We start from the raw sequence: 144,179 nt of genomic DNA, 5'->3' as shown, positions 1-144,179 counted from the left end.
ACAACAAAGCCATTGTAGCAATTTTTTGACAGTTCATACAGGAGCTGATTTCATTTGATGAAACAAGGACTGCAAAGGCTTGTGATCCTTTACTAAGTAGAATTTACTGTCATACAAATAGTGGTGTAATTTGGTGACAGCATACACGATAGCCAAAGCCTCTTTCTCAATTTGTGAATAGCTACATTGAGCTTTGGGCAACACTTTTGATGTGAAAGCAATAGGTCTGTTTCTATTATCAATTCTATACAAAAGCACTGCACCGATTCCATAAGAGCAAGTGTCAACCTGTAATACAACTGGTTTTGTCAGGATCAAAGTGAACTAAATATTGATCACTGAGCAATGCATCTTTAAGTTTTTGAAAAGCTACTTGGTACTAATCTGCCCAAACAAAGGGGACATTCTTGTGATGCAAGCAATGAAATGGAGCTACTATTTGTGCAGCATTCAGTATGAACTGAATATAATAGTTCATTTTCCCTAAAACTGTCTGCAATTCTGTGATGTGAGGAACTGGCAAATCATTTATGGCTAAAAAATGTGACTGAAGAGGATGTACACCTTACTGTTTTTGACATGACCTAGATGGTGCAACTCAGGTTTTAAAAAATCACATTTGTCCAGTCTATACTTTAGTCTGGCATCAGATACCACATGAAACAAAGCATGTAAATTTGCAATACGTTCTTCAGTTGTATGACCTGCTACTACAGTATTGTGCAAATAGTTTGAACAGTTTGGCACTTGTGCAGTCAGCTGTTCCAAATACCATTGGAAAATGGTGGGTGCATAAGCACTGCCGAAAGGCAAACACAAATATTTAAACAAGTCCAAATGGGTATTTACTATACACATTTTTTGAGATACTTCATCGAGCAGTATTTGAAGATATGCATTGCCCAAATCAATTTTTTAAAAGTAGCTTCCAGCACCTAATTTGTCCATAAGATCCTCTGGGTGTGGCAACGGATAAGTGTCAATGACAGTTTGTGGGTTGACTGTAGACTTAAAGTCAACACAGAGGCAAATGCAACCTGAAGGTTTGAGGAGCGAAATCAATGGGCTTGTCCATTGACTAGCTGATATGGGCACAATAACTCTGTTATCTTGCAAGTCTTTAAGTTCAGCAGCAACTTTGTCCCATAATGCAATGGGAATGGTTCTGGCCCAGCAAAATAACACTGAGCTTGTCGGGAGTGGCAATCTTGTCGTTTGTGCAGTGTATAACAGCAAGGGCAAGATTTAATTCTGTTTGCCTATGTAGCTGCCTGTGTAGTGAACTGCTTACACAGGGTGGACGGTTGTTTACTCAGCATGGCTAGCATATGCCACCAGTGCAGAAGGTGGTGATCGCAACTAAGGGACTCAACGCAACAAACAGCTGGCTGCTCAAATGAATGAGCCGACAAGGCACCAGAATTGTACTGATCTAGTATTTGTTCTACCTGCTGAAATGATGAATCAGACTGTTTCAAAATATGTTCTCTGAGTTTGACATCAGCACACTGTACACAACCACATCATGCAGTATAACATCTGAATATAAAGCACTGAAAGCATATTTGAATTTGCATTTCCTTATCATACCTTGCAAATCTGTTACCCATTCATGATAAGTTTGTTCTGACCATTTTTTGCAATTGGAGAAATGATACCTAGCTGTAACCACATTCACCTGTTGGTCGTAATAGTTAGTGAGACAATAACACTGTCATATATAAGTCCACATGGAGTGGCATTAGGAAAGAGTTTTTGTTATTTCTGACATCGGGCCAGGTTTATGTCTAGGGAATGCCAAAAAAAGCCTACAATCCTGATTGCTAGATTCCAGGGGTTAAGCATTACTATATTTCTGCTGCTTAAAAGAAGAGATAAATGTTTTTCAGGATGGTAATATTAAACTCATTGTTATTGAACTAATGTGTGTAGTGTCTCTGTTTGCATGTTTGTGAAGGAAACTATCTTGATTGGCATTGACAACTCCCACAGCATACGTAATTTTGTACACGTAGACAATTTAATCTCATGGTGGAGAAGCAGCTGCCAACTCCGACGGAAGCCTGTAAGATTCTTGAAATATAAGAGAAAGAAAACTTATATAGGATCTTCTCAAATTGGAACACTGCCATTCGCATTTGGTCATTTGATGACTGTCTGTGGGTGAAATGCATTCTTTTTAGCAGAGAAACTTTCTCTAGTCTCTAGTGTTATTGAAGCAGGTTCTGCAGCAAACATCGACCACCAAATGTTCGAAGTCCTGTTCAAGCTTGTAGTACATAATAGTTCATCACAGAATCCTTTGATCAAAATTAAATATGCGCAGTTACTTTTGAAATGCAACAGACAGTATTATGAACATTTCTAAACTCCACATTGACATTACGTATCACTTGTGAACCTCAAAAAACACAAATTATTCAATATGGCGGCTAACAATGACTGTTTCATTGCACACACTTTGTACACGTCCTCTCATTATCCTGTCCCTTAACAAAGTCCATTCACATTCTGATTTTCTTACTTTTCTCTGCTCGCCATGGAGCAATGCAGAGTCAAGTAATAAACATTTTGCTCGCGCAGGCAAAACGCGCCACCTCGCAATATATGTTAACTTTAAACTGATAACAATAGAAAGGTTGTTGAACCGATCACTCTCTTCTGTCAGCTAGTATGGGCCGAGTAATATTGTATAGCCTCCCATGGGAGTGAAAGTTTGTTTACAACTTTTCTCGAACCCACTCTGTACTAGCCATATGCGACTGTCCTTACTCCAGGTTGGACTACATTTACAAAACACCCCAAACACCCCTGACAATAAGTGGTTGGTAGGGCCATGGCCTTTTTAGACTTCAGACCACCCCCCCCCCCCCCCCCCCCCCCCCCCCCCAGGCTGGGCAAAGCCTCCATAGTAAACCATGGAAAACTGGGAGTGATGTCAGCCAACCTGGTTTCCAAATCCCATTTCGCATTTTGGTAGTTTTAACTAAAATTTCTTAATTTAAAATACAATCTTTTTGTTCAGTTTTTTCACTATTAGCTATTGCAGAGAAGTTAGGTGATGTCAGTCAATCTCGCTAAGCAAGTTGTGCTGGTCTTGAATGATGACTCTCTCTCCTACGACTGCTACCCGGATGTGTAGTTGATGGATCGGGATCAGGTTGTCTCTTGTGGTGGACCAGGTGGTTATGGACTTGCATCAGGAATGGGATGTGGTGGATATGAAACAGAATGATGTCCAGTGAGCCTGCTGACCCCATACTCTGAATACCTTTTTGGCCCTGAAATTGTTAGTAGATTGGCATGCTAACATGTTTCTGCACTGGCATGATAGATTTGGATAAAGTTCTTCACTATTCTTTCACATTTGTAACACTTTTGTTAAACGTCACCATTTTTATATCCTTTTTTCTTCAAATTACACCATGGACCGGTCTCAACACAATATGAACTCTCATAATGTTCCTAATTATCGTGTACTGTTTGTACCCTATCAACAGTAACAGGTTGTCCATGGGCATGCAGAATTACACTGCACTTATATTTCAATATATTCATACATAATTTAATCAGTCACATATTCCCTTATTTACAGTATCATATTACTTTGCTTGCTTCACTGGAGGTCCATTTGCTTAAGTAATACAAACATTTAACCACTAATACATGGTAATTTCTCATTAGCATCTGAATCTAACATAACTTAGCTCAGCCACCATTAGTTTACCTTTTACGACACTGAAAATTTGGTTGTATAGCAAAGGTCCACCTAGTTGTAGTAAAGCCAACCACAAGATGACATGCACACCCCTGCTCTTTGTTGTATAGTGCCCCAGAAAAATGATTCTGCCTTACCATACTTTTCAGACAAGTATGTGAAGTTCACTGTCCAGAACTACTTGGAATCATTTCCTGTTAAAATATTTCCTTCCAGAAAGTACTGACACTATTGCTCATAAACTACATTACTCTTTATACTTAATTGAGAACATGAACACACACAAAAAATTAAAATTAATTCTGGAAATAAACACAAAAGTTATTCACATACACATAAAAGTATACAATCAGCATCAGGTCTCCTCCTGTGGTTCTGCTGAAAACAAACATCAGTTAACTTACTTATCTAATTAAACCTACCTACACCTAAAAACTCAATAAAATGAAATCTCCTTAAATATATAGAATCTTTACTAGATACTCGACTAATTCTAATTTTCACTTCGCATAGTACTTTTTAATACCATGATGAGAATAGAGTCCCTTCACCTTTTCCGTCACTGGGTAGGCCAACAGATATACCCCAGAATGTGGAATCTTTATTATTTCAAATGGTCTAACAAATAATAATTGCTATTTCTTGTTCCTCTTCTTCGATAAAGATGCCTGTGGATGAGTGCACAACAACATTGTATCCCCTACAGCAAAAGTCTGTACTTTCTTTAACTTACTGTCATATTTTACCTTTCTCTTTCTTGCCTTTTTGGCCATGTTCACTAAAGCCAATTTAATCTTTTCTTCCCAAGTGGGCTTATCATGTGGCACCTTTGTTAGACTGTTGACCCACTCATTCCTTTCTTCCTTTTGAAACATAAACTTTTCTGATTTAGGCACTACTAACAGTGAACTGCAATATGGACTGACCAATGGTTGTATCAGGTCGCAATTTATCATCCTGTTTATTTCTTCACTTACTGAGTTCTTCAATCTCCATGGAAATGGATGTGATTTATTACAATATGTCTCATCAGGAAACACCTCCAAACGGCATGTAAATCCCTTAGTAATTCCTGGCCTTTCTTCATAAACCTGGATATATTTCTCCAAAAGATCTACCAATATCATTTTGTTCATATTCCAATCCATCAGCTTCCTTTGCCTTTTCTTCCAATTGTTCTGCTATCCCAGGTATCTTGCTTTCCTTCACTTCTTCTGTATGTTTTCACCTCCTTTATTTTCTAATGAGCTTAATGCCATGCCCAGGACAGTAATTTCCAGTGCTCCTTTCTTCCCTGATCAGATAAACTTGTGCCATTTCCCCATTATCACAAAAACTGACTTTACTGGATGAGAAGTCTATTTTTAGGTTCTTCTACCTCATAGTTTCTAATCAAGTGATACAATCTTCTATTAATTTTTGAATTACTAGGCACAAGCATCTTATTGCTGTATTTCCTATTCTTACATATAGCACAATTTGTATCTGACTGATTGTGAGCAGGTACCTAAGGCTTTGAGGATCTTACAGTTTTGTATTGGCAACGTCAGTAACTTTGTCTTCTGGGATAGCCATTTAGATAAGTCATTGGAGACTGCATTTATCGAAGCTCCAGTATCCAAGATCACTCTGATAGGTATGTCTAATATTTCGGCAAGAATTGCTGATATTGGTACTTTATTAAAAACTTGTTCCCCAGGATTTACCTCTTCCATTAATTCCTCAATGATCCTCATTCCATCGTTGTATCTAAAACAGTTTACATGTGATTACTTGCCCCCCATTACTCTTTTATTGACCAAACCTCTGTGGCGTAATCATGTCGAATTCAGTTTAAATTTCTTGGTCTTGCCAGTCCCTTGTTGCCATCGGTTGCTTCAACTACGACTGGTGGATTTTCTCACCATGCTTGCTTATTTATCAGCCTTGGCCTCACCTTGTATATGGTATGATTACTTTGTCCTTGATTTCTATGGTCATTATGTATAGGATTGTACCTCCTTTCAAATCGCCTCTGTCTGTTTCTGTTTGGTTCATAATTTCTTCCATTATTCTGCTGTTCCATACAGTTTACTCCATTGTTGTAATCATTGTTCCTATTGGTCCGATGAAAATTATCCACTTGTCTTCCATTCATTCTTCCGTTATTCCTGTTAGAATCTATCTGCCTATTTTCCATTTGACAGGATTTATTGCAGTTGTTTCTTCCTCTTTGTTCCTCCTGTAGCAAATAGACTGAATCTACTGCAGACATGAATTCTTCCATATTATCTTTGGAAATATGCAGCAGTTTTTCCCTGATCTCCATCGGAAGATGAGCTTTGATAACCATTATCACACTTTTGAGATCTATTGGTTGATCCCAATATCTTGCTTTATTCAAATATTTTTCAAAGTATCTCCTTAAGTTCCCTTTTCGGTAAGAGTTCTGGGTTATGTACTTCCTTCTTCAATCTCTCCTGAATGCCTCTTCACCAATGTCTATTGAGGAATGCATTCTCAAATTCTTTGTATGTGTGACACTTGTCTATAATGTCTGTCACCCACAGACTACCATCACCTTGGATGTATCCTGATACATATTTGATTTTCTGTTGACCAGACCAAGCTCATGGTAACACTCCCCTGAATCATCTGATAAATACAACAGGATTTAATGTCTTCTTTTCTGGAAAAAATATTTGGAACTGCCTAAGCTTTAAGATTTTATCTTCTATGATATATCTGGTATAATCACTCATAGGTGACATATTTCCATACATCTGTTCATTTGGGCTTGTATCTGGGTTAACAGACAATATCACCTGCTGTTCCTTATTCACTACCCAGTCATCTAATTGTTGCTTAAACTGCTGGGTTTTTTCTTAGAGTTTTTGTTCCATTCACTCTTCACATCCAGACACTAATTCCTTTACTGTTGATGCCAGGGTTTGCACCTCTATTTCTACTGTTTGTTGTCTCCCCCGCACAGTTTCAATTTCACTGTTTACTCTGTTTATTTCAATCAGAAATTGTTCATGGGTTTGATTCATACTATTTATTTCTTTCCTGATTTCTGTCTGTTCATTTGTCAAAGTATTCACATCAGCTAATATTTTAACAAAATATTCCCTTGTAGGCAGTTCATTTACTTTATTGGTTATACCCTTTACTTTCTCAGTTAACTCTGCCTGTTCTGTAACTAAATTACTCACAGTGGTGGTCAGATTTATTACTTTAATCACTATATATTTGCCTATTCCACAGCTATGGTTTCTACATTTGCAGAAATAGCTGCCTGCGCAGCTGAAATATTCGCTTGCTCAGCAAACAGTTTCGAGTAACAGACATGTTGAACTGTTCTGCAGCTAAACTAGCTATGGTATTCATCAAAAGTTTCATTTGATTTAAGACTTAAGCCATAGGATCTTGCAGATGTAACTGACTGATCTGCAAGATAATTCCCATTTTAAAGACAAATCTCTTTAACATTAGAACTGTCCTGCTTGTCTAAATTGCATTCGCATTTTGAGTTTTCACATTCCCATAATGAGGATGTTGAAGTGCTACAATATTTTGAACAACATATGTGTGTGAAATACTTTTTTCAGTTATAGTACTAAATAAGTCATGATTACATGGCAACATGAGTGTGAAAATTTCTGAAATTTTCTGCATATGTGCATGTGATGAACAGTTTGTACCAGATAAAAATTATATGCAAATAATTAAATATGCAAATAATTAAATAATACTGAAAATTTGTTTTGTGTTTGATCTATGTGGTTGAGAAATGTGAAATATAACAAGTCATATGCTATGCAACTGCACAGCCATTTAAATGCGATGCAATCATAGTTTCCCCCTCTTCCGCCTCCTCAAGGTCAGATAACTTGGCATGGCAGGAGCGCTATGTGACTTGTGGCAATGCATGGCCTGTGAGATGAATTCTTGGCTACCCCTGCTATACACCTTCACAATTCCAGACGCAAACTGAACCTTGTTACAAACAGACTCACAACAACTACAAACCTACTCAGAATAACATGCTTAGATTTTTTTGTAAATTTCCAATATCTGCTCAGACATTGCCCTATAATATTTTCAAAGTTGACACACATGATTGGGTACTCAAACACTCATTTTACAATATAGTTAAACTATTTGAAATAAACATGTTTGACATTAGTACTTAAGGATATTTCTAAAAGAAGTGGAATTAAACTGTAAAAAATTCACTGTAAATTTGTTCTTAATTGTATATTTAATGTTCAAACCTATTCCCTTGTAAGTGGTCAATGGTGAATAAAGAATACTGAATACTGTCACAATTTTCACAAAGTGATTTTAAGCCATTTAATAAGCTCTGAAAGTGTCTTACTTCAACATAAATGGCAGTATTTTGAACTTACAGTAAGTTACTTCTGCAGTCAACAGATACCAACAACTACAGCCAAACTGATATCACTATTAAACACTTCAAGATCTCACATAATCCAAAAACCCCATACTACAGAACATATTTCAACTAAGAAATTTAACAGCAGTGACAGTATTATCCAAGTGAGCTGCATTTGGTCTTACAGCCACAACTGACCACTCCAGTGGGTATCAAATATGCAATATTATTCAGGATTTTTGAGGGGACTTGGTAGGCAGGATGTATGTAGGTGCTCAGATGGGGGCGCTGGTAAGTGGTAAGAACATGCTACATGGGGGTTCAGAGAAGATAACTTGTACTTACTACCATAATTCTACCACTTAGGGTACAGAAGAGTGAATTTATGGTGCCTGGAGGCAGCCAACAGACAGACAGAGGGTATGCTGCCATGAAGAGGAATGGAATGGTATGCCTAGATCACACGAGGCATGGCTGAGGAGAGAGCAAGTGATCAGAACCACAGCCTGCTCAGCGGTCATCCCTGTATCCCCACATGACCCAATGGCTTCTGGGGGTTCTTTAGATGAGTGTACTTGCCTAAGTGATGTTCTCCAAAGGCATTACCCTATCAGTAGTACTTACTTTGAGAATCTATTCACATGAACTGAGCATGGGTAGGTGGTGACATCCAATTGCATCTGGTTCTATGCCACCACACACCTAGCCACAATTCTGCAGAGAAACATTTCTATGTCATATAATGAACAAGAGTTGAGAAATGCTTTGTCTGTCTGTCCACGATGCACAATATAAAGAACTTTCAGCACACAGTTTCAGAATTTCCCATAATTATGGACTGCAGCTACACAGATTGTTGTGAAACTGAATCACTTCATGACAACTCTCAGCTGCATGTACTCTACATAAATCAAGGCTATAAAAACCAAACTGAGAGAATTTTACTGCAAGATTCCACTGAGGAAAATAGGTCTGAGCTCCATTATAAGCTCCAGCCATATTACTTCTGTTATCATAACCTTATCTGTGACATTCACTGGTAAGGGCTCAGTGATTCTGAAGTGAATGAGAGTTCCTAAGTAAGTTGCTAATTCTACAGATAAACAAAAGATACACGGTGCCTCATTCATGTCATTTCATTTGTTCAGTTTGATGATTCTTCTGGGACAACTATATACAAATAGATATATTTTATTGTGTCTTAACTCATTAATACAAAATATTTTCTGTATGTTTTATATAAAATCACCTTGTGATGGAACCAGAAGTGCCTTATCTTTAAATGTTGTTGGAAATCCTATCAAATTATAATGTTTCACTGCTGTTGCCATGTTCATTTATTGGGGAAATGTTTTGATACAATTTCCAACAACCTTTAAAGAAAGTGCATTTTTGACTCCATCATAAGGTGGCTTGGTGCTCAATGTCTAAAGGAGATACTGTGCATTCAAGATTAAACATGAAATAGAATTGTATGCAATTGGCCAGTAAGAATCATAAAAATGAGGAACTGAAGTGGAAAGCAAGACTATGGGTATGCTAGTACTGGGGTAATGTTCTTTAATTTATTATTTGACACAATAGCACTCTGATATTTGCCAACTGCACACCCTGGAGGATATGAACCCTTGCTAATCTTGGGTCCCCTTAGGCTCCAGGGATTTTTGGAATGCTGTGAATAGTACCTAAACGGTACAATCTCTTACAGCTTACACTATCCAGTGACTGGGGATATTCATCTGTCTGTTTTTAATGGCTCAGATTATTCAGTAGATATTCTTACTCAAAAATCAACCACAGGTTTTGTTTTTAAATTTGTTGAAGCTACCATAACTCTGAACTCTCAAATACAGAAGGTGGAGGCCTTGTCAACAGAAGCAGAATATATAGCCTCCTGTTAAGCTGTAAAAGAAATCATGTAGATCCAGCCAATTTTTCAAAATATTATGAGGCTAAAAGAAATAACTGCCACTTTGTATATGGGCTGTCAAGTCACCATCTAGTTGATCAAGAACCCTTAGCCCTATAAGTGAGGAACACTGATAGATGTGAAGCATCATTTTAAAAATTCAGCTTGGGCATCTTTAACCTGCAAAATGTCAGCTCTGCAGATAAGCAAGCAGATATTCTAACCAAGCCAATTACTAGAAGCAAATTCAATGCACTAAGCTACTTTTTGTCATCACTGCAGAAGATATTAGAGAGAAAAGACAGCGAAAGTGTTAAACATTTACTAAATGAAGTGGGAGTGTTGTAACAATGAATTAAAAAGTTCTGTTTTGCTTGTTTCTGAGATATTCATAAACAGTCTTATACTTTCACATACTTTCCTGTTGCTTATATTGTTTTGCCATCTGGGATTTACAAAATGAACTCAGTGGTACAGAGGCCACCTTTTTCTTATGATGTGTGTGCATTATATATCATGTTTTACACTTGTTCATAAAATAAAACTTTGTCATTATCCTACTGTGGGAACTGCTGCTGTTTCACCATGAACCCATCAAATAGTGAAGGCAACAGAGTGGGTAAAAAGCCAAGGCAAAGCAGAATCCCTGATAACTCAAGAAATATTAAATTTTATTGACAAAAGGAGAACATACAAAAGTACAGCAAATGAAGCAGGAATAAGGAATTATAGACATTAAAACATTGTAATTGGCAGAAAGTGCAAAATGGCTAATCAGGATTTACTAGAGGACAAATGCAAGGCTGTAGAAGCATGTATAACTGTGTAACTAGAGGAAAGAGAGAGAGAGAGAGAGAGAGAGAGAGAGAGAGAGAGAGAGAGAGAGAGAGAGAGAGCACCTGTGTGTGGGGGGGGGGGGGGGGGGGGGGAGGAGGGGGGAGAGATGAGGAAGAGTGATGGGAAAAAGCAGTACCCAGTCTTCATGGGAAGAATTGGTATGAGCAGTAGAAAGAAAGAAAATGTTAAGGGGTGGCAGCAGGAAATAGGTTAGCAGAGGTTTAGGCCAAGATGATTGCAAGGGCACAAGGCATGCTGGAGACACAATTCCAACCTGTGTAGTTCAGAGAAAAAAGTGTTGAGAGGAAAAATCCAGATGACCTTTGTAGTGAAGCAGGTGCTAAAGTCATTTTTATGGTGGTGCACAGCTTGTTTGGCAGTGGGGTAGTCAAGTTTACAGTTTAGCACAGTGTAATGGTGGTCACTCATATGAGAAGACAAATGGTTACTCGTCATGTCCACACAGAATGTTATAAGGTAATTGTAACATAGCTGATACATAACACGTCTGCTTTCTCACATGACACAGCCTGACCTGATCATGTCCTCCTCCAACAGCCCAGACAATTGCTCTCATGCAGATGATAGGCAATTCAGACAAGAAGAGAATAGAAGGTTTTCAAATGTGGTGCTATAGTAGAAAGCTGACATCTAGGTGGATAGATCAGAAATAAATGAGGAGGAATCAAATCAGGGAGGATAGAAATTTATGGCCCAACTTGTCTAAAAGAGGGGATCATTAATAGCACACCTTCTGAGGCAAGAAGGATTTATCAGTTTGGTAGTGGAAGGAAGTGTGAGGGGTAAAAATTGTAGAGGTAGAGCATGTCTTGATGGATGTAGGTTGTGATAGTTATGCAGAGATGAAGAGACTTGGATGGGATAGGTCTGGATGAAGAGCTGCATCAAACCACTCTTTGAACAGAAGACAACAACAACAACAACAACAACAACAATAGTAGCTAGAAGTATTGAAATACAAAAGGTTTCAGTTAAACAATGGTAAATTGAGGACTGAATGTAAAATAGTATGAAAAGGATAGTTACTACTCACCATACAGTGGAGGTGCTGAGTCACAGATAGGCACAACAATCTGGTCTGGCTTCAGCTGCCAGAGACTCTGGTCATGTGTGTGTGTGTGTGTGTGTGTGTGTGTGTGTGAGATGCATTTGTGTGTGTGTGTGTGTGTGTGTGTGTGTGTGTGTGTGTGTGTGTGTGTGTGTGGTCTATTTTCAACAAAGGTCTTGGCTGAAAGCTCTTTTTGTTGTGCCTATCTGCTACTCAGCATTTCTGCTATAAGGTTTGTAGCAACCATCCTTTTCATAAAAAGGTTTCAATTGTAATAGGAGCAGAAATGATCAGAGTAGTCAGATTACTGTTGCTGAAACAGGAGAAATCACTCAGAAGTTTACTTTCACCTGCTGGTCTGAACCTGATAGTTTCTATCCAACACTTTTGTAGTCATCACAAGTCTCTGTGCTGGAGTGATCAGGCACTTATTGCGTGGATGTTGAGTGTGGGAACAAGGATCAGTCATGATAATTAATTTAGAGAGATCCACTTCAGTTGTACTAATATTTATTTAAACCACGACTGGTTTCGAGATTTTAAAATGTCATCTTCAAGTGTATGAAACCGTAACATAAAAAGGAGAGGGAGGGAGAAATATAATTCAAAATATGTGTAAAAACAAAACAAGCAGACTGTCAAAACAAGCAACTTGCTTATAGTGATTGGTAATACATAACATGTGGTCAGGCCAGTCAGTGCAAGAGTTCAAATTGTTGCATGATGGGTCAGTCAGCTGGTCACTGCCAGCTGTCTGGTACTATTTAGACACCCAATTTAACTCACTGAGACATGGTACCAGTGGAGAGGTTTTAGTGTTACTGAGGTGACTTGACTGCCTATGATTAACACTGAGGGAGAGATCATCGAGGCAAAGCAACAAATTACATGAAGCAAAGCTGTGTTCACAAGTGTAGTGCTAAATGTTCAATGTAAGTGCTTTTTGGATTAAAAATATTAAAGAGAATGGGGTGAGCCATGGGTTTTCTTGAGTAATAAATCAGTCTTAGAGTTAATATGTAGATCTGACATGATTTGTTACTACAGCACAGTAAATATTGTTTATTGCAACAAAACGTAACATTAAGAGTTACAAGTTAACATACTGAAAGTAATTTGTATACATTATTACTAATAGATGAAGTCAAAGATTTTCCCTCTTTTTTAAAATTTTATTATTTTAGAGTCTGTATGCCAATAATTACTAGAAGAATGGAGGCTAATTTAGTACAAATGATTCATAAATTGACAGATGATTTAAACACTTGCTTTGACTAAGAGAATGTATGCTTTGATCAACAACATGCTCACTATGATCATAACTAAGTCAATTAGATCATAAATTAACTAGCTATAATATGGAAATGTAAACAAAAATGGAACAAATTCGAAAATTCTTAAAATGTTAGTGGAAAAGGCTGAGATACATTCTTCTTTTAGGCATTATTTGGTGATAGGCAAAAATTCTGTGAGTAGAAAGATTGAGGGGAGGCTTGATATGGTGTGGAAGAAATGTTAAAACATGTGCTGAGGATTTATCTAAAAGTAGAAAGGAAACAAAAGACTCCTTAGGTACCTTAGAAATACAGTTGTTCAAATGGAACAAGAAAATTAGTGAGGATAGAGGAGCCTTGAATTAATTTAAGAGAGGTTTAACACCAGATTCAAATTTCCTTCAGAAAATTCCAGCACTGAGTGTGAAGATGTGAATACATGCAATTCTTTTGCAGTAGACAGATGACAAGAAAGGCTTGATAAAATTAGATGAAAGTTCTATGTCTCTACAAGTGGAAGGCCTAATTGTGCAAAACAGGAATATTTTAATTAAAGTATTCTCATAGAGGAGTTGTAAGAAATCTGGTATAAGCTAGCACACCATCTTGAATGAGTGAAACAATGGCTGTTTGTTAGTCAGCCACAGGGAAGAACTGAAAGTGGAAATGAACAGTCAGTTCACAAATCTTTTTCTTGTTTTCCACCTGGAAGTGATACTTGCCATATTGTTTTATTTAATGCTTTTAAGGATACATTATCTGCCACATTATCAGATAAATGAAAAGTTAGCTTTGTAGCAATTCATCTTGAAAAGCTGAATCTGCACAGTGGGATGCCCTATATAAGGACTGGTCTGAAACATAAACTGATTCTGGAATATTTAAGAAGGAATACTGGTCAGATGGATACCCAGAAAGACTTAATTTAAAATTATTCAAACCTGACACATACAATTAGCACAGAGGTGGCTACAAACAGTATATGAAATGGTACTTGACAGAAACAAAATACTGTGATTGAAAGTTCAGTGGAAAACACTGCATTCAAATTAACTATCCTTATGCAAAATTACATATAAGGGAGAATGTCATAGAAATAGATAGGAGTCTTAAATGAATAGACTTTTAGCTTATCTAAGTGATCTAGGTTCTGTGAATAAATTCAGGGAGCAAGACTGTGGGTGTAATAAATCACAAGAAGAGGTTGCAGAGGAGGACAATTATAACAATGGGAATAGAAGGTATGACAACCAAACTGCTAATCATTACAGTAACACATATTGTGAAGTGAAGAGTACCTTTGTGCATAGTTCTGAAAGGAGATACAAGAGCGACTGGGGAAATAAAAAAAAAATGTTAAGGGAATGACAAAAGATCAATGATGGCAAATTTAGGTAAACAGGTGAAAATGGCCAAGATCCTGCTGAAACGACTGGGTGAATGGAACCTGATGATTAAAACTGAGCCATTTGAAGGCTGCATTAGTATTTGAAAAGGAGCATTCAGTGAGGGAAGATTTGCTATATGAGAATGATAACTTAGAACATGGTTTATTAAACCAATGATTCTCAGGCAAATTCAAGCTGTTAAGCTGGAAACAATGACTGATTCTGGTAGTGTATTGAGTGTTATATCACAAGATTTGCTTGAGATACTAGAAATCATAAGAATTTGTTTGTAGGAAGGACAAGGACTACACAAACCCAAAAGCATGTAAGTTATTTTGGAATAAAACTTTACAATGCTCCGCCAGTGTACATAAAGGAAATAATAGAAGAAGTAAAATTTAAGACTGAGTTTAAAAATTACCTTTTAAGCAAAGATTTCTATGACATAGATGAGTACTTTGATTGTGTGTAAATTTATTGCCAAAAATTTAAATTATATGTCTAAATTGTACTTTTAAAAATGCTTTGAAAGTGATATTCCATTATTATGTTTGTAGTACTTGGACTTGTATGATAACTATGTTGTGACAATTCCTACATCATGTACATGATTTACAAGAAGATAATAAAATAAAAATGAAAAAATGAGAAAAATGTGGAAATTCCTTATTGCTCTTTGCTGATGTTCATACACAGAATTACAGTTTTCATTATGACAGGAGCACATGCTTGAACACCACAGCTATCTCTTACTCATTTGTGCATGGGAATGTTGACATCACAATAAATATAGTATCCTTCAATAAAGTTTCTCTTGCTGTTTAATGAAAACATGACCATCGGAAATAGCAGTAAAGTGAAGATCAAAACTTTTCCAGAAAAATTGCAGTGGTGTTTGTTACTTTAATAACATATTTTACTGGGGTTACATAGGGGTAACAGTGACTAAATTTTGCTATCCAACATTCTGTATGTGTTTCATTTTCATATTGTTCAGTACTGGATTATCCCCCCCCCCCCCCTCCCGCCAACCCCCACACCCCCATCCATGAACCATGAACCATGAACCTTGCCGTTGGTGGGGAGGCTTGCGTGCTTCAATGACACAGATAGCCGTACCGTAGGTGCAACCACGACGGAGGGGTATCTGTTGAGAGGCCAGACAAACATGTGGTTCCTGAAGAGGGGCAGCAGCCTTTTCAGTAGTTGCAGGGGCAGAAGTCTCGATGATTGACTAATCTGGCCCTGTAACACTAACCAAAATGGCCTTGCTGTGCTGGTACTGTGAATGGCTGAAAGCAAGGGGAAACTACGGCTATAATTATTCCCGAGGGCATGCAGCTTTACTGTATGATTAAATGATGATGGTGTCCTCTTGGGTATAATAATCCAGAGGTAAAATAGTCCCCCATTCGGATCTCCGGTCGGGGACTACTCAGGAGGACGTCGTTCTCAGGAGGAAGAAAACTGGCATTCTATGGATCGGAGCATGGAATGTCAGATCCCTTAATCATGCAGGTAGGTTAGAAAATTTAAAAAGGGAAATGGATAGGTTAAAGTTAGATACAGTGGGAATTAGTGAAGTTTGGTGGCAGGAGAAACAAGAGTTTTGGTCAGGTGAATACAGGGTTATAAATACAAAATCAAATAGGGGTAATGCAGGAGTAGGTTTAATAATGAATAAAAAATAGGAGTGCAGGTAAGCTACTACAAACACCATAGTGAACGCATTATTGTGGCCAAGATAGACATGACGCCTACGCCTACTACAGTAGTACAAGTTTATATGCCAACTAGCTCTGCAGATGATGAAGAAATTGAAGAAATGTATGATGAGATAAAAGAAATTATTCAGGTAGCGAAGGGAGACGAAAATTTAATAGTCATGGGTGACTGGAATTTGACAATAGGAAAAGGAAGAGAAGGAAATGTAGTAGGTGAATATCGATTGGGGCTAAGAAATGAAAGAGGAAGCCACCTGGTAGAATTTTGCACAGAGCATAACTTAATCATAGCTAACACTTGGTTCAAGAATCATGAAAGAAGGTTGTATACATGGAAGAACCCTGGAGATACTAGAAGGTTTCAGATAGATTATATAATGGTAAGACAGAGATTTAGGAACCAGGTTTTAAATTGTAAGACATTTCCAGGGGCAGATGTGGACTCTGACCGCAATCTATTGTTTTGAACTGTAGATTAAAACTGAAGAAACTGCAAAAAGGTGGAAATTTAAGGAGATGGGACTTGGATAAACTGAAAGAACCAGAGGTTGTACAGAGTTTCAGGGAGAGCATAAGGGAAGAATTGACAGGAATGGGGGAAAGAAATACAGTAGAAGAAGAATGGGTAGCTCTGCAGGATGAAGTAGTGAAGGCAGCAGAGGATAAAGTAGGTAAAAAAACAAGGGCTAGTAGAAATCCTTGGGTAACAGAAGAGATACTGAATTTAATTGATGAAAAAAGAAAATAAAAATGCAGTAAGTGAAGCAGGCAAAAAGGAATACAAACATCTCAAAAATGAGATCGACAGGAAGTGCAAAATGGCTAAGCAGGGATGGCTAGAGGACAAATGTAGGGATGTAGAGGCTTATTGCACTAGAGGTAAGATAGATACTGCCTACAGGAAAATTAAAGAGACCTTTGGAGAAAAGAGAACCACTTGCATGTATATCAAGAGCTCAGATGGAACCCCAGTTCTAAGCAAAGAAGGGAAACCAGAAAAGTGGAAGGAGTATATACAGGGTCTATACAGGGGTGATGATCTTGAGGACAATGTTATGGAAATGGAAGAGGATGTAGATGAAGATGAAATGGGAGATATGATACTGCGTGAAGAGTATGACAGAGCACTGAAAGACCTAAGTCGAAACAAGGCTCCGGGAGTAGACAACATTCCATTAGAACTACTGACAGCCTTGGGAGAGCCAGTCCTGACAAAACTCTACCATCTGGTGAGAAAGATGTATGAGACAGGCAAAATATCCTCAGACATCAAGAAGAATATAATAATTTCAATCCCAAAGAAAGCAGGTGTTGACAGACGTGAAAATTACCGAACTATCAGTTTAATAAGTCACAGCTGCAAAATACCGACGTGAATTCTATACAGACAAATGGAAAAACTGGTAGAAGCCAACCTCGGGGAAGATCAGTTGGATTCCATAGAAATGTTGGAACACGTGAGGTGATACTGACCCTACGACTTATCTTAGAAGAAAGATTAAGGAAAGGCAAACCTACATTTCTAGCATTTGTAGAGTTAGAGAAAGCTTTTGACAATGTTAACTGGAATACTCTTTTTCAAATTCTGAAGGTGGCAGGGGTAAAATACAGGGAGTGAAAGGCTATTTACAATTTGTACAGAAAGCAGATGGCAGTTATAAGAATCGAGGGGTACGAAAGGGAAGCAGTGGTTGGGAAGGGAGTGAGACAGGGTTGTAGCCTCTCCCCAATGTTATTCAATATGTATATTGAGCAAGCAGTAAAGGAAACAAAAGAAAAGTCCAGAGTAGATATTAAAAACCATGGAGAAGAAATAAAAATGTTGAGGTTCGCCGATGACATTGTAATTCTGTCAGAGAGAGCAAAGGACTTGGAAGAGCAGTTGAATGGAATGGACAGTGTCTTGAAAGCAGGGTATAAGATGAACATCAACAAAAGCAAAACGAGGATAATGGAATGTAGTCGAATTAAGTTGGGTGATGCTGAGAGAATTAGATTAGGAAATGAGACACTTAAAGTAGTAAATGAGCTTTGCTACTTGGGAAGCAAAAAAACTGATGATGGTTGAAGGAGGGAAAATATATAATGTAGATTCGTAATGGCAAGAAAAGAAATTCTGAAGAAGAGAAATTTGTTAACATCAAGTATAGATTGAAGTGTCAGGAAGTTGTTTCTGAAAGTATTTGTATGGAGTGTAGCCGTGTATGGAAGTGAAACATGGACGATAAATAGTTTAGACAAGAAGAGAATTGAAGCTTTCAAAATGTGGTGCTACAGAAGAATGCTGAAGATTAGATGGGTAGACCACATAACTAATGAGGAGGTATTGAATAGAATTTGCTGAGAAGAGGAGTTTGTGGCACAACTTGATTAGAAGAAGGGATTGGTTGGTACGACATGTTCTGAGGCATCAAGGGATCACCAGTTTAGCACTGGAGGGCAGCGTGGAAGTTAAAAATCGTAGAGGGAGACCAAGACATGAATACACTATGCAGATTCAGAAGGATGTAGGCTGCAGTAGGTACTGGGAGATGAAGGAGCTTGCACAGGATAGAGTAGCATGGAGAGCTGCATCAAACCAGTCTCAGGACTGAAGACCACAACAACAACAACAATAACAACAACAACTGGATTATCTATGATAGCAGAGACAGAATAATACTGAAATGCCACAAATTTAATCATATTTTGAAATGGTACAGCAAACAATAATAACATACAAAATAAGAGACACTACAGCTTTGCAAATATTCATATCCACTGTTGGCACATGATATGAAAACACAGCATATCAGCATCGATGTGAAAATGGAACAAGATAGGAATCAGTCCACTCCAGATCTACAAAGCATGGATTTGTCCACTTTAGATGTATGGGAGTTTGGACAATCACCATAATGATTGTGTGTAGGCAGCCACTCACTTGGAAGGAATTGAGACTGCTGACAGACGGACACCTAGGTGAATGTCGCCTGCAACCCTTGACTGATGTGAGCATAGGGGAAAACTCACTTGGGGTCCCAGACAAGGATAGCAGAGTGCTGGGCTGACATGAGCCTGCACTCTTTGCTGCTAGCTCCTGACCGAACAACACATCCTTTCCTACATTCCTACAATGTATTCAATACTTTTGATGTAATGGCACCTCTGAATGTCCAGCATATTCTTATGGTGAGTTGGTGTATACCTGAAGATTTAATGAAACTGGAGCTTGGTTAAACAGATTTTTCTGTTTCTTTCCAGGTCCACTCACACTAGATTCCTACTCTGTAGCCTATTCCCTCCAATCCTGCATAACTGTATCCACCATTAGAAGTAACAGCTCACATTCACTGCATCCAGTTTTTCTGCAACATGTTCATTCTTTGCCCAGAACTCAGAAACTAAACTTCAATTTACTTGTTCCATATAAAAATCCTCTTGTCACAATAGTGTAACACACCACTAAATGAGCCAAAACAAAATGGCACAGCCTGTCTCTACTTTATCGATATGCTGATCCATTTTATTTTACTCTTCTAGCAGTATGCTACTGCACTGTAACATGTACCAAGACTGCAACATGTACCTGCAAACAACCAAAAAATTAAGCGTGTAACTTTATTTTTTTGAGATGATTATTAAAATTTTATGACTACCTCTTATTCCAATATGCCTTTCAGATTCTGCAAGTCTCCTATCCTGAAGATATGAATGGATTGCAGTGGAAAGATGTCTGGTACTATTGTGTATCATGTTGCTATTAACAACGTATGGCTGCATGAAGAAACTGCATCATTAGACAAGGAAATACATCACTTCAGGGGCTAATAAAAGACAGAAGTGTCACAAGTTCAAAAATTCAGAATTTTTTGGAAAGAGCATAGGAAGATTATTGTACATTAGAACTCACAAGATGATAGACACTTGTTTGTCTGGTTTGCAGCAAAAATGGAATATCTCCCATCAAAAAAACAAAGCTGCCATTGTGGATTTCTGATGCAACAAAACCCCAAGAGAGCCTGACTCCATCTTAGTGACAACATTTCCCACAAGACTATTCTAGCAAATTTTGCATCAAACAAGCTTCCAGCAGCAAAACTACAGTCTTCCTTGTGACAATGGTATGGAGGACGCCTTCATTTTCCAGAGATGACTGCATGTGAAAAGCACCCACTAACCATTGAGAATTTCCACCCATTTTTGAGAATGCTTATTGACCATATGTAATTCATTCACATCATCTATGAACTGCAATAATAATTTTTTGAGTAAGTTACATTTTTCATCTTATCTTCTTTCACAATTTGGGTACAAATTCTTCAAGTGAGGTACAACATTCTGGTCTAAGCACAAGTGTTTTTGAACTCCTTTATCACAAAAATCTACCTTTATTTTGCACACCAAGAATTTTATCAACATTACAGAGAGATTATCACATAACTTTTATCAGTGGCACAGCTATTTTGATCGATCATCAGGCCAATATATTGAAAGTCTGAAAACTTTCCTTTCCTTATGGGGAGTTTTTGGAGGTTCACCAGTGTGGTTTTATAAAACATTTTAGATTATTTACACAATGTTGGCCATTAAAACTGTGTCATGAGATGATATGCAAACTTAAAATTGGCATATAGTGTACAACATGGAAATGATTAGAATTTCAGTACAACTACATAAAGTAAGTATATAACATATATAATGAAAAATTATGTAGAGGGTTTCTCATTCAGAAATAATATTTGAATGTTGCTTGTTTGTGGGAAGAAAGTGATGTGTTGCAGGTACGAAACACAATGGCCTTGCCGCAGTGGATACACCGGTTCCCGTGAGATCACGGAAGTTAAGTGCTGTCGGGCGTGGTCGGCACTTGGATGGGTGACCATCCAGGCCGCCATTCACTGTTGCCATTTTTTGTGGTGCACACAGCCTCGTGATGCCAATTGAGGAGTTACTTGATCGAATAGTAGCGGCTTCGGTCAAGAATACCCTCATAACGGCCGGGAGAGCGGTGTGCTGACCCCACGCCCCTCCTAACCACATCCTCCACTGAGGATGACATGGCGGTCGGATGGTCCCTGTAGGCCACTCGTGGTCTGAAGACGGAGTGCTCAGGTAATGAAGAGAAATGGCAACCACCATGTTTTGAAATTCAATACCAGCAGGACTGAGGCCAATTAAGAATGTGGTCTATCCTTCCATGATATTGTAGCTCATGTACAGGATCTCATGAGTGCAATCTGAATATGGAATCAATGGCTTCAGGAGGGCTGTACTTAATGCCATGCATGATCTCAAGTGACCCACAGGATTATACCCTAAAGGTCAGATATATTGTTCACTCATCTGTGCAACATCATACAGTTGTGACATGTATGTTGATCCATGAACTGGACTTGTTTGCAGCAAGACAAGTATTTGCTCGGACAATGCAATCATGTCTATAGCACCACAGGCTGTCAGCATTCAAACGCTGTTGTAATTTCTCTTGAGATGTTAGCAGAGAGGTACACCAACAGTGAGGCACTCAATAAGAACAATAGACATAGAGTGGCACTATGCCATTTTTCAGACAAGTCACAATAGACATATCTGTGTATGGAAGCTTCAGAGAGACAGCACAATCACCTTCGGTTTGCGTTTCTGGTAATTTGGACAGCTGGTATTACATTTCTGTACCCCGTCATTGAAGTATCCTAATGTTATCTTTCAGGAAGAGAATGCAAGATCTGATGTTGCCTATGCATTCCTGACATACCGTGATGAAGAGGGTGTTTGGCTGTTGTTCGGACAATTTGAAAACATCTGGTCATTGGCTGCTGAGAGATTGGCTCATCACCACTTGCCAGGCACTGTGATTGATCAACTACGGCATAGAGTTGTCGGAGATACCCGTATCTGCTATCCAAGCCCAGTCTGACTCAATGCTCAGCTGGGTTAAAGACATCATTACTGTCAGAGGTTGCAACTTAGCGTACTGAATTTCACACTTTGCATAGCCTCAAATCATCAACAAGTTTAATTATGTCTTTTCCTACCGTACTATATACACACAATAAATGGAATTTCATTGTTTGCTATCCTTCTTGGTGATGCAGTTTTAATGGTAAGAAGTGTACTGCAGTGTTTTTCCACATATAAGCAGCAACTCACCTTATCAACTGGCTAATTATTTCTTTGTCTGTATCACAGCATTTAACAATCTTTGTTGCTGTCTTTCCACCTAAGCTGTCTTCTGTAAGTGATATCCAAGATTGATCAGCAAATTTGGAATCACTCATTTTCTCTCTGAATACTCAAATCCCATACCTGAAATGCCTAAAAAATAGTGCCAATTAGGAATTGCTTGCAAAAGTTGTTAGTGAAATAGAAAGGAGGTACACTGATTGCTCAAATACTTTCAAAGTCTACAGATTATGATTCAGGCAAACCAGAACCAAAGAAAATGTAAATAAATAGTACACAAATAATGACAGTGTCACAATACAGTGATACAACACTCCTCATAACTAACATGTAGATAAGAAATCTGCCCAGTGACATTACAGTGCCATGACAATAGAGGTGTGTGTGTGTGTGTGTGTGTGTGTGTAACCTCTTGAGACAAATGCAAATTCATAACTTTAGTTAACATTTCACTTAATGTTTATGTGCCTGTCTATCACCCAGTGCTCCACTGTACAGAGAATAGTCATCTTCATTCATTCCATTGTTTGTACATCACACATGTTTTTCCAGTTTTTAACTAACAAGAGATGTATATGCAAGTTTATAAAGCAATACTGTGGACTCAACACACATTTAGTTCCCAGTTATTTCTACTAAGTCTTTTTACTACCCCTCTAATTGCTTAATGATGTTTAAAATATTTTCTGTTGGGGGTCAATGGAGTGTCTGAACTGCTTTCTTGTGTCTGTTTCTCCAAGTCTATTACTGAAGCGCGCCAGTCCAACTGGCCGTCAGTCTATTATTCAGTGAGGTCTGTGGCCTAGGATTTTTGTGTATATAGGCATTCACCCTTTCCTCACATCATCCCTATAGTAATGTGATACTAACATACATCTATCTAGGCACATATATATTCCATTTCTGTGAACTACAACTGATGTTCTGATATGCATAGGACACCCCTAGAAATATCTTCAAATTTTTCAATGTCCTATATTGATATGAAAATCTCATCTCTCTTCACTGGCATGGCTTTGGATATTGCTCCAATTTTGCACACAATATTTTGATGACTGACTAATAAGGGAATGGTCCAATAAGACATGTTGATATCTACCCTGAAATTTTTTACACAGGAAGAATGCAATGAAAGAAACGCACTGCCAAAATTTTAGCTGTTAAGAGACAATGCAAGTATTTTGTAAAAAATATTGAAGTTACACATTTTTGCTCCATGAAGAACAGCTTATAACAGTGGTTTGTACAGCCCTGCCTGCCTTGTGCACGACTTGGCGAATCACTCATGTAGCGCTGAGTAGTGGAATTTTTCGGAGTTCAGAGACACCAATTTTAAGCACCTAAAGCTTGGTTTCCAATGGAGCAAATGGAAGTGAACATGTGCAGATGAGAATTTGCAGAAAATTCACTGCCATTCACTTGTATATAGGTAGAATAGTTTATACTAGAGGGAACGCGAGAGAACACAAGGTAGCAAACATTGCCTATGAATGCTGTGTTATTAGTTTTTAGTTTTTGGAGCTAATTTTTGGCAAACAGGATACAATTCTATCTTGTTAGAGCCACAATGCGAAACTTTGCTATTCATTGAGGATTATTTTGCATGGTGAGTGCACCGTTCTTGATGGAGTGTGCAAAATGGCACAGGGAAGGAAGAACTTAAGTGTCTCAATTTGTATGGAAGCATGACATGCATGGAGACCATGCACTTTACACAGAATTGTAAATCTATCTCTCCTCCTTTAGCACTGGTTCAAAATTTTCTTTGTATGTCAGATGCCATTTTTCCCTGGCTTCTCGTTATTATTGAGAGGAAATTTATAAACGGAACACTAATCACCGACATCAAATATCATCTCAAGAGGTGACACAGGTCTAATGTTTTTTGTTTTTGTTTTTTGTTTTGACAATAATGGTCTAGTGGCAAAGTGCATGCTTCATAACCCAGAGAGTGTGGGATCAAATCCCGTTTGGACCAAAAATATTTCACTATGTTTTTTAACCAAACATTCACTTCTCACAGATGTTGGAGTGGGCATGAAAGACATTTGGTATGGATCTCATGTTAAACTGAAGGTCTCCATTTGCTGATTAGGTAACTGGGGAAGGTTAGGGACAAATAAGTAGCTCCAATGGTGTCCAGTTGAAAGACTTGCAAGAGGCCTACCGGGTACACCAGACAGAATTCTCTTTTGCTCTTGCTTGTTAGCTTGTTTGCTATGGTGAAAACCTGGCTTATGCTATACATTCTTTTTTAATATTATATATATATATATATATATATATATATATATATATATATATATATATATATATATATAAAAAAACAAAGATGAGGTGACTTACCGAACAAAAGCGCTGGCAGGTCGATAGACACACAAACAAACACAAACATACACACAAAATTCAAGCTTTCGCAACAAACTGTTGCCTCATCAGGAAAGAGGGAAGGAGAGGGGAAGACGAAAGGAAGTGGGTTTTAAGGGAGAGGGTAAGGAGTCATTCCAATCCTGGGAGCGGAAAGACTTACCTTAGGGGGAAAAAAGGACAGGTATACACTCGCACACACGCACATATCCATCCACACATACAGACACAAGCAGGAGAAACCATGGAGGTAGTGACCACATTCAGTTAAATTGAGGTAGAGCCCCTCGATGCCCACACCAGCATGATGGTCAGCTCGAAAGGTCTACTGCCATCTCTCCATAAGGGTTGGTTTTCACTAAAGTGAGGTGTCGCATGATGTGGGTACTGTGATGTTTGCGTACATCTGGTTAATGTTAACCATTGGGTCAAAAGTTTAACAAAGGGTAGCAGTTTGAAGGGCAGAGGGAACAAAGTTCCAAGGCAAGAGCCAAGGGAAAAAAAACCTCTGCAATAGTTAGGTCAGGTAGTAAGAGCAGTAGAGGATGTCTTGCTGCCTGTGACAGGTCTTGCAAGGGTAGGCTTTGTTAGTAGTGGGAATCATGCATGTCGATACCTTCGACATTGTACAGTGCTGTTACTCAGTGGCTGCTGCTGGGTGCCGGTGTTGATCTCTCAGTCAGGGTCAGCATACCTGTAAAAGTAAGGTTCATCATCGTTTTGTGTCCGATAGATCATATATCACATGCACAGTGTGGGGTGATGTTGGTGATTTGTTTGTGCATCAATGTGCAAACTTGTTGGTTTCCCTGCCATAGCATTTTGGTCAGGTTTAATAACAGCTGGCATATCCAGTCAGTGCTGCTGAAATACAGGGGCTTGCCAAGGTTTGTTGCTTGTTGGTGTATGTTTGCTTGTCATAAGTGGTTATGCCCTAGCTTATGCTTCCACCTATACAAATATTTTTTTGAATAACTTAATATTGCCAGTTCAATTCTTGCACATGTAATTTTGATAAAAGTTGCTAGTGGAGAAAATAAAGTAATGGCAGTGTTTGCTGTCACAGATGACTTCCATCAATGAGAACTTGTAAGGGTTCCGGCAAGGCTGCATACTGTCACCGTACTTATTCAATCTGTATGAAGAACATGTTATGAGGAATGTGAAGCTAGATGAAAAAGAAACAGGAATTAAAATAGCTGGAATAAATGTAAACAACCTCAGGTATGCAGATGATATGATTCTGTTGGCAGAAAGTGAAGAAGAATTGAGAACACTCTTGCTGAAGGAGAAAGACGAAAGTGAAAAGGCCGGTCTTAGGCTGAATGTGAAAAAAACGAAAATTATGGCAACTACACCTACCATTTCGTGAGATATAGCAGGAGAAACCATGGAGGTAGTGACCACATTCAGTTATCTTGGTTCCCAGATCTCTGTTGATGGCGACTGCAGCCATGAAATCCGGAGACGCCTGTTGATCGGTAGACAGGCAATGTCAAACCTTGACAAGGTTATAAGGTCCAGAGATATAACACTAGCAACAAAGATCTGTATTGTGAGGGCTATGGTCTTTCCAGTTGTGATGTATGGATGTGAGACCTGGACAATTAGAAAGGCTGAACGGCGAAGAATTGACTCCTTTGAATTGTGGTGTTGGAGGAAACTTCCTAGAGTTCCATGGACTGCAAAGAGAACCAACAGATCAATATTGGAGCAAATAAAACCAGATTTCTCCCTGGGAGGTCTAATGTTAAAACAAAAGCTGACCTACTTTGGACACACAATGTGAAGGCATGCCTCGCTGGAAAAAACATTAATGCTGGGGAAGATTGAAGGAACTAGAAGAAGACGACGTCAGAGGATGAGATGGATCGATGGCATCACAGAAGCAATGTGTTCCAACCTGGAAGGTCTACGGGAGAAAGTGCAAGACAGGAAAAAGTGGCATGATTTGGTTCATGGGGTCACGAAGAGTCGGAACCGACTAAACGAATAGAGAGAGAGAGAGAGAATTTGTTTAAATGAAATCTGTCTTGCAGTACTACATTTTGTAACAATTCCTGTATGCCATTCCTCTTAATATGTTTGAATGTTGTACATTTGACTATCACTGAAACAGTTCTTTGTTTATTCCCTGTAGTTGTCACAAAAATATGAAGTGTCTATTGAATGACAGCAACAAACATTTTTCTCTCACCAGGGAGAAATAAAGTGGGGTGTATGACCAACGTATTCATCAGGACAGTTCAGTGAAATTTGGAGTTAATGGGCTGTAGCAGCAGATGGCCAACATGAGTGCCTCTGCCAACAGCATGACATTGCCTGCAATACCTCTCCTGGGCTCATTATCATATTGATTGGACCCTAGACAGCAAATTGGTTATGTGAGGCGGAGTTCAGTTGGTAAGAACTGATGGTAGGGTGCAAGTGTGGTGCAGACCCTACAGAGCCATGGACCTAAGTTGTCAACAAGGTGCTGTGCAAGTTGGTGGTGGCTCTATAATGGTGTATGGAACGAACTGGGTCCTCTGGTCCAACTGAACTGATCATTGCTTATAAATGGTTATATTTGGCTACTTTGATCATTGCAGCCATTCATGGACTTCATTTTTAGGAATGGCAATGTGTCGCGTCACCAGGCTGCAATTGTTGGCAGTTTGTTTGAAGAACATTCTGGACAGTTTTAGCAAATGATTTGGCCATTCACAATACTTGACATGAATTTGAGTGAACATTTATGTGACATAATCAAGAGCTCAATTCGTGCATAAAATCTTGCACGGGCAAAACTTTCTCATTAATGGATGGCTATAGAGGCAGTATGGCTCAGTATTTCTGCAGGGGACTTCCAGTGACCTGTAGAGTCCATACCATGTTGAGTTGCTACACTACACCACGCAAAAAGGAGATCTGACACATTATTAGGAGGTTTCCCTGACTTTTGTCACCTCAGTGTCTATTACAGTTACAAGATTTCTGGATACATTAATATATAATCATGAAGTAAAATAAGGCAGTCTTTTATAAGAAAAATAATTTTTCTTCTTTAACATGTAATGGCCAATTCACAGATAAACTGGTTAGCTGGTGTTGCTCCAGAGCTGCATCCTTATGGAGCCATTGGTGGCAGGTAGCAGCACTTTTTAAATGCAAAGCATGATAGATATTCAAACTAAAGAGTTTATAAAATTGAGTGTAGTAACTGTAAATGCTATTATGCTGGTCAAGTAGCAAGAACATTCAACATAATGTTTTTTTGGACACATGTAAGATAGTAAAGAAGGTAGTATGAAAAACCAACTGTTTCAGTTCAGTCACACAATAATCCAACACAGCAAAACTCCATAATGCAACCATAGGTTATTTCCTAGATATTGTTGAGGCAATAGAAATCTACAATGAAAGAAAGGATTTGAACAATATGTAGAATGACCAAACAAAGTTTATCAGAAACTGGTTCTTTTCTGTTTTTGACATTCATATGTAATATTTCACCTGTTTGCACAAATACTTTTAAATAATATGCACAACATTATTTAACATATACCTTTAATTCTTAAGTTACTGGATCACCCCAAAATATCTCCACAGATATGTCAACTCTTACTTATTTGTTTATTTTGCTTGCTACGTTAGTCCAAACTTCTCTTAAGCATATGAATTTACAGCACCTTCTGTTGAAATTATTTTTTCAGCTGCTGTTCATACTTGTGAAATCCTTGACACAATATACTAAAATGTGGAATCATGATTGCACATGATCCAAACTAGCACTAACAAATAAATGGTGACACTTTTTCTCTATAGTATAATATACCTGCTGTGCAGATGTGAGATGAAGAGGTTGGCACAGGAGAGAAAGTACTGGAGGGCCCCATCAAACCAGTCAGAAGTTTGATGATGTTATTGTTGTTGTTCTTGTTGTTGTGGTCTTCAGTCCTGAGACTGGTTTGATGCAGCTCTCCATGCTACTCTATCCTGTGCAAGCTTTTTCATCTCCCAGTACCTACTGCAACCTACATCCTTCTGAATCTGCTTAGTGTATTCATCTCTTGGTCTCCCTCTACGATTTTTACCCTCCACACTGCCCTCCAATGCTAAATTTGTGATCCCTTGATGCCTCAGAACATGTCCTACCAACCGGTCCCTTCTTCTTGTCAAGTTGTGCCACAAACTCCTCTTCTCCCCAATTCTGTTCAATGCCTCCTCATTAGTTATGTGATCTACCCATCTAATCTTCAGCATTCTTCTGTAGCACCACATTTTGAAAGCTTCTATTCTCTTCTTGTCCAAACTATTTGTCGTCCATGTTTCACTTCCATACATGGCTACACTCCATACAAATACTTTCAGAAATGACTTCCTGACACTTAAATCTATACTCGATGTTAACAAATTTCTCTTCTTCAGAAACGCTTTCCTTGCCATTGCCAGTCTACATTTTATATCCTCTCTACTTCGACCATCATCAGTTATTTTGCTCCCCAAATAGCAAAACTCCTTTACTACTTTAAGTGTCTCATTTCCTAATCTAATTCCCTCAGCGTCACCCGACTTAATTTGACTACATTCCATTATCCTCGTTTTGCTTTTGTTTATGTTCATCTTATATCCTCCTTTCAAGACACTGTCCATTCCGTTCAACTGCTCCACCAAGTCCCTTGCTGTCTCTGACAGAATTACAATGTCATCGGCGAACCTCAACGTTTTTATTTCTTCTCCATGGACTTTAATACCTACTCTGAATTTTTCTTTTGTTTCCTTTACTGCTTGCTCAATATACAGATTGAATAACATCAGGGACAGGCTACAACCCTGTCTCACTCCCTTCCCAACCACTGCTTCCCTTTCATGCCCCTCAACTCTTATAACTGCCATCTGGTTTCTGTACAAATTGAAAATAGCCTTTTGCTCCCTGTATTTTACCCCTGCCACCTTTAGAATTTGAAAGAGACTATTCCAGTCAACATAGTCAAAAGCTTTCTCTAAATCTACAAATCCTAGAAATGTAGGTTTGTCTTTCCTTAATCTATTTTCTAAGATAAGTCATAGGGTCAGTATTGCCTCACGTGTTCCAACATTTCTATGGAATCCAAACTGATCTTCGCTGAGGTCAGCTTTTACCAGTTTTTCCATTCGTCTGTAAAGAATTTGCATTAGTATTTTGCAGCTGTGACTTATTAAACTGATAGTTTGTTAATTTTCACATCTGTCAACACCTGCTTTCTTTGAGATTGGAATTATTATATTATTCTTGAAGTCTGAGGGTATTTCGCCTGTCTCATACATCTTTCTCACCAGATGGTAGAGTTTTGTCAGGAATGGCTCTCCCAAGGCCGTCAGTAGTTCCAATGGAATGTTGTCTATTCCCAGGGCCTTGTTTCGACTCAGGTCTTTCAGTGCTCTGTCAAACTCTTCACGCAGTATCGTATCTCCCATTTCATCTTCATCTACATCCTCTTCCATTTCCATAATATTGTCCTCAAGTACACCGCCCTTGTATAGACCCTCTACATACTCCTTCCTCTTTTCTGCTTAGAACTGGGTTTCCATCTGAACTCTTGATATTCATGCAAGTGGCTCTCTTTTCTCCAAAGGTCTCTTTAATTTTCCTGTAGGCAGTATCTATCTTACCCCTAATGAGATAAGCCTCTACATCCTTACATTTGTCCTCTAGCCATCCCTGCTTAGCCATTTTGCACTTCCTGTCAATCTCATTTTTGAGATGTTTGTATTCCTTTTTGCCTGCTTCACTTACTCCATTTTTTATTTTCTTTTTTCATCAATTAAATTCAGTATCTCTTCTGTTACCCAAGGATTTCTACTAGCCCTTGTTTTTTTACCTACTTGATCCTCTGCTGTCTTAACTACTTCATCCCGCAGAGCTACCCATTCTTCTTCTACTGTATTTCTTTCCCCCATTCCTGTCAATTGTTCCTTTATGCTCTCCCTGAAACTCTGTACAACCTCTGGTTCTTTCAGTTTATCCAAGTCCCATCTCCTTAAATTTCCACCTTTTTGCAGTTTCTTCAGTTTTAATCTACAGTTCATAACCAATAGATTGCGGTCAGAGTCCACATCTGCCCCTGAAAATGTCTTACAGTTTAAAACCTGGTTCCTAAATCTCTGTCTTACCATTATATAATCTACCTGATACCTTCTAGTATCTCCAGGATTCTTCCATGTATACAACCTTCTTTTATGATTCTTGAACCACGTGTTAGCTATGATTAAGTTATGCTCTGTGCAAAATTCTACCAGGTGGGTTCCTCTTTCATTTCTCTCCCCCAATCCATATTCACCCACTATGTTTCCTTCTGTCCCTTTTCCTACTCTCGAATCCAGTCACCCATGACTATTAAATTTTTGTCTCCCTTCGCTACCTGAATAATTTCTTTTATCTCATCATACATTTCATCAATTTCTTCATCATCTGCAGAGCTAGTTGGCATATAAACTTGTGCTACTGTAGTAGGCATGGGCTTCGTGTCTATCTTGGCCACAATAATGTGTTCACTATGCTGTTGGTAGTAGCTTACCCGCACTCCATTTTTTTTTATTCATTATTAAACCTACTCCTGCATTACCCCTATTTGATTTTGTATTTATAATCCTGTATTCACCTGACCAAAACTCTTGTTCCTCCTGCCACCGAACTTCACTTGTTCCCACTATATCTAACTTTAACCTATTCATTTCCCTTTTTAAATTTTCTCCTGATAATGACTTCCTCTTGAGTAGTCCCCACCTGGAGATCTGAATGGGGGACTATTTTACCTCTGGAATATTTTACCCAAGAGGACGCCATCATCATTTAACCATACAGTAAAGCTGCATGCCCTCTGGAAAAATTACTGCTGTAGTTTCCTATTGCTTTCAGTCGCTCGCAGTACCAGCACAGCAAGGCCATTTTGGTTAGTGTTGCAAGGCCAGATCAGTCAATCATCCAGACTGTTGCCCCTGCAACTACTGAAAAGGCTGCTGCCCCTCTTCAGGAACCACACATTTGTCTGGCCTCTCAACAGATACCCCTCCGTTGTGGTTGCACCTATGGTACGGCCAACTGTATCGCTGAGGCACTCAAGCCTCCCCACCAATGGCAAGGTCCATGGTTCATGGAGGTAGGAGTTTGATGATAAGGGAAGCAAAGGAATAAGTTGAATAATGAATAAATTGGAATATGGGTAAGTTACTACAAACAGCAAAGTGAACACATTATTATAGCCAAGATAAACATGAACCCAACAACTGCTGTAATATAAGTTTAAATGCCTACTAGCTCTGCAGATAATGAACAGACTAAAAGAATATATGATAATTTAAAAGAAATTATTCAGATAGCTAGGGACACAAAAATTTAATTTTGATGGGATACTGAAATTCGATAACATGAAAAAGAAAAAGGTGGAGAAGTTGTAGGATAACAGGGCTGTGGGGAGAGGGGTGTGGGGGGGGGGGGGGGGGCGGGGGAAGGGGGGGGAGGGGGGGAGGGGGGGGGGGAATGAAAGGGAATGGTGCTTGGTAGAATTTTGTACAGTGTATAATTTATTCATTGCTAATCCTTGGTTTAAGAATCATGAAAGGAGAGTGTGTAGTTGGAAGAGACTTGGAGCCACTAGAAAGTTTCAGATTGATTATAAGGCAGAGATTTTGAAGCCAGATTAGAAGCTACAAAACATTTGCAAGGACAGTGAATTATGATCATAATTCACTGGTTATGCCTTGCAAATTAAATCTGAAGAAATTTGGAAAAGGTAGGACATTAATAAAATGGGACCTTGATCAATTAGAAGATCTGGTAGGTGTTGAGAGTTTCAAAGGAATGTTAGGCAATGATTGCTTGATACAGATGAAAGGAATAAAGTAGATGACAAATGGGCAGCCTTTAAAGGAGGACAGCAGAGAATCAAATGAGAAAAAAGACAAGGCACAGTAGAAATCCTTGGATAACACCTGAGATATCAAATTCAGCTGACAAAAGGAGAAAATACAGAAATGAAGCAGTCAAAAGGGAATACAGACATATAAAAACGAGACTGCTAATAAGTGAAAAATGGCTAAGCAAGAATAGCCAGAGGACAAATGAAAGGATCTAGATGTGTACGTGACTATGGCAACGATAGATGCCACCTGTAGGAAAATGAAAGAGATGTTTGGAGAAAAGATAAGCAGACATGTGAATATGAAGAGCTTAGATGGCAAGTCAGTACTAAGCAAAGAACAGAAAGACAATACTATACAAAGTGAAGAGGAAGTAAATGAAGATGAAATGGGAGATGTGATGCCTTAAGAAAATTTAACAGAGCACTTAAAGACTTATACCAAATGAGGACTCTGGGTTAGATGACACCTCTTCAGAATTATTGAAATCCTTGGAAAAGTCAGAAACAATAAAACTATTTCTCATGGTGCACAAGCAAAAAAGTTAAAGATGGAAATAACATATAGGAATGCTACACATGAGAAATGAACTTGATGACAATACTACAGTACTGAATAGGAAATAAATGAAGATGAGATGGGTGATATGGTACTGTGAGATGAATTTGACAGCACTGAGAGAGCTAAGTTGAAACAAGCCACTTGTAATACATGATCTCTTGCCAGACGTATTGAGAGTCTTGGGAAAGCCAGCCAAGATGTAATTATTTCACCCTATGTGCAAGATATATGGGACAACCGAACTACCCTCAGACTTCAAGAAGAATGTAATAATTTGAATTCCAAAACACACACATGCTGATGTATGTAAATATTACCCACCTTTAACAAGTCTTGGCTGCAAAACACTGACATGATTTATTTAGAAAGGAATGAAAAAACTGATAGCAGCCAACCTCAGTGAAAGTAAGTTTCGGTTCCAGAGAAATTTAGGAATGTGTGAGCCAATACATACTCTATTGATCGTATTAGAAGACAGGTTAAAGAAAGGAAAACTTATATTTACAGCATTTGTAGATTTAGAGAAAGGTTTTAATGATGTTGACTAGACTACACACTCTGAAAATTTGAATGGACAAAACACAGTGAGCAATAGCTATTCACAGTTTGTATACAAAACAGACTGTATTTGCAAAAGTCAAATGATGTGGAATGGAAGCAATGGTTGAGAAGGAAGTGATACAGGTTTGTAGACTATACCTAATGTTATTCAATCTGTACATCAAACAAGCTATGAAGGAAGTCAAGGAGAAATTCTGAAAGAGAATTAAAGTTCAAGAAAAAGAAATAAAAGTTTTGTTGTTTGCTGATGATTTTGTAATTCTTTTCCATTTGAAAAAGTCCTTGGAGGACCAGGTGAATGGAATGGATAATGTCTTGAAAAGAGATTATAAGAAGAACGTCAACACTAGTATAACATGGGTAATCAAATGTGATTGAATTAAATCAGATAATGCTGAGACAATGAGATTAGGAAATAAGACTAAAAGCAGTAGATGAATTAGATGAGTTTTACTATTTAGTTAGCTAAATAACAGATTGTGGCTGAGATCAAGAGAATATAAAATGCAGACCAGCAACAGCAAGAAAATATATTTTGAAAGAGAGGGTTTTGTTAAGACTAGATACAAATTTAAATTAAATCTTTCTGTTTTCCAGGAATGTAGCCTAGTATGGAAGTGAAAGGTGGGCCTCAGCCAGAGCAGACAAGAAGAGAAGAGAAGCTTATGAATTGTTTTGGTGCAAAAGAAAACTGAAGGTTAGATCTGAAGATTGAACATCTAATGAGGAGGTACTGACTTGAACTGGGGAGAAGAGCAAAGTAAAAGAAAGGACTGATTGATAGGGCTTATTCTAAGGTATCAAGGAATTGTCAGTTTGGTAACAGAGAGAATTGGGTATATGGCCGGGGGAGGGCAGGGGCAGCGGCAAGGGCAGGGACAGGGAAGAGGAGGGGTTGAAAAAAATTGCAGAGTGAAACAAAGATTCAAATGATGTAAGCAAGTTCAAATGGATGTAAGTTGCTGTAGTTATGCAGAGATGAAGAGACTTGCACAAGGTATGTTACCAAATAGTTTTTACTCATCACATAGTGGAGATGCTGAGTTGCAGATAGGTACAACAAAAAGTCTGTCAGAAAGTAAGCTTTCGGCTAACTCAGACACATATGACCATAGTATCTGGCAAAAAAAAATAAAAAAAATTAGTAAACCCGTTTGGAAGTCTTCAATTCACTCAAGCTTTATTGTTATAGTAGTGCATATGGAGTAATGAAATGATTACATTTATGGATCAATAACACAAGCAGTTCTGAGGTACCATGTACAACCCATGCTGAAACACCCGTATTAGTATGTGGTGTAGCCTCCACAGATGGCACAGCAGTCGCATACTCTGACATCCAGTTGATCATATAGATGACGAAACTTCCTGGCAGATTAAAACTGTGTACCGGACTGAGACTTGAACTTGGGACCTTTGCGCCCTCCAAAGTGGCCGTGCGGTTAAAGGTGCTGCAGTCTGGAACCGCAAAACCGCTATGGTCGCAGGTTCAAATCCTGCCTCGGGCATGGATGTTTGTGATGTCCTTAGGTTAGTTAGGTTTAACTAGTTCTAAGTTCTAGGGGACTAATGACCTCAGCCGTTGAGTCCCATAGTGCTCAGAGCCATTTGGGACCTTTGCCTTTTGCGGGCAAGTGCTCTACCGATTGAGCTACCCAAGCACAACTCATGCCCCATCCTCACAGCTTTACTTCTGCCAGTACCTCATCTCCTACCTTCCAAACTTTACAGAAGCTCTCCTGCGAACCTTGCAGAACTAGCACTCCTGAAAGAAAGGATATTGCAGAGACATGGCTTAGCAACAGCCTGGGGGATGTTTCTAGAATGAAATTTTCACTCTACAGTGGAGTGTGCACTAATATGAAACTTCCTGGCAGATTAAAACTGTGTGCCGGACCGAGACTCGAACTCGGGACCTTTGCCTTTCGCAGTCAAGTGCTCTACCGGCTGAGGTACCCAAGCACGACTCACGCCCCGTCCTCACAGCTTTACTTCTGCCAGTACCTCATCTCCTACCTTCCAAACTTTACAGAAGCTCTCCTGTGAACCTTGCAGAACTAGCACTCCTGAAAGAAAGGATATTGCGGAGACATGGCTTAGCCACAGCCTGGGGGATGTTTCTAGAATGAAATTTTCACTCTACAGCGGAGTGTGCGCTGATATAAAACTTCCTGGCAGATTAAAACTGTGTGCCGGACCGAGACTCGAACTCGGGACCTTTGCCTTTCATGGGCAAGTGCTCTACCCACGAAAGGCAAAGGTCCCGAGTTCGAGTCTCAGTCTGCCACACAGTTTTAATCTGCCAGGAAGTTTCATATCAGCGCACACTCCACTGTAGAGTGAAAATTTCATTCCATATAGATGATGGATACCATCCTGGTATATGTTATGCTGTGCTTGCTTGACTTGTTCATGGAGGTCTGTAAGACCTGTTGACTGACAAGTTGCATGAGTCACTTCTTGTCCCATTATATCCCATATGTGCTTGACTGCAGACAAGTGCAGAGATTGTGTAGGCCAGGAAAGTTGCTGCACATCTTACAAAGGAAATTGAGTTTCATGGGCAATATGTGAGTGAGCATTATCCTGTTGGAACAACACATCACCTGTCTGTTACAAGCATGGCAAAAGAATGGGTCTACCAACATTCTGCACATATCGAGTGCTGATTAGCATCTCCTCCAGAAACAGCAAAGGGGAATGAGAGTTGTAGCTTATTGCAACCCAGATCTTAAGGCCTGGGATGGGGCAAGTGTGTCTTGGATGAATGCACACTATGAGATAGCACTCACCAGGTCTACATCACACATGCACATGACCATCCTGTGGTAGCTGTGTGATCTGCCACTGCTACCCTTACAAAAAGATGGCCCCGATGGGCATCTGCGCTGCATGGCCCTCATCTATGGGTGTGAGAATGTTCATGTGACTACTGATACCAGCATCATTGCACAACTGACACAGCATGTTCAACTTGTGTGTCTCTTCTCTGAAAGGACCATTCCATCACTCAGCAGATGACAATGTGACCTTTTCCACAATCACATAGTTGGCTGTAGGAAGCATGACTGGACCTCCATGGCATGGATGCCTGCATGCTTCACAAGCTGCACTGCACTGGGCCTTCTGGTTGTGAGCATTCCCTACTACAGGGTGGACATGGATGGACTCTAGTATCTATGCCGCTATGTAGTATATTGGCACATGACGTTGAAACCATGTAAAACAACCCCCAGGTGGCATATGTCATCATTAGGTAAAAATCATCTTTCCAGGTGTACTAATTTTTTTCTGGGAGTGTATTTTAGTTGTAACTAATGTGGGGAGAATCCTTGCATGTCCATTTTTATATTGGGAGTGTCATGTGATTGTAAGTGTGTCTTGTAATTCACACATGGGGTCTATTGGCTTTGTATTACAATAGCTTTATATAGTAGCTGCATTAATAGTTTCATATTTGTCTTCTCTAATGTCTATTAATGTACCCAATGTCAGTTTGTAATTATAACATATGTTGTAACATTTGGAAATGCATAGTACATCAATACGTCAAAGAGCACAGTGCCACTTTTTGTCAAATACTATCAGTTTGCACTGATGATTTATATCAGCAACATCTGTGAGATACTTTGTCTCAATCTTGTTTCATGGTATGTCTGAGCATGTTAATGTAATTGTTGATGCATATGTTACATTTCTTTTTCCTGTACATGATTCCCATTTATGCAACCCATGGTCAGCCTTAGTATTTCAGTTTACAATTGCATTTTATTAGCAAATCTGACAACGTAAATTTTATTAATTTTGTTCATTCCATTTTGAAACTAATAACTGCTAAATATTTATACATATAACAATTTTTCTGGTACTTCATCTTGTTGTCCAGTTCTTTTGAAGGTGGCCATGGCCCAAACATACCAGTCAATTAATAAAATAATTGTGGACAAGACAAACATACAATCCAGTTATGACACAGATGGTGACCTGAACATGATAGTCTTTGTTAACAGGTGGCAAGAATGTTTGAGTACTTGAAGGCTTACTGCGCCATAATTACACTAACCTTGGTGGGGCTGTTTGATTTGTTAAGGCAGGACTGGGAATGGCGCTGATAACTGATGGTACATACATTGCACTGGTACCAGCTGGACTCTTCAGAGATGAGGTTTCACTAGGCATGGACTGCATCTCAATAGGACTGGGATGATAATGTTTGTGGAGATAATTACTGAGAGTATAGAAGGAGGGGATGGGTTCACACAAGGTCAATTTCTTGCTGTTCTGGCTGGGGCAGCTACACCTTATTAAAGATAGGTCGTGACAACAGGTTTCCCCAGCTAAAAAGTGTCTCAACCACTACAGATGTTTCTGTAACAGCTATGCCAAAGACACAATGTACCAAATGGAGGACATGGTCAGCAGCAACAGAAAATATAAACAAATTGTGTGGGCAACCACCACAGAAATGCACATGGAATTATCAATCCTTCACCAGAATATGCAGCCTGTTAAATAGAAAGTACAACTTGAAGAGGAATTGCAGTTTCTGTTCAGTGTGGTGGTATGCATTATAGAGTAGAGATGTAGAGACACTGAAATACAGCATGTAGTGATCTCCCCATATGCAAGGACAGCTATGAAGGGTAGTGGATTATGCATTTACACCAGGAATGGAACTCTCTTTAAAGACAGGCAAGGTCCAGATACAATTAATGCAGATAAACTTCTTGAAATGACAACCACTGAACACACAAAGCTTGTAGATATCAATAAAAAGTTCATAATTTTAAGCATGTATACCTCAATTAGTGGCAATGTGGACACCATTTTTAATCAAATTAATCCAAGTTCTGCACAGAGTCTCAGTTCCCAAAACTACCAAAATTTTCTGTAGAGATATGAACATAAAAATGTGAAGGATGAAATTAGCTACAGCTGCTTCAACATTTTGAATGCTATGGTACAACTGGTAAATACAACTATGAGAGTAACCAAAAGTTAGGCACCACTACACACAGATATCAACTATGAAAATTGCAGTGTATATAAAAAAGTCTTGGCCTTCAAATAATTGTGCCCAGATAATAAAGCTAAAGGCAAACCTGGAAAGTCCCATAAAACTGCAGGCCTACAACAGATTCTTCTTGAAGCTGAAAATGTATATTTGTTCAACGGTATTAGCAAAACAAATCTGAAATGTAATGTACACAGAAAATGGTAAAGATGCAAAATTCTCTAAGTTCTGCACATTGTTCAAACTAGTTTTTGAGGAGATATTCCCAAAAGTGGCTGCTTCAGTAGCAATAGGTAATGAAAATAAGTGGATAACTGTCAGTGTTATGAAGTCCTATGAGACACCTAAATACCTCAATATTTTATAAATTATTATCACAGTTCCATGAAGATATACAAGAGATCACTGATTGCTAAGAAAAATGAAAATTCATATCTACATCTACATGGTTACTCAGCAATTCACACTTGTGCCTGGCAGAGGGTTCATCCACTCTCGAATGGCATGTGGGAAAAAGGAACACCTAAACCTTTCTGCTCGTGCACTGAGTTCTCTTATTTTATTATGATGATCAATTCTCCCTACATCAGTGGGTGACAACAAAATTTTTTGCATTCAGAAGAGAAAGTTGATGATTTGAATTTCGTAAATAGATCTCAAGGCAAAGAAAACTGCATTTGTTTCAGTGACTGCCACCCCAACACTCATATCATATCAGTAACACTCTCATCCTTATTGCACTATAATATGAGATGGGCTGCCCTTCTTTGCACTTTTTCGATGTCCTCCATCAATCCTACCAGGTAAGGATCCCACACCATGCAGCAATATTCCAACAGAGAACGGACAAGTGTAATGTAGGCTGTGTCTTTAGTGGGTTTGTTGCATCTTCTAATTGTTCTGCCAACAAAGCGCAGTCTTTGTTTCGCCTTCCCCACAATATTATCTATGTGTTTTTTTCAGTTTAATTCCTAGGTATTTAGTCGAATTGACAGCCCTTAGATTCGTGTGATTTACCATATACCCAAAATTTATTATTTCTTTTAGTACCCATGTGGATGACCTCACACTTTTCTTTGTTTAGTGCCAATTGCCACTTTTCACACTATTCTCTCTAGATCATTTTGTAATTGGAACTGATTGTCTGATGATTTTACTAGATGGTAAATTACACCATAAGCTGCAAACAATCTAAGGGGGCTGCTCAGATTATCACCTAGATCATTCATATAAATCAGGAACAGCAGAGGGCCTATGACACTACCTTGTGGAATGCCAGATATCACTTCTGTTCTACTTGATGATTTACCATCTATCACTGTGAACTGTGACCTCTCTGTGAGGAAATCATGAATCCAGTCACACAACTGAGATGATACTCCATATGCACGCAATATGATTAATAATCGCTTGTGAGGAATGGTATCAAAAGCCTTCTGGAAATCCAGGAATATGGAATTGATCTGAGATCCCTTGTCGATAGCACTCATTACTTCATGGGAATAAAGAGCTAGCTGTGTTGCCCAAGAATGATATTTTCTGAATCTGTATAATGCAATGGGTTACTCCTATTTCCTTTTTTGAATATTGGTGTGACCTGTGCTACTTTCCACTCTTTAGGAACAGACCTTTAGTCGGGTGAGCAGTGGTATATGATTGCTAAGAAAGGCACTATTGTGTCTGCATACTCTGAAAGGAGCCTGATTGGTATACCAATCGGACCGCAAGACTTGCCTTTCTTAAGTGATTTGAGTTGTTTCGCACTTTTATGTCACTCATACTAACAGCTGTTTTGGTTTTGAATTCTGGAATATTTTCTTCGTCTTCTTTTGTGAAGGAATTACGGAAAACTATATTTAGTAACTCCGTTTTAGTGGCACCATCATTGGTAACATTTCCATCGCTATCACGCAGTGATGGTATTGACTGTTTTTTGCCACTGGTGTACTTTACATATGACCAGAATCTCTTTGCGTTTTCTACCATATTCTGAGACAATGTTTCACTGTGGGAACTATTAAAAGCAAATCACATTGACGTCCACACTAAATTTCGAACTTCCATGAAGCTTAGTCTGTCTTGGGGATTTTGTGTTCTCCTGAATTTGGCATGCTTTTTTTTGTTGCTTCTGTGACAGTGTTCTGACGTGTTTTGTGTACCATGGTGGATCAGTCCCGTCTCTTATTAACTTATGCGGTGTGAATCTATGTATTTCTGTCGATAATGTATCTTTGACTTTGAGCCATATCTGATCTAGATTACATAACTAGCTTGGAAGGAATGGAGACTCTTTCTTAGGAAGGCATCAAGCGAATTTTTATCTGCTTGTTTTAAATATATGAGTTTTGCGTTTATTTTTAGTGGTTTTGGTTGATATGGTTTTGAACCTCGCTACAATGACCTTATGTTCACTAATCACTGTATCCGTCATGACGCTGCCTATTAGATCAGAATTATTTGCGGCTAAGAGGTCACGTGTGTTTTCGCAACCATTTACAATTCGTATGGGTTCATGAACTAATTGTTCAAAGTAATTCTCAGAGAAAGCATTTAGTACAATTTAGGAAGATGTTTTCTGTCTGCCACCGGCTTTGAACATGTATTTTCGCCAACAAATTGAGGGTAGACTGAAGTCTCCACCAATTATAACTGTATGAGTGGGGTACTTATTTGTAATGAGATTCAAGTTTTCTTTGAAGCATTCAGCTATTATATCATCTGAGTCGAGGGGGTCGGTAGAAGGAGCCAATTGTTATTTTGGTATGGCTGTTGAGTACAACCTCTACCCATGGTAATTCGCAGGAACTATATTTCAACTTCACTACAAGTTAAACTACTGTGAACAGACACAAACACACCACCACCTACTTTATTTAATCTGTTCTTTCTGAATGTGGTTTGCACATCTATAAAAATTTTGGCAGAATTTATCTTCTGCTTTAGCCAGCTGTCTGTCCCTATAATGATTTCAGCTTCAGTGCTTTCTATCAGTGCTTGGAGCTCTGGTACTTTTCCAACACAGCTATGACAATTTACAACTACAATACTGACTGTTGTTTGGTCGATTATTGTCATTTCTTTGCCCTGTACCCTTTGAAACAGAAGCCTTTTTTGATCTTTCCCAAGACTGTCTAACCTAAAAAAAAAACCGCCCAGTCCACGCCACACAGCCCCTGCTACCCGTTTAGCCACCTCCTGTGCGTAGTGGACACCTGACCTATTTAGCGGAACCCGAAACCCCACCACCCTATGGTGCAATTCGAGGAATCTGCAGCCTACACAGTCGCAGAACCATCTGAGCCTCTGATCCAGACCCTCCACTTGGCTCTGTACCAAAGTTCAGCAACTGGTCCTGTCTATGATGCTGCAGATGGTGAGCTCTGCCTTCATCTCGCTAGCAAGACCAGCAGTCTTCACCAACTCAGATAGCCACTGGAAACCAGAGAGAATCTCTTCGGATCCATAGCGACACACATCATTAGTGCAGACATGAGCCACCACCTCCAGTTGGCTGCACCCTGTACTCTTGATGGCATCTGGAAGGACCCTTACCACAGCTTGGATGACTCCCCCCAATATGCACACAGAGTGCACATTGGCTTTCTTCCCATCCTTAGCTGTGATATCCCTAATTGGCTCCATCACCCGCCTAACATTGGAGCTTCCAATGACAAGCAATCCTACCCTCCACACTTGTCCGGGCCTCTCAGGAAGACCGGCCACTGCCACGACAGGCTAGGCCGTCCTTGCTGGCTAAGAAGCACTTTCAGCAGTGGGCAGCACCTCAGACCTGCTACAGAGGCCTAAGGGTACAGCCTTGCGGCCAGCACCAAGTTTCACTTTCCGCCCAGGGATTCGCGGCCCCATCACGGTTCGCCAACCACCGTCAGGCAAGTGTCAACTGGCAGGGACGTCCGAATCCGAGGGCACAGTGCCATCAGAATCCCAGGCGATGCTACAGATTTGAGAGACGCCAAAGTGCTTGCCTCTGGTGTCCCAGTGTCACTGCGGCCCAGGGCAAAAGCCTGGAGCCTGACAACCATGGCCAACACAGCTTCCAGCTGTTTATGGATGGCGGCCAATTCCCCCTGAATCTGTACACAACAGGTGCAGTCCCTATACATCCCTAACAATTTTTTTCCTCTCTTTTATATCACATGCCATTCAAAACAAACAGATGACTGATGACTACGCGAATTTACACTATATGGGTACTAAAATGCGATGCTACAACTCTCAAATACTATAATACGCCCAAAATTTGTGAATTAAACTATGCAAGTTCCCAAAAACACGCAAAGAAATTAAGAATTAAACTATGAAACAAATAAGTGAGATAAGAGTGTGACTTACTGCTGGCTGCTGCCTATCCAACGGCGGCAGGGAGCTCAAAAAACAAAGGGCAGTTTGGCTTCCATGGTAGCTGACATAATATCAACAATAACAGAGTTTCTATGAGGTGTCTGAAGCATTTGACAGGGACGGCAGCATTACAGACATATTTCTAGATGTATATAATGTTTTGGCTCTGTTGACCATAAGGAATTATTGAACATATTACAAGTACTAGGTATCACTTCAGACAATGACAGATTTTTAGTGAAAGACTTTTCAGACCATTATATACTAAAAAGTATTCCTCAGAGGACCTAATGGGCTCAATTATATTCTTAACATATATCAAGGACATTCCATACAATGTAAAAATTGAGAAAAAATTTTCTATGCTGGTGACTGCAGCATCATAATCATTGATAAAACACCTATTTATAAAAAAAGGTGGAAGATGTAGTGGACTACAGGTCCATTATAATTTCCCCTTGAATTCCAAAAATACTAGAAAAAATGATATAAGAGAAACTAATGGAATGTGTAAACAAAAGTAATATCTTGAAATACAGGATGATGTAACAACCTTTTCAAGAAGAGCAGTTGACTATAGACAGTCTGATACGATAAGGAATGCAATAACCAGACAAGAACCAAGATTTAAAATCATAAATGAACAGATCGAGGAGTATAGAAATGTATGGAGAGATTATGTCACAAAAATGAATGAAAATAAAATGCCTAAAACAACAATTATTGACCAACAGGAGGCAGAGAGATCAAGTAGAAACCAACCACAAACAATAAAGGCATTGAACAAGAGGATGTAACAGGAATATGCCTAATATCTGAAAAAAGTAGACAAAGAAAAGAAAATCATATGTAATGAACAACACAGATTAAGAACTAAAAGATCAACAATAAGTCCCATTTATTATTACATACTTAACCCAAAGACAGGAAACAAGGATCAGCATGAGAGAGTTTTTTTTGACACAGTGTATCATTAAGATTCTGCTGTCAAAGCTTGCATATTATGGTATTTGAGGCCTGGCTAACAGTTGGATCACACCGTTTATGAGTAATCATAGAAAGGTGATAATGTCATATTACTTAATGGTCCAGTGCAAGTCTTTCAATTGGTCACCAGTTTTGTGAATTGCATATTTGTAAGCACTAAGCACACTGCTGTCAACCGAGACAGTAATTCTGAACACTTATCAAAGTATGATCTAATTAAATATGGTATTCCATAATGGAACTTACATTCCTGTTGTACATTAAGTACTGGTAGTAGTTTTACACATTTGTGGATAACTTTTATGAGGGTGTTGGATGTGTCATGATATAAAAATTTAAGAACAAGTAGGAAAACAATTAATATATTAAGGTATTTACATGTCTAGTTTGACAAGGACGATATGAGCTTAAATGTGGATGCTCATGAAAATGTTGTATTTGTGGATACCACCACAATTTCAAGAATGGAAAATAAGGTAGATTTATAGCAATCAGGAAACACTGGCATAAAACGTCTTAACAACTGGCCACTGAATAATCAGTTTTTAATAAACAATAAAAAACTCTGTTCCTAAAATTCCACAATTCTATAAGCAAGGACAGTTTTAATTCCATGTCAGTTCAATGCAGAAAACCAACATTTTCAATCTGATCATTTCAGATGTCCTTTAAATTTGGTGCATCCAATGATCCAGATAAATGATGGAAATTGGTATTTTTAGAGGTATATGCAATTGTGAAGGAAGTTACAGGCCAGATAGTATGGAAATTGTGTAAAATCTACACTCATCTGTCTCAACAGAAATTATTATAATTCTGGATGTAATCTGGATACAGCAACCTAATTTATATTATTGAAAAGACACCAGTAATGAATGTATCTTTACTTGGTCTCTTATCTGCATGTTCCAGTGCACCAGATTTGAAAGAAATCTGAGTGGGTCAGGTTGAATGGTGTGTTGAATTGACAGGGAACTACTCACAGGCCCTGTGTACATCTGTCTCTATCAATGTCTTATTATTGGCGTTACAGTTCCAAGTAAATTTAAAATGGAAGAAGTATACAGAAAATTTGATTCAAAATTAAGGAAAACTTGCTACATTCTGTGCTCAATAAAATCCCGCTGTGCTGAGAAAACAGTAAAAAAAGAATATCATGTCTACTTTCATTCTCACCTGAGATATGGGATCACTTTTTGGGGAAATTCTAAATCAGGTTTTAAAGTATTCAAATTACAAAAAAGGGCTATCAGAATCATATTTTGATGCAAATCTAGAGATTCACATGTAAACAACCGTTTGCATGTGGTATTCCACTTTCACCATGCATCAACTTTTATGTTCTTTAAAATAAATAACAGGTAAGGATAGAACATTGCACACAATGTGATATCCTTTATCACTATACCAGCCAAAATGAAAACTTACATTTTACCATGATCAACACTTCCCTGTGCCAGAAAGTGCAATATTTTATCTGCTCCAAGTTTATTGAAAACCACATAACAGTTCAGACAGCAAAGAATGTCAAAGTTCTATGTTTCCTACTGTGTACCAACATTCTTCACTGACTGATGTAGCCAAAGGTATTAATTTTGATTTTTAGATTTGCATGTTTGGCTACGTACAGCGTGAGAAGGAAAAGATAATGCAATATATAAAGCAGGGATGGCGAATGTGGAAAACTTCTGACACACCTACCACTCACAGCATTAAATAAGTCATCGCAGTGCGACACAGAACTTCTATAAACAATTCGAAAAATAATAAATAAAATTATTATCTCTTAAAGTCGACTTTGATTGGTGTTATGTACATTAAAATAAACAAGCGAATCTGACAGATTGAACTCCTCCATTCAGTGCAATTCCATTAACATGATGTTTCCTATTATGGTAATAGTCAGTGAAAATATGTGATTATTGCTCTGAGGGACGATGGCCGTCGGCGTATTTCTTCTTGTGACCAGATATTTGACAGCGCTGTCTGTCTTCAACGGCGTCAGACATTCTTCCCCGTCATCAGCTGTTACATGAAAAGAGAAAAATACAATTTCTGTAGTCACATGGAAAACAAGCATTTTAACGTGCACCGGTAAAACGGTTTGTTTGTTGTACATATATTGGGTCGGCAGTTCCAAGTTGCCAGCGTCACTGATAATGAAGGTCACTATTTTCAAATTTTTAGTGAGTTAGTTAGTTTCGAGATGCGTCATTTCGCAAGATTAAAATTATATAGGTGACTCAAAAACTCGAGAATTCTGTTAAGAATGAAAATTCTCCCGATTCTGCTGGGGGTTAGGGGAGGGGGGAACAAATATTCCCTCTTGCCCTCCCCACCCCTCATTCTTATGGACGCCCATGGTAGTTGGGGTCATTGTAAGGAAATGTTCTGAAAATTGGGTACCCTTACTGTCCAAGTTCGTCTATCAATCTGTGGCGCACATCAGGTAAAAAATTAACAAGTATGTCACAGATAGTTGAGTCGTGCACTTTCGTTAGACTGCCACTAGTCTAAGTTACCATCTTGTGAAGTGAATGCAACTCTTGGCTGCCTACCTCATCGCTTGCGAAAGTGTTTGTCGCCGGACCTTCTCAGAGATTGATTCCTGGAGCACCGTCTGTGACCCCTTGTGTTACAAAGTTTTTCATCCGTTTGGTGATCAGTTTCTTGTTTTTTAATTAACTGTTGCTATTGTATTTGCTCTTTTACTGAAGTTTTCTAATTTTTTTTTTATATTATTGCCGTTCCTGGCGTGTAAGGCCTTCAGCCATGACCGTGGTCATTTGCCTTAAAATTCTAATTTGGTATTTGTATGTTAGCAGTAAGCCTTAAAACTATTTACTGTCATTCCTGGCGTCTGATGCCTTCTTCTGTGTTTGTGGCGACTTGTCTTTAATATTTCAATACCTGTAATTTGAAAGTTGCAGCAAGTTTTAAACAATTCTTAATTTATTGCCATTTCTGGCGTGTAAGGTCTTCTGCCCAGATCAAAGTGGCTTGTTTTTAAAACATTATCTGTTGCATCCATATTTAATGGTGATTTGCTACGTTTTAGCTCACTAAAACACTATTATTTACATAGTTGTTTATTCCTTCATTAATAATGTGTGGCATTTATTTATTGTTGAGTCTGGAATTACTAGTTTGGTTCAAATGGCTCTGAGCACTATGCGACTTAACTTCTGAGGTCATCAGTCGCCTAGAACTTAGAACTAATTAAACCTAACTAACCGTAGCGGTCGCTCGGTTCCAGACTGTAGCGCCCAGAACCGCTCGGCCACCACCGCCGGCAATTGCTAGTTTAAAATAAATTGTGTGTAACTATAAAAGGCAACCAACAGTAACTGATTATGACCCCATCCACAATCGTAATCGAATCCTGCCTTCCCTTGACTACCAGGTCTCAACTGGTAGCGAGCGTGGTTGCGATTGTAATATCACCATTTCAGTTACTGTTGGTTTGATATGATAAAGTCTGTTAGTGTTGTACAATTTCTGCCTTTGCTATTGTGTTCTGTTTTAGGTGATCAACCCTGTAATGGCGGCCAGGCAGTGCCCCGGGATTGGCCTATTGAGGAAGGACCACCTCACTTATGAGCTGGCGATAAGACGCCAGCCTATTGGGGGTAGTATTCCGGACTTGCATGCTACCGTTCTTCAGCCGATTGTTGTCACGCCCGATGTTCTGGGCGAGACAAAGGCAGCCATTGAGTTTTTGTTTATAGCTGTTAGGTGTCTTGAGGACAACATCAGCTTTTTAGAGGGTACTCGACCCAGTGGCAGTCAGTTAAACAGGATGTGGGCATAGTTGATACATTTAACCAAGCGGATATCTGATTTAAGGTAATTAAAGTTAGAGGATCGTGATAAGGAATCAACCGCTGAATTGGGGTCCTTGGTTAATAAATTGCAGTTTAAGGTTACATGTTTAGAGCTTGATGGGAAGAGGATGGTGGATCAGGATTTGTTATCTTCTGGGCGGTGCACTAGCGAGCCCTTATGTCCTTCGAGGGGTTAGCCGAGGGGGGTTTGCTAAATTGCCTAATCCCCTGGTGCATCTGTCTCGAGACATTACAGAATCAGCTATAGACCGAATCGAGTAAATTGAAAGGTTGTTATGGTTTGAAACTTCCTGGCAGATTAAAACTGCTTGCCGGACCGAGACTCGAACTCGGGACCTTTGCCTTTCGCGGGCAAGTGGTAGAGCACTTGCCCGCGAAAGGCAAAGGTCCCGAGTTCGAGTCTCGGTGTGGCACACAGTTTTAATCTGCCAGGAAGTTTCATATCAGCGCACACTCGGCTGCGGAGTGAAAATCTCATTCTTGTTGTTATGGTTGTTGGTTCGCTTTGAGCAACACGCTGATGCGTTTGGTGTTTCGCATCAGGTAATTTTGTCTCTATTGTATCCTTTAACTAGAGGCGAATTGAGGACTCTGGTATCCAGGGCCATGGCAGAAAGGTTTTCATTGCAGCTGTTGAGGGAGCTTGTGAGAGCGAAAGATTGACCACGGAAGTTCGTAAACAGCTCGAGTGTCGCTATATTTGGCAGATGCAGCAAGGTAGGGAGGAATTGCATCAATACATAGAAAGAGTTAAGACGGCCTGTTTGGCCTCGTTAGGCGACTTGTCAGAACGGGAGTTAGTTTCAGTTGTCCTGAGGGGAATGCGAGCGGTGGATAAGTCACATTTTGTTTTTCGTGGTCATCCCTCCACTTGGGAAGAACTTCGTGCCGCCATTGTAGCGATATCCGCGTTGCCGCTCTCGGACAAGAGACACTGCGAAGTTAAAGTTTAGCCCGTGGCGTCACCGAGGGGAGCTCTGGATTACCAACACCAGCTGAGTCTAGGAGAATCGCGGCATTGTTTTAGGTGCGGTCGAAACGGGCATGTAGTTCGTACTTGCGTTCAGCCGCGGACACCCAGAGTCAATAAATGACGCCCGGGTAGGCAGCGACCATGGGGTCGAGTCTTTAAACCCTGGTGTGCTCGTGTCGCTGCTCGGTCATCACCCCCACTGCTTTATATTTGCTCTCGAGTAGGTAGCGAAATCTATTTGTGCCCTTTTGGATTCTTGTAGCTCCTTTTCATTGTTGAGCTTGGAATGGTTTCTTGGATTTGGTCATCTTGTGAGACTTAGGCTGTTCCCTTCTTCGGTGCAGAGATGTCGTGTTACCAACGGGCAGGTGTAGCCTCTGCATGGTTGGGTCCGAGGGAGTATCTCGGTTGGGGATTTCTCGTGGCCCTCGTCTTTGGCCTTTGTTAAGGAGCTGCTGGTCGATTAATTTTGGGATGTGATTTTATAGGTAAAACTGGTCTTGTCTTGGATTATTTGGGGTACATCTTTTTCTGTAAGTTCGCTTCTGGTCAGAAATTTGGGTTCTGTGAGTGTAGTAAACGTAAGGTGCATCGAGATGCGGGAATGCTGGCTGTTGATGCTGAGGTCAGAGTTTGATCTCATTCATCTTTCTTCCCAGCAGGCCTCTGAACTAGGGGGTTTGTTGGAGAGGTTCCCAGAGCTTCTCTGTGATAGACTGGGGGTTACTAACGTTCTTGACTACCATATACGTCTGTCTGACCATATTCCCGTCGGGCAGTCCCCGTATCGTCTCTCACCGTCTAAGATGAAGATACTAAGGGGAAAGATCTCCAAAATGCTTGAGCAGGGAGTTATTAGGCCTTCTACATCCGCTTATGCCTCCTCTATATTCCTCGTCCCTAAGGATCAGGGGCAGGTTGTCCTTAAATCGGTTCCTTTACCTGATCTTCATAACTCGTTTACTTGGTTTGCTAGGGCTAATTGGTTTACTGTGCTCAACCTGAATCAAGCCTTTTTTCAGGTTCCCTTAGGCGGCATTTTGTACTGATTGGAATCTGTTTGAGTTTAATAGAGTCCCCTTTGGTTTGGCTACTGGCGCAGCCGTCCTTACTCGTTTGCTGGATGATATTCTTGGAGACTTGAAATTAGTCAGTGTTTACAATTACCTGGACGGTTTGGTAATTGATAGTCGTTCGTTTCAAGAGCATTTGGAACATATCCAGCAAGTTTTTGCTAGGTTACAGGGGGCCGGTTTGACTGTTAAACCCAATAAGGTGACATTAGCCAGGCAGCAGGTATCCTTCTTAGGTCACCTAGTATCAGGCGAGAGTATTCGCATTGATCAGGAGCAGACTAAGGCCTTGAGAGTCCTTCCACCACCCACTGATTGGCGAGGGATTGCCCAGTTCATAGGGATGGCGAATTATTTTAGGCGTTTTATCAATAATTTTGCTCAGTTGGCGGCTCCTTTAAATGAACTGCGCCGAAAAGGGGTGCGTTATGAGTGGGGACCTGCTCAAGAGGCCGCGTTTGAGCACATTAAGACAGCTATAGCCAATCCTCTGGTTCTCGGAGCACTTGATTTTAATAAGAAATTTATTGTCCAAACCGACGCATCTAATGCGGGAATTTCGGCAGTCCTCCTCCAGGAGGCGATATTTCTCATTTGTTTAGTGACATTGCCAACCACCAGGATCGGGAGCCCACTTGGGAACCCTTTAAGAAACGGCTTTCGGCGGGGCAGCCTTTGAATGAATACATTATCAGGAAAGGCATTTTGTGTAAAACGGTGGGACGGACCAAGGATCTGAATACCAGGCACCCTAGTGGGCCCGGTTTTCCAAATTTTCACAACTCGTTGATTGGCGGCAATTTAGGAACCTATAAGACTTTGCAGAAGATTAAGGAGCATCTTACTTGGCCGTTTATTGACCGAGATGTTAGAGAAATGGTTTCTCGGTGTCAGTTGTGTCGTATAGCCAAACCGACTAACACTCTTCAACATGGGTTCCTTAGTTCTGAGCGTGAATCTTGCGCCATGGACAATCTCTATATTGATTATGTGGGAGCCTTACCTCGCACCAAAAGAGGCCATGGTATGTATTAGTCATTATTGACACGTTTTCGAGGTTTACCTGGCTTCTTCCGAGTCGTAATGTGACTGCTGCCACCACCATTGAGCATTTAACTAATGTGTTTAGTGTTCTTAGACCCCCTAAGCAAATCGTTAGTGATAATGCGTCGGCCTTTCTGTCGGCTCCCTTCAAGGCCTTCTGTTTTAAAAGCGGTGCTAAGCATGTAACTACCACCCCGTATTACCCGCAGGGGTCCTTTGCGGAAAGGGCCAATCGTAACCTTAAATCCGCACTGATTATCTTTCACCGGAAGTCTCCCGGTAAGTGGGATTCTAGTCTGCCTAGGATTAGCTTTGCCTTCAATACCCCCAGCCAAGAGGCTTTGAAGGATACTCCGGTGTCCTTGATGTATGCGTATACTGTTAATTCCCCCTTTCGAACTTATGGGGGATTCGAGGTCTAATTCCTGTGGAGATCACCCCTCAGGCCGTCAAAGAAAACTGGAATCGTGCGAGGCGCAATATTCACGGGGCCCACAACAGACAAGCTGGGCATTACAACCGTAATCAACGAGCCTTCAGGGGTAAGCTGGGAGATCAGGTGTATGTCCGTAATTTCCCCGGGAGGGAGGTGCGTGTCGGCAACCTTGGTAAGTTTACTCCCGGTTTTCTGGGTCTGTGTATGATTATGCGAATTTTAGGCCCAGTTAATATTCTGGTTGAGGACAACCATACCGGTAAGTAATACCAGGTCCACCTTAATCTAATTAAGTTTGGTTAGTCCGTGGCCGAGCGGTTCTAGGCGCTTCAGTCTGGGACCGCGCCACCGCTACGGTCGCAGGCTCGAATCCTGCCTCGGGCATGGATGTGTGTGATGTCCGTAGGTTAGTTAGGTTTAAGTAGTTCTAAGTTATAGGGAACTGATGACCTCAGATGTTAAATCCCACAGTGCTCAGAGCCATTTGAACCATTTGAAGAATATGGCGGAGCGACACAGTTATCCGTGTAGTAAGAATAAGAAAACGAAATATGAAAAACTGAAAAAACTAAGATAGATAACAATTTGTTTGTTAACAGGTAAGAAAAAGGAAAGATAAAAACGGATGAGTATATTTCAAACTTACCTAATAAATCATCCAAACAGAAGGCCGAGATAACGACTTCAGGGCTGCGTAAAGTCCGTCGAAGGAACTTGTCTTTGGACACCGTTGTACTGTTGTGTCGCAGTGGAATCTTATAGATTGCGACGCATATCTTCAGCAAAGTGTCACCTTGAAACAGAAGCCGGCCGGGGTGGCCGAGCGGTTCCAGGCGCTTCAGTCAGGAACCGCGCGACCGCTACGGTCGCAGGTTCGAATCCTGCCTCGGGGCATGGATCTGAGTGATGTCCTTAGGTTAGTTAGGTTTAAGTAGTTCTAAGTTCTAGGGGACTGATGACCTCAGATGTTTAAGTCCCATAGTGCTCAGAGACATTTGAAACAGAAAGTGACCTTCATGCCTCTCCACCCAACGCATCTCATAGATGCCCTGAATTGTTATTTCACCAAGTGCTATGACTATGTGTTGTTGCCGAGACATTAGCAAATGCTACGATCGTCTTCACTATTTCCGATGCTTCGGGACAAGCAGTGACTTCGGAAGATTTCGCAAGACAATGATTGCTATTAGGCAAATGTTTTGTGTGAGTGACTGTCTCAGTGAGAGGGAAACCATGACTAAAGAGATGTCAGTGCCAGTTTCAGGATCGATATTAAATTTCTTGCAGAGATCTTTAACTATATGAGCACCAGCGACGCTCTTCCTTTGCACTTTCAAGACGAATCTTCTCATGTCCATTACAGAACGTAATAAAACTTCCTTACGAATTCCTTCGTGAAGGTAACAGAAAGATAAACTGAGGTGTTCAATATAAGAAATACCGGTGGTTTCGACAAGCATAATGGAAAAGAAACGTCGCCTTCCTAACTTTGGATAAAATCTTGTGTTGAATTTCTTCACAGTTTTGGAAGAATTGTTATCTAACCAACGATTTATATTTGAATCTTCCGAATCACTTATGAAGCACAAAAGTGTTCCGAAGTTCCCCTCGTTGCTGGTCAGAAGGTTATCTGTTTCATAAATAGAAGAATCAGTTTTTGTGTTAACAATGCGTCGGGAATTTATACTGCTGACACCTGGACACAACCGTTCTCGATTGTCCTTTACTTGAACGTCTCTTTGTAAACAAACATCAAATCCAGGATTATGAAAACCAAGGAAAAAGTTTTGGCCTGACTTAATAACCTCTTGGTGACATTTGTCAGAAGGATTCTCCTTTCCCCAAGCAAACCCTCGAAAGTCTTTAAAGGTTCTCTGGTCAGTCGCTTTAGAGTCTCACAACCACCGCCAGAGCCTACAGTGATAAGAGGGCAGTGTTTCCAGTCAAGTTCTTGATCTTCACGTCACAGTACGAGAGAGTAATTCGTACGATTTTGTCACCACAACCAAGATCCATATTTTTCAAACGACATTTATACTATCAATAAATAATGTAAAACCGTTGTGTCTGTTTGTCGGTTTGAAATGCTAATCACCGAAACTACTAGACAAATTCCCAGAGTTAACTTGAGCCTAACTTGGGACAACTTGCTGTCTTTCATCACAACTGGAACGGGAAAAAAGGTATAATTTAAAACTGTTTAAAATCGTCTGCTCAGCTTAGTAGTTATGACGTTCAGTGATCATGATGTAGTACACCAAAGAGCCAATAGATAGCATTGTTAGTTTCGTAGTACACCAATAGGACCAATAAAGAGCGCTGATAGTTAAAAAAAACTCAGTGATAGATGTATTATTGAAGTTAATATCAGTGACAGAATTAAGTGCCGCAATCTCATCTTTATGAATACAAACTAACAGCGAATTTACTTGGTTAGGGTATGTGAATTTATTGATTTCAGTTTCTGTATAAAAACTTAGCAACATTGCTTTGCTTCTTCCGATAGGTTTCATTTACATTCTTTGCTAGGAAAAACGAGTTTATTAAGTTTGCTTCGTGACTCGGGTGCGTATCCATTACATTTTGATTTCGTTTTGTTTCCGAATAAATATACGGTCAATGTGGATTATGAGGCGTAACTTTCTGTGGATCGAGAACATCAGGCTTTAACTAGCTCACTGCAAACTCATTCCGTAAGTGAGGGTGCGACGTAGCTCTGATCGAGAGCATAGTGCATTATTTTGCTCCTGAGAACCGTTCACTCACAGAGGATTAAAGTTACTTCTCTCGAATGTATCGCCACAGAAGCAGATATATTGAAGGGAAGTGGTGCAGGCGAATGAGATTTTATACTCCAAATTCCATTTATTCCTAACAGCTTACTAGCTCGCTTTAAATGTATTCAGTTCCTGATGAGCTTCTTTTGTGCCATGACCATAAAAAAAGCACAAGACCAGATGCCGCATTTTGCGGGCGTGGACCTTAGTGTCAATTGCTTTTCGCACAACCAGCTCTGTAAGGCTCTCTCTCATGTTAGTGAAGCAAACAAGCTCTTCGTTCATGTCTCCAATCATACTACTTCAAGCTCTGTGTACAAAGAAGCTTTAGAAGTCAAAAAGAAGTTCTACGCATATGAAGTCTTGGGCACAGCTATAAATAAAGAGCCTGGCAAAGCTGGGTTTCACAGCTAGTCATTATAACATTTCAACATAAAATGTGCAAAATGATATATCAATAATGGAAACGTCAATACGCGGGAAAATCAGAACGTATACGAAAGGTCAGTCGCAAAATAGGATTAATGCATACGTTCGTGGCGTGACTATACATCTATTTAACAGCTATTCATTGGCTACCACATACTATACTCCCATCCAATTTGATGCGGAAGCGCGAGACGAAGACTAGCTGGCCTCTACGTTCCGAACAAACGCAACATGTGGATGGCATTTTGTAAAGTTTAACTGTTTCCTTTTGCATTATAGACCTAGTTCACAATTGTTATTACAGTATATGTAACAAAGAAATGCAATGCTGATTACGTGATTATGTAATTCACTATAAACTTTGATGTATGTGGTAATGAACATTGTCTTTAAGCAAATAACAATTCATGCTCATCAGGGAACTTATGAATTTACTGAATTCTGTTAACAATTTTTTACCCGCAGAAAGGCATGATTTGCACCTTTTTCGTTGCTGCAGAACCAATTTTGTGCATCCACAACGTCTGGTTGGAAAAAAAAATGTATCGCTTGTAACATCCTTATATTAAATATCAGTTTCAAAATGGCTGAGAACGTTTTCTGGCATATTCCGTTCCTTCCAGTGTTTGACTCTTGTTGTTTTATTTATTTTCTAATTAATTTGCTGTTGGATAATTCCGCTGTAATTGATGCTACCTGGTTTGAAACGTCTTAAAGAATAATTGATGAATTCCTAGGATATCTGCTGAGCAAACTGCTGTATTTTTATCGACATTCCAGAGTGTTTCTTACTTGTTGTCGCCTGTGCAAAGTATGAATTTATGTGTTCCAATTATTTGGAAACCTTACGTATTTCTGCAAGTAGAGTCTGGTGATTGCGAGGCTAGTGGCCGGTGACCAAAGTAATTGACTGATATCTTGATTCAGAAAAATCAAACATCATGGAAATCTGTGATCCTGGTCATTTCGGATTGTCATTTGCTAGCACCCTATAATAAACACTGAAAAATTTACAATGTATGGTTCCTGTGTAGAACTTATTAAAAGTAATTGTGCTCTTACGTCAGAATATTTCTCTTCAACAAAATTTGATGTAGGAAAGTGGCTCTGTAGGTTGCACTCTAGGTAAGCACAGATGCTTCAGGTAAGTGGAAAATGCCAATGTCCTACAAAGTTTTGAAAGGCAAATGGAACACATTATCTTGATAGATTACAATTTCATCATGAATCTAATCGTTTCCTAAGGACCTTTAAGGCAGAAATGAGGAAAGTAAGCGACAAATACAGTAAAGAAGACGCACTGATGATGTTTCTAACTTCCTACAGAAGGATTGCACACATAGAAAAGTCTCCAGCCAAGAGGCTACGTGGAGGGAAGATGAGAATTTTGCATTCCCTAGTAACTCCTTGTAAGAATGCAGTAACCGCCACAAGAGAGAAGGAAATTACACATTGGCGACAAAATAATACATTCAGCGGTTCGTCGAGGGAAAAAGTATGGTATCCAGGCACAGTAGTATGTAAATGGGGGAACTTGATCTACCTCATAATGGCTGAAAGTGATGTTACCCTGCCGTGTCCTGAAACAGGACAGAGGGAAGACAGGGGGAGTTTAAGGTCAGTCTGCAATTTCCGAGAGGTGAGGAGCCAACACAAAAAGACAAATTCCCAGCGAAGGCAGGTTGACACTTGGATCAGCGCCAAACACTGTCACAGGGCGTCTACGAGAGGTGCGGATTTTGGGACTAGACAGGATACTTGCAGCAGGAGGCTCATGGAATTCAAGGGTCTGATTAACACTACTTATATGCGATCAGAGTAAATACTACACTGAAGACTAATTCTAAACATTAGAAAAAGCAAAGGAGGCAGTTGGTTGCACAACAGAAGTCACTGGCTGAAGCCACGGGGGCGGGTGCTAACAGAAGTAGCGAACGCTAGCAGCACGTTATGTACAAACTTTAGAGCAGCACTCCGAGTGAGAAAAACAGACTTGTCGGAGCTTACCGAGGCTGGCCACGAGCGACACAGAGTCGGCACCCCACCAATCTGACTGATACTCCCTACGAATACAAAAAAACATGGGTTTTTAAAGAATCGTGACGGCGCACCATTTCTCCATTCCTATAGCCGATCCACCAATCCACCGGCACTTAACAATCTTCGGCCAATCTGCCGAGTCGTTCTGAACCTCCAGGGCGCCTCTGGCCAACCACTTTTAGATTCCTCCCCTACTCCTACTCGGTAGGTATGGATGCTTCTGGATTTTACATTAGGAAGCTCCAAGTTTGGTAGAAACAGCGTTCAGCTGAAAGCTAAACATCACTGCCGCTCGTTTTATGGCCACCAACACCAGTTTTTTACATGTTGGGCTCCATAAGGTTCCTTTTCTGCGAAGCGACCGTGGAATATAAAATTATAAAGAATGTAGCAACCAGTCGCGGAAACATAATTTATTTATGTTGTTGCAAATCGATATCGGCTGATATCAGTCATCATCAGTCCATTTTTCTAACCGATACATGCCATAAGTAGCTGCTTATGATATGTATCGGTTAGAAAAATGCACCGATGGTGACTCATATCAGCCGATATCGATTTGCAACAACATAAATAGATTATGTTTCCGCGATTGGTTGCTACATTCTTTATAATTTTAAACGTGTTTTACGTCACTTGGTTCCGCCCTCCGTCCTTCTGTGGTTGAGGACTGCTGCAGTAGCAATCTAACCTGTGTCAACCCACTGAAGTTACAGTTCTCCGGAACAAGCATCAAGCTTGCTGCCTCTGCTAAGACGTGCCTTCGTGGCCATCTTCTACAGTGACGCCTTACGACAGCATTTAGGTGGTTGACGGAATCAACAGTTAATTTTATGAAGTGAAACTTCTCCCCTGGGACAGCTACACAGAACGTCTGCTATTTGCAAGAAGCTAATGTTATTACTTATCTCCGGTAACCTAAATGCTACCACTTTTGCCTGCTCTGTGCATTGTGTCTCTGATTTCTTACCTTGGAGTTCCCTTGATGGCTCCAAACAGCCTTAAGCGTAACGACGTACAAGTCATTATGTCGTCCATACATGACAACCCGTTGTAAGTATGTGGACCATTCCAGAAGCTACAAACCTCATCAGTATCAGATGGGGACAGGAAGTCAACCCTGGGAGGAGAAGGAATGATTTATTGAGTCACAGAAACTAGAATCCACGGAGGTTGGGCCAAGCAGTTGGAGTTCGGAGGTGAGCATGAAGGTGGGATTCATTTGCACACAGCATTAGCAGTGGAATAAGAAGATGCTCTACATACCTCTCTGGACAGGGGAGGGGGAGCGGATTGGCGGATGGGGGGGGGGGGGGGAGATAACATGTTAGTACACTTAAATAGATTCAAAGACAGTAATTTCAATGATTTAACATACATTAAAAAAAGGGTAGGTGTTGCACGTGTTGTCGTCCGCAATACGTACGGCTAAGCTCAGTAAACAGCCAATGCTTGGTACCGACTTCGGCGCGAAGCTGAGAATGCAACTTATAAGGAAATTAACCACCATGAAAAACTTTTAAATGCTACTAACAAATGATGCACGCGTCTGTGCAGGTTTGGCAAGTAATAGTATGTGGTAATTTTCCGTTTATACTTCTTAGTCCCACAATGTCCCCAGACTATGTGTGTATACCAGACAAGCTGATACCGGTATGCACGGGGTATACAAACACACCACAACTCATTGTCAGTATTGCTCCCGTAGCACAACACATCAGTATTCAAAGTGTAACAATGAGTCAGTCTGTTAGTTGGCTGAAGTGCCAAAACACGTTCAACTTTTGACCCCTTAGGATCTGCATCCTGCAGTGCTTTCATGTTTTTACACACCTCTAAGTAATATCATTGGTGAACAGGATCCCATATAAGCAACACTTTGGAATCTGTCAGCTGCATCACAAGTTCGTTAAACTCAGGCAAGCCATAGGGTAGCCGGGATATGGCATCAGCGATAATGCCTTTTAAAGAAACAGTTTCAAAATAATATTCTCGCAAGGACAAACATCCACTGCGTTAACCTCTGGTGGAATAGCCTACAGGTTAGAAGAAAACTTAAAAATTTGTGGTCGCAAAACATGCGGACCGAAGATGAAGTAATTAAGCTTCTTAAAAGATCAGACCAGGGAGAGGACCTCTAATTCTGTGGTTGAGTATGATCTTCCACACTCTGTTAACACCCTACTAGCAAAGCCGATGACACGAATTTCCGTTCGGCCATCAACCTCGTCTGTCTGAAATAAACAAGATCCAAATCCTGAGTGGATGCATCTGAGGCAACACAAAAATCCTTTCCCATATTGGGATGGCGCAAGATCTCGGCGTGTACTATCGCATTTTCAATTTTGTCAAAAACTTCCTGGCACTGGGGAGACCAGGACGAGGGAGCATTTTTCTTTAACACAGCCAGTTGTTCTTGAAGTTGATTCGAAATGAATCGCCTAAAGAATGACATCAAGCCCAGAAAACACATTGGTCGTCGACATTTGGAAATAGCTCGTATCTTGCCTGAGATAGGTTTGCTGCCTGGTGGAGACATGACATGTCCTAAAATTTTGACCTGTTGTTTACCGAATTTCGCAGTCACTCTGACTCTGAAAACCATTGCAAAACTTGTCCTTAACTAGTTCCTCCCAGGAAGCTGCGACTGTTAACTAATTATCAACATAGATGGTAACTGTGTCTAACAAACCCAGGCCGAGGGCGCTGTAAAGGGCTGTAATAAATACGCCAGAGCTGACTTTCAAAACGAATTGCAACAGCTACAAATGGTATGACCATCCAGCGAAGACAAAAATAGTATATTTTCTAGAAGCCTGTGGCTACGGGATTTGCCAGTATGATTATTGGAGATCGAATGCCGTTAGGGAGTTAATTCGACAAAATTTTTGCAATAACTCTTTGAAAGCTTCCAGATGGGTTTGTACAGGCACTATGATTTTGCATATGTTACATGCTTCGAGAACTAGGCGCATGCCACCTCCTGGCTTCACTATGGATTATAACAGACAGCAGTAGGAGAGAACGAGATCTCAACGATGTCCCACTCGAGCGTCTTGCGTAATTCTTGTTTCACCACCTTCCTCCTAGCCCATGGGATGTGCATAGACGCGATTACAATAAGTGTGATGCGGAGCAATATTCTTGTGACTGATGTATCCTTTCACAATACTAGGCTTCTTATAGAAAACGCGTACATATATCATCAATAAGCGCATAAGTTCATTCTTTTGTTGCACGTCAAGGTTTTTAGATTCCTGAGCCTTGGTGTGAATTTTGTTTACATCAGGTGGATCATCATTCGTACTAACAATGGTTCTGCTTCGGTGTTGGTAAAATGACTGTCTGCCCCCAGTACATTTACGCCAACTAATTTGATCGACAGGTCCTGCCATAATCTGCCCTGATGTTCCGTGGTACGAATCAATTTTAATTTCACCCTTTTTTCATTAACACGAAGGGTACATGTTTCGTGTTGGAGACTGACACACGTATTCCTCCATCTTAGGAATTCCATCCCCACCAAGACCCTTAACCACTAAGAACGTGCACTCAGTGGCTCTGGTCTCAAATTCTATTAAAACAAATACCTGCTTTTCTACTCGTTGCGTGCAGGCGCCAGTAGCTGCCGACACTAAACAATTCTGTACTGGCAACGTCGGAACCTTAGTTCTTCCCAAAATTCTGTGTAGGAAACGAATAGCCATCACACCGATACTAGCTCTGGTGTCAATCGCCGTGGTGGCCACAACACCTCCGACTACACCATTCACTGCCGCTTGCTCCTTATCTATTCAGACTTCCCTACGTGGTATCGGATCACTACGCAGTTTATCACGGATATCTTGATTATAATTATAATGAAGCATGTTCGTCGGATCACAAGAAGACCACATTTAGTTTGGCGCATTGTCCGTTTGTGGAGGCCACTCGTCCATGAACTCCACAATCTGTATTGCCTCATTCCGTGCGGTTTGTGACCATCCTGTTTGGTGGCCTCGGCTGGCAAACAGCTTGGTTCCAGCCGTGATTTCCGTTCGGTTGATTATTATTCTGTTACCATGGTTACCATGTTTTTGCCCCGATGCCCACTGCCCTGCATGTGATCCATTCCTACCATTGTGGTAACCAAGATGGACCCTACTATTCCGGTTTCTACGTTATAACCCTGCGCCGTTATGCGTCTGCTGATTTCTGTTTATGTTTTGCTGCGAGCAGCGCCTGAGCCATGGTGCTCAGTGCGAGGGGACGCTTTCATTCGGTAAGAGGATGTTTCCGAGAATTTCGAGGAATTGTGGCGCGAACGGACCCGGACGGGGTGTGGAGACTGGCCCAAAGTCAGCCGACTGGTGATGTCTTGGTGGGCTGCGACTGTCTTTCGCTGAGGTGGTCCGTGGAGTTGCGAAGTGGTGGCCTCGCGTCTATCGATGCCACGGTGGACGCTGCCTGATGGGACCAATTCCGGCCATTGGAAACGGTGAGTGTAACGAATGTTCGTGAAGTGGCGAGTTGGATCACAAGCTGGTTGTGAATGTTTCTCTCGAAATGAGCTTAATGCTTTAAGCTGTGTACACTGGTTAACGGTGTCACAGGTGTGGTCAGCTGAATTACATGGGCTAGTCTGTTAAGATTCACAGTTGTAGACGCTCCCTTGACGTGTCGTACTTGTAATTACATACATTGAACATTAGTAGGTCAACGCTCGTATGCCACGCGCCCCTTTAAGCAATAGAAGCTTTCGGTGTGGTCAACTATTACTCCTTAGTAATGTTATAATCTTAGTCTGTTTTAGTGCACTACTCTTCGGCTCCTGTAATTGGTCTCCTTTCCCACCAAGTTGCTGGGAAGGTCCAAATGGTCTGGACCGAACATATGATGGAAGAAGGAAACTGTCCAATGCATTAACCGTATTTGTAATAGTGCTGTGACAAAGGAGTTCGTTGGCACCTTGGCCTTGGATTACGGACTAAGTTATGTACACAGCAGTTGTGTTATAGTTTCTATGTTTGAAGGTTTCTGTTAAAGTGCGTCGCTTAATTTGCTTGCCACTTGGCAAATGAACTGTATTTAAGTGTGTGGCTAGCAGTATTTTCTTACACTCTGTGCGAGTGCACGAAATTAATTTAATCACGTTTTAATCTCTGTGAATTATTACGAGTCGGTTATTGAAAGTTGGTTTTACGATTGCAGTCAGTTGTACGTCTCGAGAAATGATTGTTTCTGAAATGAAGTGACTAACCATCTTATTTGTGTTGGTATTCTTGATGTTATAAATTTAATTTGTCATTTTCTTAACGGCAGTATTTGTTAGTCTTACGTTTTAGCACGAATTCAGGGAGCTGTTAGTAGTTCAATACGTTGATTGCCTTAATACCTGCTAAATATGTAAAGCAGACATCTTACTTGAAATATCAATGTTCTGAATTTTCTTGGAATTTGTTAAAGCTATTTATGATTCAATGTTTCTTTATAAAATTACCCTTTTTTAAGAGGTCATTATTTTAAATATATCTGAGATTGTTCAAGATGAGTGAGATCTTAAAAAGAAAAGAAAATATTCTCCTCAAAATTTCTAATTGTTAAATAAATTGTCTGTTAAAACATTTAAACTGTGAATGGTGTTACTGCTGTGTTACCCTTGGTTTCTCATTCCACACCGCAGTCCTTGTGCAGGCGTTTACCTTCCCCTATGGTACAACCCTTTTTAGCGCCCCTCGTCATTGTTGCCATGGCTGCAGAAATGCACTGCTGGCGCACCACCGTTTCCGTTTGTGTGTCGCAAGTCGTCATGGATTAAATCTAACGCGTCTTCCTTTCCTGCTCCACTCGGAAAAAGAGCGAGGAAAAAACGACTGCCTATCTGCTTCCGTATGAGTCCTAATTTCTCGTATCTTATCTTCTTGGTCCTTACGCGCATTGTATGTTTGCGGCAGTTGAATTCTTTCCTAAAATACTCTCAACAAACCAAAGTCGGCCAATGGCCTTGCCAACCACAGTTCTCTCATGCTCGTTTCACTTCAAATGGCTTTGAACGTTACGCCCATATATTTAAACAACTTGACTGTGTCAAGCAGGACACAAGCATTACTATATCCAAACATTACAGGTTTGTTCTTCCTACCCATAAAGGAAAGAAAAGAAAAATTCGGAGTAGGTATTAAAATCCATGGAGAAGAAATAAAAACTTTGAGGTTAGCCGATGACATTGTAATTCTGTCAGAGACAGCAAAGGACTTGGAAGAGCAGTTGAACGGAATGGACAGTCTCTTGAAAGGAGGATATAAGATAAACATCAACAAAAGCAAAAAGAGGATAATGGAATGTAGTCTAATGAAGTCGGGCGATGCTGAGGGCATTAGATTAGGAAATGAGACACTTAAAGAAGTAAAGGAGTTTTGCAATTTGGGGAGCAAAATAACTGTTGATGGTCGAAGTAGAGAGGACATAAAATGTAGACTGGCAATGGCAAGGAAAGCGTTTCTAAAGAAGAGAAAATTGTTAACATCGAGTATAGATTTAAGTGTCAGGAAGTCGTTTCTGAAAGTATTTGTATGGAGTGTAGCCATGTATGGAAGTTAAATATGGACAATAACTAGTTTGGACAAGAAGAGAATAGAAGCTTTCGAAATGTGGTGCTACAGAAGAATGATGAAGATTAGATGGGTTGATCACATAACTAATGAGGAGGTATTGAATAGGATTGGGGAGAAGTTTGTGGCACAACTTGACTAGAAGAAGGGATCGGTTGGTAGGACATGTTCTGAGGCATCAAGGGATCACCAGTTTAATCATCAGCAAACAATCACAGATTGCTGTCCAGCCTTTCCACCAAATCATATCTCATATATCCTGGCTTCTATTACTTAAGAAGTCTTCGAGCCACTCACATATCTGTTAACTTATTCCATATCGTCGTACGTTCGTTAACAGGCCTACAATATGCCACCGTGTCAGATGCATTCCGGAAATCTAAAAATATGGAATCTGCCTGTTGCCCTGCATCCAAAGTTCTCAGTATATCATGTGAGAAAAGTGCAAGCTGAGTTTGGCACGAGTGATGCTTTCTAATACCATGCTGATTCGTGGACATAAGCATCTGAGTCTCAAGAGAGTTGACTATATTCGAACCGAGAATATGTTCAAGGATTCTGCAGCAAACCGAAGTTAGGGATATTGGTCTGTAATTTTGCTGGTCCGTTCTTTTACTCGTCTTATGTACTGGAGTCCTTCTTTTTCATCGCTGGTATTCATGCTGGAAAATTTTCCGTATTTTGGCATTTACAATAGTAATGGCTTTAAAGCTGACATTAAAAATGGCAATGAAACTGAACTGCATAATGACAAAGAACTGATACATTAATATAACACGCAGCTGCAATAATGTAAAATTACAAATGGATGACTGAAGGGCAGAACTAATCATTAGAAAAAGAAATTTGCCATTTTGTCGTGGCGCAGAGCAAAGGCAGGCATGTATGACAACATTTGGCAACAATGAAAATTGACTTTATACCGAAAATTAACACTTATTACACAATTGCTTGAATAAACATACCAAAAAATAGGCTACCGAGCAACTGTTTAAAGCCATCAGACATGTAAAACAGGATAAAGGCGTTAATGTCCTTTACCTTTTTCACAGATGTGTTGTACCGCTTCGTAACTGTGAGAGCCCAGAATTTACCATACTTGTTTTTCCGCACAAGCAGCTTCTCATTAACAGTCCGGATTTTCCAATTACAACAATTTTTCACCATAACATTTCCCAAAATATCGTAAATGAAATAAAGAACACAGTACAGATTAGTACAAAAGAAATTTTGTCTGAGCCGACGTTGGGCGCCACACGTTACTACCTGTAAACAGATTAAAAGAAAGCAATTTCAATGATTTAAAATAATTTTTTTAAAAGAAAGGGTAGGTGTTGAGCGTGTTGTCGTCCGCAATACGCATGGCTCAGCGCAGTAATACAGCCAATGCTTTGCATCGAGTTCGGCGTGATCCTCAGAACGCAACTTATAAAGGAAATTAACCACCAAGAAGCTTTAAATGTTCGTAGGGCCTGTGTCCGACTGGTGCCGTACAGCGACGTCATTGTGAGTAGACGAATGATCCATTCATTCTTTGCATAGCTTACGTGAAAATCCTGCAGGACACAAAATGACCGGTCCAGGTATCACAGGGACGTATAGCGCAAGACGTAATGGAAAGTGATAATTGAATACGAAAAGTGTTCGGTCATTAACGCCAACTAACAATGTGCCTCCGACGCCTCTCTTCCAGTCGCGATCCTCTGAAAACACTTCATACCAATTAAAAATGGTATGAAAGTGAAATGGTTTTTGTTCAAAACAAAAGGCAGAATAACCGTAACTTTGTACTATATTAAGAAAACTTATTTGGCATTTACATAATAATCTTTACAATGAGCACAGTAGAATGGCGTCCGTACCCTACGAGAGCAAGACAACGAAAGTTAAAACTCACAACATATAACAATACAACCGAAGTGCAAAAATATCGGACGAATGCAATTAGTCCAACGATTAAATATAAGGTTTTAGGAGTCGATGCACCAACATAAATGCGTAAATTTAAAGGAAGAGCACAGGTGCATCCTTTACAGAGTTATTTCACAAACAGTTCATACATACAAAATAGGATGAAGTAAAAAGTAATAATAATGAGGGACGTATGGTCGCAACTCCACTGCAAGCTATCCTTTGTAGCAACGGTTGTCACGCGGGATAGCCTACATGTCAGGTGGAGATACTCCGCTAGCAGTTCAAGCGGTCTACTGCAGAGGTCGCCGGCGTTAACGGGAACTATGTTGCATGTGAGCAGTCGCATGGAACCTGCAGTGCACGGTTTCGTGCCACTGCGCAAACCAAGATATAAGCTGCGCAGTCACAGTTGCAGTTGCATCGAGCATAGGAATTCCGTTCGAGCTCACCTGCCAGGAACATCGGCCCGTTTGTCAGACGAGTCGCTGGACCGATTGCCAATGAGTCCAACACGGGATCAACAGCGCAGCGACAGTGCAAGACATCGCCACAGAGCAGTGTCTATGCCGGGAAGAAAATAGTGGTGTTCACCAATCAGTACTTAGTCTCTGAAATTGGAGACTGACACATCTCGGGACTATTTGTACAACGATCATATAAAAGTCGAGGATTTGTCTTACTGAATAAATCAGTGTTTTGGACATAGATGTTTGATATTATTTCGGTAGTTATAATCTTTATGAGTATGTGTGCCTCATACTGGGAGTACCGCTCCTTTTCACACAGTCATATCGAGAAGCATCAGTCTTGTCTGGGACTCCTCCAAGTTTTAATTCAGTAGTTCACTAAATTAACGTCGAGTTTATCTGAGTTTGTTTTATTTAATATCAGGTTAATTTACAAACACATTATGAAGTCCACATGTAGTGGGTTCTTCAGTTGATTTCTTCTCCTTAGTTTCTTCTTGTATTTAATGTAACAACAATGCACGTGCTACAGTAGGCGGCGGGCTAGCATCCACCAAACGTTATGCAGTCCCGTCCTGGCAGAAAGAGGGGAATTTATGACAGGCGTCGTGTTTAGTGAACTGCTGGGCTGAGAGCGTGGGACGAGGAGGTAGGCGTTATCTGACTAGATCAGTTTCTGGGGCAATCTGGTGGCAATGGCACCGGCTGTCGCTTTGCTCACGGTCTGCAGATTTCCGAGAGGATGCTTTCAGAAACTGGGAGCGAACAATGCAGCGAGACCCTCTGGATAGCAAAACTGGGCCTTCAGCGGCATTCAGCTGGCCAAAGAGATGACAGAAAATTCTGTTGGCTAAAAATAGTGATCCTTAGGGCTTTTCCAGAGTCTTATGAAAGCATAGGGTGCTCAGTGTTGCATGTTTGGCTTTTGATATGCATTCTTGTGGTGAAGAAACTCGACACCTGCATGAGAGAGTTTTGGCGGGCATCAGCTTCAGGCGAGAGAAAGTTCGGTAGGCTTTCCTGTGTTCATTATGTTGGTAAGAGTTAAAATATTATTGTCAATTCTTTTGGTTGGGATCGACGTCTCGTATCTGCCTCACGGCTGGACGTGGAACAGGAAAAGGAATGCTTTTTGGAGCTCAAGTAGTGAGCCACGTAGAGAGATCCATTCTGATTCCTTATTGAGAAGTCTTGCACTACAATCTCGTTTGTAGAGAGTAGTCACTTGTATTCGGATTTAGTAAGTTTTCGGTACGTAGTAGCTTGCCTCGATTAGAGACAGAAGTCTTCCATCCAACATTGGGTGGCAGAGCCAGCTTTGACTTTCAGTATCGATAGCTTGCGGAGACATACTCCCAAACGAAGCGAGTGTGCGACTTGCAGCCACATCGCGTCGACTGCAGCCGTAATGAACGAGCTAGCTGTGGTGAGAACAGCGTGCAATCTGAAGTTTTGAGTCAGCAACGAGGTGTAGGATGGTTAGACTTCAGGTCAGGCAACGTTGCTGTTAGATAACAGTATATGTGCTTTTGTGGACCACGTGTGTATTTAGTGGTCTTTTCACCCTTGCTTCTTGTATTGTTTGAGTCACGTAATCACTAATTATAACAGTTAAAGTTGGGGAATACTTGTCGTTGAGTCATAAGGAAGATAACTGCATTTTTTTCTTTAACGATAATGACCATGGTCTTTCCTCCACATCTGCATCTACATCTGCATGGATACTCTGCAAATCACACTTAAGTGCCTAGCAGAGGGTTCATCGATCCACCTTCAAAATGATCTCTATTATTCCAATCTCGAACATCGCACGGAAAAACGAGCCTCTGTATCTTTCCATTGGAGCTCTGATTTCCCTTATATGATTATCATGATAGTTTCTCCTTATGTAGGTAGGCGTCAACGAAAAACGCCTTTGTTTCAGTGATGTCCACCCGAAATCCTTTATCATGTCAGTGACACTCTGTCCCCTATTTTGCGATAGTACGAAGAGGACGGACAAGCGTAATGTAGATAGTCTCTCTCGTAGATCTGTTACATTTTCTAAGTGTTCTGGCAATGAAACGCAGTCTTTGGTTTGCCTTCCCCACAACATTTTACATGTGTTCTTTCCTATTTAAGTTGATCATAATTATAGTTCCTAGTCATTTAGCAGAATTTACAGCCTTTAGATATGACTGATTTGTCGTGTAACTAAAGTTTAACGGATTCCTTTTGGCACTCATGTGGATGACTTCACACTTTTCATTATTTAGGGTTAATTGCCAATTTTCGCACTATAAATTTTCTAAATCGTTTTGCAATTTGTTTTGATCTTCTGATGATTTTACTAGACGATAAACGACACTGTCATGTGCAAACAACCTAAAACGGCTGCTCAGATTGTCCCCTAAATCGTTTATACAAATAAGAAGCAGCAGAGAGATAATAACACTACCTTGGGGAACGTCAGAAATCACTTCTGTCTTACTCGATGACTATCCGCCAATTGCTACTTACTGTGCCCTCTCTGACAGGAAACCACGAATCCAGTCTCATAACTGAGGTGATATTCCACAAGCAGGCAATTTCACTACAAGCCACTTGTGCGATACAAAGTCAAAAGCGTTCTCGGAATCTAGAAATGTGGAATTAATTTTAAATCCCTTGTCAATAGCACTCAACACTTCGTTTCAGTAAAGAGCTTGTTGTTTTCACAAGAAAGATGTTTTCTAAATCTAAGTTGACTGTGTGTCAATAGCCCGTTCTCTTCGGTAATTCATAATGTTCGAACACAATATATGCTCCAAAATCCTGCTGCGTATCTAAGGTTATGATATGATATTGTAATTTAGTCGACTACTTCTACTACCTTTCTTGAAAGTTCGTGTGACATGTGCAGTTTTCCAGTGTTTGGGTACGGATCTTTCATCGAGCGAGCAGTTGTGTTTGATTGTTAAGCATGGAGCTACTGCATCAGCATACTCTGAAAGGAACATGATTGGTATACAGTGTGGACATGCTTATATTAAGTGATTCAAGTTGTTTCACTACTCTGAGTGTATCTCCTTCTACGTACCTCATGTTGCCAGCTGTTCTGGGTCCAAATTCAGGAATATTCACTTCGTCTTCTTCGGTGAAGGAATTTCTACATCTACGTGGTTACTCTGCAATTCACACTTAAGTGACTGGCAGAGGGTTTATCGAACCATTTTCATACTACTTCTCTACCATTCCACTCTCGAACGGCGTTTGGGAAAAAGGAACACCTAAATCTTTCCGTTAGAGCTCTGATTCCTCTTATTTTATTATGGTGATCATTTCTCCCTACGTAGGTGGGTGTCAAGAAAATATTTACGCATTCGGAAGAGAAAGTTTATGATTGAAATTTCGTAAATAGATCTCGCCACAAAGAAAACCGCCTTTGTTTCAGTGACTGCCACCCCAACTCGCGTATCATATCAGTGACACTCTATTGCGTGATAACACGAAACGAGCTGCCATTCTTTGCAATTTTTCGACGTCCTCCGTCAATCCTACCTGGTAAGGATCCCACACCGCGCAGCAATATTCCAGCAGAGGACGGACAAGTGTAATGAAGGCTGTCTCTTTAGTGGGTTCGTCGCATCTTCTAAGTGTTCTACCAACAAAGCGCAGTATTTGTTTCGCCTTCCACATAATTTTATCTATGTGGTCTTTCCAATTTCAGTTGCTCGTAATTGTAATTCCTTGGTATTTAGTCGAATTGACAGCCTTTAGATTTGTGCGATTTATCGTATACCCTACATTTATCGGATTTCTTTTAGTACCCATGTGACCCCGCACTTTTCTGTGTTTAGTGCCAATCGCCACTTTTCGCACAATACAGAAATTCTCTCTAGATCATTTTGTAATTAGAATTGATCGTCTGATGATCTGAGAAGGCTGTGTTTAGAAACTCTGCTTTGGCAGCCCTATCGTCGGTAGTATTTCCATTGCTATCGTGCAAAGAAGGCATAATTTGCATACGACAAGAACCTCTTCTGCGAGGTTTCGAGACAAACTATTATAATCATCTCACATAGACGTCCACGTTAAATTTCGAGCTTCTATAAAAGATTGCAAAACTTGGAGTTTTTTCGTTCGTTTAAATTTAGTGCTCTTTTCTCGTTGTTTCTGCAACAGTGTTCTGACCCGTTTTGTGTACGAAGGGAGATCAGCTTCGTCGAGTGTTCATTTATTTGGTATAATTCTCTCAATTGCTGACGATATTATTTTTTGAATTCAGGCGACATCTGGTCCACACTTACAATGTTAATTTTGAAGGAGTGGAGATTGTCTCTCAGGAAGGCGTTAAGTCAATTTTTACCTGCTTTTTTCAACAGGTATATTTTTCGTTTATTTTTGGAGGGTTTGACGGCTACAATGTTCAGTCTCGCTACGACAACCCTGTGTTCACTAATCCCTGTATCCGTTACGATGCTCGTTATTAGCTCAGAATATTAATCTATGTATTTTTTCACACTCGGAGGAGGAAGTTGGTGATTGAAATTTCGTGATACGATCCTTCCGCAACGAAAAACGCATTTGTTTAAACGATTGCAACCCTAACTCATATCCGTGTCATAACCGTGGCGCTCTCTCCCCTATTTCGTGATGGTATACAGCCAGCTGCCCTTCTTTGAACTTTTTTCGTGCTCTCCGTCGATGCTATGTGGTGCAGATCGTACACTGCACAGGAATACTTCAGAAGAGGACTCGCAAGAGTTGTGTAGGTCTCGTTAGTAGATGTTGCATTTTTGCATTTTTTCAGTGTTCTGTCAGTAAATCGTAGTCTTTGGTCTGCCCTGCTCAGAACATTATCTATGTGATCGTTGCAACTTGAGTTATTCGTAATTGTAATACCTACGCACATTTAGTTGAATTTACAGGATTTTGAATTTAGAGGATTCCTTTTGGTACTTATGTGGACGACTTCACACTTTTCATTATTTAGAGTCAATCGCCACTGTTCACACCATGCAGATACCTTGTCTATACCATTTTGCAAATTGTTTTGATCATCTGCTCATTTCTTCCAGAGATTTCGGATAAATGTAGGTAATGTTTTTGTTGTTAATGCTGAGAGTTAAATATAGTTTACTATTTTCAAGTGTTTGTGCTTGTGGAGACCGTGTTATTCTTGTGTTTCTATGAATAAATTATTACTGGTGGATCCTTGATTTTCATTTAGATGGCAGTAATTATATTAGCGTTCCGGCCGCCATAACTTAGTTGTCGTGGCCATTTCCTTAATTATTGTTGTATATCAGGTAGGGTTGTAACAGTGTCTCCTCATGCGTGACAGTTTCGTTACCACTAGGTTCAAAGTGTCAATGAACAGTACGAACTTTGCTTCGTCAGCCCAAGGGGTACCCTTAACATCAAATGGTTCAAATGGCTCTGAGCACTATGAGACTTAACTTCTGAGGTCATCAGTCCCCTAGAACTTAGAACTGCTTAAACCTAACTAACCTAAGGACATCACACACATCCATGCCCGAAGCAGGATTCGAACCTGCTACCGTAGCGGTCACGCGGTTCCAGACTGTAGCGCCTAGAACCGCTCAGCCACTCCGGCCGGCCCTTAATGTCAGCGGTACCTCACATGTTGTTGTCAACATACAGGAATCACAGTAGCCACATCGGCCTATCCAGATGTCACAAAAGAACGATTGTGATGCTGTAATTTGACAGCGACGTTGACAGATTCAAGGTCATCCCCTGACTTCCAAATTCGTCGAATACCAACCCCATTTAACTGCTCCATCGAAGAAGCAATGAAGCAAATAAAAAATAGATCCAGAAGTGGGATTAAAATTCTGGGCAAAGGACCTAAATGATAAGATTCCTGATGACGTTTTGAAAGTCAGGAAGAATAGCAGAAACTGTTGAACCGGGTGAATCAGTTGAGCACACAATGTGGTTTGATAGTAGACCAAAGAATGTCAGAAGTATTGAAAAGCAGTAGAAATAAGATTAACCACAAACTTACCAGATTGGGGGACCACTCAGTGCACGAAATGATGGACGGCTCAGGGTGGACGAAGTAAGGAGGATATAAGAAGCAGCTTAGCGGAAGTAAAGAACATTTCTCATCGAAATGAGTGTACCGGTATATCTGGAAGTGAATCACAGGCTATGAGAAAACAGGGAGAGATGAAACTGGAGCGTTTGAGATGTGATCTGACACAGCAGTGCTGAAAATTGAGTGGACTGGCCAGTTTCCTAAAGGACAGGCCAGTAAATAAATGTGAGGGAATCACTAGCTAGAGGAACAGACAGAATGACAGGACTTGCGTCAAAACATCGCGGAATAAACGAAGCTGCAACCGCGTAGAGGACATAAAATGAAAGGTGAATGCAGGTATTAGAATGTTGTTGTTGTTGTTGTGGTCTTCAGTCCTGAGACTGATTTGATGCAGCTCTCCATGCTACCCTATCCTGTGCAAGCTTCTTCATCTCCCAGTACTTACTGCAACCTACATCCTTCTGAATCTGTTTAGTGTATTCGTCTCTTGGTCTCCCTCTACGATTTTTACCCTCCACGATGCCCTCCAATATTAAACTGGTAATCCCTTGATGCCTCAGAACATGTCCTACCAACCAATCCCTTCTTCTTGTGAGGTTGTGCCACAAATTTGTCTTCTCCCCAGTTCTAGTCAATACCTCCTCATTAGTTATGTGATCTACCCATCTAACCTTTAGCATTCTTCTGTAGCACCACATCTGGAAAGCTTCTATTCTCTTCTTGTCCAAACTATTTATCGTCCATGTTTCACTTCCATACATGGCTACACTCCATACAAATACTTTCAGAAACGACTTCCTGACACTTAAATCTACACCTGATGTTAACAAATTTCTCTTCTTCAGAAACGCTTTCCTTGCCATTGCCAGCCTACATTTTATATCCTCTCTACTTCGACCGTCAACAGTTATTTTGCTCATCAAATAGCAAAACTCCTTTACTTCTTTAAGTGTCTCATTTCCTAATCTAATTCCCTCAGCATCACCCGACTTAATTCGACTAAATTCCATTATCCTCGTTTTGCTTTTGTTGATGTTCATCTTATATCCTCCTTTCAAGACACTGTCCATTCCGTTCAACTGCTCTTCCAAGTCCTTTGCTGTCTCTGACAGAATTACAATGTCTTCGGCAAACCTCAAAGTTTTTATTTCTTCTCCATGGATTTTAATTCCTCTTCCAGATTATTCTTTTGTTTCGTTTACTATTTGCTCAGTATACAGATTGAATAACATTGGGGATGGGCTCCAACTCTGTCTCACTCCCTTATAAGCCACTGCTTCTCTTTCATGCCCCTCGACCCTTATAACGTATTGTAAACAGCCTTTCGCTCCCTGTATTTTACCCCTGCACCTGCAGAATTTGAAAGATAGTATTCCACTTAACATTGTCAAAAGCTTTCTCTAAGTCAACCAATGATGTAAACGTACGTTTGCCTTTTCTTAATCTAAGAATTTTTACCATGTTGCAGCCCTGTCAGCAACTTAGATAAATTAATACGTCAACGATCCGCCTCAGTTGCGAAAAGTTACTGGTCTTTACCCAGGTTTCAGCTACACTAATCTAGTTTTCTTCAGAAGCATAAAATAAACTAATACATGCCAGAATAAGGCACGGTCAAACACAAAAAGCTGAAGTACCGTGGTACCATGTCAAGCTACGTTACTTAGCTGAGGAACCGCCCCGGCCCCACTTAATGAAAGCGGTCAGTTAGCCGCGGACGCTGCGTTGGAACTATGATAAATGTGGGTTATTCTGGCATGTATTAGTTTATTTTACGCTTCTGAAGAAGGTTAGATTACTCTATCTGAATCCTGGTTCGAGACCAGTAACTTTTCGCATCTGAGGCGTATCTTTGAAATTTTTCCTTAATCTATCTTCTTAGATAAGTCGTAGTGTCAGTATTGCCTCGCGTGTTGCTATATTGCTACAGAATCCAAACTGGTCTTCCCTGAGGTCGGCTTCTACCTGTTTTTCCATTCGTGTGTAAAGACGTCATGTTAAAATCTTGCAGCCGTGACTTATTAAATTAATAGTTCGCTGTCAACACCTGCTTTATTTGGGATTGGAATTATTATATTCTTGTTGACGTCCAAGGGCATTTCGCATGTCTCATTCCTCTTGCTCACCAGATGGTACAGCTTTGTCATGGCTGGCTCTCCCAAGGTTACAGGTAGTTCTAATGGAATGTTGTCTACTACCGGAGCCTTGTTTCGACTTAGGTCTTTCAGTGCTTTGTCAAATTCTTCACGCAGTATCATATCTCCCATTTCATCTTCATCTATGTCCTCTTCCATTTCCGTAATATTGCCCTCAAGTACACTTTCCTTGTATTAACCCTCTATATGATCCTTCCACCTTTTGGCTTTGTTTTCTTTGCTTAGAACTGATTTTCCATCAGAGCTCTTGATATTCATACAAGCCGTTCTCTTTTCAGCAAAGGTCTCTTTGAATTTCCTGTAGGCAGTATCTATCTTACCCCTAGTTATATATGTCCCTACATCCTTACATTCGTCCTCTAACCATCTCTGCTTAGCCATTTTTCACTTCCCGTCGATCTCATTTTTGAGACGTTTGTATTCGTTTTCGCCTGTTTCATTTACTGCATTTTATATTTTCTATTTTCGTCAATTAAATTCAATATCTCTTCTGTTCTACTAGCCATCGTCTTTTTATTTACTTGACCCTATGCTGCCTTCACTATTTCATCCCTCAAAGCTATCCATTCTTCTTGTACTGTACTTCTTTCTCCCGTTCTCATCAATCGTTCCCTAATGCTCTCTCTCAAACTCTCTACAACCCCTGGTTCTTTCAGTTTACCCAGATCCCATCTCCTTAAAATACTACCTTTTTGCTGTTTCTTAAGTTTTAATCTACAGTCCATAACCAATAAATTGTGACCAGAGAGCACATCTGCCCCTGGAAAAGTCTTACAGTTCGAAACCTGGTTCCTAAATCTGTGTCTTGGCATTACATAATCTGAAAGCTTCCAGTGTCTCCAGACCTCATTCACGTATACAAACGTCTTCCATGATTCTTAAACCAAGTGTTAGCTATGATTAAGTTATGCTCTGTGCATAATTCTACCATGCTGCTTCGTCATTCCTTACACCAGTCCGTGTTTACGTACTACTTATCCATCTCTTTGTTTTCTACTATTGAATTCCTGTCTCCCATGAGTATTAAATTTTCGTCTCTCTTCACTATCTGAATGATTTCTTCTATTACATCACAGATTTCTTCAATCTCATTATCATTTGCGAAGCTAGTTGGCATATAAACTTGTCCTACTGTGATAGGCGTGGGCTAGGTTTCTATCTTGGCTACAATTATGCGTTCACTATGTTGTTCATAGTAGCTTATCCACGCTCCCTTTTTCTTTATTCGTTATTAAACCTACTCCTGCATTACCCCTGTTTGATTTTGTATTTAGAACCCTGTATTCAACTGACCATAAATCCTGTTCCTCCTGCCACCGAACTTCACTAATGCCCACTATATCTAAGTTTAACCTATCCATTTCCCTTTTTCAATTTTCTAACTTACCGACCCGATTAATGAATCTGACATTCCAAGCTCCGGTCCGTAGAACGCCAGTTTTCATTCTGCTAATAAAGATGTCCTCCTGAGTAGTCCCCGCCCGGAGATCCGAATGGGGGAATATTTTCCCTCCGGAATATTTTACCCAAGAGGACACCATCTTCATTTAACCGTGCAGTAATGTTGCACGCCCTCAGGAAAAGTTACGGCTGTAGTTTCCCCTTGCTTTCGGCCGTTCGCAGTATCAGCACAGCAAGGCCGTTTTGGTTAGTGTTACAAGTCCAGATCAGTCAATCATACAGACTGCTGCCCCTGCAACTACTGAAAGGCTGCTGCCCCTCTTCAGGAACCACACGTTTGTCTGGATTGTCAACAGATACCCCTCCGTTGTGGTTGCACCTACGGTACGGCTATCTGTATCCCTGAGGCATGCAAGCCTCCCCACCAACGGCAAGGTCTATGGTTCATGTATATAAGAAACGTGAAAGAACTGACCAGCGTAATTATAAAGCAAAGTCCTAAGCATCGGCATGCTACAGATTTCTTGAACAAATGGTGAGCTCTAATACAATAAATTTTCTACAGACAAAAAAGGTTTTGTCCACAAATCAGCGCGGATTGAGAAAACACTGCTCATGCCAAAATGAGCTTGACATGTTCTCACACGATATCCTACAAACCACGAATAGAGGGCAACAGGCATATTCAATATTCCTCGATTTTCGGAAAGCATTTGACACGATGGCCCAATGCAGACTGTTGACGGAAGTGCGAGCATACGGTTTAGGTTTACAGACATGTGAGTGGCTCGAAGGCTTTATAAATAATAGATTCCCGTACGTTGTCTTCGACGGCGAGTGTTCATCAGATACTAGGGAATGGTCAGAAGTGCTGCATGCAAGTGTGCTGGGAACGCTTTCATCCTCTGTGTATGTACATGGGATGATGGACAGGGTGAACACCGATTCACGGCGTTTTAACGATGCCGCTGTGGTGTACGGGAACATGTCGTCGTTGTGTGACTATAGGAATGTCCAAGACGATTTAGATAAAGTTTCTGATTTGTGGTTCAAATGACAGCTTGCTCTAAATGTAAAAAGAAAAGTAAGTTAATACGGGTTAATACAATGAACGATTATCTAACGAGTGAATGCAGCGTTAGTAATTTGCCGTTTGACACAGTCAAGTCGATTAAATATCTAGGCGTAACATTGCAAGTCGATCTGAAATGGAATGAGCACGTCAGGTTGGTAGTACGGAAGCCGAAAGCTCGACTTCGTTTTATTGGGAGAATTTTAGGAAAGTGTAACTCGTCCATAAAGGAGACGGCGTATAGAAAGCTAGTGCGACACATTCTTGAGTAATGCTAGAGTGTTTGCGATCCGCACCAGGTCGGATTAAAGGAAGACGTCGAATCAATGCAGAGACGTGCTGCTAGGTTTGTTTCCTCAAAATGGAATCCCTGCAGGGAAGACGTCGCTCTTTTCGCAAGGCAATATTGCGGAAATTCTTAGAACCGGCGTTTGAGGCCGACTGCAGATCGATTCTGCTGCTGCCAACGTACATTCAGCGTAAGAACCACGAAAATAAGGTGCGAGAAATTAGGGCTCGTACGGGGCTTTTAGGCAGTCTTTTTTTTCGATTGCTCTATTAACGAGTAGAACAGAAAAGGAAATGATTAGTAGCGGTGCAGGTAGTATAATACACCCTCTGCCATCAACCGTACGGTGGTCTGCGGAGTATGTACATAGATGTAGATGTGGACGAAGATGAAGACTGATGCTCTCAGAAAAAATAAGCGGTACCTGTTATATAACGAACGCTTCACTCAGAAGCTGTGAGTACGCCGCTTTGAAGTTTCCTGTTACACTACCGACCCACGCTCGACGTACAGCGTCAGTTCCACTGGTACGAGTCTTTTAGTTTCCAAACTTCAAAGAAGCCCTTCCGAATACTCCAGGAAGAAGGGATATAGTGTGGAAATATGGTCTAGCCATCGGAATGTACGAAGAGCGTGCTGGGAAAGTCAAATCTCTGAGGGTGGGTTTTGGGTCGTTCCTGGACTTCTCAGAGGGTAGCACCCTGCTGAAGCGGGTTCGAGTCTCGGTGCGGCACACTGTTTCAAAAATGGTTTAAAGGGCTCTGAGCACTATGGGACTTAACTTCTGAGGTCATCAGTCCCCTAGAACTTACAACTGCTTAAACCTAACTAACCTAAGGACATCACACACATCCATGCCCGAAGCAGGATTCGAACCTGCGACCGTAGCAGCAGCGCGGTGCCGAACTGAAATGCCTCGAACCGCTCGGCCACAGCGGCCGGTTCACACTGTTTCAACCGGTTGACAATTTTCTGCGCACGAACGTGTGGCACGCTCGTTCATGTGGCCACATAATTAAGCCTCGTGGAATGTATAGTCTGCAGGAGTGGAAAAAATCGACCGGTTAAAACCACTGAGGTCATCGGTCCCTAAGCGTACACACTACTTAATCTAACTTAAAGTAACTTACCCTAAGGACCACACTCATATCCATGCCCGAGGGAGGACTCGAACCTCCGACGGGGGGAGCCGCGTGAACCGTGGAAAGGCGCCGAAAACTTGCGTTGGTTTGTAATTTTTCCTGTGCTAACCTCTTCATCTCAGAGTAGCACTTGCAACCTACGTCCTCAATTATTTGCTTGACGTATTCCGATCTCTGCCTTCCTCTACAGTTTTTGCCCTCTACAGCTCCCTCTAGTACCATGGAAGTCATTCCCTCATGTCTTAGCAGATGACCTATCATCCTGTCCCTTCTCCTTATCAGTGTTTTCCACATATTCCTTTCCTCTAAGATTCTGCGTAGAACCTCCTCACTCCTTACCTTATAAGTCCACCTAATTTTCAACATTCGTCTATAGCACCACATCTCAAGTGCTTCGATTCTCTTCTGTTCCGGTTTTCCCACAGTCCATGTTTCACTGCCATACAATGCTGTACTCCAGACGTACATCCTCAGAAATTTATTCCTCAAATTAAGGCCGGTATTTGATATTAGCAGACTTCTATTGGCCAGAAATGCCTTTTTTGCCATAGCGAGTCTGCTTTTGATGTCCTCCTTGCTCCGTCCGTCATTGGTTATTTTACTGCCTAGTTAGCAGAATTCCTTAACTTCACTGACTTCGTGACCATCAATCCTGATGTTAAGTTTCTCGCTGTTCTCATTTCTACTACTTCTCATTACCTTCGTCTTTCTCCGATTTACTCTCAAACCATACTGTGTACTCATTAGACTGTTTATTCCGTTCAGCAGATCATTTAATTCTTTTTCACTTTCACTCAGGATAGCAATGTCATCAGCGAATCGTATCATTGATATCCTTTCACTTTGTATTTTAATTCCCATCCTGAACCTTTCTTTTATTTCCATCATTGCTTCCTCGATATACAGATTGAAGAGTAGGGGCGAAAGGCTACAGCCTTGTCTTACACCCTTCTTAATACGAGCACTTCGTTCATGATCGTCCACTCTTATTATTCCCTCTTGGTTGTTGTACATATTGTATATGACCCGTCTCTTCCTATAGCTTACCCCTACTTTTTTCAGAGTCTCAAACAGCTTGCACCATTTTATATTGTCGAACGCTTTTTCCAGGTCGACAAATCCTATGAAAGTGTCTTGATTTTTCTTTAGCCTTGCTTCCATTATTAGCCGTAACGTCAGAATTGCCTCTCTCGTCCCTTTACTTTTCCTAAAGCCAGACTGATCGTCACCTAGCGCATTCTCAATTTTCTTTTCCATTCTTCTGTATATTATTCTTGTAAGCAGCTTCGATGCATGAGCTGTTAAGCTGATTGTGCGATAATTCTCGCACTTTCGGAATTGTGTGGATGATGCTTTTCCGAAAGTCAGATGGTATATCGCCAGACTCATTTATTCTACACACCAACGTGAATAGTCGTTTTGTTGCCACTTCCCCCAATGATTTCAGAAATTCTGATGGAATGTTATCTATCCCTTCTGCCTTATTTGACCGTAAGTCCTCCAAAGCTCTTTTAAATTCCGATTCTAATACTGGATCCCCTATCTCTTCTAAATCGACTCCTGTTTCTTCTTCTATCACATCAGACAAATCTTCACCCTCATAGAGGCTTTCAATGTATTCTTTGTAATACTGCGTTATTATAGAAAATCGGAAACGCGATCAGTACTATTCGAATAACAATGGCGACAGAAATGAGCAACACATGTGATGTGTCGTGGTTGCAGGTACGCCTGTGCGTACGGTGTGAAAGACGTGGGCCCACGTGGTCTATACGGTAGATTCTCGCTGTCGTCGCCGCACATTCGTTGTACTGCAACTTTAGTCTGGAAATAGTTTTGTGAAGTGATGTAGCAATGAAGTAGAATCCTTTATTTGCTTTAAAAGATGAAAGATCTGTCTACCATTTCTACGAAATAACAAAAGAGAAACAGTAGTAAATTAAAAACTTAACAATTCATTCCATTGTACAGTAAAAAATAGGAACTAACTGATCTGCTGTCTGTGTCTAAATGATATGCCTTTGTCTGCTTGTAGCCCTTGGAAACGAACAAATTAACACGAAAAATAGAGTTCTTATACCTTAGTTTTCACTTTTTAGCACTGACTAATCGTAGTGCCCAAATAGTGTTATGATCCCCGATTATAAGAGGATTTTTCAGCAGAGTTTCAAAAAATTAGCATCAGTAGGAAAAAAACTGGTGATTTTTTTTTGTAGTATTCAAGCATTTATAACTGTTCGAGAAAAGCAGTGAACTGCGTACAGACTAAGTTTTCTTCTATTTAAGTATGTAATTTAATATTTTGATTCTACGTATCTTTAAACTGAGGCAATCAAAACGCTTCAGTCTTTGATTTCCATCTTTATTACAGGAAATAACAGGAATAAAAAACCGACAATCGGTTATTACTTCAGCAACCGGTTGTTGTGAGCGATTTTAAGAGTCAGGTTAAACTCGCATGGAAAAAACCGCTATAACCGAAAACCGGCTGCTTCAGCGACAAGCGCCATTTCTAATGCTCTGATGGCTCGCAGCTATTCCGAGACAAACGAAGGGACGATTGAAATTTTGACTGATCTACGTTTACAGCGCTGCTCAAGAATTTGCGCAGTAATTACAGGATTCAGCTGTCACTTGCGCGAAAGGACGCGTGGGATGAGCCAACACTGCGTCGCGGTGAACGCAGCTTTTCCTCCGTAGTGCGGCCTACCTGCTGGATTTTCGCCTTTCGTCCCACTTGCACGTTTCCAACCAACCCTCCTTGGTGACGATATTAATCTTTGCCAGCAATTTTCTTCAGCTGCCTGTTTCCGCACCCCATTCCCATTATCCACGATTTATGCTGCCATCTAATGCTTTTAAAATGTGTCTTAATGCGTTTTTAATGTAATTTAAGCGCCATTTATTTCTGCTCGCCGTGCCTCTCCTTCAAGCGCACTCTCAGAGATCTAAGAATTAGTATTTTTCGTAAAATTATCCAATAACACTATGAAGCATTGCCTAGTTATGCCTTCGGACAAACGGTTTTCTGTGTATTGCCCTCTAAGCTGCATTGTGAAAAAAAACTTTTTGATACATTTAGATTATTTTATTTTCCTTTTAAATTATTATACCGCCACGATCTGCAGCTAGAATGTGCCGCAGTAGAAGACGATTGAAGCTTTTGTAGCGGTCGTCCAGTGTTCGAAACTGGTATCTGCCAATAAATTCTTGTTTAGTTGAGTACGTTACGAAATTTCCAGAGTGATATAGAACGGCTGTGATTGGTAGTTAACTTTTACAAGTTTCTACAAATAATGTATCGGTCCGCGCAGTGGCTCTTTTCTTGTAATAAATGTCCATTCCATTTAGCGACCATATTTTATCAACTATCTTCTAGGCATTCTCCATCACTGTTACTCAGTTAAGGCATCTCGATGCTGCAGTCATTTTTCTCCGTTTCTTGGCTTATTTGTTACCCGTAAACCGCCCCGTCCCCTCTCTCGCTCATGTCTATATAAAACAATTGGTTTTTCACGTATCTCACTGTTTATGATGTCGTGTCTCTTGAGCCGTGTGTCGTGAAATGATATACTTTAGCACGTGCACTCAGTCTTATGTGTGGATACTGGGCACAAACTGTGTTGCGAATAGAGTTAGCAGTAAGGAACAAATAAATTGAAACACTATGCTGGATGGCGATAGCCTTCTCGCTTCCCGAGCACGGGATCCCGGGTTCGATTCCCGGCGGTGTCAGGGATTTTCTCCTGCCCCGAGATGACTAGGTGTTCTTGTATCGTCTTCATCATCATCATTCATCCCCATTACGGTCGGAGGAAGGCAACGGCAAACCACCTCCATTAGTACCGTGCCTATTACGGCGGTACGGGTCTCCCGCATCGTTCCCTTACGCTCTGTCAAGAAGCGTGGGACTTCATTTCCATTTCCATGCTGGCTGCTAAAGTTTTAGTATGCGAACAGCGAAAATGTTGTAAGCCGCATACTATTTCCCTTTCATTATTTTGTAGGGGGTGTCAATGACAAAATGTTCTGAAAAGTTGTGAAACTGTGAGTAAAGGTTTGTGGGTGTCGCCGAGTGCTCTCTCATTCTCAAATACTGGATGAATATAGTCTGGGTAATTCTCTCGCCCCGTGTTGTGCTGCCTCACTACATATACACAGTTTCTTACTTTAATAACCGGCTTGTCATGTTAAACCTTCGATTTAAGATAACAGCTCTTAGTTAGTGGGTTGTGAGAGTATTCCAAATTTTTAAATTCGGTCAATAATTATATGAAACTACCCGAGTACCCGACTTTGCCGGGTAAGTATTTATTCAAATTTTCTATTAATCCATCTCCTCCTCTTCCCTTTCTGCTGACATCTCCTCCACACCTCTCTCTGTTCTTCTTCCTCCCCTCACTCTCTCTCACCCTATCTCTTCCTCCCCCTGTCTCTGTCCATTTCCTCCAATTCTCTGTACGTCTACTCCCCCTTTCTCTTTGTTTATCTCCTTCTCCCCTTCAAACCTTCCTATCTCTTCCTCCCCCGGTCTCTGTCGATCTTCTCCTCTTCCCTTTCTGTACCCATTTCCTCTTCCCCTCTCTCTTTCTATCTCCTCTTTTTTCCTTTCTCTGTCCAACGCCTCTTTCCCCCTTCTCTCGTTCTCTCACCACGTTATCGTGCTCACCCCAACGGCAGACTGGTAATTCTTACCGCCACAGTATTTCTTTTCAGATCGTAAGTAATGTGTGTACCAGATTTGGTTGAAACCTTTCCAGGGCTTTAGGATGACCTTTTTACCTGTGACTTTGCCCAGTTACGCATATGTCAAGCATATTTCACACATATTTAACGTATTTCACACACATCTGTACACACGTATTTCACTTGTACCTCTAGAGAATTTCGCCCAGCGGTTGCATTTGGACGCATGTCCATTTATGTCGCAACAGTTCATTCCTTTAATGCTGGAAAGAACGAATAATTGCGCGCGTTTCTGGGAAAAAAGTAAGAACGTTGTTCAAGAATGTATCCATACATGTTGGAAATAAAGTGATGGTTCATCTGCTTATTGTCATTGTCCCGTCACTTACTGTTGTGAAGTTGTACCAGGTAAGTGCACTGAAACAAAAATATTGATAATCTGTTTCGATATTCTAGAAAACATAATGTCCACTTGTGAAATATCGATTTTTTTAATCGAAAGAAAATTTAAAAGTGCACTTTCCAGTTGTTTCAGCAAATGCTCAAAGATTCTCTAACTAAAAGCGCGTGTTTTCCAACAGATGGTGGATTCAAAACATTCGGAGGTCCACGGCTTTCTTCATCTGAGTATAAAACCGACAGCTCCTTTCACATATGTCTGACTCGAAGTGGGCGTTAAATAAACTTAAGTTTCGAACAATGTTATTAAGGATAGTTATTTCCTTATTAACTTTTGAGGTAAAACATTTTAATCAACTTTTAATTTTATTGCACCGTAGCCCCGCGACGAAATTAATCGAAAGGATGTGCTTGCTTCTTCATTATCAGGGCTTCAAATATGAGCACAAGAAGGGCCGGCTTAAGGTCCAAGCGACGCAAGCGGTTGCTTGGGGTGCCAAATTGAGGGGCGCGCCGCAAGTGTTCCTGGTGAAAAGTGTGTGCACAGGGTGTATTATAACTAGTAGTGAAAATAACAAGTCTCCACGTTCACTCGATTTTGGCTTATTTTTACGTGTTACCAAGTGCTCAAGGAACTACAACTAATGTATGAGGGAAGGAGAGGGAGGGCAGGGGCACCAAATGTCATGTCGCCTTTCTGAAAAAATTGCGTGTGTGGAAATATGTTCTCGAACTGTCCCTGGGCACGAGATTTGAACCTGCGACGTGCATCTCTTTCTCCACTGTCACTAACGATCTTTGTTTCGTGTTGATGACTGCCAATGTTGAGAAACCTCCCTTAAATTAGTAGACTGTCGCAAAAGGTATGAAAATTCGTAGAAACTTGTGCTTGCGGATACTTTTGCTTCATCAGGCTCCAGCGGTAAGGAAACGAACGTCGATTTCTATGTCGAGTTTGAAGAAATATAAGAAAGATGAAAGTTCTGTACTGAAGGGAGCTTTGATCAAGTTGTACCGCTCAACGTATTCTGGAAAATACACTGGTGTGCAAAATTAAAGCAACTAACCGAAAATTTGCAAAGCTGCGTTTATTTTGTCACAAAGCAATCTAATAAGGTGATAGTAAAGTAGAAACAATATAAAGAATACCGAACGTAAACAACTGCAACATGCATAATGTTCTTCGTTTTTTACAACTAAACGGATTTACACATACATTCCGACAACTGGTTAATGCGCTCAGTATGGGGTGTGACCACCTTTCGCAGCAGTATAGGCCTGACAAACGATGCCATCAATTTCATGTTGAGGTAATAACGCCCATTCTTCTTGCAATGCTGCTCGCTAGTCTTGGGGAGGGGTTGGTGGATGCTAACGTGATACAGTCCGTATCCCTAGTGCTACCAGATAAGCTCTATGGGGTTCAAACCGGGAGAGAGAGCAAGTCACGTCATTCACGTAATATCTTCCGTTTCCAAGAAAACCTCTATGAGGTCGAGCATTATCGTCCAGAAATACGAAGTCTGGGCCCACAGCACCTGGTAACCGCACATGAGGTCCCGAGATCTCGTCGCGGTACCTGACAGCAGTCAAACCTTGTCGATATAACCGTAGAATTTCATGAAGAAGTGTTCGAGTGCCAACACCATTAGGGATCATCCTCGATATCAGTCTACTTCCACAATAGCTGTGTCCCGAAATCGTGTCCTGCGTTCCCTCCAGATGCAGATTCGCCGAGAATGACGGTCCAGTTGAAATCGGGATTCATCTGTGAAGAGAACATTGGTCCTCTGCTTGACCGTTCAGGTGGAGTGTTGACGGCTCCACTCTACACGTTCCCTTCTGTGAAGACACGTCAGACGTACACATGCAACAGATCTCCGACAAGAAAGGCCACTCTCCCGAAACCTGCTGTACACCGTTTGCCTCGCTTCAACATGTCCAGTGGATGCTGTGGGGGCAGATGCCAGTTACCATGCAGCGCCATAGTGCCCTTACAGCCGAGTAGCAGTTCTGTCTTTCCGATGGTCGGCCCCGCTCTGGTCTTCGTCATACAGTTTAGTTCTCTATAAACTGCTGCCACATCCGAAAAACAACAGAACGATTCACATTAAACCACAGGGCCACATCAGTTTGCGACTGTCCTGTTTCCATTCTTCCTGTGGCCCTTCACCGCAGAGAGCCTGGTAGGCGTCTTCTGTGTGCCATGCTGCACCGTCTGTGACTACTGTGTACACAGCGATTGTGGATGTGGAACCACCCGGCAAACGCTACACTGTTTAATGAGTGTCCTGCCGTCATTGTTGGCGTGGTTGTCCGTTGATGAGAATGCCATCTTCCGCGCAGGACACGATCGTACGGATATCTGTTGACAGTTTGTATGATTATATCGTGAATTAGACACATGACCTGCAAATGGTGCTTTGTTGTTTTAATTTTGGACATATGTGTACTTTAGAAAGCAATCATCGAGTTGAGTTCATGATCCACGAACACACACCGATTCTTCACTTAACTGAAAGGCACTGTCTTTTAAAACCGTGTGAAGAGCGGAGAAAACGCAACGTATATTTTTGTCATCCATAGTCTTCTTCCAATGTAGTACTTTCATTGTGAAGACGGTAATTTTATCTGACAGTTGCAAATTATTGGTCTCATTGCCTTGAAGGGATACTTTCAATGAACTGAGTTTTTCAAAGAAGTCACAAAGATACGCCAGCTTCAAAACAAAGCCAGTGTGTACGAGCTCCTCGGAACTCAAATCCTTTCTTGAACAAGATAAAAGCAAAGATCATCTCGGAATTCATACACCCTTTTCAGGACATTCTCAGGTGAAAGCCATCGATGGTTTCTATAAAAAGATAAATGTGCGCAGCTCTCATATCATCGCACATTTGCTGAAGACAGATGTCTAATTCATTGGCCATGGGAAGAACCGTTGTGATGTAGTTGTGCATTCATGTTTAGGCCAGGAAATCTGTAATGGATAGCACCCACACAAATGGAAAACGGCAAATATCCATGATTTAATGAGATACACCCAGAGTTCCTTGTCAGTTATGGAAACAAGGCCCGTAAATGACTAGAGAACTTTTTCTCCAACATCATGCTATCGGCTAACCTACCGAAAGCCTTCAAAAGAACAAAAATCGTAGCTATACTGGAGCCTTCTAAATCAGCGAATAAATCTGTTAGCTACCGCCTGTCACCCTCCTGAGCTACTGCTAGAAGCTTTCAGAAAGGTTCATTCTTAATAACAGAATCGGTCCATCAAGTTAGTCCCGTTGAACAGTAGGATTCAGACCTAACAGGAGCCGTACAGACCAAATACTGAACTTAACCACAAACATTGAAGCTGGGTTCCAACGATGACTTAAAACACCAATGGCCTTTGTTGATCTTACAGTTTACTATGGTACAGTATGGAGACAAGGACTCCTGTACAAACTCGCAAGTGTTATACAAACCATAATTAGGCTCCCAAGCAACAAGTTATCTGAGAGGTACTTCTAAGTATCACTTGGCATTCGATTAAGCAGACCGAAGGAACTTAATAACTGTCTTCTCCAGCTTTCAGTTTTGGCACCAGTTTTATGCAAATTATGTACATCTTCCTGAAAAAGAGCGGAAGAAATTCATTCATGCAGACGCTCTGGCTTTCGCCATCCAAAGAAAAGTCTTGAAGCTGGTGAAGAAATACTCTTCGCAAATCTAAGTACAATGCTGAAATACTTCCATACCAAGAACTAGCAAAATATATAGGAATAACTCCTCATACCCCCCCCCCCCCTCCTCCCATGAACCAAGGACCTTGCCGTTGGTGGGGAGGCTTGTGTGCCTCAGCGATGCAGATGGCCGTACCGTAGATGCAACCACAACGGAGGGGTATCTATTGAGAGGCCAGACAAACATGTGGTTCCTGAACAGGGGCAGCAGCCTTTTCAATAGTTGCAGGGGCAACAGTCTGGATGATTGACTGATCTGGCCTTGTAACACTAACCAAAACGGCCTTGCTGTGCTGGTACTGCGAACGGCTGAAAGCAAGGGGAAACTACAGCCGTAATACTTCCCGAGGGCATGGAGCTTTACTGTACGGTTGGATGAGGATGGCGTCCTCTTGGATAAAATATTCCGGAGGTAAAATAGTCCCCCATTCGGATCTCCGGGCGGGGACTACTCAAGAGGACGTCGTTATCGGGAGAAAGAAAACTGGCGTTCTACGGATCGGAGCGTGGAATGTCAGATCACTTAATCAGGCACGTAGGTTGTTGTTGTTGTTGTGGTCTTCAGTCCTGAGACTGGTTTGATGCAGCTCTCCATGCTACTCTATCCTGTGCAAGCTTTTTCATCTCCCAGTACCTACTGCAACCTACATCCTTCTGAATCTGCTTAGTGTATTCATCTCTTGGTCTCCCTCTACGATTTTTACCCTCCACGCTGCCCTCCAATACTAAATTGGTGATCCCTTGATGCCTCAGAACATGTCCTACCAACCGATCCCTTCTTCTGGTCAAGTTATGCCACAAACTTCTCTTCTCCCCAATCTTATTCAATACTTCCTCATTAGTTATGTGATCTACCCATCTAATCTTCAGCATTCTTCTGTAGCACCACATTTCGAAAGCTTCTATTCTCTTCTTGTCCAAACTATTTATCGTCCATGTTTCACTTCCATACATGGCTACACTCCATACGAATACTTTCAGAAATGACTTCCTGACACTTAAATCAATACTGGATGTTAACAAATTTCTCTTCTTCAGAAACGCTTTCCTTGCCATTGCCAGCCTACATTTTATATCCTCTCTACTTCGACCATCATCAGTTATTTTGCTCCCCAAATAGCAAAACTCCTTTACTACTTTAAGTGCCTCATTTCCTAATCTAATTCCCTCAGCATCACCCGACTTAATTCGACTACATTCCATTATCCTCGTTTTGCTTTTGTTGATGTTCATCTTATATCCTCCTTTCAAGACACTGTCCATTCCATTCAACTGCTCTTCCAAGTCCTTTGCTGTCTCTGACAGAATTACAATGTCATCGGCGAACCTCAACGTTTTTATTTCTTCTCCATGAATTTTAATACCTACTCCGAATTTTTCTTTTGTTTCCTTTACTGCTTGCTCAATATACAGATTGAACAATATCGGGGAGAGGCTACAACCCTGTCTTACTCCCTTCCCAACCACTGCTTCCCTTTCATGTCCCTCGACTCTTATAACTGCCATCTGGTTTCTGTTAGGTTAGAAAATTTAAAAAGGGAAATGATTAAGTTAAAGTTAGATATAGTGGGAATTAGTGAAGTTCGGTGGCAGGAGGAACAAGACTTTTGGTCAGGTGAATACAGGGTTCTAAATACAAAATCATATAGGGGTAATGCAGTAGTAGGTTTAATAATGAATAAAAAAATAGGAGTGCGGGTAAGCTACTACAAACAGCTTGCTCTGCAGATGACGAAGAAATTGATGAAATGTATGATGAGATAAAAGAAATTATTCAGGTAGTGAAGCGAGACGAATATTTAATCGTCATGGGTGACTGGAATTCGAGAGTAGGAAAAGGGAGAGAAGGAAACATAGTAGGTGAATATGGATTGGGGGTAAGAAATGAAAGAGGAAGCCGTCTGGTAGAATTTTGCACAGAGCATAACTTAATTATAGCTAACACTTGGTTCAGGAATCATAAAAGATGGTTGTACACATGGAAGAATCCTGGATGTACTAGAAGGTATCATATAGATTATGTGGTCTCACCGCCAGACACCACACTTGCTAGGTGGTACCCTTTAACTCTGCCGCGGTCCGTTAGTATACGTCGGACCCGTGTGTCGCCACTAGCAGTGATTGCAGACCGAGCACCCCCACACGGCAGGTCTAGAGAGACTCCCTAGCACTCGGCCCCAGTTGTACAGCCGATTTTGCTAGCGATGGTTCACTGTCTATACACGCTCTCATTTGCCGAGAAGACAGTTTAGCATAGCCTTCAGCTACGTCATTTGCTACGACCTAGCAAGGCGCCATATTCAGTTACTATATGTTTTCTGAACAGATAATATTGTGAATCATGTACCGTCAAGAGCGACGTTCATCATTAATGGATTAAAGTTAAGTATCAAACTAGCTATGTCCGCTTTCTGAATTCTAATTCCTTGTCATGTTCCAGACCTCACGTCAGTATAATCCTTCCCTCCTCACGCCAGCCTGCATGAGCTAAAACGCGTGCATTTCGGACTCCTCTAGTAACACGGTGTTGGCTCTTCAGCCAACACTACAGATTATATAATGGTAAGACAGAGATTTAGGAACCAGGTATTAAATTGTAAGTCATTTGCCGGGGCAGATGTGTGGACTCTGACCACAATCTATTGGCTATGAACTGTAGATTAAAACTGAAGTAACTGAAAAAAGGTGGGAATTTAAGGAAATAGGACCTGGATAAACTGACTAAACCAGAGGTTGTACAGAGTTTCAGGGAGAGCATAAGGGAAAAATTGTCACGAATGTGGGAAAGAAATACAGTAGAAGAAGAATGAGTAGATCTGAGGGATGAAGTACTGAAGGTAGCAGAGGATCAATTAGGTAAAAAGACGAGCGCTAGTAGAAATACTTGGGTAACAGAAGAAATATTGAATTTAATTGATGAAAGGAGAAAATATAAAAATGCAGTAAATGAATGGACAGTGTCTTGAAAGGAGGATATAAGATGAACATCAACAAAAGCAAAACGAGGATAATGGAATGTAGTCGAATTAAGTCGGGTGATGCTGAGGGAATTAGATTAGGAAATGAGGCACTTAAAGGAGTTTTGCTATTTGGGGAGCAGAATAACTGATGATGGTCGAAGTAGAGAGGATTTAAAATGTAGAGTGGCAATGGCAAGGAAAGCGTTTCTGAAGAAGAGAAATTTGTTAACACCAAGTATAGATTTAAGTGTCAGGAAGTCGTTTCTGAAAGTATTTGTATGGAGTGTAGCCATGTATGGAAATGAAACATGGACGATAAATAGTTTGGGCAAGAAGAGAATAGAAGCTTTCCAAATGTGGTGCTACAGAAGAATGCTGAAGATAGATGGGTAGATCACATAACTAATGAGGAGGTATCGAATAGAATTGGGGAGAAGAGGAGTTTGTGTCACAACTTGACAAGAAGAAGGGACCGGGTGGTATGACATGTTCTGAGGCATCAAGGGATCACCAATTTAGTATTGGAGGGCAGCGTGGAGGGTAAAAATCGTAGAGGGAGACCAAGAGATGAATACACTAAGCAGATTCAGAAGGATGTAGGTTGCAGTAGGTACTGGGAGACGAAGAAGCTTGAACAGGATAGAGTAGCATGGAGAGCTGCATCAAACCAGTCTCAGGACTGAAGACCATAACAACAACAACAACAACAACTCCTCATAGAAACTTGTCCTGAAAGAAACCCATAGAAAACACCCCAGCAAAGCTGAGATTATGCAGTAACATCATATGAAGCTCATAGGATGCAAGAGCTACAACACTGCGATGTTCTTCCTTAGAACTCGTCTACTCTATTGCCGAATACTGTGCTTCAGGATGGCTTTATGGTTGACATGTGAGAAACATAGTATGCTCAGCTAAATGCAGCATTGAGGACAGTAAGAGATTGCCGCAGATCTGCTCCTCTTCACTGGTTACCACCTCTAAGCCACACTGCGCCACCATATCTCCGAAGACAGAATGCCTTTCTCAAGGAATAGGAATAATTAATAAAAATTTCTCAGCTTCCAATCCACTCTGATGTGCCTGCAATTAGAAGAGCCAATTAAAATTCAGGAAGTCGCATATCATATTGCAGAAACGCTGCAAGCAGTGGATTTCATCATGAACAGGAGGCCTTCAGAAACGTGGAAAAACATTGCCCATGAGGAATATCAGACCCTCGTCAGACCTAACACGAGACCAGCCGGCATGGACTTACCACGATGTGATCGGAAAACAATAAGATTCATGCAGGCCATGGCATCTGCTCAGAAAGCCTCCACCGATTGACAGAGGCTTCACCACCTCAGTGTGACTGTGGCAATGAACATCGTACCATCAAACACATTGTAACAAACTATAGCAGAAGAGCTCACCATAGAAACCTAGAAGATTTGTTTGTAGTCACAGAGGCAGCCTTTGCCTTCCTCGGTGAATAAAACACTGTGTCCAAATATAAGAATGAGGAGCCTCTTTACAACCAGCCATCTGTACACATGCCTACACAAATTTTCCAATTTTCTTCTATAAAACAGTGGTCTGTTGCTTTTGTTCGAAGAGCTATTTTCCTGCACGAAAGAAGATCTACTTGAAATTTCTTGTTAACCGCACATAAGAAACCAGATGCCCATCATTTTTGTTTTCTGTAACTTCATCGCACTGAGTAGCTAAATCATCACTGCCTTTAGGTATTTCCGAGCTGCTTGCCAGCTGACTCAAGCATCACGAAAGGCCCACCATGTTTAGAGCAGCTGGTAAAATAAAGTCTTCCGGTATCGTCTAAGGTTTGTTGCTCTTTTTTACGTGGTTGGCAACTTCGTAGCAAGAAATAACAGCCTTTTAAGGAATCGTAGCTAGTTTTGTGGAAGATTTTTTGATACGTCGTTTTTTTAACTTGTGGGAAAAGTATTTTCGTGTTTGTTTGCCAAACAACCGTGATTTGACTCTAAATGTTTTTTTTTACTAGCAAGCATGTTTTTAGTAATGAGAGCTAAGAAAAAAATGACACCTCGAATTCATTCTTCATTTCCAACAATATGACGTGCAAAACCGAAATTCGAGTTTCTGTCGTCGTACTTCCTGCATTTTGTCTACTCATATCTTTGGAACTGCATGATACATGTGAAATATCACGCTTTAAACTTACATTTAAAAATTTGTTCATGTTTACAGAGAAACGTAAAAAGAGCGCTGCGTGGAGCTTACAACTACCATCGCCACATCTTAGCAATAGATCTTGCCCAGATGCCGAGAACATTCCGGTCCTACGTGAAGGATTCTATGCCAGTCATCTACATCTACATCTACATATATACTCCACTAGCCACCAAACGGTGTGTGGCGGAGGACACAATTCGCGCCAAAGTCATATTCCCCCCCTCCCCTCTCCCCCCCGCGGTTCTACTCGCGGATCGCGCGAGGGAAAAACGACTGTCTGAACGCCTCAGTACGAGCTCTAATTTCCCGTATCTTTGAATGGTGATCATTGCGCGATTTGAAAGTTGGTGGTAATAATATATGCTCTACATCCTCGGTGAAGATCAGATTTCGGAATTTAATGAGCAGCCCCTTCCTTTTAGCGCGCCATCTGTCTGCAGATGTGTCTCACTTCAAACTTTCTACGATATTTGTAACGCTCTCGCGATGGCTAAATGTACCAGTCACGAATCTTGCCGCTCTTCTTTGGACCTTCTCAATCTCTTGAATGAGACCCAACTGGTAAGGGTCCCATACAGACAAACAATACTCTAAGACTGAACGAACTAACGTATTGTAAACAATTTTCATTGTTGAAGAACTGCATCGCTTCAGGATTCTGCCAATAAACCGCAATCTAGAGTTAGCCTTGCCCGTTACTTGTGTAATCTGATCATTCCATTTGAGATAATTTTGAATAGTCACACCCGGATACGTGACGGATGTTACCGCTTCCAAAGACTGGGCATTTATTTCGTACTCGTACATTAATGGGGATTTTCGCTTTGTTATACGCAATAGGTTTCACTTACTAATACTGAAAGATAACTGCCAGTCATTACACCACCCACTAATTTTCTGCAAATCCTAATTGATTTGTTCACAACTTTAGTGTGATACTACTTTCCTGTAGACTGCAGCATCATCGGCAAACAGTCTAATGCCGCTGTCAATACCATCAACCAGATCGTTTATGTAAATCGTAAAAAGCAGCGGACCTATTACGCTGACCTGGGGCACACCTGAAGTTACGCTTGTTTCTGTTGAAGTCACGCCGTTCAGGACGACATACTGCTCCCTGTCTATTACAAAACTTTCTATCCATCCGCATATGTCATCGGATAGACCGTAAGTGCGCACTTTTTGGAGCAAGCGACAGTGCGAAACTCAGTCGAACGGATTTCAAAAGTCGAGAAATATACACTCCTGGAAATGGAAAAAAGAACACATTGACACCGCTGTGTCAGACCCACCATACTTGCTCCGGACACTGCGAGAGGGCTGTACAAGCAATGATCACACGCACGGCACAGCGGACACACCAGGAACCGCGGTGTTGGCCGTCGAATGGCGCTAGCTGCGCAGCATTTGTGCACCGCCGCCGTCAGTGTCAGCCAGTTTGCCGTGGCATACGGAGCTCCATCGCAGTCTTTAACACTGGTAGCATGCCGCGACAGCGTGGACGTGAACAGTATGTGCAGTTGACGGACTTTGAGCGAGGGCGTATAGTGGGCATGCGGGAGGCCGGGTGGACGTACCGCCGAATTGCTCAACACGTGGGGCGTGAGGTCTCCACAGTACATCGATGTTGTCGCCAGTGGTCGGCGGAAGGTGCACGTGCCCGTCGACCTGGGACCGGACCGCAGCGACGCACGGATGCACGCCAAGACCGTAGGATCCTACGCAGTGCCGTAGGGGACCGCACCGCCACTTCCCAGCAAATTAGGGACACTGTTGCTCCCGGGGTATCGGCGAGGACCATTCGCAACCGTCTCCATGAAGCTGGGCTACGGTCCCGCACACCGTTAGGCCGTCTTCCGCTCACGCCCCAACATCGTGCAGCCCGCCTCCAGTGGTGTCGCGACAGGCGTGAATGGAGGGACGAATGGAGACGTGTCGTCTTCAGCGATGAGAGTCGCTTCTGCCTTGGTGCCAATGATGGTCGTATGCGTGTTTGGCGCCGTGCAGGTGAGCGCCACAATCAGGACTGCATACGACCGAGGCACACAGGGCCAACACCCGGCATCATGGTGTGGGGAGCGATCTCCTACACTGGCCGTACACCACTGGTGATCGTCGAGGGGACACTGAATAGTGCACGGTACATCCAAACCGTCATCGAACCCATCGTTCTACCATTCCTAGACCGGCAAGGGAACTTGCTGTTCCAACAGGACAATGCACGTCCGCATGTATCCCGTGCCACCCAACGTGCTCTAGAAGGTGTAAGTCAACTACCCTGGCCAGCAAGATCTCCGGATCTGTCCCCCATTGAGCATGTTTGGGACTGGATGAAGCGTCGTCTCACGCGGTCTGCACGTCCAGCACGTACGCTGGTCCAACTGAGGCGCCAGGTGGAAATGGCATGGCAAGCCGTTCCACAGGACTACATCCAGCATCTCTACGATCGTCTCCATGGGAGAATAGCAGCCTGCATTGCTGCGAAAGGTGGATATACACTGTACTAGTGCCGACATTGTGCATGCTCTGTTGCCTGTGTCTATGTGCCTGTGGTTCTGTCAGTGTGATCATGTGATGTATCTGACCCCAGGAATGTGTCAATAAAGTTTCCCCTTCCTGGGACAATGAATTCACGGTGTTCTTATTTCAATTTCCAGGAGTGTAGCATCAACCCGGGAGCCGGTAACTAGAGCTTGTTGTATATCATGCACGAAGAGCGCCAGCTGTGTCTCGCATGACCGCTGTTTCCCAAAGCCGTGCTGGTTTCTGCAGGTGAGCTTCTCAGAGTCTAGAAAGGTCATTATATCCTAACACAAAATATGTTCCATGGTTCTACAACAAATCGATGTCACTGAAATTGGCCGGTTTTCTACCCTTTTTATAGCTATGACCTGGGCCTTCTTCCAGTCCTGTGGAACTTTCCGCTGTACCAGTGATCTCTGATAGATGGTGGATAAGAATGGTACTATATTTGTAGCATAGTCAACATATAATATAACGGGGATACCGTCTGGGTCAGATGCCTTCCTGGCGTCTAAGGATCTTAACTGTTTTACAATCCCAGATACACTAAACACTATGTCAGCCATCCTTGCGTTTGTTCGATGATTGAAAGGGGGAATGGTGCTGCAGTCCTCTACCGTAAACGAGTTTTTGAAAGCTAGGTTTAGAATTTCGGCTTTCTGTTTATCATCATCAGTTACATTAACCGTACTGTCAGTAAGAAAAGGTATTGAATTATTTGTAGCGTTCATAGATTTTACGTACGACCAAAATTTTTTGGGGCTATTTTTAGAAAATGCAGATAAAATATTGCTCTCAAATTCGTTAAAAGAATCTCTCATTGTCCTTCTGACAGTTGCTTTCATTTCACATAATTTCTGTTTGTCAACTTGGCAAAGACTATGTTTAAAACAACTGCGCAAAATTATCTGCTTTCTCAACAACTTCTTAATATGTTTGTTGTACCAAGGTAGATCCTTTCCCTCCCCTATATTTTTGCTAGGCACAAACTTCTCTAGCACATGGTGGACAATACCTTTAAATTCTGACCAAAGATGATCAATGTCTTTGTGTCCCGCGGTGAATGTTTGGAGCTGACTATGAAGATATTCATTAATGAGACTTTTATTTGCTTTCCCAAACAAGAAAACTCTGCGCAGTTTCTTCTTTTTTTTTTTTTTTTTTTTTTTTTTTTGCAACTTCCATTGACAGAGAAGCCACAACGACATTATGGTCGTTGGCCAGTCTGGTGTGGCAGGTAGCAAAATGAGACCCAAAGTTTTAATTTCGCATTTAAGAAATCGTTCATGCAGGAGAAAGGTACAAACATACCGTTGTTTGGCCATCGCACAAATTCCCGTACGGACGACATAGTAATAAGCATCACTGACGTAGGGAAACAACCCAAAAAGTTGAAAATCAATAAGTTGCCATGTGCCCTTGGAATCCCAATTCGGTTTCACAAAGAATACTCTACAGCTTATACCCCTTAGTTAGTTGCCATTTATCGCGAATCTCTCGCCCAGCGCAAAGTTCCAAGCGACTGGAAAAAAGCGTTGGTGACTCTTATATATATGAAGGGTAAAAGAACGGACCTCAGAATTACAGACGATTATTTTTAACATTGGTTCGCTGCAGAATCCTTGAACGTACCCTTCGAATATTATTTCGAATATAATAAAATTCCTTGAGAGGGAAAAGCTTCTGTCAACAAATCAGCACGGTTTAACGGTTTTGGAAAGCATCGCTCGTGCGAAACTAAGCTTGTCATGCGAATCATGAATGAAGGGCAGCAGGCAGATTCCATATTTCTAGATTTCCGTGAAGCATTTGACACGGTGCCATACTTTCATCTGTTGACGAAGAAGCAAGCGTATGCAATAGGTTCACAGGTATGTGAGTACCTCGAAGACTTCTTAAGTAATTGACCCATTACGTTGTCCCCGACGGCGAGCGTTTATCAGAGAGAAGGGCATCGTCAGGAGTGCCCCAGGGAAGTGTGATGGTGCCGCGGTTATTTTCTGTACACCTAAATGGTCTACTGACAGGGTAAGCAGCAGTTTGCTGTTGTTTGTTGATGACGCTGTGGTGTATGGGAAGGCGTCGTCGTTGAGTGACTGTGGACGGATACAAGACGATTTAGAAAAAATTTCTAGTTGGTGTGATGAATAGCAGCTAGCTCTAAATGTAGAAAACTGTAAGTTAATGCGGATGAGTAGGAAAAACAGATGCGTAATGCTCGAGCAGTGTGCTGTTTGACACAGTTACGTGGATTACATATCTGGGCGTAACATTCAAAGCCATATGAAATGGAATGAGCATTTAAGGTTTGTAGCAAGGAAGGCGAATGGTCGACTTCGGTTTGTTGAGAGAATTTTAGGAAAAAGTGGTTGATTTGTAAAGGATGTCTTATATAGGATACACGCGCGACCAATTATTGAGTACTGTTCGTGTGTTTGGGAAACGCGACCAGGTCGGTTTAAAGGTAGAAATCGAAGTAATTAAGAGGCGGGCTGCTAGATTAGTTACCTGTAGGTTCGAACAACGGGCAAGTATTACGGATATGCTTCTGGAACTCAAATGGGAATCACTGCAGTGAAGGTGACTGATGTTCTTTTCGAGGAGCAGTATGAGAAAATTTAGAGAACCAGCAGTTGAGGTTGACTGCTATACGATTCTACTGCCGCCAGGAAGCTAAGGTACGTGAAATTAGGGCTCATAAGGAGGCACGTAGACAGTCGGTTTTCTCTCGCTGTATTTGTGAGTGGAACAGGAAAGGAAATGACTAGAAGTGGTCAATATACCCTCCTCCACGCACCATACGGTGGCTTGCGGAGAACGTGTCTAGATGTTCATGTAGAAAGAAGATAAACATGATTTAAGACCATCAGCAATCGACAGACCTAATCTTCAAACTTATTGTTACTGAATAAAAACAACTGAGACACATAATACGATTCAAAATGGTTCAAATGGCTCTGAGCACTATGGGACTCAACTGCTGAGGTCATTAGTCCCCTAGAACTTAGAACGAGTTAAACCTAACTAACCTAAGGACATCACAGACATCCATGCCCGAGGTAGGATTCGAACCTGCGACCGTAGCGGTCTTGCGGTTCCAGACTGCAGCGCCTTTAACCGCACGGCCACTTCGGCCGGTTTAATACGATTCGACTGCCACCTTCAACGCTGCCATAGCGACAGCACTCACTTGTCGGCCAGCTGGATTTGACTGCTGGCCAACACGTTGTTCCTGTAATCAGAAAGGCGAATTAACCAAATTCTTGTCATGCAACCACCGCTACGGCCCTGCTGTACAGCCGCGACGTCTCTAGTACCTGCGACGGGCAGTTTCAGAACTGCTACTCTAGCTCATTTTATAAAGCCCTTTACATATGTTCTGCATCAGTTTTACATTTTATCGATTTTTTTAAGGCAATTTTAGTAATAACTATCCTTGTACTTTAGGTCATAAAACTTCATGCCCTGTTGTTATGGTCCTCCTTTTGTATTCGCAATGAAATCTCACGGGGGGCGCTGCACCTTGCCACTACTCCCCCCCCTCTCCCCCCACCCTTCCCTTCCTCCTGCTGCCCACTGCCGCAAGTAGGCTTCACACAACTCATTTACTATCACTCTTGCAATTTTATATTTTCAGTATTATCAATTTGCGTTCCGGATTCATCTCTTGAAATGAACAAAAATATTCAAATATTAGAAAAACGTTCTTTGTCTTTTTAATTACTTTTTAATCTGAGTTTATATGAGAATACGAAGTGTACACGCACTGAAATTCAGATTATATCAGCAAATCACAAAATGTATATACAATAAGTAGAAATCATGTTAGAAAAATGACAAAAGTGCACACGCACTGTAGTTCAGAATATATCAGCAAATCGAAAAAATGTATAGGCCACGAATACAAATGATCTTAGCAAAAAAAAAAAAAATGATTTTCACTATGTTACAAGAATTAGGATAGGAAAGGGAAGGATTGCATCATGGTTGTAGCACTTTAGGTTGCACGCAGCTGCACTGAAAGTCCATATCTTTCCACAGAAGTACAACACCACGTGAGACAATCTGAAGTTCTTTTCCCAGAAGTATTTATCAGCGAAGCCAAGACACTGAAATGTCGTAGTAATATTCCATGTTATCATTTTGGCAGTACATCAGGTACACCAAACAGTGGGACCATAATAACGTCTCCGTCGCTCACGGTGGTGGACAGCATGTCGTGTCAACACCACGCTCTTACAAGGCACACCATCGTAGAATTAGTGCAAAAACCAAATATAGTGCTCCATGATCAAGAGGATATACAGGACAAATATATATTGCAGTAATTCAGGGTAGTTAGGTCAGAAGGTGAAGGACATTAAGTCACATACTAGTCTTCATTGGGAATTACATTAGTAGTTTGCGGCATTCATAGCTCAGTCATTGAACATTTCTGTACCATGTATGTAGTATTACAGAAAAATGTTCCTTAATTGTTTTACAGAGAACATTGGCACTCATTCTCTAATTACAAATCATAGAGGTCATTCGTTTTACAGAGAACATTTTACAGAGAACATTGGCATTCATTCCCTAATTACAAATCATCAGTAGTCATTACTTAAAACAGGAGGTAGTCAATAACATAGTATTACAGAATAATGTTGATAATTAATCATTGGTCAACCCAATACAGTAATCAGTAGCATTCATTTCCCAGTTACAAAGCATTATTAATTAATCATTGGTCATCCCAATACAGTAATTAGTAGCATTCATTTCCCAGTCACAAAGTATTATTAATTAATCATTGGTCATCTCAATACAGTAATCAGTAGCATTCATTTCCCAGTTACAAAGCATTATTAATTAATCATTGGTCATCCCAATACAGTAATTAGTAGCATTCATTTCCCAGTTACAAAGCATTATTAATTAATCATTGGTCATCTCAATACAGTAATCAGTAGCATTCATTTCCCAGTTACAGAGCATTATTAATTAATCATTGGTCATCCCAATACAGTAATGAAATTACACATATAGTATTTATGCATTCATTATTCAAGTGACATACTATTCAGAGCTAATCAGTATTACTCAGAACTCTCTTAAACTGGTATCATTATTTCGGACTGGTAATACATTATTTTGTTAGCAATGCATTGCTTTGGGTAATTATAGGGGAAAGCAAGAAGAAAGAAAAAAAATTTGCTTCTGGGTTGTTCCTGTAAATGATAATGTGTAACGTCATTCATCATTAGTCAGCTGTAGCAAGGTTATGAAACAAGTAGAGTATATGTAATCACATTCATAAATGACATAGATTTAATGAGCAACTGCTTATAGCACATTACTTTCATAAATAATTTCTCCTGCAAAAATATATAAAAAAATGGATTATTAAGCTGAAAGAAGAAACGCATTTTATGCTGAAAAGTAGTGAACTTTGAATTAACAGGTAATGAAATGTGTATAAAATTGTGTTCCATAGCTGTCCCTTCCAAAACCTTCAGTCATCATACTATGCAATATAGTATCTACTGTCAAACCGAACTGCAACAAATACTTAAATAATTATATAGCATAAATACATAACTTCAACAATATCCTCATCTGTAAAGAAAAAACTTCATTATCCATTACATCATTATCTATATTATCATAACTCCATTATTATCATCACCTGTAAAGAAAAACTTCATTATCCATAGTAGCATATTCTTCATCATTATTCATCAGCATTCATTATCATCTGCAAAAAATCACTTCATTACTCATTATACAACTATTCCTTATTTCTATCATATTTCATCACTAAAACTAAGATGTGTAGTTCTGTCTGACAGCCTGCATCAATTGCCTGGTATTCTGAAAGAAAAAAATAGTTAAGACTGCTATTCTACGATGTGTATAGTATATTCTTGTTAATGCTTGTTAATCCTGATCCATTTACTCTTCATCACGAAGTATTGCATTCTCTTTCGTTCATTCCGAAGGTGAAATTCCCATTTTGTTTAATTTATTTCTTTCACGCATCATTTCTTTCTGAAATTGATGAACAAAGATTAATATCTTGCATTTACATCATATACTCACTAAATAATGATTGGTTTATGGTAACATAATTAAGCATACAGCATAACATGACAGAAAACGTAATATGTGAAAAACTTATATAGTGCTCAGAGGCAAAAATGCACTCAGTGTAACACAATGTAACAGTAAAGTAGTCACGATGTTGAGATATCATAAGGTAAAATTCCAAAGTCAACTGGTGTTTGCTATATTTTAACTATTTCATAGTGCATACCAACAAAATATGAAACAATCGTATATACCTAAGAAAGACAAAAAATATGATGTTCGTTGTGTTCAGCTTGTATGTTGTGTAGTTAATAGAGGCGAGAATTAAAGACTTTAATGGAGAGAAAATTTAATAAAATTAATATGTCACTAGATAGCATTGCATAATTATTCATAAGATATGTACGTTTCTCTGGAAAAAAGTGTGCACAGTCTGATATGTAACGACAAGAAGAGCGACCTGCTAACCTTACCTTGCCGGGCACTTGCCAAGAAAAAATACGATAATCATTGGTCATGTGAATATAATTGCATAAGTGATCATAAAACTAGCAAAATGGCATTATAGCATGTTACATCATAAAGTGTCTTCATTCAATAAAAGGTTTGATGTTTGACAAGTGGTGAGTGCCTTTGGATTTTCTGGTTCTCAAAGTTTCGACGTGTACCACATTGGGGTGAGGAATGCTACGAATCCGATATGGACCTGCGTATAGAAATTCAAATTTATTGCAACTACCTTTTCCTTTGTTGGATAAATAGTGTGTACGTACTAATATTTTCTGTCCAATGTGAAAGTCACGGCGTGTACAAACCTGTTTTTGCTGTCTTCTCCGGCGCTCTGCGGCACGTTTGATGTTGTTCAGCGCAATGTCGATTATATCGTGGTGACGTAATCGACGAGATGTAGGAAAGTTTACTAATTCTTTAATTTTGTTATGTGATTCAGCATTTTTCAGTATAACAGATGGAGATAGCATAGTAGATTCATTTGGTATGGAATTAATTACATCCTGGAATGAGTGTATGTGTGTGTCCCAATCAATATGTTTTTTATGGCAGTAAATTCTACACAGTTTACCAATTTCTTTCATTAATCGTTCACAAGGGTTCGAAGAAGCATGGTACTTGGATATATAGATCGGAGAAATGTTTTTAGCTCGTAACATACGTGTCCATATAGCAGATCGAAACTGTGGTCCATTGTCGGAAATTACTTTCAACACAAGCCCTACATGAAATAGAAAATGTTTTACATATGCTTTCGAAACAGTTTTAGCAGTAGCTTTGCGTAACGGAGTGAAGGTAACAAATTTTGAAGTGAGTTCAACAGCGACAAAGATGTAGCAAAAACCTCTATTAGTTCTGGAAATCGGACCAAAAATGTCTACAGCGGCCATATGTCTTAATTTAACAGGTACAATGGGATATAATGGAGGAATATGTGAAGTCGTGTCTGACTTAGCTTTCTGGCAGATTTTACATGACGCTAAAACTCGTCGTATACGTTTCTCCATGTTGGCAAAATAACAATTCTGTCTCAGTATAAGAAAACATTTTCTAGCTCCGTAATGTGTGTAACTTAAATGAGTATACCAGATTAATTTGTTAACAAGTTCATCAGGAACGCATAATAACCAATTGTTGCTGTCAGGGTGAGAGCGGCGAAACAGAATGTCATTGCGTACAGTGTAATCGTTTCTAATCGTAACATTATTCCAATCTTGCCAAAGGTGTTTAATCTCTTTCCACACGTTGTCTTTACTCTGCTCTTGTGCTATGTCTTGTAATGACGACGAAATAAAATTTTCAAATGCAACTTGTTGAAAGTACAAGACGCTGAAATTTGCTTTGCAGAAGTTGGTTGCGATGTCTTGCTGATTGTTGCTAAGAGAACGGGATAGTGCGTCTGCTACAACATTTTGTGTGCCGGGTATGTGAACTATTGTAAAATTAAATTCCTGTAAATAAAGCTTCCATCTGCTTAATCTGTCGTGAGTAAATTTAGCTGAAAGTAAAAATTGTATAGCTCTATGGTCTGTGTAGACAGTGGTATGTCTTCCATAAAGAAAATGTCGAAATCTCGTAAAAGCCCAAACAACACATAATGTTTCCAGTTCTGTAACGGAATAATTTCGTTCAGCAGGTGACAAAATGCGACTTGCATATGCGATGTTTTTAATTACTGTAGAGCCATCTTCTTCAATTTCTTGGAAAATATGTACGCCTAAAGCGGTGTTAGAATTGTCGGTAGCAATGGAGAAATTTCTAGTAAGGTCTGGATGCGATAAAAGTGGTGCATTCAACAAAGCATGTTTCAAATAACATTCTCATAAACAAGATTCTGCGTGTCAAACTTATTGCTTGCGTTACTGGAATATGCAACCTGTACTGTATTTAGTCAAATTCTATCTGGCGTGTTGTTATTTTCAGGAGGATTCTGTGGCATTTCGACTATTTGAACTGTTCTGTTATTTCTTCCTGACGTATTACGCTATGGATGACACCTATTGTCTGGTTCATTCATGATAATATGTTGTTGCTGATGTTCTTGCTGCTGAAAAGATCGACTGTTATTAAATGTACGCTGAAAAATTGTGCTCATTATTTTTACGTTTGTCATGATAGTCACTTCTATACGGCGCATTTGCGATAGGAATTGAAATAGCGTGTTTTCTGTACGTACTGATTTCCTTGTTGCTGTGCGTTACTATTTGTTGGAGCTGAGACTATACGTGCACGCGGCGAAACATTAAAGCTTGGTTGACCTTGTAGACTACATTGTTGGTTAGGTATGCTAATCGGCTGGCTTTGATGCTGTTGCGGAGAAAAACGTCTATTGTTACTAAAATATGTTTGCGATTGCTAATAATTTTACACATACTGATGATTAAAAATTTTCTCTGATATTAAAGTTCTCGTAGTTGTCATTTCTGGAGCGTCTGATAAAAAAATGTCACTTTCGGTAGAACTTGTCATTTTGGGTTTCCTTTACACTTTCTTAATCCTAGATAGGGCAATAGTTGAAGAGCTGTTTTGATAGATATAAAGGATAGTAGAAGAGAAGGCAGCAGTGCAGAAAACTAAAGATGAAACAGCACTACTACAGCTCGGGGCCCTATGCACGCTACGGCACATATTCATTAAAGCGTAATGAATCCCCTGAGGTCAATTACGCGCAGCAAATAAACTTCAGCTTTTGTGTTACAGGCAATGGCGGTAAAAATTCAGAAATAAATTGCTGTATCCATGCTAATTGTTGTTTCTTCATTACAGGCAATGCTATTGAAAGTACAAAAATAAATTGTCGTATACAGTTCAAATCGTGTATCTGTGCTCTGTCATTATTAAGTTCCTTATATTTTCTTACGGATAAAAATTGCTCGTAATCTACGTTCTCGTCTCCGAATTTGTGAACACGTTCAGGTTTGTGTGAGAATCTGCTTGTCTGTGTCATTTCGGATTTCAAGTTGCGTAGCTTTTCCATGTTTTAAGTCGCGTAGCTTTTCGGATTTTAAGTCGTGTAGTCTCTGTAAATTGCTTAAGTTACACTGGCTGTGTGAGTGTGAGAAATGTTCGGAATTCGCCGAATGCTGTGACGTGTTATTAACTGAAACATTTTTCATCTCCGTTACTTCTTGCTGTAAAATTGGCAATTTTCTACGCAATGTGTTATTAGACGAATCAATCTCATTGATTGTCTGCTGTAAATTTTGGAATTCAGGTGTTTGGTTAAACAAAATCGGTGCAGTATCGTCTGATTTGCTGTCATTATTACTTTCAATAACGTCAATACGACTGGCCAATTTATCATATTTTTCAGTCAGTATTTTTACCTGATCATCGTTTTTATTATCGGAAGTATTAATTTGTTTTTGTAATTTACGAGTGGTTTCGTTCAATTTTTTAACTTCAGCTTTAATGACATCAGAATCCTGTGTTAGCTCTAATTGTTCGAGTCTGTCTGTCACTGTCTGAAAGTCTGTTGTGTGTGTGTCTGTTTTCGATTTAAGATCGGAAATTTCATCACGTAATTCTGTGTTCAACCGCTTGATGGTATTAATTTCGTCGGACACTGTAACAATATTGTTATCTACGTATGTCTTTGCTTTCGCGAACAATTTACGTTTATCTTCTTGTCTCTGTGCGGTGATTGTTTCCATGACTTGTCGTTTTACTTTATTCTGTTCCTGTATAAATTTATGGAAACGCGTATCACTGTCTTGCAGGTGGTGATTAAAACGTTCATCAATTTGAGTGTTCTGTTGGTCGAATTTCGCGTCTATCTTTGCATCCATTGTGCGCGAATATTCTGCTGTCATTAACTTAAACTCGTCGCGTAATTGTGTTGCCTTTTCAGAGCATTGTTTACCGACTGCACTAATTTCGTCTCTAATTGTTTCTGTTGTAGCTATTTGCATATCCCTTAATTCCTGAGCAACAGATCTAATTACTTCGCCACTTTTCCTAGCACAAGCCTCAATTTCCTCGCGTAATTGTTCCTTAGCATCATGACATTGTGCGGCAACGGCTTTAATCTGTTCACTAAGCTGTCCGGAATTGTTGTCTAATTTTTCATTAAACTGTCTGGAATTGTTGTCTAATTTTTTACTCAGGTTGTCTTGGTTTTCACTCTGTTGTTTGGAATTGTTATCTAGTTTTTCAATACGTTCATTAATTTGTTTGACATTTTCATTAGTTTGTATCATTAATGCTATAATTCGTTCCATGTCAAAATTAGCTACTGTATTCTTTGTGCTGTTTAATGACGTACCTGCAATTGTCACGTTTTCTGTAACCATTTGGTTATTTTGTGATTCTTGAAAATGTGTGCTAATCAGATGTGCGTTGTTAGCCACTGCACCGGAATCAAATGAATCTATCGTACCTTCAGTTTATTGTTCATTGTCATTACAAAAATTTGTCTGTTCGTCACGTGAATTTTGCAAACCAGTTGTGCTAAGCTGGGCAGCGCTCATTGCAACAGAACGCCCCGCATCATCAATTGACGTTAAATTAACAGACGACGCAATTGAATTTATCTGTTCATCAATAAGATCAAAATCAACATTGGTGGTCGGTACACACTGATTGTCACTAAATGGAGGATTGTCATCATTACATTGCGTGTCACAATTCCTATCGGTCAAGTTGTTTAATTCGGTTATTTCACTCATTATACCTCGCGATGCACTATTAATAGTCTATCGCGGCATTTTTACACTAGCCACAATTATTCACAAATGAGACAAAGACAATGCAAAATCCAACAAATACAAATACAACAAAGAGCAACGAATTGCCGATGATCTGAGGAAAGAAAGTCACAAAATTAGTAAAAGCGTTGCGCTAAATGCTAATTATATTTTAGTAAATAAGAGCAGATATCTGACTACTTTTCAGAAGATTCTCAAAGAAATACGATCCTGGTCCGGATGTCGCGAAGTGTAACCTCCCCACAAAATTTTTTGCAATGACAATAATTAAATGTTAATGTGAAAAGAGCCCAAGTGTGACTTCCCAGCAAAAATAAAAGAAAACTCAATGATAATGAAAACGTACCATAGGTTAGTTTCCCACAAGATTACTGAATAATAATGACACAAATGTTGTTGAGCTCCCACAAAACATCGTTAAATTGAAATAAAAGCGACTGTACCTTCGCTACAAAAATATTGAAAAATAATGGCCCAATGTAAACTCGACACAAAAATTGAGAAATGAAATTTAATCATTAAACCCACAATAATAGGGCAGCATCGCTGACCTTAGGCCCTGTGCAATAATTAATTTGATAAGTTGATTCTGGGAGGAGAAGCATAGGAAATATTGTTTCAATTGGAATGATTCTTTTCTTAAAAACGATTGCTTTGAAAACAAAATTATTATTGGGGCATTTCTTGAACAAATTAATTACAATTAACATACATTACATTATGAGATGTGCGCAATGCTGCTTCATTACCTTATTTAACAATATACCTCGTCCCGAACCTTGACCAGAGACCCATGTCGTCGCCCGCCGACTCCACACACACCACTTCCGACTAAGTACAACTCGCAACTGCCACTCGCGACTCCCTACACGCAACTGTCTACTCGCTCTGCCGGCTCGCAACTGAACTCTCGCGCGGTCAAGCGCAGACTAGCAACGATAAATAACTCTCTGGTCAGAGATTCTGTCATGCCTCGCCATCGCTGGTAACGAAAACATATGAAACGTACGCGTTTCGAGGGTAAAAGAACGGACCTCAGAATTACAGACGATTATTTTTAACATCGGTTCGCTGCAGAATCCTTGAACGTACCTTTCGAATATTATTTCGAAAATAATAAAATTCCTTGAGAGGGAAAAGCTTCTGTCAACAAATCAGCACGGTTTAACGGTTTTGGAAAGCATCGCTCGTGCGAAACTAAGCTTGTCATGCGAATCATGAATGAAGGGCAGCAGGCAGATTCCATATTTCTAGATTTCCGTGAAGCATTTGACACGGTGCCATACTTCCATCTGTTGACGAAGAAGCAAGCGTATGCAATAGGTTCACAGGTATGTGAGTACCTCGAAGACTTCTTAAGTAATTGACCCATTACGTTGTCCCCGACGGCGAGCGTTTATCAGAGAGAAGGGCATCGTCAGGAGTGCCCCAGGGAAGTGTGATGGTGCCGCGGTTATTTTCTGTACACCTAAATGGTCTACTGACAGGGTAAGCAGCAGTTTGCTGTTGTTTGTTGATGACGCTGTGGTGTATGGGAAGGCGTCGTCGTTGAGTGACTGTGGACGGATACAAGACGATTTAGAAAAAATTTCTAGTTGGTGTGATGAATAGCAGCTAGCTCTAAATGTAGAAAACTGTAAGTTAATGCGGATGAGTAGGAAAAACAGATGCGTAATGCTCGAGCAGTGTGCTGTTTGACACAGTTACGTGGATTACATATCTGGGCGTAACATTCAAAGCCATATGAAATGGAATGAGCATTTAAGGTTTGTAGCAGGGAAGGCGAATGGTCGACTTCGGTTTGTTGGGAGAATTTTAGGAAAAAGTGGTTGATTTGTAAAGGATGTCTTATATAGGATACACGCGCGACCAATTATTGAGTACTGTTCGTGTGTTTGGGAAACGCGACCAGGTCGGTTTAAAGGTAGAAATCGAAGAAATTAAGAGGCGGGCTGCTAGATTAGTTACCTGTAGGTTCGAACAACGGGCAAGTATTACGGATATGCTTCTGGAACTCAAATGGGAATCACTGCAGTGAAGGTGACTGATGTTCTTTTCGAGGAGCAGTATGAGAAAATTTAGAGAACCAGCAGTTGAGGTTGACTGCTATACGATTCTACTGCCGCCAGGAAGCTAAGGTACGTGAAATTAGGGCTCATAAGGAGGCACGTAGACAGTCGGTTTTCTCTCGCTGTATTTGTGAGTGGAACAGGAAAGGAAATGACTAGAAGTGGTCAATATACCCTCCTCCACGCACCATACGGTGGCTTGCGGAGAACGTGTCTAGATGTTCATGTAGAAAGAAGATAAACATGATTTAAGACCATCAGCAATCGACAGACCTAATCTTCAAACTTATTGTTACTGAATAAAAACAACTGAGACACATAATACGATTCAAAATGGTTCAAATGGCTCTGAGCACTATGGGACTCAACTGCTGAGGTCATTAGTCCCCTAGAACTTAGAACGAGTTAAACCTAACTAACCTAAGGACATCACAAACATCCATGCCCGAGGTAGGATTCGAACCTGCGACCGTAGCGGTCTTGCGGTTCCAGACTGCAGCGCCTTTAACCGCACGGCCACTTCGGCCGGTTTAATACGATTCGACTGCCACCTTCAACGCTGCCATAGCGACAGCACTCACTTGTCGGCCAGCTGGATTTGACTACTGGCCCACACGTTGTTCCTGTAATCAGAAAGGCGAATGAACCAAATTCTTGTCATGCAACCACCGCTACGGCCCTGCTGTACAGCCGCGACGTCTCTAGTACCTGCGACGGGCAGTTTCAGAACTGCTACTCTAGCTCATTTTATAAAGCCCTTTACATATGTTCTGCATCAGTTTTACATTTTATCGATTTTTTAAGGCAATTTTAGTAATAACTATCCTTGTACTTTAGGTCATAAAACTTCATGCCCTGTTGTTATGGTCCTCCTTTTGTATTCGCAATGAAATCTCACGGGGGGTGCTGCACCTTGCCACTACTCCCCCCCCCCTCTCCCCCCACCCTTCCCTTCCTCCTGCTGCCCACTGCCGCAAGTAGGCTTCACACAACTCATTTACTATCACTCTTGCAATCTTATATTTTCAGTATTATCAGTTTGCGTTCCGGATTCATCTCTTGAAATGAACAAAAATATTCAAATATTAGAAAAACGTTCTTTGTCTTTTTAGTTACTATTTAATCTGTGTTTTAAATGAGAATGCGAAGTGTCTATCCAACATAACTTTCTATTTATTCTCGTTCATGGACTTGTTGTCTATTTATTCTTCTTCATGGACCTTTTGTTTTCAGTATCCCTCTCATATTTTCGTTGTATCTTCTCAGATGCTCTGAAATATATTTCGCAGTTTGTATAAATGCTGTTAAGTACTTTTCATTTTCGTTTATCTGTGTGCGTTTTCTAACGCTCTAAATTAATTACTTAATTTAAAAAAAATATTTATTGTTGTGGTCTTCAGTCAAAAGATTAACTTTTTGCAACTCTGAACTCTGGTCTCATCATTTCGGCGTAACTGCTGCAACGTACTTCCATTCGAGCCATATAAGTGTAGTTAAGCCATAGTATCCCTCTCCCCACACGAAACTGATTATTCCCTTGTGCCTCAAGATGTTTCATGTCAATCGAATTCTTCGTTTGCACTAGCTGTGCCATTACTATCTGTTCTCCACAATACCATTCAGTACCCGCTCATTAGTTATCTGATCTTCACATCTAATCGTCAGCATTCTCTTGTAGTATCACATTTCAAAAGCTTGTCTTCTTTGTCTAAACTGATTATTCTCCATATATCACTTTCATACAAGACTATCCGGCAGAGAAATACATTCAGAAGAGATATCCTAAGGCTTCAATTTACATTTAGTTTCAACAAACTATCGTTCTCGAAAACTTCTTTCTTGCTAATGCGAATTTCCATGTTACATTCTCTCTACTTCAACCGTAGTCGGTTATTTAGTTGCGCAAATAACTAAACTCATCTACTGCTTTTACTCCCTCAATTTCTAATCTAACGGCCGCAGCGTCGATTGATTTAATTCGGTAACATAATAGTTAACCTTCTTTAAATTTTGTTAATGTTAACCTTATAACATCTCTCCATTCGGTTCTACTGCTTGTCCAAGTTCTTTCCTGTCTCTGATAGAACTACAAAGTCATCGGCAAACCTCGAGGTTTTTATATCATCTCGTTAAACTTTCATTCCTTTTCAATTTTGTCTTTGATTTGCGCCACAGGATGCTATCTTTTACTGCGGGTTCGAAGCGCAGATTAAATAACTTTGGGAAGAGGCTACATCCCTGTCTCACTCCGTTCTGAGCTACTGTTTCCCTTTCATGCGTCTTTATCTCTTTTAACTACTCTCCCGTGTCTGTAGAATTTATGAATAACCTTTCATTACCCCTATTTCACCGCAGCTCCCTTTAGAATTTCAAAGAACGTATGGCACTCGACACTCTCGAAAGCCGTACCTAAATCTACAAACGTTGCAAATGTATGTTCGCATTTCTTCAGTTTATCTTCTAAGATAAGTCGTAGGGGCAGTACGGCCTCGGGTGTTCTTACACTTTTCCGTAACTCAAACCGATCTTTCCCAAGCTTCTGCCATTTTTTCCCATTCTTCTATGAATAATTCGTGCCAGTGTTTTACACCAGTGACTTATTACACTGACAGTTCCATAATACATCTGACGGCACTTACCTTCTTTGGATACTTCTTGAAATCGTGGGCTATTTCACCTGCCCGATATATCTTGGAATGGTTTGGCCATACCTGGCTCTGTCAAGTATCTCAATAATTCAGAGGAAAAGTCGTCTATTCCAAAGGACTAGTTTCGACTTAGGTGTTTCAGCGCTATGTCAAATTCGTGTGGCAGTATGATACCTCGCATCCGATTTTCACTTACTTCCTCTTTCTGTGTATTGTCTTTATGTTTATAGCTCTCTATATATTCCTTCCACTTATCATCATTCCCTTCATCACTTAGTAGTCGGCTGACTATCTGAGCTCTTAATAGTCATACAGGTGCTTCTCCTTTCACCAAATGTTTTTTTAATTTTTCTATATGTGACATCTATCTTTTCCAAAGTAAAGCTAGTTTCTATTATTTTGAATTTATTTTGCAGCCACTCCTGCTTGGTCATGTTGCAGCCCCTATTAGTCAAATTGTGAGTCCTCCGTATTCTGTATAATTTAAAAGATTTGCCGCACTTTCACACATTCCTTTTTCATCGCTTACATTTACTATGCTTTGGTTTATGCCGGGATTTCTACTGCAACTGGCGTCTTTGCCCAGACGGTCCTTTGCTGTCATCACTAATTTATTTTTCAAATCTACCCATTCATCTCCTCTTTTATCCCTTTCTTCTGTTTCTGCCAACGGTTGTCTACAGCTCCCTTCGGAACACGCAACAATCTCTGCTTTTACTACATCGGTACGCATGCTTTCGCATGCGCCATCTAAAATCTTCCAAAGCGCCTCGCGTAAAGTCGATTTTCCGGGGCTCTTATCTGGGATTCTGTTGGTGATGGTCGGCCGGAGTGGCCGAGCGCTTCTAGGCGCTACACTCTGGAACCGCGCGGCCGCTAAAGGCGTAGGTTCGAATCCTGCCTCGGGCATGGATGTGTGTGATGTCCTTAGATTAGTTAGGTTTAAGTCGTTCTAAGTTCTAGGGGACTGATGACCTCAGAAGTTAAGTCCCATTGTGCTCAGAGCCATTTGAACCATTTGTTGGCGATAGAAAGGTAGAGTCAATGTTTTGAGTTGTCTTTGGGCTAGGGACCAATTGAATACCCAACAGAAGGATCATCTTACTACAACTATCCCACAGTACGGGGTCAAACTTTGAATATTTCCCACTTCCTCCAGCTTAGGCAAATGGAGCAAATCTTTTTTTTTTCACTTTAACCGATCTACGGAGCGGAATAAGGAGCTTATAACGGCACCGTTTCATTCACGGATGGTTGATGAGAAAACCATGAAACAATGACTTTTGGGTAGCAAAACTGAGCGACGTATTCCAAGGCGGCTGTGCGTAACAAATGTCTGAAATTTTTGTGATATGTTCTATTAACCCCAACTCGAACAACCTTGAAAATTTTCTTGGTATCTTTATTCGCTTACGAGATACAAAGGTTCAAAGTTACCGTAGTTGTAAAATACGCACATAAAATTCGATGTGTGGCGAAATCTAAATAACAAATAACGGCAGCAAACTGCTTAAATTTTAGCGGTATATTCTCTAGGCATTTATCGACAAGTGCGATCTTTCCGTTCGCAACAATCTTTATCCGTTATCGAGAAACAACCAAGACCGAGTCGTGGATTCCGAGACGGCTATGCACAGCAAATGGCTGTAATTTTTACGATATATTCCTAAGAGTGCAATCTGGAACAACCTTCAAAATTTTCTTGATATGCTGTGATGCAGAGCTTTTAAAGTTACCCGCTTGTACGAGCAAAACACCCACGTAAAATTCGGTGTGAGGCGAAAATGTAGTTTTTATAAGTGAAGTAGCACCGATAAATATGCCATAAAGTGTCGCCTGTTGTTGTAGTACTAAAACGTAAGTAATCTATCAAATTTTTACTGACCAGTAAAGTTACTTCATACGGGTGATGCGCCTTGTTGTGGCAGGGAAAAGAAGGGAACGAGCGGAAAAATGCTCCTATCGGAGCACAAAAAAGGGTAATATGCTCCTGTTTATTAAAAGAATGTGACTGAAAAGTGGGATAGCACCTGACCCGTTCTACCTTACTCAACACCTTTAAAAATTTCACCAAAAATTTAGGCATGCGAATATATTTGTGCTTTTTATGCTGAGAGAGAAGGTGGCTTTGGCAGAGGGAAAGAGAAGGAAAAGTAAAATATACTTCACGGTAGTACACATTGGTTACGATATAGAAAGAGCGAAGGAGACAGTGGCACTATGAAAGAAAGATAGGAGCGCAGTGGCAATGCAACCCAGCTGACAGTGAAAGAGCAGTGCTAGAAAAAGAATGAAGGAAACAGCGCTAGTGGTACAGGAATAAAGAGAAGGAGATATTGGTAGTGGGTGAGAGCCAATGATAATGAGAGAGAGAGAGTCTATTACAACGTCAGCGAGGAAGAGAGAGACAGTGACAATGAGAAGAGACAGCAGCTGTGGCAAAGAATGAGTGAGAAGGTAGCAGCAAGAGAGATATAGCGACAGTGAGAGGAGGCAGTAGTAGCAGGGCAGAACGAAGGGGGCCGTGGCTGTAAGGAAGGAGACAGCGACGTTTAGAAAGCGCTACATGACTGAGTGAGAAAGGGCAGGTGGGAGAGCATGGGTTTGAGCAGTGGACTAGTGGGTGAGAACGAGTTGCAGTTAGGGGAGCTCGTGGAACTGAGAGATGGGTAGCATGTCAAAAAGAGCGCCAATATGTTAGTGTGCCAAAATTTTTGGAACAGTTTTGAAGGTGCTTAGGTAGGTAGTTTTCAGTTAGAGTCTTTTAATAACCAAGCGCATATTAGACATTTTTTGCGTCGATGGAGCATTTTCGTGCTCGTCTGCTTATTTTCCAAATACTACAATTCTGTTGGTATTCTCCCCACTTGCGGGTACAACATGATCAAGTATCTAGCAACAAATATTCTATTCAAATTTAAAAAGCGTGGAAAAAGAGAAAATTTTGTCAGTGCTGCATTTAATTGTCTATATGTTACATTTTTACTCTACTACACGTCTGTAATCAGTATGTGAAATCAAATTAAGAAGAAGTATGATCAAAAACGAGCTACAAGACCTCCTTCCATTGCAAGGAACTAGGTGGTAGACGACTGATTGTATAGATTAACCTTCCATACTTAAGTAACTAGTTTTAAAAATATATGGAATTTTGTTCACCATAATATATAATAATAATAATAATAATAATTTCGTGTGTCTCAAGAACCTGGTGCAAGTCTTTCATTTTGTGTGCGTGTATGTGCGTGATCGTGTAGCATGAGTCTGTTTATATTTATCTTAGGGTGTCCTGTAAAAATTTAAAGACTGACTTGTAAAAAACTTTTCGGGATTTTATACTATGTCTGTCTAAACGTTTATTAAAGTATCATGTAAAAATCTGAAGTAAATCAGTTAATAACTTTGCCAAATTTTTGGTAACAAACTTAAACTACGAGTTGTCTTAATTTAGAAATATAGATTTTATATATATGTTTATATACCGTACATATTAAAAAATATGTAGCCTATATCTGTCCCAACATATATTAGAGTAGTTTGTAAAAATTTGAAATAAATCGGTACAGAACTTTCCGAGATTTTTGCCATACACATTTAAAAAATATGTAGCGTATATCCTCCAGAATGTTTTTTAGAGTACGTCAACTAAACCGGTTAAGAACTTCTCGAGGTTTTTAGTAACAACGTTTAACTATGACTTGTCTTCATACACTGAGGCGACAGAAGTCATGGGATAGCGATATGCACGTATAAAGACGATGGCAGTGCATCGGCGGAGCTGCCGTCTGTGCTCAGGTGATTCACGTGCAGAACTTTCCAATGTGATTGTGGTCACCCGATGGGAATTAACAGCGTTTGAACGCGGAATAGTAGTTGAAGCTAGACGCATGGGACTCTCAGTTTCGCACTGTCAGGGATTCCCTCTCACCCTAGGCAACGCAGTGGACGACGACCTTCACTTAACGACCGAGAGCAGTGACATTTGGGTAAGGTTGTCAGTGCTAACAGACAAGCAACACTGCGCGAAGAAACCGCAGAAATCAATGTGAGACGTACGGCTGACATATCCGTTAGGACAGTGCGGCGAAATCCTCCGATTGCGAAAGTATTCTGTTGGCGCCCTCCTACATAGGGAGAAATGATCATCGTTATTAAGAGAAATCAGAGCTCGCACAGAAATATTTGAGTGCTTGTTCTTTTCGCGCGCCGTTCGAGACTGAAGCAATAGAGAAATAGCTTGAAGGTGGTTCGATAAACCCACTCCCAGGCACTTAACTTTGAATTGCAGAATAATCATGTAGATGTAGATGAATCATCAACACAGCTTACATTACACACCACACAGTTAGGAAACACTTCAATGGGGAAAACTGAAAAACATTTCAATACAAACCTATATGTTCATCATGACGACTTGGTTAAGAATATCTCCAGCAAATGGCAAAAAAAAATCTTTCATAAACGAATGTGAATTAAGTTTAATAAATATTAGCCTATTCATTATGCCTCAATTTACTTATTTACATATTACTTTTAAATGAAAAGAAAAAAGCAATAACGATGACTCGCCATTGTATGTATTCGGTAGTTATCATTAAACTATTGCTACTTAAAAGGGCCGCCATGAATAACGAGTGATTGTAGAACAATGAAACTTTGTGTAAACATTTTTAAGGAAGTGGGAAAAAGAAATATCGAAGAAACCAGTGAAAGAAACATTAAAACTTCCACATGAGACAGTAACATTTGTTGATTCTGTATCGTCTTTACGTTCCAGGTTACAAACGTTACTCAGTGTCACGTGGCAGAAGTTGGTGAGTAATGTGAAGTTTGTATGGATACCATTTTACACGAGAAAGACAAATAACGCATAAACCACTGAAAGAAACATTTAAATTTCCACCTGAGGGGGTAAGATTTTTTAATTGCTTACCGTCTTCACGTTCTAAATTACAAACGTTGATCATTGACCCGTGGAAAAGTTGGTGAGTAATGTGAAGTTTTTACGGATACCATTTCACATGAGAAAGAGAAATAACGAATAAACCATTGAAATAAACATTAAAATTTCCACGCGAGAGGGGAACATTGTTAATTTGGTACCGTGTTTACATTACAGGTTACAAATGTTGCTCAGTGTCACGTGGCAAGACTTCGTGAGTAGTGTGAAGTTTGTACGAATATCATCTGACTGTTGTATGTGGAATATTCACCCGTCGTGACACAGCTCGCGCATTGCTTGACGATCTCACACTGCGTCCAGCATTACCAGTCAGTAAGTTCTTCAACAATTTGTGACTCAATTGGCCGTCGGCCCCTTACAGGAGCAGTTCCCAAGTTAATTCGAACAGGTTTAACCACCCCAGTGCAGAAAGAACACCTCTCTGTATTCCTTTAATGCGTAGATTGTCGCGAAGAAGAGCAGCAGCACTGTTGCTGCTCTTTTGATAAACCATCTTTTTGAGTAAAGGCAAACTCAGGAGCTGCTTGATTGAGAAGTAGCGGCTCCGGTTTCGGAAACTGACATACGGCTGGGAGGGCGGTGTGATGACCACATGCCCCTCCGTATCCGCATCCAGTGAGGCCTGTGGGCTGAGGATGTCACGGCGGCCGGTCGTTGCCATTGGGCCTTCGTGGCCTGTCGAGCGGAGTTAAGATTTTTTTTAATGAGTAAAGCCCTGCTCACCTTGTCCAGACCCATGTTGATTGCAGCTGTAATGCACTGTGGTGCTTGACTTTCAGTACCGGCGCCTACAGACAAGTCATAGCACTAACACTTCTAACACTAACGCAAATCCTGCAGTGCACATTCTGAACATATCTTCTGTAAAGTAGGGCACACTACGATAAACAGTTTTCCACGTACACTGGCTGAAGTAGCAAAAGTTTATCTGTGACCATTCTGCACAATTTCAATAACAATGAGCAAACAGGGGTCATGATAATGATGTGATGAATGACCTGATGGGCTTTACAACTAATATTACTTAGTACTATCCAATTATTTATGTCAGTGATTACAAAAAAATGTGTGGATTACAAACAGTTACATCATTCAATAACATGTTAGGTAGTTAGTCACTGTATTAGCCAACTACTTCCTCCACGCCTCACGCCCCACAACAACATACTTTTATACTGCCTAAATTAAGCAATATACTGTTCAAAACTACCAAAACAAACGAAAAACACAACCCATCTACATCCAAACCTTACGCCATCGCACCCACACTACTTCCTTCCAACGCCTTTCTTCTTTCCTGATTCTCCTCGGCCGGCACTTCCGACACATTCTGTCAATTATTTATCGTTCCTCTTTCCTCTTTCTATCCACCTTCCTTTCATCCCCACAGCGTCTCCTAACATGTGGGACGGTAGTGCCATACTATGGGAACGAAGTCTTTCGCGACGGCACTTATATATAAAACATTCTCGGTTTTCTTGCCGCGTCAATTCGGGATAAAATCTCAAGCTTTCGACGATATCCTCCATCTTCTTCGTAAGGAGCAACTGACTGTCTTCACTGCTGCTGTGATGGCCTTTTTATAGCCCGTGGACGGCTTCTGTTTGGTCGGCTTGTGATTGGTCGGGCGATTACGTACTGCAGTCGCAGATGGTGTCGCAGTGGCGCCACCGCTTCCGTTGGAACGTAAACCTTGGAAGCAACGTCTCTGTTGCTTCTCTGCATCAAGCGCTCGTTTCCATGCACAGCTCAGATGGTATACGCTATCGTGGTTAAAGTTCTTTTGGCTCATTCGTATTTCAACAGCCTCCTTAATAACAATCCCAGTACATGGAGACATGGGACAGAATTTTAGTTTCATCGAACAATATTTTATGCTTGTTCGTGAGGCTGTGCTCCGCAATTGCCGATTTCTCCAGTTCTCTATTTTTAATATGGCATTGGTGTTCTGCACAGCGGTCGGAGACGGTACGAATGGTCTGATCTATATAATTGCTTCCACACTCACAGGGGATATTATAAACTCCAGGGATCCGAGATTGTCCTTAACAGGAGGAGGACGGAAAATCGTTCTTATACCCCGTCTACGCAGAACTCTTTCTATTTTGCTGGGAATAGCGCCACAAAAAGGAAGAACCGCAATCGGTGTTTCATCCTGTGAATGTGCTCATTTTCACATTTCCTTTTTTTGGAGAACGCTGCCTTTATATCGCGTGCACCATAGCCATTCTTTCGGAACAATGTTAAGTCTTTTAATGTAGCATGGAGATGTGAGAGGAAAAGTTCCAGTGAAACGGTGAAGAGCGACATGGACAGAGGACTTCCTTGAGAAACACCTAAGTCCGCAGCTCGTGGCCGTGCGGTAGCGTTCTCGCTTCCCGCGCTCGGGTTCCCGGGTTCGATTCGCGGCGGGGTCAGGGATTTTCTCTGCCTCGTGACGACTGGGTGTTGTGTGTTGTCCTTAGGTTAGTTAGGTTTAAGTAGTTCTAAGTTATAGGAGCCTGATGACCATAGATGTTAAGTCCCATAGTGCTCAGAGCCATTTGAAGGAACACCTAGTTTTATTTGTATCGGCCTGGATTGTTGACTGTTCACCGCTATTTTGGCATTTACTCCAGTTCGTAAGTTCTTTATCAACTGTATGACCCTATCGTTTAAACGTACATTCTCCAACGTCTGTAGAAGATATTCATGATTTACTACATCAAGGCTTTGTAAAAATCTAAAAAAATAAAGCACACTTTATGTTTGTTAAGAAGTTATTGCAGTGATATCCCTGAATTCTGCTAGATTTTGAAAAATGGTTCTGCCTTGCGTGAAATTCTGATGTTTTCTAATAATTTTATTTGCAAGGCATGAAATTCTCTTGTTTACTAATCTACCTACTAATTTATAATCAGAATTCAGCAGTGAAATTGGACGAAAATTATTTAAATCTTTGTTTCCATTATTTTTTGGCACAAGAGCAATTTTGCGCTCTTTAAACTCCGCCGCAATCGTTTCACGTTGAACAACCTCATTTACAATGTCCGTGATTTTCTAATCCACTATCGGCCAGTAACGGATATAAAACTCTGTTGGCAGACCGTCTGGTCCTGGGGATTTTTTTGGTGGTGAGGCGCACAGAGTCTCATACACGTCGTCTTAGGCGCTTCAAGCTGAAATAACTTTGTAACGTTAATAACATGACAAAATATTGCCACAGTAATGGTACTATCGTATTGTATTCAACTAAAAACCTTTATTTGAACCATTATCATTTTAAGAATTATTATTGGGGCAATAGGAGGTTCAATTCAAACAGCTGACTACCTCGAGAAAATTTTCGTTGTTATCTCCGGTCACCTCTGGGGCTAGGATGTCACGGAATTCTTTCAACGATGCATCACTACGTTGATTTACAGAATATAGCTCGCAATAATAGCGATAAATCTCGTCCATGATGTCCTGCTGGATTCTGAGAATCGTACCGTTTTTTGTTCGAATTCCTCAATAAAAGTCAGTGTTTCGTTTTTCGTATGCTTCACTAAATGATACAGGTAAGTAGTTTCGTCTTCGGACACCGAATTTGCCTTCGATTTTATTTTGAACCCTTCCATTTGATTTCTCTTGATATTAAGTAACTTTGACTTTTTTGACGTCTGCTATCCGAAGTGAGGAACCTGCTGAGACTTGATCATATAGATCTCTCAAAACGGAATAGTAATATTCTATAGCGCATTTCATTTCTCTTGCGCTGTGTGCACTGTATTGAATAAGAACCTTCAACTTTGGCTTTGCCATTTTAATCCACCAGTCAATAGCAGTTGCATATCTACTACGAGCATGCAGGCATATTGCCCACGCTTCTTTAATCAGGTCTTCTAAATCATGATTTACTAACAAGGAAATGTTCAAATTCCACTAATTCTTGAATCGGCGAACTGGCTGTCTTGTTAGAATTATGCAAGCTAAGACACTTGAGTGGTCTGAAAAGTACGTAGGAGTGGTTTCTATTTTTCTCACGGAAGTTTCAAGATTTTTAGAAACCTATCAATCCTGCTACGAGATGTTGCCATGACATAAGTGAACTCAACAATGGAGGGGTATTTGATTTCCATCCATCCTTTAATTCTAAACCAGTAACTAGTTGTTTTAGTTCACTTGAGAAATTAAAATTACGTAACTGACCTTTTCGATTTAAAACACAATTAAAATCACCTCCAAGTAATAACTGTCTTGGATTTTTCCTTAACAAGTATCAGTTCATCTTTGAAGAAACGTGCCCTATCAGGTCGGTGAGAACTTCCTGAAGGGGCATACAAGTTCATGATAGTCACATCATAAATATTTAGTCCAGTCGTTCCACCTCACTTACTGATATCCTTTCCCTCACCAAAACAGCTGTTCCAACACTTGTTTCGTGAGACACATTGGTGTAACTGACTTAACCGGGAATTACTAAAACCAACATTAGACTTCTTGTAACAGGGCAATATCAGTCGCGGATCGTACAAAAATTCCTTAAGTGCTGATAATTTCAAGCCGGACGTAATTTTATTTATGTCTATATTGGTGACAGAATAAGACTGCGTCATTGCGCTTTCACTATCTAGTTGTTTTGATGAACTAATTTAGTTTATGGTTCAGGGTTCAGTTAAACTATTAACAGTTTTTTCGGAAGACTGAACATGGAATAACACTACAGTCAGTTTATTAATTACTGTTCCGGTTTTTTTTCTACTGAGGTTTTCTTTTGGACCGCTAGCAGACTGATTTCCTTGTAAACTTTCTGATTTTTCCTCCAGTGATTCGTGTTGGACCGTTTCGTACCGAACATTCTTTGGGCTTGGGTCGTCCTTTCCAGATTTTCCCTTCCCTAGGTTACAAGCTACATTCACATTTGGTTGCGTTTTTATTTTACTTCGCGGCTCATCTGGAACAGCAGCAGACGTTTTCGAAATTTCTGTTGTTGGCGCCTGCCCTGAGGTTTTGTCGTGATTTCAGTTTGGCCACCACTTTCTCGTTCTTTATTAATATCACTTACTTCCTGATCGAGGGAAACAAATGGAGACGGCAGTTTTGCAACCTCTCCCTGAATTTGTTTACTAACAGATAGCTGCTGATCTTTGCAATCAGCTATTTCACCTTTTGTTTCTTGAAAATTAATACTGACTACACAACCTTCATTTTCAGGTACCGTATGGTTACTATCTTTCTGTTCATCAGTTTCCATTCGCATTCTGCCTTCCGGTTCCCGTGCCTCCTCATCGCACTGTTTTTGCTTGCGAACTGAGGGAGTTGTACAGGACAGCTCGTCCTCTGAACAACTATCAGTTGTCTCCAGAGGTCGCTATTTCGGCTGCATTTCAGTTTCACGAGTAGTGGTAACAGGGTTCCCCTTTGTTGTTAACCGGGGAAATAGATTGTTATCGTGAAGGAGAACATCAGCTTGGCCTGCTGCGTTAACATCCTCAACCAGTTCATGCGGGCTATTCTTTGGTAACAGATCATTTAAGGTAAGTTTCTGACGCTGTATCAAATTACTTTTAAGAACAACAGTTCGCCGCGGACATTCCTGTCTGAATTGGCCGGTTTTGTTACGTATATGACATGTAGCTTCCTGACCTGTATAAACAATTTGTGCTTTATACCCACAAACAGTTATGTGAGACGGAATATTTGTCTTAACGTCCATTGCTACACAGTGGACCCCGTTGAAACGTTGCAGTTTAAAGCGAGGCGAACATCTTTCATTTGCAATTGATTTAACGCCCCCATATTTCGAAAGAGCTTCCTTAATATTATCATTTTCAATTTCAATGGGAAGATTCAAGACACTAACGGTTTTGTAATCAATGTCATCTCTATAGATGGAAACCTTAGCTTTATAACCATTTCTATGCACTTCATAGCCCCACTTTCGTAACACTTTATCAACAGTCGCAGCACTGAATAACTTGACAAATACACAGTAGTTTTCCTGGTCCAGTTGCCAGGCATGGACGGTTTCAGAATTGAGACCAATTACCTGTGTAATCCAGTCATCTATTTCAAGCGATGTCGGCTGAACAGGACGGGATTACTTGTCAAAGGCAAATACCAGAGTATTCTTCCTGAGGTTTGTAGTCATGGTTACTCCAGCGACGAAACTTCGGTTAAACAACCGAAATTCCAGTTAGCAGCAGCACGACCAGAAGGAGTGATCAGATCACATGGAATATGAACGAACACCGAGATTACCGGACGGACAGCACTCGGCGAAGCACAAGTACAGCGATGTGAACACGGAAGTGCAGCGCAGCAGTAAACGACGACCACTCGCTTAGCGCGGCTGAAACGGAACTGTGAGCCAAACAACGCTTCCTACACAAATTGTCGCAGGGACAACTGATAAGGTGCACGTGGTGACAGATCAGTGTAAAAATTCCTTTTATTGGCTATCTGAAGTTCCCACTTGGGGCACTTTCTTGTCTCACCACGGCCTACATGTACCATTAATTTGGACGAATTCGGCGATGACGATTAGGCGTCCTCTCTGTCAGTGGCCTATGATGGCCGGTACGACAGTGTGGACTGATACACGTTCCTCTGTGCCCTGCACAATGTGAATCACATGCCTACCATAAATGCGGCATTTTTTGTTCATCCTGTATATGAATTTCCTACTGATAAATTGAAGCGCAATGCCAAGCTGAGATGCACCTTCAGTCTACACACCTTCCATACCTCTACTCCCGAAATTCTCTACCGTTTCAAATATTCTTTGTTGATAAACAGGCTATGGTTGTAAATATCTCCATGATAAGTAGGAATAGTAGTACGTACTTTTTTAGTTCATCGAATGATAGATATTTTCTGTGTTTCATGCCCTGTGCGTCCTTAATGAGTTTTTATCTGGTAATTTTGTGTCTCCTGTGTAGATCAGTTGGTGTGGAATAATGTATATTTGAAGAGCACATTTTCCTCTTATGTAGGTAAGGATGGTAAGCAAGTCATGGGTCAAGAGAAGTGAAGGAGGGTAGGCGTTGTACAAGATGTTTATTTGCGGCAGTTTGTCAGGTGGAGATTTATTGACGGACTTTACAAGAGTGGTGAAGCTCCACTGTAATTTTGTTGTTTCGTGGAGGCAGTCAGGGGAGTTATCGAAGTTGTTTTTGTCAAATCGTTGTGAATGTGGTCAAGCTTTCTCTCAGCATTATATAGGACTTCAGATTTTATTTGTGATGTTGTTAGAACGAAGGTAGTGTTGTTGTTATACCGTCGTTGTTCAAGGCGCAGAGAGAGGCTGCGTTTCGATGATGTCCACATCGGATGCACGTTTGGACCCCCTCGTTATTCTAATGTCCACATCTGATTCATAGTAGGTTATGAAAGAATGGTCACTTTCTTGTTTCCTTTAGGAATCCGTAATGAGCGGGAATGTTTGAGAGTTGCACGAAATGTTACTGCCACGCAGGCATATGAAAGGATATTCAAAACAAGATAACTGGAAATCAAGCAATGAATAAGGCGCTTAACTGTCTGTGGCTAGCGCTTTATGGGAATGAAACAGTAACTTGTAATGAACTAGTCGTCATGTTTTTGGCTTATTTGGACCGCCCCTTTGCCAATGAGTAATGAAGACACTGAAGGCTCAATCTTATGAGCAGAAGGGTAATACTGAAAAGAAAGAAAGTAACTCTGTGAATACGACAGGTAATGTCACGTGAGTAATGTCACGTAAGCTCCTTAATTTAAGGATTTCTTTTGATCTCTTTGTCGTTATCCACTCCGTGCATGTTGAAGATAACTAACAACTTGAGTTTTGGCAGACTATTTCTTTTACGGGTGTCTTAAATGACAGGCTTTGCTCCAGTGTGAAGCACAATGGCACTTATATGTAAACCATTTTCGGTTTTCTTGCCGCGTCAATTCGGGATAAAATCTCAAGCTTTCGACGATATCCTCCATCGTCTTCATCAGGAGCAACTGACTGTCTTCACTGCTGCTGTGGTGGCCTCTTTATAGCCCGTGGACGGCATCTGATTGGTCGGCTTGTGATTGGTCGGCGATTACGTACTACTGTCGCAGACGGTGAAAATGTGTGCACCAGTGGCGCCACCGTTTCCGTTGGAACGTAAACCTTGGAAGGTTATCAGAGCCTATGCTAACGATATAGGGATCATTATAAGGAATAATAAACAGTTAACCACGCTAGCGACAGTGATTGATACGTACTGTAGAGCATCTGGAGACAATGCAGAGGTTTTGATAATATCAATGTCGAGTGGGCAAAATTAGTCCGACAACATAAAACACTTGGGATCACCCTGACAGCATGACCCGTGCAAAAAACTGCTTTAAATTGGAAAGTTGCAGCAGATAAAGTGCAAGGAGCCATTATAGGGAATTTAACTCGATATATGAACCAAGTTCAAAGAACAAAGTATATCAACTCATGCTTCCTTACTAAAGCTTATTATACTATCCAGTTGTTTCCAATACCGAGGATGATAGCGAGGAGAATAATGTCCAAAATCACAAACTTTTGTGGAAAGGTGAAGTGTTCAGAGTACCTGCTAGAGTAGCCACTTTACATCCTAAAAATGGTGGACTAACATTAACTGATATAACGGATAAAGCCTCTGTACTTTTTATCAAAAAGCAAGTTAATTTAATAACAGACTCGCGAGAAAGCATAACCAGCCAACTTTTCGAGATCATTAAACCTCTAAGCCTGTTTCCCCCGATCGACGTGCAGAATATCAACAGTTGTTTACAGCATGTAAGGGTTTTCTATGTTAAGTTCAGTTATGTGAGTGCCGAAATCAGACAGTCAGCCATAATGCGGGAACCAAAGAACAGCGAAGGAAGGAATAAAATAGAACGACAGTCTCCAAACGTTGATTGGACTGAGATTTGGAAAAACATTAGTTCCAAGGTTCTCAAGTCTAATATAAAAACGTCATTGTACAAGACATTTAACAACACAGTTTGCACCAATGAAAGACTGTACGCAATCGGAATCTGTGAAACAAATTTATGTCAACAATGCGATATAGTTGACACAATAATTCATAGCAGCAGTCACATGAATAGTTGGAAGTGGATCCGAGAGCAAATAGCTCTGATAACAAGGACATCTCCTGAGCATATATCGCTGTCATTGATACACAGGCCTGAAGCACGCTATTTCCCAGAGGCAAAAAATAACGCTGTGTATTGGTTGCTGGGAAATTGTGTTAATTACATTATTAACAAAGTAGGATCGATAGTACCATAGAGTCCAAGATACACATGCTGCGTGAATACCACAAAATTAGAATGTATTTGAATCACAGGAAAAAGCTCGGTAATAAGTTAAAAATTACATTTTAAGGCATGGGCATCGGTTGCTATAAAAAAGAAGACTGTGTTGACAGTGATGTAGTTACCTTAAGGATATTGTTTAAATTTTTACCGTAAATTTTTGGTGTGTGCTTTTTCTACTTCAGAAAGTAGTTTTGGAAATTTTACAAGCTAATGTACAGAACTTATGTGACATCATATTGTGTGTCTAATAGTGTCGAAACACAAAACATAAAAGCTGCATCAAGTTTGTTTTTCTTTGGAGATATTAAAAAAAACCATGTCACTGCAAAAAGGCGGCGTTTATAGCTTGCTCAAGATGCTGTCAGAATTATTGCTTCCCCTCTTTCTTTGATGAATATCACCCTGGTACATGTACTCGATCAATTGCAAAAGAATGTAAGCATAGATTTATATACAAGACGTTCCCATGTACGCGTTAACTACAATCCATTTTTAAATGTTTGCAGTCCCGCATTTCATCCTATGTTTATACTTTTTGTGCATATGTAAATAATAAAACAATCTATACGATGTTGCGGTTAACTGTGATGTCAGTAGAGTACGCATTGCCAAGGGGCACAAAAATATTTGCCAACAGGCGGAGTGGAGCCTGCGACCCTTTCAATGCGAATCCGATCTATTACTGCTGAGCCAGACACCGCTTCCTAAACACACTCTCACAGGAACAATTGATAAGGTGCACATGGTGATAGATCTGTATCAAAAGTACTTTTATTTCCTAAACGCTTGGCCACCTGGAGTTTCCACTTGGGGTACTTTCTCGTCTCACCACGCCCTACACGTACCATAAATTTTGACGAATTCGCCGATGACGAGTAGCCGGTATTACCGCTTCGCGTGTTTGGTGAAAAGGTTGTCTTAGTTTCGCCTCTACCATAGTGCCGCGAGTCTTGCTTATTGTCTGTCCAGTGCTGCGTGAGTTGCAGCACGTGTCGCATTGCTGTTTGTCGTGTAGTGTCAGGTCTTTGTGCAACCCTTACTCACACGGAGTTGTCTTGCGCCGTGATGTCCAAAGTGCTTTTCACAATTGTTCCACGTGCAGGTACTATAAGCTTCAGTTTTTATAAATCCAAGTGGCATGTGCAGCCTGGCTATTTAGAGACACACCGCTGGTTGGTGGAAAAGATTAAAGTTACTGCAGATCAGGTGCATACTGCGTACTTTGATTCAGAAATTACATGTATTTTTTTGTTAAATTTCTTGACCCTTCCGAAGATTGACAGGATACTGTTACGTCAAGGTCCTCAGGTCCCCTTTACTCATCGTGATAGCTCTGCTAGTATGGTTCTTTTGGTGAATGCAGAAATGTTCTACACAAATGCTCTGGTTTTTAATCTTCTGCCTACGGTAAATGACAGTCTTCTGAGATCCATCCTGCTCTCTCATGGGGATGTACGATGTACTCTAAAGGAACTCGTCCGCTCAGCAGCGCTTGCAGATCGATTGTGGTCTTCGGTTGGTAGAGATGGTGATAAAAAAATATTCTCTATCACTTGTAGGTGTGTGATTATCAGCTTCATATTACTTACACCGGCCAGGAAGGAATCTGCATTAATTGTAATTAGAGCAGCCATCTCCGCGCTAACTGACTGCGTCGTATGGTTGTATTAAGAACACTTATGAACAGCGTAAAAAATTGACTTTAGCGGACCTTCTCCACAGGAATGTGCAGCTGAGCTAACCTTAGTTATTGCTGGTCAAAGTAGACCTTTGACGTGAAATGCTCGTGATTTTCTCCCGCTGACCATACGTAGGGACGTTAACGCTGTCACTTCCGCGATGCCGGCCGCGGTTAGTCAAAAGAAGCGTCGCGGAATGCAGGTCAGTAATGCACCTTGGCGCGTGGTAAAATCCGTTAAGAGCCGACGCCACACGGCAACACGCCGCCGTCGGGCTGGTTGCCAGCTTAGCCCCTGCGACTACACGACGCTCCGGCTCCGCCATTTGTATGGTGACCTGCAGAGGGCCTTCGTGTACACCGGACCAAAGTGTACAGGGCGTGTAAATCAATAAGAGAAGTCATTACTGCCACGAATCCTTTGCCGCATCCACCAATATCATGTAAATTCAATCAATAGGAAGTGTAGCTCCGCCGTGCGACTATTTAGGGCCGCGCCAGCGCTGATCGCGGCAGTTACGACGCAACCAGGTACGAGAACAAGTCTGCTGCGGATCCAGTGCCGCCTCGACCGCACGTCGCCTTTACCTCCAAGGGACCTCGGAAACGCGCTCGGAGCCTATTGGTATTCTGTCACATTCAGTTGCCAAGACTGTAGAACCTGTGAACTCGCACAGATCATAAATAGTAAGTCCCAATGTGGCCCTCTCAAGGAGAGCGAGGACTTTAACATTTGGTAGTCAAACTAGTGGAGAATAAACTCTGACTGTAGAAGCTTTCCTTGTGTTCTCTCCTCACACAAGACTGGTATTCCAAGGGTATGCGTTTTTCTGCGAACTTAGTTAACTGTTAGGAAATAGTTACAAAATTGGTTACTTGTTTATGACTGTTATCGAAGACCATTTGTGTTGAATTCATTGTGTTCTTAATTATAGAGTATCAACTATATGCTTATGTGTTTCTTGTAGAAGTATTCCAAATGCAGGAAATTTCGCAGCTGGCGATCCTTGGCCCGCCCTTCGGGTAGCCATCCACTGAAGGACCCTATTCTCTAGCCTGAATATGTTGACGAGGACGCTATGACTACTTCTGCATTTGGTTACTCATAATTCAACTGGCAATTCTCCTGTCATCAAGATCGCCCCGTCCGAGCCACCTATTAAGGAATCTGTTTCTGGGCCCCACTTGTCTTTGCCGGCTCCATCGGGCACCTCTCCCGTTGTTTCAACAACTACTTCTGCACTTTCTGTCGCGACCTACGTGTCACAGATTCTTGATGCACATAACCTGATTGATTCCCAAGGGCAGGAGGACAACGTCGTCGTTACGACTTCCTTGCACTCTGAGTGGTTCTTTAATGGACACAGCAGGAACAGATGCTTTTGATGAACAGCTTTCTACTGTAATATCAAATAATTGAAGTTAGACATAACTTTGTTGCTGAAGTTGCAGCGTCAGTTGCTAACAGTAGATCTGATGCGGAAATACGTACAGATACAAAATATGTATAAATCCGTCACTCTTCAATACAATGTCTATTCAGAAGATATTGAGTCCTCGCCATTATGGAAGTCTATAAGCGTTAAATAACTGGCGAACACACAAAAATGGGGTCAGCGCTTGAATGTTTGATCTTAAGTACAACCGCCGCTGGAGCTCTGGAGAGGGTATGCTCGCATATCATGGATAACAGCGTAATATTTCGTGAGAAAGCCCTCGTGCCATGGTGGTGGCTGCAGGAAATGCAGCAGCGTAACTGGTGGCGCCCGTATTTGAATGTGTGGCACACAGACTAACAGCCGATATCGCGGTAGTCACTAACCAAATCTCCTTATGCGAACCCCTGTATGTCAATGAGTGGTGTGCGGAGGTCTCACACTCTCCGTCTGAAACGGATTTCTTGCATGATCCCCGTACATAACTGCATGAGATAGAGGCAAAAGGAGTTACACTAAACAACGTATCCATTCGGATACAGTCGCGTCACGGAAGAAGAGGGATGGGAGAGATGTTCATATTTCTTCTCCTTCTGTTTCCTCCATTCATTCTACCATGGATACCACTGTACAGCTCTGTCAGATGATGGTTTTGCAATTTTGTAGTTTTTGTTCCGGTTAAACTGTCTACACAAGCATGTACTTTACTCATTTTGAATATGAACAGAACTGGTTCTGAAATCTGTCTCGTGGCTTTGTGACAGTTTATATTTGACTATTTTTACTGGAAGTATTATTTGACCAGTTTTCACTGCCGGTGTTCTCGACCTCTTTTAATGTGGCTTCCGAACTTTCTACGGGCACTACCTTATTTTATAGAGACGGAATTCCATTACGAGATTTCGAAGTTCTCGACGATGCTAGGGGTGTAGGATACACCTTTCGTGATCTCACTTTACTTCTTGTCCATGCCTCTTCTGGTTCTGGTCGTTGTACGGAAGGTTCGCGTTTCTACAAAGAGGAAGTTGGTTACCTATTTCGTAAATCACTGACAAAGATTCTAGTGGGTGGTGATTTTAATTGTGTTCTCCGGCCAGTGTATCAACTTCTAATTTTAGTCTTAGTAAAGAACTCGACGCGGTGACGCGTAGGTTTATCAGTATCCCACACCTATCCGAAACAATTATTTTACAGCTACCTCCATGAGTCGACTTGATCGCCTTCACGTTTCTGATTCCTTGTGGTGCAGCTTTCAGATGCTGATCTGATACCCGCCTGTGCAGGGGGGCAAGAAACGTGTTTGCATTGCATCCATCGCTAACGCCGATGGTTGAGTGTCAACGTCCCACTGTGAATTTATCAGTTCAATTTTTAACTTCTTTACTGAACTGTATGATGCCCACTTTCAGATTGAAAATTTTCCTCACTACTTCTCCTCTTTGTTGGACAGCATTGTCAACCCCGAATTAAATGACGTTTTTTAGTGATTTCCACAAAGACGATATATATGATGTTATCAGATTTCGGCACGAAAGTCTCCTGAATTGAGTGGTATTCCTAAAGGATTTTATTTTCATAGGTGACTCAATAACGTTGATGGTCAATGAATTGATACAGGATGTATCGCTTCCTGCTACTTTCAAGAAAAATCAACTGGTCCTCATCCTGAAATCTACAACCGATCTGATCTTGAGTCACTTCATCCGATCACTCTCTTAAACTTCGACTATAAAATTGTCACTAGAGCTGTAAACATTCGTCTCTCCAAGTTGATCGACAAAACTATTGCCGTTCACCAAAGTTATGTGCCCGGGGGCACGATACTGACTTTTGTTATCGAATGCCGGGATGTCGTTTCTCTGACTGCAGCCACTAATATTTCGGGTGCCTCGCTTTTTCTCGACTTCCACGAGGTAGTTGACAGTGCACAGTCACAGATTTTTAATGAGTGTGTTAACCACTTTGGGTTTTTCTTATGGCGCATGCCAGGTGTTAGCCAAACATTTTGCTAGTATTTATGCCTTAGTGGTTGTGAGTAGTAGAGCAACCTATTTTCTGCAAAATTTATTTAGTGCCTGTTGCATACATTCAGGGGCAAACTTGACTAATTTATGACACCCTCCCTCTCCCCTTATGATATTGTTATGTTAATTGTTTTATGACACCCTGGGGATAGGCTGTGCTTCTGAGAAATCCCCCATCTCTCCCTCCACCTATCCCAACACTCTGGAAAATCCCCTCGCCAAAGCAAGCACACATTTGATATGAAATTAACTCGCTAATTAGTTAAATCAATATTGTATTAACTCTTCCCCCACTTAGAAATCTACCAGCCCTCCCCTCCACCACCCACTCCTCTCCCCTTGCCCATCTGGAAATTTGCGGCAAAAGGACTCTTTGTTGGAGAGGGACGATCTAACGGCAGGAAATTCAAATAAATCTTAATTAAATAGCAAAGGATATATTTTTGATGTTAAATCCATCATACTTATCAAATATGGGGTGTCTAGGAAACCTACTTCCTCAGATCACTAGACAACATTCAAACAAATCGTGTTAAGGAGTTTTATTATAAAATGAAAAAATACAATAATTAACTTTGTGTTACACAGCTGCGTAACAAGCAAAGAGCGACAGACAAAATAACAAATCTCTGCAGTATAACAATTCCCAAGTGCGTGTTACATAAACAGTACAAACGAAGTAATGAGCATTGACGCTTCTAACCAAGTCGCTAGTCTTGAAGCTACTCTTCAACTGGGCCGCGACCAGTCGGGTGCGGCGCCTCTGTCCTCTTCGCACAGGGGCTACTGCTGTTGCACTGTCATCCTGGAGAGGGGTCGGTCAGCATGCAATTGGCTGACGTCTTCTCAAAGCCCTCTCTGCTCTCCCGTTCCCGACTGGTGTGTCAACGCTTGACTTTATGCCATAACATTCCTCCTTCCCCAACCCCCCACACCCCGAAATTATGGATCGTCATCGTTGTATAAGGAGCACTACCACGGGAGTGGAAGTAGGAATAAGGACACTGACGGACTGGAAGCTGTGGCTGATGGGGACGTTGTACTTCCAGTCGTACCCCACCAACTGGCTGCTTTGTTCTGAAAACGTCCTCCGTAAAACGCCCAGAAGTGTACGTGTCCACTTCCTCAGGGCCATAACCGGATGTAGAAAGCGTCGGCTCCTGTTGCGTGGTCGGATCCAGCTCCATCGGTAGGACGAGAGGAAGCAGAGGAGGCGAAGGCCAAAGCCTTCCCATCCCATGGTGCCGTGATGTCATCCTCTGGCAACTGCTGTGGTCGCACTGTCCTCAGGATCCGTGAATCTGGGGAAAGAGATGCAGAAGGATCACCATGCACATGACGGCAGCGAATTTGATTTTGATGTCGGCGCTGCAGTCTGTATGGGCCTGAAATGAGGTACATGCATGCGCCAAGTCGCTTCGCGCCTTTCGTCTGCTGCAGCTAAAAACCCTGAAAAACACAATATCATGCGGCGCAAAACGATGCTTGCGGCCTTACTTCAGCGCTGGAAGCTGAGGAGGGTGGAGCAGCTGGAGCAGTGTCCGATGGCAGTGGCCATGAAGCAATTCCGCCGGTGATGGTTGCGAACGTTAGGAGGCGAGAAACAGTCGCATTGCTTGATCCCTGGTGTTTGCGGTACGAAGTCTGACCATCTACTGTTTGAAGGTTCTGACAAAACGTTCCGCTTTGCTGTTGGACTGCGGATGGAATGGTGCGCTAGTTAGATGCTGTATGCCGTTGCATTCACAAGATGTTTCAAATTCATTTGACGTGAACCGAGGGGCGCTGTCCTAGCCTGTGACTTCAGGCAAACCTTCGCAGCAAAAAAATGGACAACACCTGAACTGTGGAACTTGATATTGTCGAGTTCACTGGCACTGCAAAAGGAAACTTGCTATAAGAGTCTACCATGGTCATCCAACGAGACTTCTAAAAAGGTCCCGCAAAGTCTATGTGCACATGTTGCAATGGTGATTGCGATTTAGACAAAGCAGAGAATTTTTGAGGTGGAGCAGAACTATTTTCTGCATATGCGTGACACTGTGATATCATCTATTTGGATGTCCATACCCTGCCAAGTCCTTGGTGAAGTAACTGCAACACTTCTTTTTGCAAAGCTTTGGGGATCAACACACCTGACTGATTTTAAGATACGTGTCACGTAAATTAGTTTTTGAAAAGTAGCGACCAGCGCCTAATCTGCCCATGAGATCCTCTGGGCGTGGCAATGGGTAAGTATCAATCACAGTTTGTGGGTTGACTTTAGACTTGAGCTCAACCCAGAGGCGAATGCTACCTGAAGGTTTGGGGAGCAAAACCATTGGACTTGCCCATTGACTAATTGATAAGCGAGCAATAACTCTAGTATCTTGCAGTTCTTTAATTTCAGCAGTGACTTTGTTCTCTAATGCTATGAGAACAGTTGTAGCCCTACAAAATTTTGGCTGAGCATTGTCTTTCATAGTAATGTGTGCAACAAAATTGTTAGCTTTGCCTAAACCTTCAGAAAAGAGTTTAGGGAATTCTTTCAGCTACACTGTGTTTGGAATTGGATGCAGTCACTGGCAACACGTTGTTCTGAATTTGAAAGCCAAACAAATCAAATGAATAACGGCCAAATGTGTTCTAAAACGCGAGTGACTGTAGATCATTGAAAGTCACAGTTCGTGTGTCCAAGTGATACATGCCAGGCGATGTACTTTCTCCGAGAATGGGAAGGATAAGCCGTCAAGGTGCATGTTAGTTTTAGGCATGCGTGGGGAGCCTAACACTTTATACGTGTTACGATTTAACAATGTAATAGAGGCACCCGTGTCCAACTGAAATTTAACATTTTTTCCACTAATATGCAAAGGAACAACTGGCATAGCACTGGAGAAACTGTTTGTTTGCTAGCTTTGCCAATGCCTGCAGCAGGCTTTGAATACACTCCACTGATTATATGCGCCTTGTGACTAGATTTTTGTAAGTGGGGAGAATTATGTTTGTTCCATTGCAAACATACGGATTGTGTGTGACCTTTCTTGCTACAAGCGCAACACTGTGCTTTTCTGGATAGGCAGTCTTGGCATTTGTGCCGTGAATAACACCAAGGGCATGACTTAATCCTGTTCGTCTAGTTTGGGAATGTTTACACAGAGTGGAAAACTGTTTATTTGGCATCGCGTACGGGCTGTTGCTGCCTTCTGGGCCGGTCGTGAGTAAGGGATGACTCAACCCGACAAATTGGCGACTGCTCAAATTTATCGGCCGACACGGCACCTCATTCGTATTGATCTAGTATTTGCACTACGTGCTGAAATGACGGATCTGACTTTTCAAAATCTGTTCCCTAAGTCAGATTTCAGTTACACTGTAGAAGATCGCATCGCGCAACAATAACTGTATATAAGGCACCAAAAGCACATATGAATTTGCCTTTACTCGTCATACCCTGTAAAAATGTTACTCAATCACGATAAGTTTGTTCTCACCTTTTCTTCTAATGAAGGAATTGGTACCTAGCTGCCACCCCATTCCTTGTTGGTCATAATAGATAGTTAGCGAATCTTCAACCTGATCATAGGAAAGTTCACTCCGAGTTCCGGTAGGAAACAATTTCTGAATGAGGCGAAAAACTGCACTTCATACCACTGACAAAAGTAATGTATTTCACAGTACCTGGTATGAGCCTCGGTTGTTGCATGTTTCCTGTATTGGCGACTTGATTGGTAACTAGCTGCTGTACCATGTTAAGCGGTGCTGAGATTTGCTGGGTCTGAAACTGAAACATCTGTGTTAGTTGTGTTGCATCTATCACTTAGAGATGAGGTGCCTGAGTAGGGAGTGGGAGAGATGGGTTGTTCATTTTGAAATAGACAAATCCAACAGAGAGGCAATTCAGGCAAGAAAAATAAGCACAAAAGCAAAGAAAATTTCTGCAACGCCCAACTGAAAACACTGAATAGAAAAAATAGACACTGTTAAACTATGTAAAGAACCCTGCAAAGAAAAGACAAGGTTGAATTAAGGCATCAATAAAACAGAAAAATCCACGGGAAAAGAAAACTTTGTGGCAGTCAGGCGCTGGATTCTTCTTACACCTCGTTGCCAAACGATAAATCCAGCCTAGTCGTCAAATATGGGGTGTCTAGAAAACCTGCTTTCTCGGATCGCTAAACAATACTAAAAACAATATTAATGAGTTTTATTATAAAATGAAAAAATACAATACTTAACTTTGTGTTACACAGATGTGTCACCAGCAAAGGATGATAGGCAAAACAAGAAATGTCTGCAGTGTAACGGTCCCCAAGTCCATGTTACTTAAACAGTACAAGCAAAGTAACGAGCGTTGACGCTTCTATCCAAGTCGCTAGTCTTGAAACTACTCTTCAGCTGGGCCGCGACCAGTCGGGCGCGGCGCTTATGTCTTTCTTCACATAGAGGCCGCTGCTGTCGCATTGTCGTCCTGGAGAGGGGTCGGCCAGCGTGCAATTGGCTGACGTCTTCTCACAGCCCTCTCTGCTCAATGTTGACGTGCTGGCGCTAGACTTTACGCTGTAATACTTTATTTATAAAATTGAATTCACGGGGATTGGACCATTCTTTTATTTGGTGGCAAACGCTCAGTATCTGCTTTTTTGAAAGATGCAGGTCTTGTAAAATACATCAAAAAGAAGAAACTAAATACATTGTTTCTTTTACCGACCATGTAAGGAACACCGTCCGAAATCGCTGAACATAGTTACGCTACCATAAATCTTTTGATAATGTGCTCGCACCGACCACAGGGCAGACGTGCCAGCCGCCTCGCATATTCCCGCACGCCCTGCACTGTACAACATGTGCCAGAACTGTGGCAACTGTATGTGCCCTAGGCACTGAATGGGGAACTGCCAATGGCCTGCAGGGGAATGCATGATACCGGACGTCGACTTCCTTTGAAATCTGATACCACTCACTTGCTGTTTTGTTCCCAGACACACCTTCCACACCACGTCGGTGGAAGCAGCTGCTCTGTGTGCTCACCCTGCGTTGAAGATATCGACTGAGCTAGTGCACAATTACACTAGCACTCTCCATCCCTTGTCCCCTACCACCCCACCATTCCCAGATAAAACTGACGGGAAAAAGACTTGATCTGTACTGGACAGGAAGGATCTCACGACATGAAATTCAAATCAATGTCAATAATATATTGATGCATATTCTTCATTTAATGTCCATCTGCTTAGCTGAGTGGTAATGTGCTTACCTACCTGAGAAACTCCTGTTCAAACACATGCACTCTTCTCTCTCTCTCTCTCAAGTGGCTAGTGGATACTTAAAAAATCATCACCTGTGTGTGGAAAGTTCCCCCACTCTATCAGATTGATTGACTAATTAATTAAATCTATATCCTCTGTGTGTGGCTGTTTTTCCTTGCATCCTATTGATGGATTCTAGGACTGGTATATTTGGCGGGATTCGATCCCGCAAGTGCCAGGTTTCCAACCCTTCTGGGTTGCTTTTCCATTGCCTACTATTAGTGGATACTGGCACTGTTACATCGTTTGGTAGGAAGTCCATTACGTAGGAGGTAGCTGGGAATTTCAAATTTCAGCTCAACTGCTTGCTATGTCGTTAAACAATCCGCACAATTGTCGTGTGTGCTCGCAGTACCACTACTGGAAACAATAAATTAACCAATTGGGAATTTGAGGTCTCAACTGGAAGCTGTGCTTTATATAATGATAATTGGAATGTCAAACTTCGGCATGAATTTATACTGTCACATTTACGCTAAGTATTATACGTAAAACAGTATAGAAATCCTAAGTTGAAGAAGAAGGAGGAAAGGGTCTACCACGTGACAGGACCTCCCAGATATCCACACGCAGCGCAGCTGTTTCCTCATAAATCATCAGCCCCAACGCAAAGAGGGCAGAGAAAACTGCCACTGTGATCGCAGCCGCAGTTGTGGATGCACGTGTCTGCTAGAGTGCACCACCCCAGCCATGGAGAGCATCCGGGATGATTGGAGTGTGAGGAACTCTGATGTTATCAATACTCTCCAACGCCAACAGTTGGCAGTGATTGATACTGAATTGCTCAATTTTGCACAGAGAATGTATGCAGCATACTTGGTCTTGGAGACAGCCCAACGCATACTGGGGATTAGTTCAGTGTTCAGCAAACCAGAAGGTACTGCCAATTGGATTTGCAGACAAGAACACGCACATTAGCCAGCCCGCTAGAACTTTTCTTTGTACCCACCACTAGCGACAGCGTTAAGTCGGAATTGTCAATTCAATCCAGCCATCAATTACCTCTGTCACTCATCCCCACAAGCAAAATTGTGTCGTCCTAAGAAACCAGCGACATATTTATCACTGTAATTACAATTAAATATTGTGATTGCAGTCCCAATCTGATGACAATTGATAATGTGCAACGTATCAGAAATACCTCTTCCTGATGGATTTGGCTCTGGAAATATCGATATCTATATCCTTCTTATGACTGGTCATAATTTTACACGTAAAATATTTCATGTCCGTTACGACTATCGGTGTGACGAATCGCAGTTTTCCACGTAAAATCCCCACCTCCCTGCCCACCATACATATTCGTTTTCTTTGCACATGTCGGAACACTGACCACAATAACTTCACGCCCCAACACGTACTTTATAAGCATGCTGATCACCGCCAATAACTGGTGGCAACAAACTATACTGAGTGAAACTCCACGATGTATGGACATTGTTCTTCCTGCAAGTGGTACCTGTGTATCTTAGGAAGAGGGACACAATCGTCTTATAAGCGATCAGTTATTGAAAACACAATCGTAACGACGATGTTACTGTTACCCTGCATAAAAAGCGGTCTTGGTTGTATAGGCACACACAGGTATCGCTAACGGTATCCGTGTTAAAAGCTATAAATGCTTTATAAATCGAGGTATGGTACTGTTCCTGAATGAAATGGTCCTTCACACAAATAAAACAACATTGAATAGGAATGGTAATCACGGAGGTGTGTATTAACAGACATAAAGTGAGGCTGCACGCCGCCAGTGATGTAAACTCGTATTGAAATCACGCTTCTCACCAAATTTAGAAAGTGAGTCGGCTAAGCAATGGGGTACTAAGCCGATATTTGCAATTCTCTCATGCCGCTGCTAGATATTTCTCACCCTAACAAACAGTATTTATAACGCACTCTACCTCGATACGAAGTGGATAGTGTAAAAAAATGTTCTGCATTATAACCATGGAGTTATAGGGGAGGGAGTATGATGGTTGATTGAGAATGATTACATACAGTGATGATGTGGTATGTGAGGAATCACCTAAGAAGTGCGAAACTAAATAGAAGTCGTAATAAATGTACAAAATCCTTTGACCTATACACTGGCTTTTCACATCTATAGTGCTACGTTTTCCGGTAGAAATTTTTTCAGCGATTTGGAATCGAATACCTCCATTCAGTCACAGGCTTCGGTTGAATACGCTGGAACGAAGTTATTTTAATGAATGCAGTCACTGGTAAATCATATTGGTGCCACACTCATATCACGAAAGGAGTAACCTTTTTCGATCCTATCTGCTAAGGACCCTATACAGCAAAACTGTAGCGTCGTTTTGGACAGTCTCTCTGTATCTTTTAATTATTCCTAAGTGTCTGCCCCGCCCTCCCTGGAGCCTCCTCCATGCAGCCAAGTCAGAACTGACGAGAAGCCGGAGAACACTATATCTATCACCTTCTGCATCCCGTGGAGAAACAGTTTGAGTTGGGTTAATGCGGCAGGACCGTGTTTTGATCACTCTGTGGAAATGGGAACATGACTTAGCTCTGCCAACCGTGTACAGCGCGTAAGGCCAGCGCTGAACAAAGCTTTCTTCTGCAACATAAGATAGTAGAAAAAGGCAGTACGAGCAGATATTGCGGTGTTTCTTATCTCGGAAATTAGAAAGACTTTCCATCATACGGCAACTGGAAGAACGATGAGGATTTTGCTACTGTGTTATGGTGCATTTCCAAACTACATACAGTTACTGCAGTCCAAAGCAGATACGTTTCTCATAGGTTGCATTCAGGTCTGTCACCCAAACATTCTCTTCCTCCTCCTTATTTTGTACCACCCAACAGTGAAAAACAATAAACTATTAAAAACTTCAGTAACATCACCTGGTAGAGAACTCGATAAGATATTAGCGCGGCCCTCTATTCCGATATATGAAAAACAAATACCGTCTCCATGCTGACATGCTGACATCGAGCATGTGCGGGGATCCTATTAAACGTACAGGTATTGGTCCACTGGAGCAGGTGGCAAGTGATCGAAGTCGATTGCACAGACCAGTGTAAAGTGGATGGAACGATCGGCTGAGAGAGGTTGTAACGAGGCATGATTTAATGGTAGGCTGATGATGAATTCTAGAGAAATGGAGATGTTGCTGCAGATTACTTATTATGCATCTAACCATTTTTTCCGTTGTTCTCTTGTGGTGCATCGGCTGTGTGCTATAACTTGCAATGCACTCGTAAACAACTTCTTGTTCTGTGTGTGACTTAGAGCGCTATCTACCTCCAATAGTTAACAGCAAATATCTCCATACTGCAGTTAGCAGAAGACTTCCAAAGCATGTGCGATGAATCATGTCAACCGATCGAAAACCTCTCTCAACACCCTACTCTCGATGTACGAAGATGTATACAAAGTAATCCATTTCTCTGCCACATCTTGGATATAAGTAGGATCTTCAAGTTTCATAATTGCAGCGATTTTAAGTTAGTGATCAGGGTTTGTGAGGTACTGCAATTCCTGTGCACACATCCGGTTGAGAAATTCTGTGTGTGTTGGGAGAGAGTGTGTTCTGTTTATGGAGTCAGTGCAGCACGGCGCGTAATTCTACATATCAAACACTGCTGGTACGTGTTTTTGTTTATGTTCTACGACTATTTCTCTATTCTCAGCGCCTTCTTGGTATGGAATTCAGACCCTACAACAATTCTACAGACTTGATAGCACAAGTGATTTACATAAAATGTTTCAAACTCCTTCTGTGTGGATCCTCATCATGCGTAACTCAAACGTCTCTTTTTATTCTCCTTTATTGTCTGTCACCACAACACTCTCAAATGTATCAGGTCCGTATCTACTACACAGCAATAAGGCGTGCTAAACCTCTCAGCATGCAAGCATCTAGAGAGATCGTGTGGTATGGAACAGTTACATAACTGGAATGAGAAATCCGGTCTATATCACTACCGCCGGCCAGTAAAAGTTTGGACCTATGTTATACTGTTATGCATTTTCAACTTCTCGCGGCGTAATGAGCACTCCATTAAATTTCGGGCACGCAGCAGCGCAAATAAAATTTCCTCCACTGATATTTCAGCCGCGTATATTCCGGCCATCCTTGTGATCACTCTGAGGATGGCCGGACAATACGTGGCCGAAATATCAGTGGAGGAAATTTTATTTGCGCGGCTGCGTGCCTGAAATTTAATGGACTAGCTGTTGTACTCTTTGCAAAAGCAAAATATCGAAGTGTATTGATTATGCTGAACTCAGCCCATTATCTTCCTTCATGAGACGTCGAATGTAGTGCGTATAAGACCCTCCTACTTCTGGTGGGTTCCAAATTAAATCTGGGACAGTGTTGTAGCGAGGGCTGGTTAAAGACAGAAGAAGAGTTACGAGATGCATAGAGAGAGGTCATACAGAGTTTTTCTCAGGGTCCTTAACCTACAGCTTCAACAAAGGGGTAGCTTGTTTCGAAATAGAGGGCAGAGTGATAGAGCTTTGAATCTCCAACTTTATCCCATGAATGCGAGAATACTTTGTGACTACAACCACATAGGGGGAGATGGAAAATCGTAATAACATATTACCGAATTTATTAAGTGTTTCGGTTAAGGAATCTAGTTTTTGCATCTCCTCTCTGCTGATGGCTATTTCCTACACTAATTAACAGTATTTGTGGCATGTGATGTAGGCTGTGAAACAGGATCGCGATATGTCCACGGCCGACCGCGGTGGTCTCGCGGTTCTAGGCGCGCAGTCCGGAACCGCGCGACTCCTACGGTCGCAGGTTCGAATCCTGCCTCGGGCATGGATGTGTGTGATGTCCTTAGGTTAGTTAGGTTTAAGTAGTTCTAAGTTCTAGGTGACTGATGACCACAGCTGTTAATGCCCATAATGCTCAAAGCCATTTGAACCATTTGATATGTCCACGATCCTTGCAGAGTAATGGAGGAGCTGGTTTAGCAATGATGCAGATCTTGAGAACCATGCTGCACTGTCACTGGATGATAGCATCATGGGATGGACGTGATGAGACGTTTTGTTGATGTGACAACTCGTCGAGAGTGGCGGATTTGACCTTGACTAACCGAGTATAATGTGTTGAAATTACGGAAGACCTGATAAAATTATGAAAATTGATGAAAAATACGTAAAAATTACGAAAATCTGACAAAAAAGTATGGAGGGGTGAGGGTACTTACGTGCTCGCTTGAGTATAGGAAAATCATTCTATTCCTCCACTGGTGGGATTTAAAGCTGATGGTTCATACTATGCGTGCTTTATGGGCTTAAGTCCTGCAGAATACCCCCTTGTTCAACTTGTAGTTATGCACTGTAAGTCATAATAATGAAAGATGCAGTGTCCAAAGATTTGGAGGTCAGGATAACTACCAGCTAGGACACCGAAACAGCGCTCACGTACCTGGGTGCAATATCCACCATCAATATGAGGAATCAATGCTCAGGGTCTCTTCGAAAAACGGAATACTGAGACATCTGCTACCCTATTACTGTGGAAGACAGATTAAATATAGAGATCGTCACCTTCAGGCAGCTGTTTGGAAACGCTCCAGACTACAGCCAACTTCTCCAGTTTCCATATGTTACGATGTCTTTCACATTTTTGTCATTAAGAAACACCATCTCTGTCTTTTATTTCAACCATCCTGTGTGTCGTGAGATCAGCGTAGTTCACACCATGCAATGTGTAACTTTCTGTGAGAGCCAATGGATCAAAATGTGTTAAGGCCAGTTTAGCACCTGATACAGACCTTGAAGTTGTGGTCGAAAAACAAAATGTATAGCAGTGTACAAAGATGTGATAAGCTGCTTGGATGGGTTACAACAGAAAAACAATGTATCAAACTGTTTATGAAAGAACAGCACAGGAACACTCTCACGTGATTGATAGTCTGTGGGATATGGTCCTCCTACAGTACAGGCGATAAAACTTTACACTGGTCTGTGCAATCGACTTTGATCACTGTCCACCTGCTCCAATGGGCCAATACCTGTATGATTAATAGGATCGCCACATATGCTCGATGTCAACAAGCAGATGGTATTTGTTTTTCATATATCGGAAGAGGGGACCGCGCTAATATCTTATCGAGTTTCTGCCACGTGATGTTAATGAAATTTTTAATACTTTATTGTTTTTCTCTGTTGGATGGTACAAAATAATGAGGAGAGAGAGAATGTTTGGATGGCAGACGTGAATGCACCCTGAGGGACGCGGATCTCCTTTGAACTGCAGTAGTTTGGAAATGCACTATAATGCAGTAGCAAAATCCTCGTCCTTCTTCCAGTTCCCGTGTGATGTGAAATCTTCCTAATTTCCCTGATGAGAAATACCGCTATAACTGCTCATACTGTCTTTTCTATTACCTTGTGTTGCAGGAGAAAGCTTCTTCTGGTGTTGGCATTACACGCTGTATACAAATGGCGGAGCTACGACAGCGTGTTCATTTCCACAGAGTGGTCAAAACACGGTCCTGTTGCATTAACGTAGCTCGCTCTGTTTCCCCAGAGGATGCGTAAGGTGGCAGATACATTGGTCTCCGACTTCCACTCAGCTTCAACTTAAACTGGAACGATCGCATGGAGGAAGCTGCAGGGAGGGTGGGGCAGAGACTGAGGAACAGTTAAAAGATGCAGAGGGACTGTCCAGAGCTATGCTGCAGTTTTGCTGTATGGGGTTCTTAGCAGATAGGTTCGAAAAAAGTGACACGTTTCGAGATATGAGAGTGCCATGGACATGACTCACCAGTGGCTGTAGTCAGTAACAGACGCCTCCATAGGACCAACGAAATGTGTGGTTGAATGGAGAGACTTGATTCCAAATCGCTGACAGAATTTCTACCATAATGCATAGCAATACAGATCTGTAAAGCCGGTGTATTAGGCATAGGATTTAAAAAAATTCTTTATCACTTTTGTCTACCGTTGTACTTTTTAAGTGATTCCTCACATAGTCCATTATCTACTGCATGCGATCATTCTCAGTCAACGATCCACCTCCCTCGCCTATATCACAGAACCTCTGTTACAGCATCTACCTGGTACCAAGATAGAATGCCTTACGAATACTGTTTGTTAGCGGGAAATACAGTATATAGTGGCAGCATGCTGTAAATATCGGCTTAATACCATTTTCCTTAGCCAAATCACTTCCTAAATTCGGTGAGAAGAGTGGGTGTATTACGAGTAAAACAAATAGGATCAGTTCTTCACAGTACATTGCATTGTCTTGTAGAGATATTTGTTTTTGTTACTATACTATCACGTGGTAGACCCCTCCTCCTTCTCTATCCTGGTGTAGCTCAGACAGAAAACTTAGGATTCCTATAGTGTTTTATAAAACACACTTAGCACAACTGTGACGGTATAAATTCACGCCGAAGTTTGAAATTCCATCTATCATTTTATAAAGCACCATTCCAGTCGAGACGTCAAATTCCCAATTGGTTAATTTATTGTTTCAGGGGTACTGTAAACACACACATCAATCCACCCCCTCCCCAGATTGTTTAAGAATATAGCACACAGCTGAGCTAAATTTGTAATTATCAACTACCTCCAACATAATGGACTTCCTACCAAATGGTGTAACAGTGGCAGTATCCGACAACACTAGGCAAGGGAAAAACAATCCAGAGGGGTTTGGAAACCTGCAGTTGAAAGATCGAATCCTCCCAAATATACCAGTCCTAGTATACTTCAATACGTGCAAGGAAAAACTGAGCACACAGAGGATGTCTATTTAATTAATTAGTCAATCAAACTGATGGAGTGGGAGAGTCAAACACAGCCACAGCTGGTGATTTTCAAGATATCCACTACTTTGTTCAGGAGAAAAGAGGAGCTAGCGTGGCGCTTGACAGACGCTCACTAAGTAGGAAGTAACCACCTGAGAGGATGACACACACACACACACACACACACACACACACACACACACCAACAGACAGAGAGAGAGAGAGACAGAGTGCAAATGTTTAGACAGGTATCAATGTTAATGATTTACCACCACATGATGCTTTGGACGGGATCGTGCTTTGAAGGAGGCCAACATCCGGTCCATGGTCGGTGGTATTTAGTATAATGATCTCTAATTAGGACATTGGTTGGTGTTTGACCTCTATGGTGGTGCCCAGCCAATAGATATACGTGCGGGATCCCCAAAACTACTGCTACTATACTACATTTCAATCCATGCCTTGGTGCTTACAGTTATTATATCGTGGGACCAGGGGTGGAGGGATGCAGACATGAGCTCTACCCAAGTGGGGGAGCCTTGTCTCCCACAAACTGATTTATTAAAGAATATGCATCAATGTATTACTGACATTGATTTTAATTTCTTGTTGTGAGACCTTTCCTCTCTAGTACAGAGAGAATGTTCTTCCTGTCAGTTTTTTCTGGGAGGAGTGGGGAGAGAGGTATGAGGGTGGGCGCTGGGACAACCTGTGGTGGTTGCGTTGTTCAGTAACTCAGTCGATATCTGTACTCCAGGGTGAACACATGGAGCAGCTGCTTCCACTGACCTAATGTGGATGGTGTGTGTCTGGGAACAAAACAGGAAGTTAGTCCCATATCAAACATAAAAAGGAAGCCAACATCCAGTGTCACACATTCCTCTGTGCGCAATTGATGCCTCCCAGCTCAGCACCCAGGTCTCAAAGGGATGCCAGTGGTCCAGCACTTGTTGTATGGTGTGGCATGCATAGGAATACGTTTGCAGCCGGTGCGAAAACGCTATCTAAAGATTTATAACAATCTAAGTGTGGTGCATTATGCTGATGTCACTTTGTGATGGTATTCCTTGCATGATCAGAATAAAAAGGCGCTGTAGTTGTTTAAATCTTCCATTGTTTTAATGAACAGTATTTCATACACTGCGGTCAGTATGCCGACAAAGTCTTTAAATAAATAAATAAACTATATTCCATGTGAGGAATGGGAGCTGGGAGATGGAAGGGGAGGGCTAATTAATTCATTGATTTGATTAATCAGTCAATCAGATTGATAGAGTGGGAGGGGGCTATTCAGATAGGCCTGAAAGTGTGCTTCTGTTGGCGAGGCAGACAGGGAGGCTTGGAGGTTTCTAGAGGGGTTGGAGAGGTGGAGGGGGAGGGTTGGGGTGGAATTTCTCAGAAGGATGGGT

The sequence above is a fragment of the Schistocerca piceifrons genome, chromosome 2 (genome assembly GCF_021461385.2).
Source record: "Schistocerca piceifrons isolate TAMUIC-IGC-003096 chromosome 2, iqSchPice1.1, whole genome shotgun sequence".
Taxonomy (NCBI): Eukaryota; Metazoa; Arthropoda; class Insecta; order Orthoptera; family Acrididae; genus Schistocerca; species Schistocerca piceifrons.
The sequence above is the reverse complement of the archived record's forward strand: the minus strand, read 5'-3'. Positions refer to the sequence as shown.